The 144,179-nt window shown below is 36.7% G+C and overlaps 2 protein-coding genes and 1 pseudogene across 2 annotated transcripts; all 3 read left to right on the top strand.

The window, feature by feature from the left end:
• Window positions 1-60,943: 60,943 nt before the first annotated feature.
• Window positions 60,944-64,331, top strand: LOC149813085 (pentatricopeptide repeat-containing protein At4g16470-like). Its single transcript, XM_089991560.1, has 2 exons — window positions 60,944-62,890; window positions 64,034-64,331. Exons 1-2 carry the CDS (start codon window positions 61,432-61,434, stop codon window positions 64,099-64,101), a joined length of 1,527 nt encoding a protein of 508 aa, XP_089847686.1. The 5' UTR covers window positions 60,944-61,431; the 3' UTR covers window positions 64,102-64,331.
• Window positions 64,332-79,572: 15,241 nt separating this feature from the next.
• On the top strand, window positions 79,573-90,955 carry LOC149813084 (thymidine kinase-like; annotated as a pseudogene).
• A 2,375-nt stretch (window positions 90,956-93,330) lies between these two features.
• LOC149813083 (Phototropic-responsive NPH3 family protein) lies at window positions 93,331-137,877 on the top strand. The gene is made up of 6 exons (XM_089991059.1): window positions 93,331-93,428; window positions 93,519-93,588; window positions 93,684-94,820; window positions 94,993-95,305; window positions 133,441-133,552; window positions 137,763-137,877. The coding sequence occupies exons 1-6, from the start codon at window positions 93,331-93,333 to the stop codon at window positions 137,875-137,877; spliced, it is 1,845 nt and encodes a 614-aa protein (XP_089847185.1).
• Window positions 137,878-144,179: the final 6,302 nt, after the last annotated feature.

Here is a 144,179-nt window from a genome sequence, read left to right as displayed (position 1 = left end):
TTCATTAGATATTGAAATTGTGAAATCAAACTATATGCAATGCATCCTATTCTAAGCATAAATGTAACTCTTATTCCAAATTTATTACATCTAATATTACATTGAATTGAATAAAAGAAAAAAAATAAAAGAACTAAGTCCTCCACTTGAATAATCCTGCAAAACTAGAAAACATGTTAGCAGAGAAATGTAGGTTTATCTAGATTTATCCAAAAATATTGGAAAATTATCAGATATTATCCAAATGTAAACCCAATTCATACCTCCCTGATATAAACATAAATGATGAAATTGAATTGAAAATATGAAAATAAAATTTGGAAATTCGAAATTAGGGTCAAAATAACCAAAATGCCTTGATAGCAAGACTATGGCCTTGAAATCAGGGTTTTCAGATATAATTTTTGTAAAATGAGAGTTTTGAAATCCAAATAAAAATAAATCAAACACAAGATGATATGATATGATTGAAAATATGAAAATCAAAGTTTAGAAATTCGAAATTGAGGTCAAAATAACCAAAATACCCCTGATATCAAGACTATGACCTTGAAATTAAGGTTTTCTGAATTATTTTTTGTACAAATGTAAACTTTGAAATTCAAATGCATGCAAATGACATGGAAATCAAATATAACATGATATGAAATGATGATATGCATATTAAAAACCCTAAAATGTAAAAATACCCAAAGACTCTGAATTTTGCCTAAGTTTTGCTTTTGATTTTAAAATTAACTAACACAAAAGGCAAATGAGCTTGGAATTAATTCAAATTTGGCATGAACACCTAGACTAACTCTGGAAACAGAATAGAATCCTAAAATTAATATTTTTGGTATTTTTCAACATAGAAATTCTAATAAAAACCCTAAATTACATGATTTTCACCTAAAACCCTAGATTTGCCCTAATGAAAAACAAATTTGAGGTGGTAACCTACCATATAAATTTCCCACATTTTATGGGATGATAGAGGACAGATAGGAAAAGATTTTTTACTTTTATATTTTTGGGATTTGACCCATGGTCGGAGATCTACAACTCCAGCAAGTTGGATCGGAATCCAGCGACTCTGGAATTTAGGGCAGACTGGTAGGTTTTTACAAAAATTTGGGGAAAACTGGTAAACATAGGTTAAAACCTCTGAAATTTTAGGAGGGTGACCCTGACACATAGAGTGACAATTCCTTATTTGACAGTTTTTGCAATGGACCTACGGATTAGATGGACACAGAGGTTTATCAGACCTTTAATTCTAATAAAGTCTAACTAACAGGGATTTAGCTAATAAATTTGTAAAATCTGGAAAACTAGGAATCTGAATTTTAAAAATCCTAAAATTCTGGGAAAAGATAGAGGAGTTCATTAGGAACAACTCCACTGTTGATGGTTTTGGCATTAGACCTACGGGTTGAAGTGCCACAACGGATTAGGGTCAGTCTAGACCCTGAAAAACAAAAAACAAAAACTTTCACAGGGGTCTGAAAAATCTGATTTTTGGCAGAGACTAAATCTTTTTAGAAAAATCCATAAAAATACTGGAAACTACTAGGTCCTACCAGGGATATACAATATTTTTTGGAGAAGGATTTGGATCTCCCATGGGGGAGATCTTGGGTCCTCAAGTTTGCTAAAATGGAGTCTGGAATTTCCAAGGTGTTCCAAACCCGATTTAGGATTGGATTTATTTAATAGGGTTGCAAAACTCAAATTAAATGCAATTTTTGGCAGGAGATCACAGACAGATAATCATCACTATCATAAAAATCTCAGGATTTTTGAAAAAAAATAATCACATAAAATAACAACTGGATTTTACATGTAAATAAAAAACTATGAATTCTAAGTTAAACAGTAATAAAAACTATGTAAAATGCATGAAATGAATGATGAACTAACCTAAATGCACCTTTTAAACATGAAATAATATGAAATATATGACTAAAATAAAATCCAATAGGGATATGATTCATTTTGATATTAGCTCTCAAAATGAGAGATCTAATCCATCAAACGGGTAGATCTCATCATTTACCTAGCCTACACACCTAAAACATGTGTTTTATCATTCAAAACCACAAAAAGAGATTTTCACATCCTTATGGATCTGGTTTTGAAGTGAATACACATCGTTTTAATGAAAATGAAACTCAGAAATATCATATCAAAATGCAACAAATAAAAAAAAATTATATATAATCAATAAAACAAAGATAGTATTTCATTAAGCAAAAGGAGAGAGGGGAAATGCACCTTCGATCGGCTGGAGAACGGCTGCAACCGTTGTTGATTGAAGGAGGCTGATGAAGACTTGCTACCATAGTGAGAGGTATTTCGAAGTGGAGGAGGTGTTGTGGTTGCAATGGTGTTTGGAGGAACGTGCTGGAGCTGCTGCAACTTGGAGGTGGCTGGAGGAGTTGAAGGAGGTGGTTCGGCTGGAGCTTAGCTGTGTGGTATGGTGTTGAAGTGGAGGTTGGAGATTGATCCCACCAAGGGAAGAGATGGCTGGACCTTGTGAACCGGCTGGAGTAAAGGAGGTGATGGGGTCACCTTGAAAATGCTGGAAATGGAGAAGTTACTGGAACCGTGGGCTGAAGGATGTTGCTGCTAGGCTTCATGGGTTGTGAAAGTCTTTCTTCCAGGTCTTCTCCCAGGACTGTTGTGATCATACCACTTTTGGACCACTTGATACACTAATGAAGAGTGGATGGTACTGCATTTGCATTGTGGATCCATGTTCGCCCCATGAGAAGATTATACGTTGGCGGCACATTGACCATATGGAAAAGGACTGAATGGACGGAATAATTGATGAAGATCTTCCCTTTTGTAGTCTGCCCATGAGTGTTGAACCCATAAATAGTGATTGGGTCCGGAATGTACTCTTCTTCCTTTATGTCCAGAGTCTTGGCAGTTATCTCGGGGCATATGTTGAGGCTATTGCCTCCATCCACCAGCACATGGGGAACACTCATTCCCCTGGTTCGAACTACGATGTACAGAGCATGATTGTGAAATGCATGAGGCTTTGGCAGGTCCTCATCTGAAAATGTAATCAGAGCATTGGTCATGGCTTGGTTGACGATCTGGGCCATGTCTTCAGGAGTTGTGCTAGGCTTCACTTTAATCTTTCGCAATAAGTCATCCAGTACTTGTTGATGCTTAGATGAAGCCTATGCTAAGTCTAAGATCGAGACGTTGGATAATGCGGTTATTGGCTTTTGGATTGATGTCTCACCTTTCTCCGAGACGGACTTGATAAAATGCTTAGGAAATCCCGGAATTCTTTTGGCAACCTTAGGGGATGCCTTAGCGGACTCGACAGATACATTCAGCTTGCCAAAGGCTGAGATGAGATCCATTTTTGAGCTTTGGGCTGCGCTTGACGCAGTACGAGGACCTAATGTTGGACTTGTATATCTTTGTTGGAGCACGACTTGATGTGATCTTGCGGCTAAAATGGTTGCTCAGAGATGACTGCCGCGGAATGCTGAGGAAATGGCTGATTCAAAATAGTCATTTTTTTATCTTCGGCGCCTTCTACCAGAAGATTCCTGTCAATATAGTTTTGTGTGATGTTTTTGAGAACAAAACAGTTCTCGGTATTATGTCCTATTGTCTGGTGAAACTTGCAAAATTGATCTTTCAATTTCCCCATGGGTACAGGAGGATCGGCTATTCTGGGCAACTTGACCATATCCTTGGATAACATATACTTGAGCACAATCTCGAGTGATTGGTCCAGAGGAGTAAATTTTCTTTTGTAACTCCATCGTTTATGCTTTGTCTTCTTACGCGGTTTTGATCTCTACTCCTGCTGAGGTGGTCTGTTGTACTGGGGAATTGACTTTTCTTTCTGATCACTTTTGATGGGATTTGAACTCCCTACACCATAACAGTAATCCCTCTTTTGTTCCTTGTAATGACTCTGGTTATTGTTGTTGACAGAATGGGTGAAATGAGCTTTCTTTTTCTGCTCACTCTGACTGTTGCCGCTCTTGGCGAGGGTGATGCCCTCGTAAACTCTGTTCTCTATGCCCAATTCGAGTCATTCGGGTCTCTCTGTTAGCTTGATAAATGTCCTGGACGGAGATGTGGATATTAAACTTCTCAGAGGCTGTGAGAAGTCATTTAAAATGATTTGGAGTGCATGCTCCTTTGAAATCGGGCTCCTCATCTTGTTGCAGGTCCCTCTCCATCTGTGGATGAAGTCCCTGTCCTTTTCACTGTCCTTCTGCTTCAAATTGCAGAGATGATTCAAGGTTGATAGTGCTTCAGTATTAAACAAGAACTGCTCTATGAATAAGTTCACCACCTTGTCGAACTCTTTCAACTCAATGGGATTTATGTGTTCTGAGTACCATTTTGCGGTTGTTCCCTCCAAACTGCGAGGAAAACAAAGGAAGAGCGCTCAATTATCCTTCTTGAATTTCGCACATTTGGCAAAGAACATGGCCAGATATGACTTTGGGTTGCTTGAACCATCGAACTTGATGAACTTTTTGGGGAGATTTTCGAGATCATCGTCCCCTTCCAAACCATCATAGAAGTCTTTGCTCGTGAAGACCTTCTTGCCCTTGTTGCGGGCTTGTAAATCTTTAACCATTTTTGCCATTTCCTTAAGTTGTGCTTGGACTGGATTGTCCACTGCTTGATCCTTTGGTTTGTGGTGCATCCCTTGCCCATGAGCAAACTTCTGGAATGCCTGCGAGATTTCATATCTCTCATCGATGTCTTCCATTGATTCAGCTTCATCGAAAGTATCTTCATGTTGAACACACTTCTTGGATATTTTCACCGGTTTTTTGATTGTCTGGCTCTTGACCTTCTGCTTGATCGAAATCTTCTCAGAGGTGGTCCCAGCCTGTACGCTCATCATCTTTTTCAACATGGCATACATCTGAGGGTCGATGTCATCATTAGCTTGCTAGTCTTGACTCCTGACTGACTAAGGGGGGGGGCATCTCTTCTTCCGAGGCTGTTGAATACATGATGTGTTGAACTGGTGTAGTTTTCCTGCTTGGTCTCATCTGAACCATTAAATATCATGAACGCTCTCTGCAGAGCAAAATTGAGGATTAGACTCTGAGAATGATTTTGAACGGGAGGAAAATATTTGTTGGGAATTTGGTAGACAATTGGAAAGATATCCCATCATTAGGGATTGAGTCATCACTGGGATCACGACAAGTGTGTTGCCATTGTTTGCAAAGAGAACAAACAACTGGAAATATGTCTTGTTACCTAGGCGAGGTCGTCAAACCATGATAAAATGAATATTGAGGGAATTTATTGAAAAAAATATGATTTCATTAATAGTAAAGTTGACAGAGAGGGGGTGGACAAACAATTTGCCACCACTCATGATAGTTAGCAGACACTCGAGGACCCGGGAAAAGAGTAAGAGTAACAAAAGAATTCCAGCCATATTTGACAGAATGGTATGCTCTGGACCACTGCGCTGATGCTAGATCGAATTCTAGCATGATCACTGATAGTAGTTAAGCTTCTACGCACTTCTATCTCTAAGAAAACTGCCTGACGCATCACTCTGGATGGTAGTAGATACAAAAGAATGGGCAAAGTAGCTTGAACTGCTTGCCATATGCATAAGTGTATCTGGGAGGAGATATCTGACGATCAAAGTAGTCTCATACGACTTCTTCCTCTTGGCGGTTGTCGATCAAGAATTGGTATCGCGCAACTGGAAGAAGCTCTTTGCCATTGTACTTGAATGAGCTGGCTCTGGTCAGCATATGCTGGAAAAACCAGGACTATAGTGCGTAGGTGAATCCTTTGACTAATATTTATTCTTCGAGTGTGAAGCGAGTCAACCCTTGGTATAAGAAAGCGAGCGTGATTATGGATATAGAGACGCGGTTGGTCTGTTGGCTTCCCCACCTTCGCAGGAGTTGAACTATTCGGATATCTACATAGTTATGTCTGTCTGAAAAGAAGGCCAGTCCTACGGTGCATATGACCATTGTGTGTTGGATCCTTTCTTGAGTTGTTCTGGATAGTAAACTGACTTCTGTAAATGTTCAGTACTGATGGTAGAGATCGAGTAAGTCAACATATTCATTTTCATCTGCTTCGATTAGTGGCCAAGACCTACGTCATGTCATGTGAGCTAAGGCATCTTGAGGATCCAGACCCTTGACATTGATCAAGAATTGTTGTTCTAATGGGTCTTCGGGCTGACTAGCTGGCTCAGGCAATCCCATGAAATCTGAAAACTCGTCCATCAACACGGTCATTTCTCCTCACGGGAACCAGAAGGTACAGGTGCACAGGTTCTACCGCTCTGCTCTTTCCATTGTTGATGTCAGTTCTAACCCACAATCGCTCAAATGATCTGAAAACATACGAGAGAAGATTTTGAGCCAAGAATAATACCATCGGGGAATAAAGGATCCAGTGCTAAGAGTTCGATGCTCGAAAAGACTTTGCCACACCTCGTAGGAGATATGGCTCTCGGGAAAGACTGAGTCAAGCTGACTAGATGCCATTGGACTGAAAAACAGGAGAAAAATTGGAATGAGACTTAGGAAAAATACAGGAATTTTAAAAAATTGCAGGCAGGATAAAAATGAAGTTGGAAATTCAAAGTCCAGAGGAATGGAAGGATGAGAAATCACCTAGAGTTTTGAGAAAAAGTAGAACATTTGGAAAAATCATCCAAGGTTTTGAGAGAATAGAAAGATATACTTCATAAAATATAAACTGAGGTATTTTGAAAAATCATCCAGTATTTTTTTGGAAAATTGGGAAAAATATGAGAAAATAAAAGGGAAATGACTAAGATACCCGCAATCACATCCTGCATAAACAATTATGCACATACAACACTCCCTAAGAAGCTGACTCTAAATGCATCAATTTTAAAATAGTTGTAAGACCCTAATCCTGACTCTAGGCTTAGATCATCTGTGTTCAATCATGCTATGCCGATATACTCGAGTCGAAAACTCGAAGTACATGGCATAAAAATTTATCTTCGATTCTAGGCTTTTGTTTTTCCAACATCCTTGAGCACCTGCCGATATACTTTGGACTATGGCCCTTGGTACGTGGCAGGGGGCGTCAACCCAAATAAATGGTTCAGTTGTGAGGCTTTGTCCTGAACTATGGTTCTGGAAAAAAACCTAGCAACGTGAAGACCGGGTAAAGCTAGGTGGGGTTGTTTTTTGAAAAATGCTCACATACAATCAAATCAGAAGGCTCTAAAACCTAAAAAAATAGAATTTTGAAAAGTTTGAAGAAGCAATCAATGTTTACACACAAATCCTAGATTAAGGAGGGTTGTATGAGATCTAAGTCTAAGTGAGCATGGATAATTCCTCCTCAATTGGTCCTACCAAACCATATCTAGTTTATATGCAATAAATGCTAGCTGGGTTCGAGTCTAGGCTCCTAGGTTCACATGATATCAGAAAATAAAAGCTGACATTTTATAGAACACTATTTTGAGAATTGAACTGAGCTAAGGCACACGATTGATCAGACGAAGACAGGTTTCATCTTGGTTGCCAAACATGTTATTGTCGCAAAAAAATTTCCTTCCTCTACGAGAGAGAGAAATGATTCTGCGAGTCAAACCTGACCAAGATTTAAAATTTGTTTTTTAAAATAACTCACCTCCATTTTAAAATTACGGGAAAATTCTGTAGAATGGGACTCGCATGTCGGTACGAGGTTCAGCCGTTCCTGGCACCATAACCAAGGGTAATTGAACCAAGGATCAAAAGTGTACTTAGCTAGGCTCAATTGTCTAAATCATGCTCTATTTCTTAAATACACAGAGAATCGGGCATGTGCTATGAAGTTTTTTTTTAAAAATGCATATTTTGAAAATATGATGTTTGCTTCTGATATTTGAAAAAGGTTTGGAAAAGATATTCCTTGGAAAATCATGAACCACTTTGAAAATCTCCTTTTAAATAAAAAATTGATTGAAAACTTTGAGAAAATCAATTTTTGAAATAATTTCAATACTCGTTCTGAGAAAATCGATTTCTTAGTGAAATGAACCAATAAAAAGGCATATACCTATTTGGAATGCTTTCATGATATGAATTAACTAATATGAATGAATGAATATAACTTTAAAAAGATATTTTCTAAGGAATTTGTAAAGAATCATTTGAAAGATGCAGTGATTTTAAAAAATAGCCTAAGAGTGTAGGCTGAATGTGGCTTATACGAAGATGACAAATCTAGGTCTTGTTCGTATTCTGACTATGGCCATAAATATGAACTTCACCAAGTTTATCAACTCCCTAAAAGCTCGTTCATGTGTCATTCGTGTCAACCATAGTGGATTTCAAAATTTTGCATGAATTGTCATTCATCAGATATTGAAAATTATGAAAGCAAACTATATGCAATGTGCCCTATTCTATGCAGAAATATAACTCTTATTCCAATATTACATTTGATATTACATCAAATAAGAAACAGAAATAAATAAAGTCTTCCACTTGAATATCCATGCAAAACTAGAAAATGGGTTGGCACAGATATGTAGGTTTTTTTGGATTTATCCGACAATATCGGGAAATTATCAGATTTATCCAGATAAAAACCCTATTTCATACCTCCTTGGTATAAATACAAGAAATAAATGATGCTAATATATGAAAATAAAAGAGTTGAAAATTTGAAATTATGACAAAAATGACCAAATCGCCCCTAATAACAAGACTATGGCCTTGAAATCAGGGTTTTTAGAAAGAATTTTTGTGAAAAATAAAGATTTTGAAAATCAAATAAATGAAAATAAGAATAAAATTAAACATAAGATGCTATGATATGGTTATATGCATGTTAAAACCCTATAAATGCCAAAATATTACCAAAATATCGAATTTTGATTGTATTTCGTATTTCGCGTGAATCAGGGCTTCACGGGTATATCACTTTGATAATTCGATTAAATCACATAGTAATTAAACTCAAAACTCTACAAAATTTGGCATGGACAATCATATTGACCCTAAAAATAGAATAGAATAATAAAATATTTTTTAGGACATTATTTTAATGTGGAAATTAAACAAAACTCTAAAAAGCATGATTTTAGCCTACAAGCCTGCACCTATCTTAATGACAGCATGTTTTCGGATATCAACTTACCATAAATCCACAAAAATTTACTGAGTGATAGTAGATAGATAGATAAACATTTTTGCTTTTTACATATCTGTGATTCGACCTATGGTCGGAGAGTTACAACTCTGACAACACAGATCAGATTCCGGCGAGCCTAAAATTAATGAAAGATGACAAGCCTATTTAGAATTTCAAGAAAAATAGCAAAAATTGTTAACAAATTCTAAAATTTTAGGTACTGATAGTAGACATTCTGAGAATAAATTTTCTTTTTGACAGACTTTGTAACTGACTTATAGGCTGGGAGCTATGATCGACCTAAGTTGATCTAAAGCTCCAGCAACCGGTAACAAGCTCTATGACATGGTCTATGTATCTCAATTAATGAAAAATATCAAACTGCATTAGAAAATTCCAATAACATTCAGTAAAATACTAGATCTCTTTATGAATCTACCGTATTTTACTGATCGTTAATCGGATCTCCCATGAGGGAGATCTTGGATTAACAATTTTGCCTTTAGTGTACCCAGCGTTTTCACAGTATTGAAAACCTGATTCGATTTTCTATTTTTAAAATGGAGCTGAAGACTTCAAAATGACCCAGGTTTTTTTGCAGGAAATTAATAACGAATAAAGACATTCAGCATAAAAATTTCAAGATTTATTGATAAAAATTTCTGCATGAAATAATGACTATACTATATTCATGAATTAAAACCTATAAATCCTTTATCAAATACTAATAAAAGCCATGCTATATGAATAAAACAATTACTTAAATAATGAAATGAACCTAAATGTAATGTGGAAACTATATGGAAGATGATAAAATGAAAATTAACAGGGAGATACAATGTATTTTTTATATTGGTTGTCGAAAGGAGGGATCCGATCCACCTATCGGATGGATCACCTCTCTTACACAGCCATGACACGAAAACCTTTGTTTCATGTTATCTAAACTTATAGAGAGAATCATGAATCCAGTTTGTAACTGGTTTTACGTTGAATTTGTGAAAACCAAACATGAAAAGCCTCACTACTTTCTGCTAAAAAATAAAATAAAATTAATGCTTTGCCTTGGAGGAGGCTTGCACCTTGCTGAAGCCGGCTGTGGTGGCTGCTACCAAGGGAAGGAGATGGTTGTGGTGAGGAGGTTGGAGCTGCTACGGTGAAGGAGATTGGAGATGGTTGCACCGGCTGGAGGGGAGTGGCTGGAGGTAGCTATGGTGAAGTAGAAAGGAAGAGAGAAAGAATAAGGGAGAAGAAGAGAGTTGGAGAGGAGAGATAGGTCCAGCCATGGGCCTCTTTGTTAGGGATTTAGAAAGAGGAGAGGGTGGCGATAAAGAGAAAGGAAGAAAAAAGGAAGGAAGAAAAGGAAAAGAAGGGAAACAAGAAGAAAGGAAAGAAGGGAAGGAAGAAGAAAGGAAATGAGAGAGGAAGAGGGAAGAAAGGAAAGAAAGAGAAGAGGGGGGGGGAGGTCGACCTCCCTAGCGGGGTCCACTTCCTCTTGCTAGAATAAATGACATAAAAAAAAGAAATAAGAAAAGGAAAAAAAATAAGGAAAGAAAGAATTTCTTAAAAAAAGAATTTTGATTTTTTTTAGAGTGGTGCCACCTTGGTATGGGCCCACACATTATTTTGAAAGGGATAAAATAATAAAATAAAATAAATGTGTGGCACCACCTTGGTATGGGCCCACACATTATTTTGAAAGGGATAAAATAAAAAAATTAAAAAAATGTGTGGCGCCACCTTGTCATGGGCCCCACTTATTTTCAAAAGAATGATTTAAAAATTATTTGAAAAACCAAAGGAACTAAAACGATTTATAAAATTTTTGAAATAAAGAGTTTTGAACTAAATAAAAGCTTTTGCATTTTTGGAAATGAACTTCAAAATTCAGAGTTTCCTCCTCTTTGGCAAAGTGGGTCCATCTTAAAAATTTTGAAAAATGAGTTTGAAAGAAATCCAGATTGTTTTCTCGAGAAAATATTTTAAAATACAAGGTCCTGGGGGTTAACAAAAGGTAAAAATGTTAATTCTAAAACACATGGGTTTTGGAATTGATTATCAAAAGAGTTTTAAAATTTGAATCTAGATTGAAAATTTCAAAACTGGAATTCTGGACCTCGAGATGACATGTTGTGCAATAGAATGTTGTAAAATGCTATGCACTGATATGCATTGATACGCAATGACATGTGATATTTTTCAGGAAAACACAAAAGATTTAAAATTTTAAACCTCTGATACAGACAAGGTTTTGAAAATTTGCCACTGAAGATGAGTATTTGAGCCAAAATATAGAAATTTTGAGGATTGAGAAGCAAGAATTGGATCCTTGTGTGGTCCAGGCTCAGATGTCGACCTATTTGATCTCCAGAAGTCCCAAAGAACAGATCTCAAAACTGAGTGGAGGTGTTTGTGAGTGTGAATGAAAATTTGGGGTGTTTACAAACTCAAACCTTTAAAACTGACCAGTTTTAACATGTATTCATCTATGTTTTAAATAAATGTCCAAAACCAATCATATTTCACAATTTTAATAGAAATCAAATTTTTAAATTGATTTCTTGCAAGTATTGACTGCAGCACTAATGCACATTCACAGCACATAGGTGAATGAGCATTAGACCAAGCACATATGTACATACATATCGATACTTTAATCGAAAACTAGATTGCATATATATATATATATATATATATGGGACAACAAACTATATATATACATGTGATAGCGATATACATGATGTAACATGCTTGAAGTTACTGCACATAGGTGAGCAACAATATATATCACACTTGTTGTTGCTGCAGACATATATGCAGCAATATGCCTATCATATATTTGTTGTCGTTGCACGTATATGAGCAGCGACAAGTTGACATCATGTTTGCTATCTTAGCACAAGTATGAACAGCAACATGCTGGCAGCATGTTCGCTGTCACTGCATAAGTGTGGACAACAACATGTTGGCAGTGTGTTCGCTGTCACTACACAAGTGTGAATAGTAGCATGCTGACAACATGTTTGTTGTCATAGCACAAGTATGAACAACATAGTGACATCATATATGTGTGTGTGTGTGTGTGAGAGAGAGAGAGAGAGAAGTGGCATGGTAGTTATCAAAACATACTGATTCATTCACATACCTAGTAAAAACATCAAAACGTATTGGTCCATTCACATGATCAATAGATAAAAAGAAGCATACAAATCTTTATGAATTAAATCTAATCATGCAGAGCAACAATACCAGAAAATTTACTACAAAAACAAATACTAATTCAGCTTTCAAGATTGTGGATCCAATTCAAGAAAAGAAAACTCTGATTGGGGTCCATAAACCCCTTTTTGACACCATCTCGAAAACACGTAGCTTTAACAAAAATCATGTTTATACTAAGGTTGAGAAAATCGACAACTGGAATTAATGACATATATATATATATATATATATATATATATATATATATATATATATATATATATATATATATATATATATATATATATATATATACGCTGGAATGGAAATTTGACCGAACCCAAAAATAAATTTCAAATTTGTAAAAATTCATGAATTTATATAAAAATATACATATATGATTTCCCTTCAAATCCATACTTGATTTAATTCATGCTACTCTTCCCACTCATCGGAATAGAAAGAAGAACTCGTACCTTGATTTGAAATTTACGATAAACTTAGAGAAAGAAGGAGGATACATGAAAGAGCTTCTTCTTCTTCTTCTCTCTCTCTCTCTCTCTCTCTCTCTCTCTCTTATAATTAGAGAGATCTCTAGAGGGGGGTGATGCCCCCTTCTAGATGGGTAGGGGTAGAGTTCTACCCAAGGTAGGACTCTACCTCTAGCTACCTCTCAACTGGATTATCTTATTATTTATTTTATTTTTTTTCTCTCTTATCTTGTGGAATTTTCCACATAAGGGGGGCGCCCCCTTCTAGACACACATTAAATGGGGTAGAGTTCTACCCAAGGTAGAACTCTACCTTATCAAGTCCTCTTTAAATATATGTATTTACTTTTATGTTCTTAAAGTTTAAATTCACTTTTAATTTAAAAAAGTATGATGGATTATGCGTCTGGGTTGGACCCATGATCCAAATCCATATCCATGTCCAATTGGATCTTAGCCAATGCCAGGCACTAGTCAATATGAATCATGGGCTAGGTCTAGATCCATATTAACATCAGTCCAATTATAATCGAAGCGGGTTGAGTCTGATCCAAATCGAAAAAGACCAAAAGATAGATGCTGGTCAAATAAAAAAACACATTTTCTAAGCCAACCAATATCCGAATTTAATAAAACAGATCTAACTATGGTCCAGATCCATTTTGCTTCTGAATTTAACCTGATTTTAACTTGAATTTTGCTCGAATTTAAAGGTTAAAATATAAAATTTTCACATGCTTTTCATATTATTTTTAAATGTCTTCTATGGGCCCTGGACCAAGTCCAGATCCCTATTGGGATCAGCCATATTTAATAATTTTTATGTAATTTTGATATATTAAATACAATATTTAAATTAAAATTTAGATTTTCGAGCTGAAAAATATGGGAAATTTTACGAGATATTATATTAGGACTCTATTTCCTGCAAAACAGGAAAAGGACCTCTGGGTTCTCTTATGCCTTTGGGAAAAAGAATACCAAAGATAAATTCAGGTTCACCCTAAACTAGTTCACCCTTTTATGGTTTTCCCCAACGCTTGACCTTCCCATTATGCAGGATTTTATATAATTTTTCACTCTTTCATGCGAGACCCTTCTTGGTTCTTTCTGATTTTTTTCCCGTGTGGCTACTTTGGCTCTTTCATTTCTCAAGATTGTTGTTATTTTAACCTATGACCGGGTGATAATATTTCCTAGAATCACTAAGCCTAGTGGTATGACAAAGCCTTCACTCACTTCAGGATACATGTTTTTCACTCTTTGAAACTTTTAGCCTTATTTGCTCCTTGGATGGAGTCCACCTTAGGTCAGTGGCTAGGGATTCTCTGGGACTAGCCAAAGGAGGTTGAGGAACAAGGTCAAGCAAGAGATGACTCTGTTTCGTTCTTGAGCTCACATAATAGGTCATCTACGAGAATTCCATAAGGTTTAACACTGGATATTAGATTATGCATTCATATGATTTGCCTCTAATGACCCTTAGTTGGTAAGCAGTGATTTGGGTATCTTGGCTCCTTCACCAAAATAGAGGCTTGCACTTCATTCTCCTCTTGTTTGTTATAATCTTTATCATGTGCTCTATCACCTTCGTTAGTGAATTGGAACTGGTGAGCTTGCTTGCTTGCTTGAAGTTTTTGTAGCAGCGTGGTGATGGTTTAGAGTCTGGTTTCAAAACTGACCATACGCATTTTGACACTGCGTAGAGTTGCATGGGTTTCTTGAACATACTTTTTGATGAACTTAAGGTTAATCTTCAATGGATTTTTTGTACCCTTCTTAGGATGCGTGAAAACAGATCAAGGTTTGCTCTAATACCAAGTTGTTACATTTTTGTGGTCCCATGGTAAGTCTGGGTTTGAACCTAGGTCAGTTAGGTCGAGTTAATAGAAAAATAGAGTTTGTTTTGGTCCACTCTAACAGAGTTCAGAAGAAAATGATTTCTCTCAAATGGCTGAACAGAAAGGGCTGATTTTTAGGATAAGCTTCTAGACATATGAGGGAAGGTTATGTTAAAATCTCAGGGCCTAACTCCATGGGGTTTGGGAGTTATGAGCTTGGGAACAGGTTGTAGAGTACTAGGTTTGAACTGAGTTTCGAGTTTGGAGGGTTCAGTAAAAAGGTTAGTTCTATCTATTGGGTTATGGTTTGAGGCTGAATTTTGGAGGGCTGATTTGGGACACGTGTAATCACCTATAGTTAGAATTTGAAGTTTAGATCATGCTGAGTTAGAGAGATCTCACTTAGGAAAGTTAGGTCAAATTCTATAATTTACAACATATAAAATAGGTTGGGTTTTTTGTACTAGTTTGAGTCTAAGGGATGAAAATAGAGTTTGGGTTTAAGTTAAGGTTAGTTTGACTTACTGGGACCTAAAGGGGACACTTAAGAGGGTATGCGATAGGTCCAAAGTTCTAGGGGGTTGTCTGGGCGTAGAATGGTGTAGCAAGGGTTCGACCACCACCAAGCTCGAGTCCATCGTTCACCTTAGCTTGGGCCAAGGTACCAAGGAGGGTCTAAGCTTGATGTAGCAGGCTTGCAGAGTGTGCAAGACGAAAGAGAGAACAACCTTAGGGCTTAGAGAGAGAGAGACCCTTAGGGGCGTGAACTAGAGAGAGAAGAGGGACGATTTTGAGAGAGAGGAGAGAAGCAAATTTCATTTCAATTTCATAATATCTCAAGCTTTAATCTATGGGGTTTATATAGAGTGTAGAGGGATATTAACTCTTCTACAAAAGTTACAAACTTCATTTAAAAGAAATCTAAAATAAGATAAAAGACTATTTGACTACACTCTAAGTGTTCCCTTGCGACTTACAGTGTACAGTTGCGCTTAGAGTCTGTTTTGCTTTTGTTGAGTCTGATGTAAGTTGCCCGGTTCAGGTGAATCAATACCCTAAAGGGGCAGCCCGTATACTTGAACTGTAATAGCCTGCGGGCAAAATTGTGAATGAAGTAAATGCGTTGAGCTTTCTTTTGTTCACCCTCGTTGTGATTGCTTCTTGTGATTGCAATTTCTCTCCCTCTATTCTCTCTTGCTCTCTTGCACTCTGATTACAAGCTTTCGCGATCGGCAAGCGAGCTGACAAGTAGGCTTGCGGCGGTGAGGAAGGATCGTCGTGCCACGCTGGCTCATTGAAGGAAATAGGCCCGTGACAAGTGGTACCAGAGCCCATTCTCGTGCTGGGGAAGGGACTCCGGAGTCGGTGTCGACAGACACACCGACAGGCTGCGATTTGTGAGCAAGACATCGTGGCGCCTTATCAAAATTTGCGCAACACCAAAGGCAAGGCAGTTGCTGAAGCTGAAGAGATGGGTTCACCTCGAGGCCAAGAAGAGTTGATTGCAATTGTTAACAAGCTGGTGGAAGAGCTGACTTCGCATGAGGAAGCGATTTCACGCGCATGTGAATCATTCAATGGACTGAATGATGTGGTGGCGAGCCTGCAAGAGCAGGTAACCTTATTAATGGGGCAGGTCACTTCGTTGACAACTATAGTGGCTGACTTGCAGACTGAAGTAGGGGAGCTTCAGTTGAAGAACTATACGTTGCAGCGGACGGTGACCCTAAATGGCGGAAATGGTGAGAGACCATCAAGGATTGATGTACCAAGACCCGCAAAATTCAATGGTTCTCGTGACAGCAAGGCCATTGAGAACTTGTTCCAAGTAGAAGACTACTTGGATATCCAGAATATGACCCTCGAAGATCTGAGGATTAAGGTTGCAGTGACCTTACTTGATGGAGATGCTATTGCTTGGTGGAGGCGGAAGCACAATGACATGGAGAGGGGTCAATGTGTGATAGACACCTTTGATGACTTCAAAATGGAGTTGTGCAACTACTTCATGCCAAGAAATGCGCAGAGGCAGGCTTACCGGATGATTCGTGAGCTCAAACACACTGGTTCGTTACAAGACTATGTCAGAATGTTCAAGAAGCTTATGTTGGAGATACCTAACATGCTAGAAGACGACATGCTCAACTGGTTCATTGTGGGACTTCAACCATGGGCACAGTCTGAAGTGGAAAGGAGCAACCCCCGTATTTTGGAAGATGCATATGTGGCGGTTGAGCGCTTAGTTGACACTCGGCGCAAGCCTTTCACCCCATCAACCAAAGTTGGGAAGAAGCCTGACCACGGAGGCAAGAAGGATGAGCAGCGCAATGACAAAGGTGAGGCATCGACACACCATCAATCCGAAAAGAAACAGAACTTCACAAAGCATAACAACAACAACAAGGGTGCGGTTGTGACATGTTGGTTCTGCGGCGATAGACATATTGTCAGGTAGTGCCCAAAGCGCCTTGTAAAGGACGACGGGCAAGCCAATGTTGCATGGGAAGAATGCAACGATACTGAATGCAGTGACACTGAGACCATGCAACCAAGGATGGGGGCCATGCGATCGATTAACGCAGCTAGAAGTTGCGCAGCTAAGAACATGTAGGTCAGTAAGGAACTTATGTACGTAGAACTCATTATAAATGGAAAGTCTACTTCAGCAATGATAGACTTCGGGGCCACACACAACTTTGTCTCGCGGGAAGAGGCAGAGCGGTTGGGCTTGAAAACTGGGCCAAGGCAGAGGACTATCAAAACAGTAAACTCTGAGGCCAAGCTCATCATTGGTGAAGCAAGAGATGTGGCTACTCAAGTGGGGAGTTGGGTCGGCAAAACCAACTTCTCTGTGGTGCCCCTGGATGATTTCAAGGTGATTCTGGGTATGGAGTTTCTGCGAAGCCAGAATGTTATGATGCTGCCAAAGCTTAATACATTGACGATCATGGGATCAGACCTGTCCTACACAGTGCAGTGCCTTACGCAGAAAGGCAAGTCTTCAGTGTTATCGACAATGCAACTGAAGAAGGGTGTCAAGCATGGGGAGCAGACATTCTTAGTTGCAGTGCGTGCAGATGAAGGGAAGGTAGAAGCAGCAGTGTCGCCAACCCTAGCCCCACTATTGGAGGAGTTTCAGGGGGTGATGCCTCCGGAATTGCCAAAGCGTCTTCCGTCAAGACGTGAGGTCGACCACAAGATTGAGTTGACCCAGGGAGCGAAGCCTCTCGCAATGGTTTCATACCGTATGGGGCCAGCTGAACTGAAGGAGCTGCGCAGGCAGCTAGACGAGATGTTGGACGCAGACATTGTTCATCCATCAAAAGCCCCATTTGGTGCCCCAGTCCTTTTTCAGATGAAACATGATGGCTCTAAACGGTTATGTGTGGATTACCGTGCTCTGAACAAGGTCACGGTGAAGAACAAGTACCCATTGCCATTGATAAAGGACTTGTTTGATCAGCTAGGCAGTGCTCGTATCTTTTCCAAGCTAGATCTGCGATCGAGTTACTGGCAGGTGAGGATTGCCAAAGGTGATGAGCCGAAAACAACTTGCGTCACCCGCTATGGTGCTTACGAATTTCTAGTAATGCCATTCGGGTTGACAAATTCTCCAGCCACGTTCACAACTTTAATGAACCAGATCTTCTACCCTTACTTAGACAAGTTTGTGGTAGTCTACCTGGATGATATCGTGATCTACAGCAGCAACATGGAGGAACATGTCGGGCACTTGCGAAGAGTGTTTCAGATGCTAAAGGAGAATGACCTTTGTGTCAAACGAGAGAAGTGTCTCTTCGGGCAGGAGGAGATCAGCTTCCTTGGCAACGTTGTGGGGCGTGGTGCGCTGCGTATGGATGGGCAGAAGATAAGGGCCATCCAGAAATGGGTTCCGCCAAGCAAAGTGTCAGAATTGCAGTCATCCCTCAATTTGGCAAACTATTATTGGTGTTTCATCGAAGGTTATTTCCTCATTGTTGCGCCCCTCACAGATTTGTTAAAGAAGAATCAGGTATGGCTCTAGACAGGAGCGTGCCAAGATGCCTTAGATGGCTTGAAGAAAGCCTTAGTGAGGGAGTCAGTGCTGCGACTGCCTGATCATTCGAGACCCTTTGAAGTCCACACGAATGCCTCAGACTTTGCCATTGGCGAAGTTATTATGCAAGATGGTCATCCGATCGCATATGAGAGTCGCAAGCTGAAAGATGCAGAGAGGCGTTACACAGTGCATGAACATGAGATGACCGTCATTGTGTATTGCCTCAGGACCTGGCAGCACTATCTTTTGGGTGCCGAGTTCATCGTCAAGATGGACAATGTAGTCATGAGCTATTTTCAGACGCAGAAGAAGTTGACGCCTAAACAAGCTCGATGGCAGATGCTTTTGGCTGAGTTCAACTTTGCCTTTGAGTACAAGATTGGAAAGACCAATGTTGTGGCGGATGCCTTGAGCCGTAGGGATGAACTGGCAACTGCGCGCGCGGAGCCTTCTGAAGTGCATTTGGAGGGTGCATTGTTGAACCGCATCTGCGAAGGTATGCAGCAGGATCCGACCGCACAACACCTTGTTTCTCTGGCGCAGGCAGGGAAGACTCGACGATTTTGGCTACAGGATGGCCTCCTCGTAACAAAAGGGGGACACATCTTTGTGCCACGGTGGGGAAGCCTTCGCCGAGAGTTACTCAAGGAGTGCCATGATACACTATGGGTCGGCCATACTGGTCAGGAGCGGACCTTAGCACTCCATGAGTGCGGCTACTATTGGCCGCAGATAAGAGACAATGTTGAGGGGTATGTGCGGACATGCCTCATCTGCCAGCAAGATAAGGGGACAAACCAGAAGGTTGTCGGTCTCCTTGAGCCTCTACCAATTCCAAAACGTCCTTGGGATAGTGTGAATACCCCAATTTTTTCAAAGTTTTGTAAAAATGACCCTTTTGCCCCTGACCTCCGCCCTCTGAATAATCGGGTAAATCCTTAACCAAAAAATTTCATTCATCCCTTGGATTCGTTAGAATTCGGACCCAAAGTCTTAGCTCTGACCCAGTTTTGATCCGAATCGGATCAAAACCCCTCTTTGAGAAAAAATTCAAAAATAAAAACCCGAATTCTCAGAAAATTCTCTTTTGTAAATATTTTACAAAAACACAAAAAAATTAGTTTAATCTTTGGTTTCTCGTAAAACTTTAGGATTTTATTTCTAAAAACGCCAAAAAAATAGAAAAACCAAGAGAAAATACAAAATATATATATATAGAAAAACTCAAGAAAAGAACAAAGAAATCAAAGAAGAAAATACAAAAAAGTGAACTTTAAAAAAAAAAAAAGAAGAAGAGAAAAGCACCCTTTTGAAAATCGAAATTTGTTAAGGATCCCTCTTTATGAAAAATCTCGAAAATGAGAGGGGCCCTTTTGCAAAATCTTTTTTTTTTTAGGGTTTGGGAACCCTTCGTAAAAATCGGAAAAGGGAGACAGTGCCTCTCTCTCTCGTTCGCTTGATCCGGAACTTCTCCATCGATCGATCGATCGCCCTTCGATTGATGATCGCCCTTCATCTTCAACTGTCTCCCCTTCTCGAATCACCTCCTTCTTCCTTAAAAGGGCACGCAGGGAAACCCCCTTCGGCACTGTCTTCTACCCCACCATCTTCTTCTTCTTCAATCCATCACACCTCACCCCGCACCTTTCTTCACGATCTCCTGACCGCTTCTTCACACCCACACCCATCATCTTTTCTCCTGGGCGAAAACCCTTCCTCATCTTTCTTTCCCTCTGGTGCCTTCCCGCAAGCTACAAAAGGTTGGCTATCCTCGCAAGGATCTCCAGCAATCGTAACACTCTGAAGAGCTTCCCTCTGGTTGGAGGAAGGAGATCAAAAACCTCCAGCGACTGCTACGGTATATCCATAAACCTTACGAAGTAGGTTCACCCCTTCCTATTGGTCCTCAGAATTAGTTGGAGAAAGGGGATTATCCCTGTAGAAAGATAACTGAAGTCGACTACCGGATCCCCATTACGGTAGGTGCCTTTCCCCCTTCCTTTTTCTTTAAGTTTCCTTGATTTTTTCCATTTTCTTTGTATTAAAGCACCATGTTGTGTCGATTTGCTTGTGTCAAACTCGACCCGCATTTGTGCAACATCAATGGAATAATCCATATTCCGACACCCCCTTTTGTGGTTTTTTTTTTTAGAAATTCGTTTGGTTCATTTTGTTCGTGTCATTTTCTCTTTATAATTAATTTAAGATCACTTTCAACAATCTTCATTTTCTGCATAATATTCTCTGTTTATTTATCTCTGCCCTAGGAATCAGATTTTCTGTTGGTGTTAGTTGTTATCTTTTGCTCTTCATACCGTTTTGTTTCAAGATTTCTGATTAAATTTTTTTTTTTTGTTTCATATGTTTCATCTCATCATGTTTTCATAACCCCTGCCTTCTTCTTGTGTATTTTGCCTCTCTGTACACCCCCATCTCGTTATATATCACATCCAACATCATTGTTTATAGCACTCTGCCATTTCCAGTTTGTGCATCACTGTCTCCTCCTCTATACATCCGCTTTCTGCAATGTACTTTAATACATGTGGCCTTGACTTCGAGTCACGCTGAATTGGCCCATCAGAGATTGATCTCGTGGTGGTTTGGCTGGTTCCTTATTATGTCTCTTTGTTATTTTTATGGCGATTGGGTATATACATGTATGCTACAATATTGAGGATTGTTGTTGCTATCTTTGACGATTCCCTTTTGCTGGGAGTTACCTTTCAATATTTTGGAAATTAATTGTTTGACTACCATCTGTCATGAAATGTAGTCTCTCTCTGCGTGTGTGTGTGTGTGTCCTCAATCTTAATGTGTGTTTGAAGATGTATGAAGCTTCATATAATTTGGTATTCTAAATACTTCGACGTGATGTTAAAACTTTTGCCATTGCCACAGTTACTGACTTCTAACATTTTTGTTGATTGCATCATTTGGTGATGTATTTACACCCAGCGTGCCTTTTATCTATCTTCTGCATGGATCACCCAATTGTATGTTTTTCTCTGTGAATCGTTTTGCTACTTCCGTCATGGCCCTACTGTTCTTTCTTGGTGTCACACTGGGCAAGGAAATCAAAATACGCATCTCGTTTTTTGGATTGGTGTTTGGCTTTCAAAGAGCTCATTCCAACAAGTAAATTAGGATCTGAAAGCTATCAAAACAGAGATTGATAAGGAATCAATCAGATATGGTACTCACTGAGCCTCCAATTTCAAAGCAGGTAAGAGCTGGGCATGTTCTGCAAACATTATATCGCCTTTGGGGATCCTACTGCCTCAAGTAGGAAAGTGCTAGAAGTTGTGAATTTCTGTTAACCTCTGTATGTATACTTGTCAAGGGTAAAGAAATGTGGTGATATGCTGACATATCTCCAAGAATGATGCCAAAGTCGAAACAACTTGAAAACATTTGCTGAAACAGGGTCGGATTATTGCAGAGAGCCTCATGAACCATGAAATCCTATGTATAATGAGGTATGTTATTTAAATTCAAGGAAGCAAATACTGGGGCTTTAAATCAGGATGTCAGGTTTGTACCCCATTGCTAAATTGATTTTGGATATTCATTTTTTTTCTTTCTTTTCCTGTTCTATTGTTACTCTTCAATTCATTTTTTTTGGGGGGGGGGGGGGTTCCATATCTGATTATTTCACCTGCACTCAATCTTCAGCCTTTATAATATTTGACTGCATTTTGTTTACTTTGATTCAAAATGTTTCAATCGCATTCCTTTTAGGCATTCGGTTGATCCATAGCATCTAATTCTTTTTATCTTGTCAATAGTACTGATCATCAGAGCATCAACCATTCATTTGCAATAGCCTAACCCACTGACTTTGCATAGGCATTGAATAACCCATCAACGCAGCCGGCAGTGAATAAAGAAATCTTCACGAATTCATCTCCCGAAAATTTTTGGGTCGCGGATGAATGAAGCCGGGACTGATGCAAAGTGTCAGTAAGATTCAAGTCTGGTGAGTCGCCTGATGATGTGAGGTATGCCCTGCAGTCAAGGGGATTAGTAAAAATTTCTTTTATTATTATTACTTGTCTGATTTGCCTGCTACATATTTACATCTCATAATAACTGCTGATTCATTATTATATTTCCATTTTTTTTTCTATTCACTTGCAAATAGCCATATCATATAAATTCTAGTCTTTACTGTCAAGTTCTGTAGTGCATCCCAACCCTTGCACCAACGTTAGTCACACCCCTTACGGTAAGGTTCCTATTGTATATATCACAATAGCATTCCACTATCACTTTGCACTTATCATTTCCACTGCACTGTCGCTTCCTGTACAATGTTTGCACACAGCATTACACGCTTCACCCATTGTATTTTCAATCCCCTGCACATTACCAGATTTGCGTATGATCAATTTTAAACATTATAGCTGATGGATTGCCATATTTTGAGCTAAGATTGTCTGCTCTATGACTTAATAAATTCAGCATTGCTACTTTCTTTTCCCATTCTGTTTACCAGAAAAATCATTTCCTAAAGAGATACCATCTCTTAGGTATCTCTGCTTCTTGATGTACTAAGTCGTGGCTGGAAAATTTTACTTTCCAATTTCGTTATTACTGTAATCAGCCTGGTTAATGATTAACTGTTTGCCAATAACAAGGGCCCTTGGAAATATTAAACTGTAGTTCGTTTATGTCAGCCTTATACTTGAGTGTAGCTTAAGATGTTGGACTAATATACCAGCACTTGAAATTCCGGAGCCTTGTTGAGTTACTCATAAATCTGTGTGGTAGCTGAGGTGTCTGTCCATGCACTAAGTTGAAAGGGCGTTTTGCAAGCTGCGATAGTGATTCCAGGTCATAGCTGGGTAACATAGGGATCTAAAATCAAGAATCAACCATATGAAAGCAATGAAAATTGACTCACCGAGCAGATGCTTTAAGGGTCTCCCCTTTTTCTTACAGTAACATCAATTACCATATCCCCTACCACTTACCTGTACCTTCAGTTTATTATCAATCATTTGGTGTCATCCAAATGTCATTTAACAAACACTTAGTGTTTTCATTAAATATCACATGGACAGTCACATGGTGTTGCATTTTCCCTTGCATCATTTTCGTATCATGTTCATGTGGTTTTATCAGGTCATCGCATATTCGTAGGCATTATATTTTAGGTGTAAGTCGTATGCCTTAGGTAATGGATTGCAAAATAGCCATATGCTCTTTATAAACCTTATGACAGTTGGTTCTTGGGTATTAGGATTCATGTGATATCATAACACTTCATCTCATTCATTAGCCTGGATATGATCATATTCATGTTGATTTTTTAACATAGCACTTTCCATTTATATATATATATATATATATATATATATATATATATATATATATATATATATATATATATATATATATTCCATTTTGCTTCATAATAACTTTTTTTTGCAGGAAATCTGTGGAAAAAGCTATCATTTAGGGTTGTAAATTTGATTTTATATGTTGTAATAGCTAGGTTGGAATAAAAATCTATATTTCCTGCTTTAGGTAGAATGGATGAGCATTGTAAACATCATAAATTGTTTATTTTCATGTATTTTTCTTTATCTCTCAAAATTCTCACAGTGGTGAAACACGAATGGCACGTGCACTATTTCATAAGAGGTAATTAATCCTAAGTTGATGATTTACATCAATGGCCATAGTCAGGATGTAAACAAAACTTAGGATTTTTATCTTTTATGAAATAACATTGGATCCACACTAGATCCTTTTTCAAAATTCATCATATTTTCCTAAAATATTTTCTTCTTTTACTAGAATTTAACTTAAAATTAACTCAAAATATATACCAATGGCCATAGTCAGGCTATATTGAGGGTTAATTTCATTTTAAATTCTATAAAAACACCAAAAAGGTATTTTATCCTTCATTTGAATTTAGGTATGACTATTATATAATACATTCAATGACCATAGTCAGGAGTGTATTATATCATTAATCTTATTTAAATTCATTTGAAGAATGAAATATAATTTTCAAATCCAATTTCAAACTTATTTCAAATTCATTCATCATTTAGGGTAGAATTGCATCATATTGTCAAAATTCCCTTTCAAAACCCAAGTGATTGTGAATATCCCTTCTTCAAAATTCTATTTCAAAATCTATCCCAATTTCAAAGTCCAATTTGACTTTGGAATTTCAAAATCATCTTATATTCAAACTTCAAATTTCCAACTCAATTCAAAATTCAACTTCAAAGTTCAATTTAACTTTGAAGTTTCTAATTCATCTTCTTGTTCAAAATCCAGTTTTAAATCAAAGTTGAGATTGACTTTGAATCTCAAAATCCAAACCTTCTCAAGTTCAATCTGGATTTTCAAAACCCAGATCATCTTTAAAGGTCCTATTCGGACTTTTCATAATCCAAATCCAAAGTCAAATCCTAGTCTCAACTTGGATCCAGATTTCCAAGTATAAACTCCATTCCACTTTGGATCTCTAATCACAAATCCAAAATCCATTTAGGGTCCAAATCCTTATTCCACTTTGGATCTCCAATTACAGATCCAAACTCCATTTAAGATTCAGATCCTCATTCCCCTTTTGGATCTCAGATTACAGATCCAAATTCTATTTAGGATTCAAATCCTCATTCCATTTTGGATCTCCAATTACAGATCCAAAATCCATTTAGGATCCAAATCCTCATTCTACCTTTGGATCTCAGATTCAGATCCAAAACTCCAATTCTTAGGATCCAGAATCCAATTCTACTTTGGACCTCAGACATCAGATCCAATTCCTCTTTAGGATCCAGAGTCCAATTTCACTTTGGATCTCAGACTTCAGATCCAAATCCATCTTAGGATCTAGAACCCAATTCTACATTTGGATCTCAGACTTCAGATCTAAATCCATCTTAGGATCTAGAACCCAATTCTACATTTGGATCTCAGATTCCAGATCTAAATCCATCTTAGGATCCAGAACCCAATTTTATATCGGATCTCAGATCTCAGATCTTAAATCCATTTTTTTAGATCCAATTCCATTCCCCATTCTAGATTTCGAATCCAATTCCATTTTCAGATCTCATCCAAAACTCCCTAAATCCATTTCTATTCTTAACTACCATTTGATTATCTCAGATCCATTCCAAACTTAAAATTTCAAATTCAATTCCATCTCAAAGTATTCATTTCCTTTCCTAAATTTAAATTCAAATTCAAAGTCTATTTCTGACTTTGAAATTTCATTTCCTTTCATTTCAAAGCTTCAAATCATTTTTTCTCAAAATCTAGATTTATTTTCTCAACTCTGATTTACTTCAAAGTCTTAGAAATTCTCTGATCTATCTCAAGTTCTAAAGTAAAAATTCAATTATTTCTTCACTCCCCCTTATCAAGTTCATCTCTGAAAGCTTGGAAATTTTCAAAACATCTTTCAAAAGGAGCATACATTCTTGCATTGCACAAGCATGATTCTTTGTGCATCTAGACTTAGGATAAATACTCAGATGATTTCTTAGCAAAGCAAAAGGCATTAATTCGACCCTTGGTTCGATTACCCCTGGTAAAGGCGCTAGGAACGGTCGAACCTCGTACCGACGAGCGAATCCCGTCTCCCAGTTTTCCCGCAAATATTTCAAAAACGGAGGCGAGTTATTTCAAATATTCTTCAAAATTAAGGTCAAGTGAGACCCGCAAAAGAATTTCTCTCCTCTTCTCTTCTTTCTTTTCTCTTCTCTCTTCTTTTCTCTCTTTTATTTTTCTCCCTTCAAAAAGGAGGAAAATAGAGGTTAGAAATGGAAAAGAGAAGGAAGAGAGAGAATATTACGAGAGGAAAAATTTTGCGATGATCACAGTTTTGGCGACCGAGATGGGACTCGTCTTCGTCCGGTCGAATTTAATGCCTTTTCTTCTTTGCTTTGATATTATCCAAGTCTTTATTCTTCAAATGTCAGCTTCATTTCCATGCAAACCTTAGGAAGCCTAGATTTTGTCCTAAGCTGACATTGTTGCATATAGGATTTAAGTATGGTTTGGTAGGACCATATTGAGGAGATTATTCCATGCTCACATTAGACTTAGGTCTTAAATACAACTCTCCTCAATTCTAGGGATTGAATGCAAAACAATGTATGCAAGTGTATGCTTCTCTTCATTTTAGTCTATCTCTTTAGGACTTGCATTAAAGCCTTCTGATTTTCTTGCATGTTGCACATATTTTTGAAAACCTCCTTACCTATATTGTCCCGGTCTTCACGTTGTTGGGCTGTCTCACTGAACCATAGTTCGGGAGAGAGCCTCACAACTGGACCACTTTTTTGGGTTCGAGCCCCCCTACCACGTACCTAAGGGCCAAAGTCCGAGGTATATCGGTAGGTGCTCAAGGATGTTGGGAAGCCATTATCTTAGAACCGGAGGAATATTTCTATGCCACGTACTTCGAACGTCAGCTTGAGTATATCGGCATATCTTGATTGGAATCAGATGATCTGAACCCTAGAGTTAGGATTAAGGTCCTACAAGTCATTTCGAAATATTGCATTTAGAGTCAGCCTCTAGGGATTGCTGTTTGTGCATCCTTGTTTGTATATCTATGATTATATGATATGTTATACTCCCTATATTTCCAAAACCCTGGGTATATTATTATTCAAAATTTCCTCCTTGTTTTAAAACCCAGGTGTATTTTCCTTTTTCTTCTCTTAAATTTCTTCTAACTCTTTTTTATCCTGCCTGCAATTCTTCAAAATTTTTCTTTTCTATATTCCATTCCCTATCTTCATTTACAATAAAACATCTTTTGTCAGGAGGTGTCCTTTTCAAAATTAATCTTTGTTCATATCTTATTTGTCTATCTTTTTTAGAAAAACAGTGTGGTTGTCACAAATTTTGGTGACAACCCGATCCCTCGTAATGGGATGTTTTCATTCTTCAGATTATGATTTCCTCCTTTATTAAAATTTCTTCCTAGATCTTCTCTAAAAAGACCCATTTATGCTCTACAGAGAGTATCAGCGTTATCAGTTGAGTCAGGCAAAGCTCAGGAGATTACACTGCTCTGACATCCCAGTTATAAGCAGAAAGAGTAAGGAATGGATTCTCAAAAGTTTGTCAAAAGAGGGGTTCAGGACAGCAAAAGTGAGATCGATCCCGCGATATATCAATTATTCAAAAAGATGATGATTGAGATCTTGTCTGAACAAGCTGAAGCCAATTGCGGAAAAGCTCCCACAGAAGGAAAGGCACCTGTCACTTTCCCCATGAATAAGCACAGCAATATCAGTGTAGGAAATTCCAAAGCCAATAGGGGCAACAATCAAAGCAACCAGGGCAGCAACTTGAGAGAGTATAAAAGCCAGATTGGGAAATATTGTGAAAATCGTGATAGACCTCTTCAATACAGTCCTCAGCAGAAAGGCAAGAAGCAGAAAGAACCAAAGCGTAAAGATTGGAGCAAGGATCGAGATTTCACTCCTTTGGATGAGCCGCTCGACCAAATCCTCGAATACATGATGGCCAACGGATTACTCAGGCTCCCAAAAGTCGTCAGCCCTTCCACAGTCATGGGAAAATATATAGACCAGTTCTGCAGATACCATCAAGTAACAGGGCATGACACTGAGCATTGCTTCATCTTCAAGAATATAGTTCAAGACTGCCTTGATAAGAATCTCTTTGTCAAAAATGAAGAAGAAAAACATCCGGATCTCCTAAACCTGCAAGCTCAGTCCAGCTACCAGGCAAGGGTCAGTGCTCAGCAGAAGCCAAACAAGCCGAAGAAAGCAAAGCATGAAGGTTGGGGTTATGATCGTCAGTTTACCCCTCTAGGTCAGCCGATTGAAGAAGTTCTCCAATACCTGCTCGAGAAAGAAATGATCAAGCTCCCAAAGCAGGATGATCCCTCTGTCACCAAAGGAAAATGGAAGAATCGCTTTTGCAAATTTCATCGAGCAAGGGGGCATGACACGGAGCGCTGCTTCGTCCTCAAAAACATTGTGCAGGATTACATTGATAAAGAGCTTCTGGTACAAGAGGAAGAAGAAGAGCAGCCTGCAGTTTCAGCCGGACCTTTTTCAGACCAATCAGAGAATTGAGAATGTCAAGAATTTTTCGCTTTCATCCCTTTCTGTTAATCGCTTTGTAGGGGCAAGTCAGCCCAGTCTTTGTGATTTCTTTCTAGTTAAAATACTTGTAAATATTCAGTTCTGTCATCAACTTTTCTTTATATCTTTGATATTCAATACTTTCTTCCTTTTGCTATATTGGGGCATCAAAATTTCTTTTTCAAAAATTCGGGACAATCCTGACATCATTCATGAGAGAAATGATATTACCTATGAGGGTCTTTCAAAAACCATGAAAATTTTAGTTCAAATATTTTATTACAACCTTTTTCAAAGATCAACCCTTGTGTTGATCATATTGATTTCGAATCATTGCATTCAAAGATTAACCCTTGTGTTGATCATATTCTCTAAAAATTTGGTTTTCAAATCATTTCATTCAAAGATCAACCCTTGCGTCGATCATATTTTCTAAAAATTGATTTCAAATCATTTGCATCAACCCTTGTGTTGATCATATTTTCTAAAAATTTGGTTTTCAAACCATTACATTTCAAAGATCAATCCTTGTGTTGATCATACTGATTCTGAACCATTGCATTCAAAGATCAACCCTTGTGTTGATGTCATTCTCTAAAAATTTGATTTCACTACATTCAAACATCAACCCTTGTGTTGATGTCATTGATTTCATTACATTCAAAACATCAACCCTTATGTTGATGTCATTTTTCAAAAAATTTATTTCATTACATTCAAAATATCAACCCTTGTGTTGATGTCATTTTCCCAAAAATTGATTTCATTACATTCAAACATCAACCCTTGTGTTGATGTCATTTTCCAAAAAATTGATTTTAAACCATTGCATTCAAAGATCAACCCTTGTGTTGATCATATTTTCTAAAAAAATTGATTTTGAATCATTGCATTCAAATATCAACCCTCGTGTTGATCATATTTTCTATAAATTGATTTTCAAATTATTGCTTCAAAAAATTAACCCTCATGATGATCTCTCATGAATGATCCCCTTTCAAAGATTAGCTCTCACGGTTAATCCTTCTTTCCAAAAATGATTTTCTCATCATCTTCTCTCATTTTAAAGATTCCACATGCAGGCAGGATCAAACTCTTTTTCTCAATTTTTATCAACCTTTTGTTTATTCATCTTTATCAGTTTTATCAATTTTATTCATCTTTATTAATTAGTCATCCATTTTATTAAATCCTCTTGATTCCTATTTCAAAAATTACCCTTTCAAGTTAAGGGATAAACCTGATGCCTCTTTCCCATGAGGTATTTCTTTTTCCTTCTTTTTTTCTCCCCTTCAGGTTAAGGGATAAAACCTGAAACCTCATCCTACGAGGTCCTTCTTTCTTCAGGATAAGGGATACTCCTGAATGTCTTTTCTTTTAAAGCTAAATCCTTTTCTTCATTCAATTTTATGAGTTTTATTTCTTAATTAAGTTTCAATTCTTCCAATTCTTTATTAAAGCTTTCCACCAATTTTTTGCCTAAATTTTATTCCTTTCCCATTCAAGATAAGGGATAATCCTGAAACCCCTCATAGGAGCGACAATGCTACCTGTGAGAATTCTTTTACAAAGATGATTCCCATAAAATCTCCTTGATTCTTCTCTTTCGTCAAATCTCCCATCAATTTCTATCTCTTCTCATTTGTTATTTTAGATTTTATTTCCTCTCCAATCAAGATAAGGGGGCAATCAGATCATTCAGTCCCCTAAATGGTCATTCTCAATCCCAGGTCCGGTCCTCGCACTGGCAAATTTCCAAAACTCAATCTCTTGTCAAAAACCCGGGTTTTCACTCGGGCTTCTCCCTCTATTCTTTCATTCGAAGTTCTGAGTTCCGACCAAGACTTCCTTTTGAATCCAATCCTCGCATTGGAAATCCTTCATTCCTTTGAAAATCCAAGTTTCAGCTCGGGTTTTTCTTCTATTATTTTCAGTCGAAGTTCTGAGTTCCGACCAGGACTTCCTTTTGAATCCAATCCTCGCATTGGAAATCCTTCATTTCTTTAGAAATCCGAGTTCCAGCTCGGGTTTTTCTTCTATTATTTTTCATTCGGAGTTCTGTGTTCTGAGTTCCGACCAAGACTTCCTTTTGAATTCAATCCTCGCATTGGAAATCCTTCATTTCTTTAGAAATCCGAGTTCCAGCTCGGGTTTTTCTTCTATTATTTTTTGTTTGGAGTTCTGAGTTCCGACCAGGACTTCCTTTTGAATTCAATCCTCGCATTGGAAATCTTTCATTCCTTTGGAAATCCGAGTTCCAGCTCGGGTTTTTCTTCTATTATTTTCAGTCGAAGTTCTGAGTTCCGACCAGGACTTCCTTTTGAATCTAATCCCCGCATTGGAAATCCTTCATTTCTTTAGAAATCTGAGTTCCAGCTCGAGTTTTTCTTCTATTATTTTTCGTTCGGAGTTCTGAGTTTCGACCAGGACTTCCTTCTGAATCCAATCCTCGCATTGGAAATCCATCATTTCTTTAGAAATCTGAGTTTGAGCTCGGGTTTTTCTTCTATTATTTTTCATTCGAAGTTCTGAGTTCCGACCAGGACTTCCTTCTGAATCCAATCCTCGCATTGGAAATCCATCATTTTTTTAGAAATCCGAGTTTCAGCTCGGGTTTTTCTTCTATTATTTTTCGTTCGGAGTTCTGAGTTCCGACCAGGACTTCCTTCTGAATCCAATCCTCGCATTGGAAATCCATCATCTTTTTTGAAATCCAAAGTTCCAGCTTGGGTTTTCTTCTATTATTTTCAGTCAAAGTTCTGAGTTCCGACCAGGACTTCCTTTTTTAATCCAATCCTCGTATTGGAAATCCTTCATTTCTTTGGAAATCCGAGTTCCAGCTCGGGTTTTTCTTCTATTATTTTCAGTCGAAGTTCTGAGTTCCGACCAGGACTTCCTTTTGAATCCAATCCTCGCATTGGAAATCCATCATTTCTTCTTCCTCTTCAGGTTAAGGGATAAACCTGATGCCTCCTGCTAACAAGGTATTTCTTTCCTTCTTTCCCAATTCAAGATACGTGGATAAATCCTGAAAATAGACCGCCACGCAATTAGGATGTGATGGTCCATTGAATTCAGAATTTCTCATACTTTACTTTCCAAATTTAGCTCATCTTTACAACCCAGTCCTTGCACTAGGTTATTTCTCAAATTTTCAATCACGTATTGAGCTCATTTGAAAGATCTGGTCCTCGCACCGATAACTTTCTACATTCAATCTTTTGATCAAAATCCTTTCTTCTACCAAAATTCAAGTTCTGATTTAAAATCTCCCAAAAAGCTAATGTATTTTAAACGTTCCAGTTTTTACTGGTCAGGTATTTCAAACGTTCCAGCTTCTTGCTGGTCAGGTATCTCAAACGTTCCAGCTTTTGCTGGTCAGGTATTTCCAAAAGATCCAACAATTTGTTGGTCATATATTTCAAACGTCCCAGCTTCTCGCTGGTCAGGTATTTCAAATGTCCCAGCTTTTGCTGGTCAGGTATTTCAAAAGATCCAACACTCGTTGGGCATGTATCTCAAACGTTCCAGCTTCTTGCTGGTCAGGTATTTCAAACGTTTCAGCTTTTGTTGGTCAGGTATTTCCAAAAGATCCAACACTCGTTGGTCATGTATTTCAAACGTTCCAGCTTCTCGCTGGTCAGGTATTTCAAACGTCCCAGCTTCTGCTGGTCAGGTATTTCAAAAGATCCAACACTCGTTGGGCATGTATTTCAAAAGTTCCAGCATTTTGCTGGTCATGTATTTCAAACGTTCTAGCTTTTGCTGGTCAGGTATTTCCAAAAAAGATCCAACACTCGTTGGTCATGTATTTCAAACGTTCCAGTTTTACGCTGGTCAGGTATTTCAAACGTTCCAGCTTTTCGTTGGTCACGCATTTCAAACGTTCCAGCTTTGCTGGTCATGTATTCCAAAAAAAAAAAGAACTCAGCTTTTGGTCGTGTATTTTCAAAAGACCCAGCTCTCGCTGGTCATATATTTCAGAAAGTCCCAGCTCACGATTGTCGAGCTCCCAAAATCAACCTATTCCATAAATCAAAACCTTCAGGTTGCGATTTCTCGATTCTCTCATTTCCAAACCTTCGGGTTTCAATCTCTCAAAATCTATCATTTCCAAACCTTCATATCTCCAAATCTCTCAAGATTATCAATTCTCCAACCTCTGGGTACAATATTTTCAAAAATTCACCATTTTCTCAACCCTCGGGTTATAATCTCCCAATTTCGATCATTCTCAATCTTTTTATTAAAACCCAATTTTTTCATAACCATTCGCGTATTTCCCAAAAGACCCAACACTCGTTGGTCATGTATTTCTAAAATGTTCCAGCATTATTGTTGGTCATGTATTTTAAACGTTCCAGTTTTACTGGTCAAGTATTCCAAAGGTTCCAGCTTCTCGCTGGTCACGTATTTCAAAGGTTCCAGCTTTCGCTGGACAGGTATTCCAAAGAATCTCAACGTCTATTTGTCATGTATTCCAAAAGATCCCAGCTTTCGCTGGTCATGTATTTCAAACGTTTCAGCTTTTTGCTGGTCATGTATTTCAAACGTTTCAGCTTTCGCTGGTCGGGTATTTCAAAGGTTCCAGCTTTTGCTGGTCATGTATTTCCAAAAATCAAAAGATTGCAACTCAAGATCTCATCAAAATCTATATTGAGTAATTATTTCACAAAGAATTCATGAAAACTTTGCCAATTTGCTAAAAGCATTTGTTGATTATAAATATTCTTACTGCACAAAAAGAATTTTTCTCAGATTACCTCCAGTATTTTCCTTCCAAAAAGGTGAAACTCTTTGCGAAAAAGAGGTAAAATTCAAATCTTTTCCTGTTGATCAACCAAAAGGATGTAAGAAATATCCTCGATATGATCAATAAAAGAAATCTTCAATGATGTTGAAAAGCCAGAAGCGAATTGATATTGATCTTGGCTATGGCGCATGTTTTAAAATGACTTTCTGGCAATCAGGCAGTGGAGATATCTTGAGCCATAAAAAGAATCCACTTAATCCATATCTTCTCATTTCCTAAGCTGCAATCAAATATCCGCAAAAAGGATCTCTCAATTGTCATCAAGATGAAGGCAAATTAAGCGAGTAGACCCCCGGGGCCAAAGAAGATTTGAAACATCTCCAAGATGACGGAGTTTGTGACAGATTCTTTCAGGGAAAGTTCGGATCACCGTCGAGATGAAGGCGGATGTGATGGGCCTACCGACAAACCCTAAAAGATATTTGATTTCAGCCATCATCTAAAGACCTTTTGAGCCAATATCATATATAATCCTTGAGATAAAAGAAGGATCGAAACATCTCCAAGATGAAGGAGTTTGTGACGTACCCTTCCCTGAAAAAGAGAAAAAGTCAGGACATCCAAATGAAGGATGATGTGAAAAACCGAGAAAGCCCAATGACTCAAAAGAGTGCAAAAAGATCATCGTGGGAAAACACCCAGATATCAAACTATCGAAGTTGCCAGAAGTCATCTTTTCTCATGCAAAATTCTTTTATCAATATCTCTTCATTTTCTGCTTTTATGAAATTAAGAATATTTCTTTTATTCTCATATCAGGGAAATGGATAGCTTCCTTGAAGAAAATCATCAGTGCTAAAATTTTGAATTTGACTCTTATAACTGAGGAGTTAACCTCATTTGGGGGAAATACTCTAGTTAAAAGAGAGAATATCTTTTGCACATACGCGCACATTTCCAAGCGTTTTGAATCAGCTATAATTTTTATCTTATTGGCAAAATTTTCTAGCTATTCCAAGAATAAAATAAACATTCAATATCCATTTTGATGCAACCTAACATTGCTTATATTTTCCAGAAGAGTTGCCTCCTTCAGAAGAAGTATCTCTTCCTGTCCCATCACGGTTTTCTCATTTAAGAATTCTGTATGGACGACCCACTCAGGATAAGGGTCAAAACCTGAAATTTCTTGTGAAAGATCATTTAATTTCAAAAGTTATTTCAGTCTCAGCAAAGAGACGCCCAATTTCTTCCCCTTTTCAAAGCTTTAGGGACTCTATATTTCCTTCTTTCGCAAAAACCCCTCTCGGATTTGTTTGTCCAAATTCCGAAGGTCCCATCGTGCTTTCTCCATTTTTGAGAAACCTGTATGGTAGATTTTCCCCACTCAGGATAAGGGTCAAAACCTGAAATTTCTTGCGAAAGATCATTTAATTTCAAAAGCTATTTCAGTCTCAGCAAAGAGACGCCAATTTCTTCCCCTTTTCAAAGCTTTAGGGACTCTATATTTCCTCCTTTCGCAAAAACCCCTCTCGGATTTGTTCATCCAAATTCCGAAGGTCCCATCGTGCTTTCTCCATTTTTGAGAAACCTGTATGGTAGATTTCCCCCACTCAGGATAAGGGTCAAACCTGAACCATTTGCGAAAGATCATTTAATTTCAAAAGCTATTTCAGTCTCAGCAAAGAGACGCCCAATTTCTTCCCATTTTCAAAGTTTTAGGGACTCTATATTTCCTCCTTTCGCAAAAACCCCTCTCGGATTTGTTCGTCCAAATTCCGAAGGTCCCATCATGCTTTCTCCATTTTTGAGAAACCTGTATGGTAGATTTCCCCCACTCAAGATAAGGGTCAAACCTGAACCATTTGCGAAAGATCATTTAATTTCAAAAGCTATTTCAGTCTCAGCAAAGAGACGCCCAATTTCTTCCCCTTTTCAAAGCTTTAGGGACTCTATATTTCCTCCTTTCGCAAAAACCCCTCTCGGATTTGTTCGTCCAAATTCCGAAGGTCCCATCGTGCTTTCTCCATTTTTGAGAAACCTGTATGGTAGATTTCCCCCACTCAGGATAAGGGTCAAACCTGAACCATTTGCGAAAGATCATTTAATTTCAAAAGCTATTTCAGTCTCAGCAAAGAGACGCCCAATTTCTTTCCCTTTTCAAAGCTTTAGGGACTCTATATTTCCTCCTTTCGCAAAAACCCCTCTCGGATTTGTTCGTCCAAATTCTGAAGGTCCCATCGTGCTTTCTCCATTTTTGAGAAACCTGTATGGTAGATTTCCCCCACTCAGGATAAGGGTCAAACCTGAACCCCCTACGAGAGATCATAGATTTCAAAAGCTATTTCAGTCTCAACAATGAGACGCCCAATTTCTTCCCCTTTTCGAAGCTTTAGGGAACCTTATATTTTCCTCCTCTCGTAAAACCCCTTTCGGATTTGTTCGTTCAAGTTCTAAAGGTCCCATTATGGTTTCTCCATTTGAGAAATCCGTATGGTAGATTTCCTATTTAGGTTAAGAGTTAATCTGGAACCTTGCTTCGCGATGTATCTTCCTTTCAAGTTTAGGTTAAACCTGAGACTCGTTCCAACGAGATTCCTCGTTCTAACGAGATGTTTTCTTCCAATCCCATCATAATTCTTCCCATCAAGAAATTCATGCTTCATATACCCATTGAGGATAGAATCCCACTTGAGCTTCAATTCACGAGGCATTTCTCAAAATGTCCCATCAAGGTTCTCATGTATTCCTTTCCTCATTCAATACATTTTTTATATATCTTCGTCCCATCCAGGTTAAGGGCTAAACCTGAATCATTCCAAGAAGAGCATCTTGTCTCACCCATGAGACCTGATCAAATTCTGATTTTTCCACCATTTCGGGATTTTCACCCAAAAGTCCCATCACGATTTCCTCATTCTCTGCTCAAACATACCATCTTCGAGGATTTCGCCTCCCCAAAACCATTCAGGATAAGGTTGAAGCCTGAAGAGCCATATTTCCAAAATAATTCTTCCGCACCCAGTTCAGATCTGCTGACTGGGGCATTTTTTAAAAAAAAAAAATTGGAGTGTTATCTTTGCCACTAAGCTCGGCTTTCAACCGGCTTAGTAGCAAAGAGGGGCATCTGTGAACACCCCAAATTTTTCAAAGTTTTGTAAAAATGACCCTTTTGCCCCTGACCTCCGCCCTCTGAATAATCGGGTAAATCCTTAACCAAAAAATTTCATTCATCCCTTGGATTCGTTAGAATTCGGACCCAAAGTCTTAGCTCTGACCCAGTTTTGATCCGAATCGGATCAAAACCTCTCTTTTAGAAAAATTTCAAAAATAAAAACCCGAATTCTCAGAAAATTCTCTTTTGTAAATATTTTACAAAAACACAAAAAAATTAGTTTAATCTTTGGTTTCTCATAAAACTTTAGGATTTTATTTCTAAAAACGCCAAAAAAATAGAAAAACCAAGAGAAAATACAAAATATATATATATAGAAAAACTCAAGAAAAGAACAAAGAAATCAAAGAAGAAAATACAAAAAAGTGAACTTAAAAAAAAAAAAAAAGAAGAGAAAAGCACCCTTTTGAAAATCGAAATTTGTTAAGGATCCCTCTTTATGAAAAAACTCGAAAATGAGAGGGCCCCTTTTGCAAAATCTTTTTTTTTTTTTAGGGTTTGGGAACCCTTCGTAAAAATCGGAAAAGGGAGACGGCGCCTCTCTCTCCCTCTACCTCTCTCTCTCGTTCGCTTGATCTGGAACTTCTCCATCGATCGATCGATCGCCCTTCGATTGATGATCGCCCTTCATCTTCAACTGTCTCCTCTTCTCGAATCACCTCCTTCTTCCTTAAAAGGGCACGCAGGGAAACCCCCTTCGGCACCATCTTCTACCCCACCATCTTCTTCTTCTTCAATCCATCGCACCTCACCCCGCACCTTTCTTCATGATCTTCTGACCGCTTCTTCACACCCACACCCATCATCTTTTCTCCTCGGCGAAAACACTTCCTCATCTTTCTTTCCCTCTGGCGCCTTCCCGCAAGCTACAAAAGGTTGGCTATCCTCGCAAGGATCTCCAGCAATCGTAACACTCTGAAGAGCTTCCCTCTGGTTGGACGAAGGAGATCAAAAACCTCCAGCGACTGCTACGGTATATCCATAAACCTTACGAAGTAGGTTCACCCCTTCCTATTGGTCCTCAGAATTAGTTGGAGAAAGGGGATTATCCCTGTAGAAAGATAACTGAAGTCGACTACCGGATCCCCATTACGGTAGGTGCCTTTCCCCCTTCCTTTTTCTTTAAGTTTCCTTGATTTTTTCCATTTTTTCTGTATTAAAGCACCATGCTGTGTCGATTTGCTTGTGTCAAACTCGACCCGCATTTGTGCAACATCAATGGAATAATCCATATTCCGACACCCCCTTTTGTGGTTTTTTTTTTTAGAAATCCGTTTGGTTCATTTTGTTCGTGTCATTTTCTCTTTATAATTAATTTAAGATCACTTTCAACAATCTTCATTTTTTGCATAATATTCTCTGTTTATTTATCTCTGCCCTAGGAATCAGATTTTTTGTTGGTGTTAGTTGTTATCTTTTGCTCTTCATACTGTTTTGTTTCAAGATTTCTGATTAATTTTTTTTTTTTTCATATGTTTCATCTCATCATGTTTTCATAACCCCTGCCTTCTTCTTGTGAATTTTGCCTCTCTGTACACCCCATCTCGTTATATATCACATCCAACATCATTGTTTATAGCACTCTGCCATTTCCAGTTTGTGCATCACTGTCTCCTCCTCTATACATCCGCTTTCTGCAATGTACTTTAATACATGTGGCCTTGACTTCGAGTCACGCTGAATTGGCCCATCAGAGATTGATCTCGTGGTGGTTTGGCTGGTTCCTTATTATGTCTCTTTGTTATTTTTATGGCGATTGGGTATATACATGTATGCTACAATATTGAGGATTGTTGTTGCTATCTTTGACGATTCCCTTTTGCTGGGAGTTACCTTTAAAAATTTTGGAAATTAATTGTTTGACTACCATCTGTCATGAAATGTAGTCTCTCTCTGCGTGTGTGTGTGTGTCCTCAATCTTAATGTGTGTTTGAAGATGTATAAAGCTTCATATAATTTGGTATTCTAAATACTTCGACGTGATGTTAAAACTTTTGCCATTGCCACAGTTACTGACTTCTAACATTTTTGTTGATTGCATCATTTGGTGATGTATTTACACCCAGCGTGCCTTTTATCTATCTTCTGCATGGATCACCCAATTGTATGTTTTTCTCTGTGAATCGTTTTGCTACTTCCGTCCTGGCCCTACTGTTCTTTCTTGGTGTCACACTGGGCAAGGAAATCAAAATACGCATCTCGTTTTTGGATTGGTGTTTGGCTTTCAAAGAGCTCATTCCAACAAGTAAATTAGGATCTGAAAGCTATCAAAACAGAGATTGATAAGGAATCAATCAGATATGGTACTCACTGAGCCTCCAATTTCAAAGCAGGTAAGAGCTGGACATGTTCTGCAAACAGTATATCGCCTTTGGGGATCCTACTGCCTCAAGTAGGAAAGTGCTAGAAGTTGTGAATTTCTGTTAACCTCTGTATGTATACTTGTCAAGGGTAAAGAAATGCGGTGATATGCTGACATATCTCCAAGAATGATGCCAAAGTCGAAACAACTTGAAAAAATTTGCTGAAACAGGGTCGGATTATTGCAGAGAGCCTCATGAACCATGAAATCCTGTGTATAACGAGGTATGTTATTTAAATTCAAGGAAGTAAATACTGGGGCTTTAAATCAGGATGTCAGGTTTGTACCCCATTGCTAAATTGATTTCGGATATTCAGTTTTTTTTCTTTCTTTTCCTGTTCTATTGTTACTCTTCAATTCATTTTTTTTTGGGTTTCCATATCTGATTATTTCACCTGCACTCGATCTTCAGCCTTTATAATATTTGACTGCATTTTGTTTACTTTGATTCAAAATGTTTCAATCGCATTCCTTTTAGGCATTCGGTTGATCCATACCATCTAATTCTTTTTATCTTGTCAATAGTACTGATCATCAGAGCATCAACCATTCATTTGCAATAGCCTAACCCACTGACTTTGCATAGGCATTGAATAACCCATCAACGCAGCCGGCAGTGAATAAAGAAATCTTCACGAATTCATCTCCCGAAAATTTTTGGGTCGCGGATGAATGAAGCCGGGACTGATGCAAAGTGTCAGTAAGATTCAAGTCTGGTGAGTCGCCTGATGATGTGAGGTATGCCCTGCAGTCAAGGGGATTAGTAAAAATTTCTTTTATTATTATTACTTGTCTGATTTGCCTGCTACATATTTACATCTCATAATAACTGCTGATTCATTATTATATTTCCATTTTTTTTCTATTCACTTGCAAATAGCCATATCATATAAATTCTAGTCTTTACTGTCAAGTTCTGTAGTGCATCCCAACCCTTGCACCAGCGTTAGTCACGCCCCTTACGGTAAGGTTCCTATTGTATATATCACAATAGCATTCCACTATCACTTTGCACTTATCATTTCCACTGCACTGTCGCTTCCTGTACAATGTTTGCACACAGCATTACACGCTTCACCCATTGTATTTTCAATCCTTTGCACATTACCAGATTTGCGTATGATCAATTTTAAACATTATAGCTGATGGATTGCCATATTTTGAGCTAAGATTGTCTGCTCTATGACTTAATAAATTCAGCATTGCTACTTTCTTTTCCCATTCTGTTTACCAGAAAAATCATTTCCTAAAGAGATACCATCTCTTAGGTATCTCTGCTTCTTGATGTACTAAGTCGTGGCTGGAAAATTTTACTTTCCAATTTCGTTATTACTGTAATCATCCTGGTTAATGATTAACTGTTTGCCAATAACAAGGGCCCTTGGAAATATTAAACTGTAGTTCGTTTATGTCAGCCTTATACTTGAGTGTAGCTTAAGATGTTGGACTAATATACCAGCACTTGAAATTCCGGAGCCTAGTTGAGTTACTCATAAATCTGTGTGGTAGCTGAGGTGTCTGTCCATGCACTAAGTTGAAAGGGCGTTTTGCAAGCTGCGATAGTGATTCCAGGTCATAGCTGGGTAGCATAGGGATCTAAAATCAGGAATCAACCATATGAAAGCAATGAAAATTGACTCACCGAGCAGATGCTTTAAGGGTCTCCCCTTTTTCTTACAGTAACATCAATTACCATATCCCCTACCACTTACCTGTACCTTCAGTTTATTATCAATCATTTGGTGTCATCCAAATGTCATTTAACAAACACTTAGTGTTTTCATTAAATATCACATGGACAGTCACATGGTGTTGCATTTTCCCTTGCATCATTTTTGTATCATGTTCATGTGGTTTTATCAGGTCATGGCATATTCGTAGGCATTATATTTTAGGTGTAAGTCGTATGCCTTAGGTAATGGATTTCAAAATAGCCATATGCTCTTTATAAACCTTATGACAGCTGGTTCTTGGGTATTAGGATTCATGTGATATCATAACACTTCATCTCATTCATTAGCCTGGATATGATCATATTCATGTTGATTTTTTAACATAGCACTTTCCATTTTATATATATATATATATATATATATATATATATATATATATATATATATATATATATATATATATATATATATATATATATATATATATATATTCCATTTTGCTTCATAATAACTTTGTTTTGCAGGAAATCTGTGGGAAAAACTATCATTTAGGGTTGTAAATTTGATTTTATATGTTGTAATAGCTAGGTTGGAATAAAAATCTATATTTCCTGCTTTAGGTAGAATGGATGAGCATTGTAAACATCATAAATTGTTTGTTTTCATGTATTTTTCTTTATCTCTCAAAATTCTCACAGTGGTGAAACACGAATGGCACATGCACCATTTCATAACAGGTAATTAATCCTAAGTTGATGATTTACATCCATGGCCATAGTCAGGATGTAAACAAAACTTAGGATTTTTATCTTTTATGAAATAACATTGGATCCACACTGGATCTTTTTTCAAAATTCATCATATTTTCCTAAAATATTTTCTTCTTTTACCAGAATTTAACTTAAAATAACTCAAAATATATACCAATGGCCATAGTCAGGGTATATTGAGGGTTAATTTCATTTTAAATTCTATAAAAACACCAAAAAGGTATTTTATCCTTCATTTGAATTTAGGTATGACTATTATATAATACATTCAATGATCATAGTCAGGAGTGTATTATATCATTAATCTTATTTAAATTCATTTAAATAATGAAATATAATTTTCAAATCCAATTTCAAACTTATTTCAAATTCATTCATCATTTAGGGTAGAATTGCATCATATTGTCAAAATTCCCTTTCAAAACTCAAGTGATTGTGAATATCCCTTCTTCAAAATTCTATTTCAAAATCTATCCCAATTTCAAAGTCCAATTTGACTTTGGAATTTCAAAATCATCTTATATTCAAACTTCAAATTTCCAACTCAATTCAAAATTCAACTTCAAAGTTCAATTTAACTTTGAAGTTTCTAATTCATCTTCAGGTTCAAAATCCAGTTTTTCTTCAAAGTTTTAAATCAAAGTTGAGATTGACTTTGAATCTCAAAATCCAAACCTTCTCAAGTTCAATCTGGATTTTCAAAACCCAGATCATCTTTAAAGGTCCTATTCGGACTTTTCATAATCCAAATCCAAAGTCAAATCCTAGTCTCAACTTGGATCCAGATTTCCAAGTATAAACTCCATTCCACTTTGGATCTCTAATCACAAATCCAAAATCCATTTAGGGTCCAAATCCTTATTCCACTTTGGATCTCCAATTACAGATCCAAACTCCATTTAAGATTCAGATCCTCATTCCCCTTTTGGATCTCAGATTACAGATCCAAATTCTATTTAGGATTCAAATCCTCATTCCATTTTGGATCTCCAATTACAGATCCAAAATCCATTTAGGATCCAGATCCTCATTCTACCTTTGGATCTTAGATTCAGATCCAAAACTCCAATTCTTAGGATCCAGAATCCAATTCTACTTTGGACCTCAGACATCAGATCCAATTCCTCTTTAGGATCCATAGTCCAATTTCACTTTAGATCTCAGACTTCAGATCCAAATCCATCTTAGGATCTAGAACCCAATTCTACATTTGGATCTCAGACTTCAGATCTAAATCCATCTTAGGATCCAGAACCCAATTCTACATTTGGATCTCAGATTCCATATCTAAATCCATCTTAGGATCCAGAACACAATTTTATATCGGATCTCAGATCTTAAATCCATTTTTTTAGATCCAATTTCATTCCCCATTCTAGATTTCGAATCCAATTCCATTTTCAGATCTCATCCAAAACTCCCTAAATCCATTTCTATTCTTAACTACCATTTGATTATCTCAGATCCATTCCAAACTTAAAATTTCAAATTCAATTCCATCTCAAAGTATTCATTTCCTTTCCTAAATTTAAATTCAAATTCAAAGTCTATTTCTGACTTTGAAATTTCATTTCCTTTCATTTCAAAGATTCAAATCATTCTTTCTCAAAATCTAGATTTATTTTCTCAACTTTGATTTACTTCAAAGTCTTAGAAATTCTCTGATCTATCTCAAGTTCTAAAGTCAAAATTCAATTATTTCTTCACTCCCCCTTATCAAGTTCATCTCTGAAAGCTTGGAAATTTTCAAAACATCTTTCAAAAGGAGCATACATTCTTGCATTGCACAAGCATGATTCTTTGTGCATCTAGACTTAGGATAAATACTCAGATGATTTCTTAGCAAAGCAAAAGGCATTAATTCGACCCTTGGTTCGATTACCCCTGGTAAAGGCGCCAGGAACGGTCGAACCTCGTACCGACGAGCGGATCCCGTCTCCCAGTTTCCCGCAAATATTTCAAAAACGGAGGCGAGTTATTTCAAAAATTCTTCAAAATTAAGGTCAAGTGAGACCCGCAAAAGAATTCCTCTCCTCTTCTCTTCTTTCTTTTCTCTTCTCTCTTCTTTTCTCTCTTTTATTTTTCTCCCTTCAAAAAGGAGGAAAATAAAGGTTAGAAATGGAAAAGAGAAGGAAGAGAGAGAATATTACGAGAGGAAAAAATTTGTGATGATCACAGATAGCATCTCCATGGACTTCATTGTTAGTCTGCCGAAGGTAGAGGGCCTCAGTTCTATTTTGGTTGTGGTGGATCGTTTCTCAAAGTATGCCACCTTCATCTCAGCTTCCAAGGAGTGCCCTGCAGAGAAGACTGCAGAGTTGTTCGTAAAGCATGTGGTGAAGCACTGGGGCATACCAAAGAGCATTGTGAGTGATCGCAATGCTCGCTTCACGGGCAAGTTCTGGCGTGAAGTATTTCGGCTACTTGGCTCTGAGTTGTTGTTTTCAACAAGCTTCCATCCGCAGACAGATGGGCAGACAGAGCACATCAACGGGATACTAGAGCAGTACCTTAGGCACTTTGTTAGTGCCAATCAGAAAAATTAGGTGAAGCTCCTTGATGTGACACGGTTTTGTTACAATCCGCAGAAGATCAAGTCTTCAGGCCACAGTCCGTTTGAGATAGCCACGAGGCAGCAGCCACTGACCCCGCACACTCTTGCCGCACAAGAAAAGGGAAGGTCATCCTTCGCCTATCAGTTTGTCCGCGACTGGCACAAGCAAAATGAGTTGGCGAAGGCATTCTTACACAAAGCGGCAAAGAGAATGAAGAAGTGGGTGGACAAACACCGTCGGCCTGTAGGGTTCCAAGTTGGGGACCAAGTGTTGGTGAAGTTATATCCTGGTCGCACAGGCATCTTTCGCGGGCGGCACCGCGAACTACTCAGGAAGTATGAGGGACCTTTCACCATCACAAAGAAGGTGGGCAAGCTGGCATATAAGCTGGAGTTGCCCCCAGACTTCAAGGTGCACTCGGTGTTTCACGTGTGCAACCTCAAGCAGTTCCATCCAGATTATGGAGACCCGGAACGCAGTGTGCCACAACGCGCTCCCATCATGCAGAGGGCCCCGGCAGCACAACGGGCCGAGAAGCACCTCAGTCAGATCCTTCGCCACAAGGTCAACTACTTGGGGCAAGCGAAGAAATACTTGGTGCAGTGGGAGGAAACAACAGAACCAACGTGGGAGCCTGCATTTCGAATGAACAGCCACTACCCGACTGAAGGCAGGGCTTACCACGAAACAGATGGTGCCGAGGACGGCGCATGATTTGTAGGGGGGAGCATGTTCCCTTGCGACTTACTGTGTATAATTGCGCTTAGAGTCTGTTTTGCTTTTGTTGAGTCTGATGTAAGTTGCCCGGTTCAAGTGAATCAATACCCCGAAGGGGCAGCCCGTATACTTGAACTGTAATAGCCTGCGGGCAAAATTGTGAATGAAGTAAATGCGTTGAGATTTTTTTTGTTCACCCTCATTGTGATTGCTTCTTGTGATTGCAATTTCTCTCCCTCTATTCTCTCTTGCTCTCTTGCACTCTGATTACAAGCTTCCGCGATCGGCAAGCGAGCTGACAAGTAGGCTTGCGACGGTGAGGAAGGACCGTCGTGCCGCGCTGGCTCATTGAAGGAAATAGGCACGTGACACTAAGTCTAGGTAAGCTTAGATAACACCCCCAAGCATTCTCCTAAGAATAGGTAAGACTTACCTAACACCTAGGTACTACATCTTGACTTAGCTAGAATTAGGCGACCCTTCTTTACTTCCTTCACCAACCACCAAGACTCCTCCCAATGGGAGGTTGGCGTCCATATGGGTCACTGTAAACACCCTAAAATTTTTAGGTCCGTTTCGGACATCTCCTTTCACAGATGACAACCCCTTGCAGGGCAATATAGAGTCTCACCCCTAGGTTTACCCCAGTCTAGAGGTCAGTTTACCCCATTTTTGTTAATAAAATTACCATTTTACCCTTGAGTCACCCTTAGCCTTCGTCAGTCAGACTTAGTCAAATTCATCTTAAGTTCAGAAGAGTTAGAATTTCAGTCATTTCTAGCTCTCTTGAGCTCACGATGAGCATTGTAAGCCCATTCGGGTTAAATTCAGTTCATTTCAAGCAAAATGAGCTCATTTCTAGCTCAAACTTTAGCCAAATTGTCTCTGAGTCTGTCAAACCCAGTAGATCTTATCCCCATGAGTCTAATTTGAGCTCATTAGAAGTTTGAATGGTCTAGTTCCAGTTCTAAGTCACTTTTCGCATTCTCGAACCTTCATTTTAGCTCATTTTAGCCTGTTTGAGCTCAATTCAGTCCAAATTGAGATGATCACAGTCAGTTGAGCTAGTGTTTTAGCTTCGAATTTAGTTTACTTTAGTATAACTGACTTCCAATTCAGTTCATTCTAATTCTATCTAGTTCAAACCAGTCTAGTACCATATTTCGCTACCTCTACAGGGCAAAAACAAAAAAATAATAATTTCTTTAGAACATCATTTATATCAATTTTCAAACGGGGATAAGTCTCAATTCAGACTTAGATCAATTCTTTTATCTGATATTTTATCAATATTTGAGATCTAATCCACATTTTAAATCGGATATTGGATCCAATATTGGATCTGATGTCCATTTTTCATCTCAGACCTGGATTTTTTATCTAATTCATTCTAGAATTCATATCCAGAGTCCAATTCACTTTCTGAACCCAAAATATCTCATTGGATATCCAGGATCCAATTAATCATTCCAGATCCATTTTCATCTGGATCCACCTTCTGATCCATTCAGAAGGATGATTGAATCAATTTCTAAAATTGAACTCAGATTCATCTGAGATCCAATTTCACTTCTCGGACTCTAATCCAGATCCAAGATCTAATTTCATTTCTAGGCTTGATCCAATATCCAAATCCAAATTTCATCATGATCTTGGATCTTTCATTTTAATTTATTTCATAAATCCATATCCAAGGTTCAAACATCGTTTTGAACCAATTTCTTTCATTCTTACCTTCAATCGAGATCTAGATCCACTTTATTCAAAATTTTAGATCCATATCCAAATTCAAAATTCAATTTTTATTCAATTTTCAAAATCAATTCTCGAATTTCAAATCCAAATTCATTGTTTTTGCAAAATCTTTTAAAAATTAGTCTAGATCCAATTTATAACTCAATTTGGATTTTGAAGGAAAACCAAAAAAATTGAAATGGATCTTAGATCCAATCAAGATCCATTAAATTCAAAAATCAAAAATCTCCTTTTTATTTCCTTCATTTTCACTTTCTCTTTTAAAATCCTCTCCTTTGTTTAGTTTCAAAAATCAAAAGAGAAAAAAATATGCTTTCAAAAGGGGGCACCACTTGGCATTTTCAAATTTCAAAAAGATTTCCATTTAAAAAACCCCTTTTAGTTCAAAAACCTTTGTTTTTAAAGCTTTGTTTTAAAATCCCTTTTGTTTTAAAAACCCACATGGGCACCCACTTGCAAAGTGGTGCCATGTGTCAAATTTTCACTAAAATTTCAATGTTGCCCATTTGAAAATTAAAAAAAATGCCCACATGGGGGGGGGGGGGAGGGGTGTGCCCCCCCTTGTGAGCTCTCAAGAGGCCATGTGGCAAGAGCCTTCTAGAGGCCTTGCTACATCAGCCCTACCCTAACCAATTTTCAAACCTTCAATACCTAAAATACACCCGGCCCTAGCTATAAATAGAACTCTTGGGGGTGAGTTTTACATCTTGAAAAAAAGAAGGAAAAACCTCCTTGAAGTTGGCACCAACTTCTCCTCTCCCTCTCCCTCTCCCTCTCCCTCTCCCTCTCCTTCACTTGGTGAGATCTCCTCAAGGTATTCCTCTTTCTTAATTTTATTTTTTTTGCTTAATTGCTTTATATTGGTTATAATTTCCATTTTTATCAAAAGCCATCAAGAAGATGGAATTTGATCTTCTATAGATCAAATTCCTCTTCAATTGGAAATATCAAATCAATCCAATGCCTTGTTTCATTTAATATTTGCCTTGTTAATTCTGTATTTGATGAGATTTTACTATTTTCTTTCTTCTAAAATTCGAAAATATATCATCTATGTTTCATTTTTTATTTTATGCTTTGATAGATTAAATGCATTCATTTCCTTTTCTATTTTACATGCATTTTTATTCTGCCTTCATTTTAGCATATTAATTTTGGATATTTTTCCTTGCATTTTCGATCTGATTTTTTTATGGTGATTCATGACTGTATCTACATGAATCTGTGAAATTTTCATGATTTTTTGGGATCTGTGTGCCCACTAAAAAAATCAGAATTTGGAACCTATTTTTTGTATCGTTATAATGATGTCCAGAATCAAGACCAACTTGTCAGAGTGATTTATCCCTAACTAGAGATGATCTCTCCAATCTGTAAAAAGTGGTGTCTTTATGATTGAATATAGTTTGTTCATACCAATTTTTAGCAATTTCTATGGTCATTTCATACCTGATTTGGATCAAAAACTACAACCCTATCACTGTGTATCATTTTAATTGCTCAGGTTTTAGTCTAGTTTATCAGAGTCATATCTCTCTAATGGGAGATCATTTTCTAGATCTGTAAAAAGGATTTTTTTTCATCTGCATGTCTATTTCATATTTTCAAATGTTTAGCAATTTCTATGGTCAATTTATATTTCATTTGCATTTAAAACCAAAACTTTGTCTGTCTGCAATTCCAGACATTGCTCAGAATCAGGATCGGCTTGCTGTAGTCATGTCTTCCTAATGAGAGATCATTTTTTACATCTGTAAAAAGGAGTTTCTTCCTTGGAATGTCTAGTTTATTCATGACAATTTTCATAAATTTTATTATCATTTCATATTTCATTTGGATAAAAAATCAAAACCTTATTGTTTTTCTTTGTCAGGCTTTGCTGAGATCTTGAGCCAACTTGTATGAATCAGATCTCCCTAATGGGGGATCATTTTCAAGATCTATAAAAAGGTTTTTTTTCCTTTGCATGTCTAGTTTACCTCTACAAATTTTTAACAATTTTTATGAGCATTTCATACTTCATTTGGATAAAAAATCAGAACCCTGTTATATTGCATCATTAAACATTGCTTAGATCTTACATCATCTTATTTAGATTAGCTATCCTTAACGAGAGATCATTTTCAAGATCTGTGAAAAGGGTTTTCTTCCATTATGTGTCTAGTTTGTCCCTGTAAATTTTTATAAATTTTTATGCTCATTTGTTATTTCAATTCTATTAAAAATCGGGATTGATTACAGAACTTCATGTTTTGTAATAGGTTCATTTCCTAAGATGAAACAGTGACTTCCCCAAGTTACCATTTCCAAATCAGAATTGATTTTCTATTTCTGTAAATTGGAGTAGTTTTTTTATTGTGTTAAACAACTTCTACCATAAATTTGAGAGAAATGAAGTTGGTTTAGCTTCTAAAATACCTAAATTACAGAAGCTTGTCTGCTAAAATCTAATCTCCTGCTTCTAAAATTAATGTTTTGATGTTTCATTCATATCTCAAGTTTCAAAAATGATTTTGAAGTTCTGTAAAAAGGAGATGTTTCTCTGATGTGTTCTGAATCCATGGATTTATTTTAAGCATGATTTTATTTGTTTTAGACCTTTATTCACCCAAAATGCTCTGATAGATTCTCTTATAAATCTTGATTCTGCAAATTCCTATTTTAATTGGATAAAAATCCTAATTCAGGTTTTTCTCTAATCTTTTCTTGAATTTTTCAATTCTAGAGTGTTTCTAAGGTTGTTAGGGGTCTTTATATCAACTTTCATAAATTTTTATGATCATTTGACTTTTCATTCATTGCATTTTTCAAAAATGATTTTATAAAAAGCACATTTATGTTAAAATAAAGTAAAATAAGGCATTTCAGCATTTTAAAATTTGATTTTCGAATATAATTCACATATTTCATAAATTTAAAATATTTTTCATCAACTTAGAGTGCCTTATATTCATTTTAATAAGTTTTGGAGTTTATTTGCTTTCATTTCAATAATTTTTAATGTCTGTTTTATAAAATCTTTAATTTTAAAGTTAAATTCACTTTAAATTCAAATTTTAAAAGTGAATTTATATACTTCAAGTCTTAATTTCAAAATTTTCAACTTGAAAACACATTTTCAAATGCTTTTGTAAAGTCATGCACCATTTGCATTTATTTTGTTTAATTTTTCTTTGTTTTGGGGGCATAAAAGGCTAATTTTGGTTATTTAGTTTAATTTTCCAATAATTGAAGGAAAATCCATAAAAGCCTACATTTACTTCTAACAAGTTTGCTAATTTTTGCAGAAATTTTCTATTTTATTATTTCGTCAATTATTGTATTAATTCAAGGGTTGTAATCGAATAATTAATGAGAATTTTTCTTTATGCTTAGTTTAGGAATGAATGAGCATATAGTTTAATTTCAATTTTTATAATTAATTTTTTTTTATTTTAATTATACCATAGTGAAATACGAATGACATGTGCACCACTTTAATAAAGGATAACGAAACTAAGTAAAATTCGTATTTGTGGTCATAGTCATAGTAAAATTCGTATTTGTGGTTATACTTAGAATTATTATTTTTTATTAAGGAAAAATTCCACCTACACTCTTCGATCATTTTCAAAAATTATCATATTTCCAAATTCATTCATTTTCTTCCTTTATTAGAATTCAAATAAAGATTAATTCAAAGTATATTTATGGTTATAGTCATGAATATATAAAAAATTAATCTTGTTTAAATTCTATAAATGCACAAAACTCTCTTTTAAAGCAAAATTTTGAATAATTTTCAATAGAATTGCTTCAAAACTTTTTGCAAAATAATGCATTCATCATTTAGGATAGAATTGCATCATTTCATTTCTCAAAAGTCTGAATTTTTAAAATATTTTCTATTTCAAGATGAATATCAAAGTGATTTTCAAAATATTTTTCTTTTTTTCAAGTTTATTTTAATTTATTTTCAAAACATTTTCAAGTTTATTCCAATTTATTTTCAAATCATTTTCAAGTTTATTTCAATTTATTTTCAAAATATTTTTTATTTTAGTTTAAAACATTTCCAAATCATTTTCAAGATTATTTCAAATTATTTTCTAAATATTTTCAAAGCATTTTCCAAGTTATTTTCAATATAATTTCAAGTTATTTTCAAAGTTAATTCTAATTCAATTTTGAAATACTTCTAATACTTATTTTATCCAATTTTTATGCAATTTTCAAATTCACTTCCAATTATTTTCAATCATTTTTCCAAGCAATTTTTCAATTCATTTTTCAAAACATTTTCCAAGCAATTTTCAATTTAATTTTAACTTCGATTTCAATTTCAATTTATCAAACTTCAACTTTCAAAGCAATCTTCAATTTCAATTCCGGTTTCAATTTCAAGACAATTTTCAAATTTTGACTTCAAAGTGATTTCAATTTCAAAGCAAATTTTCAAGTTCAAAATAAACTCAAAGCAATTTCAAATCAATCCAGCTTTAAAATCATTTCAAGTCAATTTCAATATATTTTCAAACAATTTTCCAAAGTACATTTTCATATCAAATTCGAAATCACTTGGAAATTCAATTTTGAAATATTTTCAAATCATTTTCAAATCAAAACAATTTTCCAAAGCATGCACCGTATTTTTAAAATTAACATTTTCTAAAAATTCATAGGACAAGCATGATTTTATGTGTATTTAGGATTTAAAATAATTTCTTAGGCAAATTTAGGCAAAGCAAAGGCATAAATTCGATCATTGGTTTAATTACCTCTGGTAAAGGCGTCAGGAACGGTTGAACCTTGTACCGACTAGCGAGCCCTGTCTCTCAAATTTTTTACATATTTTTCAAAAATGGAGGCGAGTTATCTTCAAAAAATCTTTTTCAAAAGGTCAAGTGGACTTGCGAAAGTTTTCTTCCTAAAAAGAAGAAAATTTTGACATCGATCACAGCCCCACTAGGGCCAACTAGCCTTTCTATGTTCTCCTTGGATCTAGGTTCCTTTGGGCTTATTCCAATTTTTACCAATGTGGGTTTGGATTCTTTCTGTACCAATCATTGTCAATGTGAATTCGAGTTCAAGTGGACCTGTATCATACCACAGATCCAATGATCTCCATATGATCTACTTGGGAGGTATGTTAACCAAAGAGAAAGAGAAGTATAGAAGGAGAAGGAGAGAGAAAGAGAGAGATGAGTTAGGAGATAGAAGAAGAGAGGGACAAGCCTTAGAGAGAGCAATTCCAATTTCATTTCATGCTTTCCAAGAGGGGGATACAAGGCCTTTATATAGGTATAGAGGGCCATCATAAACCCTTACACAAGTCACAAGAATATATTTAAGTCACTCCTACTTCTAGTTAAACCTCTAAGCTAATTTTAGTGAAGTTTTTCTAGACTCCCTATTCACTTGACTATTTTTGGAACCATGACTTCTATAAATAGCCTAGCCCATTCTTAGCATCTCCAAAATTAGCCAAGCCCATTCTTAGCATCTCCAAAATTATCCAAGCCCATTCTTAGTACCCTCATAACCCCCGTATACATTTCTGAAGCATGAAAAAATAGGGTGGGGTGCCCCGTGTGTGGGCCCATCCAAGCTAGCTGGCCTAGCTCACTAGTTTCTGGATTAGGATCTATCCGATCCATATCACTGTTGGACCAAAACTGAATATGCACATTGAACCCACAGACAAGTTTAAAGGACTTATTTTACACAAAAACAAAGTTTGTCATTCTTAAGCTTAACTAATTAGCTAGCCTGAATCTACTTTGATATTGAGTTTGAATGGCTCATGCTTATGAGTTTTTTTAGACGATTTATTTATTGAGGCAAGTAACTAAATATTAGATCTAAACATAGAGATTCAATTTAAAAAAAAAATGTTGACTCAAAACTCATGGTACAAACTGGATCCAGTTATAATCCAAATGAAACTGATGTAAAATCCTACTATGATGCTTTGATACCAAAATGGTGGTGGAGTCAGCACTGGATCCGATCCATGATCTGAGATTCAAATGGATCTCCTTGAGCGGAAGCTAAAAAGGATGACAATTGAGTTCAGACGGGACTCAGTCAAAGAGTGATTTGAGGTAGCATATCTCTATTTCGTCAAAAATGATAAACACAGGAAATATGCGCCACAGACACACATTTCCAACAAAGGTAAAATTGCTGAAATTGGATATGAATTATCCGATTTATGAATGGATCACTGAACCAATCAGACCGGTCATCGATAGGCTGACTAGAAAACAACTAGTCGTCTTTGAGAGGGTTTTCGAGCCCTTAGACAAATGAGTTTGGGAAAAGTCCAAACAAAAAATTTGTAGCTTAGTTTGTCTACTTTCTAGAGAACTAAAATTTGTGAATTTTGATTCAGTAAATCAATTTCTACGTCTATTTGAAGTGGATATATTTTCTGTTCTAATCGTTTCGAATTGCAAAACAAGGGAAATAAACATGCAACTAATAAAGACAATTTTAAAACAACCAACAAATCAATTCAGGAAAACTTCTTAACATTAATAATATTAAGCATGATGTTTATTTTTTAAAAACTCAATTGGATTATCAAAATACGCAAGATTGGATAAAATATGTCATGAAGATCAGACACTTGTTGCAAACCAAACACAATTCCATATTCAAATAAACAAGATCATAACAGAGATTGTCGACTATTTTAGGCTATCAATAGATTCAATTCAAGAAAAATCATAAACATGAAAGATGTAGATCAAAGAGTTATATTTTCAACAAGATAAGATTTGCAATTTTTCATTCAGTAATAAAAACAATATGTTGAAAATACATAACAGTAACAGAGATATGTTGCACAGGACAAGACTCGAGTCTTATCCGACTAATAGGGATTTTCCAGTAATTTTCACAGGCAAATAAGGATGATTCATAGGAAACCATAAACAGAAATGTTGTAGGGTAAGATTTTAGCTTTTCAACAAGCCAAAGATCTCATGATTTGGCCCAGTATCTAGGGAGATACGGCCCAAACATTGGGACTGGGTCAGACAGACCCGAGTGCAGAAATGAGTTTCTTTTGCAGAAACGAGATTCAATTAAACCAACCATGCAACGACCACTAACGCGAGGCAAGACAACAATAAAATCACATAAATAATATTCTTATCACTGGGAGAACAGTTTCACAATTTCTAATAGACAATCTAGCATATGAAGAACTAGTAACAAGCAAGACACTCAAACAAAAGATCACAAGTTGTAAGATGTTATCTATTTTGCAACAACAAGCTTGATGAAGATGATGTTTGACAGCCTTCACCAAGGCAAACAAAAGCATCAATGAAAGATCAACCAACAGATGTTCATTGGCGAGAACCTCAAACCGACGCACAAGCCTTTCTTCCCCAAATGAATCTTCACACCTCAGAAATGAGTGTCTCTCTCTTCCTCACACAACAAGAACAACCAGAAATTTTAACCACTCTCGAGCATAGATTTTGGTCAAATGTCCAACACCAAAGTTGTAGCTTGGTGTCTTGGCTTTTCAACGAGCTAAAGCTCGCATCAATAGGTTTTGTATCTTGAGAGATACGACTCAAATACCGAGACTATGTCTGACAGTCCAAAATGTCGAAAATGACGAAAACACACAACAAGAACCACCTTCTTTCAAAATGATGATTTTTCTGGAATCAAAAGCCAACCTCCTCCACCAAGGTCAACCTCCCCTCTTTAACACATATGGGAAAGGGGTCTCATTAAAAAGAAAAATCCCTTTCCCCAAGCAATGGCTCTTCCAAGGCTTGACTAAGCCAAAAATAGCATAAGAAATATTAAAGCCCTTCCAATAGCTCTATTTGACTTTGAGTCAAATAGAATTCAAATCAATGGACATGGCTGTCCACACTAGGTGGCGCCACCCATGGGGGGTCCAATAGTAATTTGGATCTTGGGCAAGATTCAAACAACGTTTAAAGCTTCGAACCCGTAGGAAAAAGTGCATTAAAAATTAAAATACAAAAAAATTAAAAAAATTAAAACTATCCTTAAACTCCATACACCCTCTAGTACCACAAAAAGATCCTACAGGGCACTAGAACTATCTTTATCCATAGAATCTGGCACTTAAAAAAATAAAAAATAGAATATTTATTATGATTCCTTACTTTTACAAAATGACATCGATACTATAAAATGCAATTTCTGAGAATGTAAATGCAAACAAAAATTGAAATACAATAATCAAAATGGATTTCGCTTAAAGATCCAATTGGACTCGGATAGTCCTGCATGATTGGATCTGCAACAGATCACATTCTAGATCAGATCTGGTGAATTGGATTTAGATCCAATTCATCTTCAAGGTTCGGATCTTCAGGATGCTCTGTATCATTCCCCCCTAGGTCGAAAGGCTTCATCCTCGGAGCCTTGCTCTTCTCATGTAAAACTCCATAATCTCTACAAAAATTCAAGATAAAATCAGCGCAATATTTGTCCACAGGGATAAGAAATAAACTAAGCAACATAGTCAACTTGATATAAGAATGAAAATAGTAACTTAAGCATTGCAAATCAACATTTTTTGCAAAATGCAATTCAGAAAAATTCGATTAAAGCACAAAAGTATCTAAGACATGCTATTTAATAACTTTACCTTGCATCAACGCTCTAATGATTGAAACAAAATTTGGATCAATAGTAGATAAAGAACTGTCTATGTATCATGCTATTTAATATATTAAATTTTTCACAAAAAATTTGGCAATCACGAGACAATTCCCAAGCAACACAATATAAAAATAAAGCAAACTTACTATCAGAATTTATCAAAGATTCAGAATCAACATTATCTACTAAACCCTGATGGTCCCAAAAGAAATTTGGGGATTTCACAATCGTCATTTCAACTTTACTCGATTCACATTCAAGGCTCACATGATGATCAAAATTTTCTAATGATTCAACATAGGAATTTTTAATGTCTAAGTACTCATTGACATCCTCACATCTAAATGATTCTTCAAGTTCGTAGATAGGATTATCAAAGATGAATTGGTCCTCGAACATGAATAGACAACCTTCAAGATTCTCAACGAATAAGGGGTTGTTAAGAATGATATGAAACAATTCTTCATGATTTTCTATGTCAAAAAGTGAAGAAATGTCAGACAACTTGTCGGACTCTATCGAGGATGGGTTCTTCTTCATTTTCCTCATTGAAGATTGGGTCACCAAAAATTTCATGAAAAGGCTCCTCTGGGGGATCCTTTGTGAAAAAAACAAGAGTGTGATTAATTTCTTCACATTGGGACTCTTTTTCGCAGTACGAATCAATTTCAAAATCGTTACTCCCGCCTATGACTTCTTTGATCTTCTGAGGTTCCTAGTAATAAAAAATAGGATTTTCTCTGACCTCGTAACTCACATATGAGGCATCCTCACACCTAACTATAGCATTTATATATTTAACTAAGGTGGGGTTGGGGACTAAAAGATGAAATGGGTGCATGAGTGCTCTGCCTCAGACCCCTATGTGAAGGATTCACATAATTTGACTTCGGTTTTGGAGCTCGAGACTTCAAATTGGATCTTCTGGGCGGATCCAACTTTCTATTCGAATACAAAAAATAATGCAGGTCAGACCCACGATCGGAGTCATACTGCCTATGCAACCTCACAGATCGATGCAAATCTGATCTGTATCGAAGTTCTTCCTCTAACTCCATTTCATAAAGTGTTATTTTATAACAGAGGAGTCAGGTCTACTCTTCGAGAAGTTGATTGTCCACATCTCTAATTTTCTTGTCTAGCTTTGACTCACAACGAACTCTCCAGCTCATTTGCTCAACCATGGCGAATAGATCTTAAATTTTTTTTTAAGGACAGCGAACAACATAAGTCCAGAACCTAAACTGTTTCGGATTAAGAAATTCAACAAACCTCACTCTAACTTCTAGACCCACGAATCATGTCAGATTAAGAAATCCGGCAACCCTCGCTTTGATACCAAAATAATATAAAATCCTTCTATCAGGCTTTGATACCAAAATGGTGGCGGAGTCAGCACTGACGCTGATCCACGATCCAAGATCCAAATGAATCTCTACACGTGAAAGCTAAAAAGGATGACAATTGAGTCCGAACAGGACTCAGTCAAAGAGTGATTTGAGGTAGCAAACTTCTATTTCGTAAGAAATGATAAACACAGGAAATATGCACGATAAAGATGCATTTCTAACGAAGGTAAAATCACAGAAATCAGATAGAACGGATCTCTGGACCAATCAAACTGGTCGTCGACAGGCTGACTAGAAAATAGCTAGTCATCTTTGAGAGGGTTTTCAAGCCCTTAGATGAAGGAGTTTGGGAACGAGAAATTTGTAGCTTAGTCTGTCTACTTTTCAGGGAACTAAAATTTGTGAATTTTGATTCAATAAATCGATTTCTATGTCTATTTGAAGTGAGCATATTTTTTGTTCTAATCGTTTCTAATGGCAAAATAGGAAAATAAACATGCAACTAATAAAGACAATTTTAAAACAACCAACAAATCAATTTAGGAAAACTTCTTAACATGAATAATCTTAAGCATGATGTCTATTTTTTAAAAACTCAATTAGATAACCAAAATACGCGAGATTGGATAAAATATGTCATGAAGATCAAACACTTGTTGCAAACCAAACACAATTCCATATTGAAATAAACAGGATTATAGCAGAGATTATCAACTATTTTAGGCTATCAATAGATTCAATTCAGGAAAAATCATAAACATGAAAGATGTAAATCAGAGAGTTATATTTCCAACAAGATAAGATTTGCAATTTTTCATTCAGTAATCAAAAAAATATGCTGAAAATACATAACAGTAATAGAGATATGTTGCACAGGACAAGACTCGAGTCTTGTCCGATTGATAGGGATTTTCCAGTAATTTTCATAGGCAAATAAGGATGATTCATAGGAAACCATAAACAAAAATGTTGTAGGGTAAGATCTTAGCTTTTCAACAAGGCAAAGATCACATGATTTGGCCAAGTATTCAGGGAGATAGGGCCCAAATATTGGGACTAGGTCAGACAGACCCGAGTGCAGAAATGAGTTTCTTTTGCAGAAACGAGATTCAATTAAACCAACCATGCAACAACCACTAACGAGAGGCAAGACAATAATAAAACCACATAAATAATTTACTTATCACTGGGAGAATAGTTTCACAATTTCTAACAGACAATCTAGCATACGAAGAACTAGTAACAAGCAAGACACTCACTCAAACAAAAGATCATAAGTTGTAAGATGTTATCTATTTTGCAACAACAAGCTTGAATAAGATGATGTTCATCAGCCTTCACCAAGTCAAATGAAAGCACCAATGAAAGATCAACCAACAGATGCTCATCGGCGAGAACCTCGAACCGACACACAAGCCTTTCTTCCCCAAATGAATCTTCACACCTCAGAAACGAGTGTCTCTCTCTTCCTCACACAACAGGAACAACCAGAAATTTTAACCACTCTCAGACATGGATTCCGGTCAAATGTCCAACACCAAAGTTGTAGATTGGTGTCTTGTCTTTTCAACGAGCCAAAGCTTGCATCAATCGGTCTTGTATCTTAAGAGATATGGCCCAAATACCGAGACTATGTCTGACAGTCCAAAATGTCAAAAATGACGAAAACACACAACAAGAACCACCTTCTTTCAAAATGATGATTTTTTTGGAATCAAAAGCAAGCCTCCTCCACCAAGGTCAACCTCCCCTCTTCAACACATATGGAAAATGGGTCTCATTAAAAAGAAAAATCCCTTTCCCCAAGCAATGGCTCTTCCAAGGCTTGACTAAGCCAAAAATAGCATAAGAAATATTGAAGCCCTTCCAACAACTCTATTTGACTCTGAGTCAAATAGAATTCAAATCAATGGACATGGCTATCCACACTAGGTGGCGCCACCCATGGGGAGTTCAATAGTAATTTGGATCTTGGGCAAGATCCAAACAGTGTTTAAAGCTTCGAACCTGTAGGCAAAAGTGCATTAAAAATTAAAATACAGAAAAAAAAAAATAAAAACTATCCTTAAACCCCATACACCATCTAGTACCACAAAAAGATCCTACGGGGTATTAGAGCTATCCGGATCCATAAAATCTGGCACCTAAAAAAATAAAAAATAAAATATCTAACATGATTCCTTTGACAAAATGAAATCGACACATAAAAATGCAATTTCTAAGAAGGTATACGCAAAAATCTCAAAAATTGGAATATAATAATCAAAATGGATTTCGCTCAAAGATCCAATTGGACTCAGATAGTTCTACATGATTGGATCTACAACAGATTGTATCCTGGATTGAGTCTAGTGAATTGAATTTGGATCCAATTCGTCTTTAAAGTTTGGATCTTCAGGATGCTAAGCATCAAAAACTCTACCTAATATGTGTTTGGGTCTAAATTGGCATGAAAGGAACCATAATTATTTATATTTTCATAATTGATCTATATATGTTTAATGCATGTGTGCCTTGTGTGGTCCCTCTTTGGATCTTTTGATTGTATGGATCCATATTTGACCCAAATTTTATGGTGGATCTAGATACTAGCTGGATATTTGATCCTAATAATATATTTTATATGGATGTCTTTGGACTGTAGTGAAATCCTAATGACTCGAGAATAAACATGTGAATAAGTTTGATATAGTTTATTTGTGTTTGGTCTAGGATTATGTGATAAGTGTGAATAGTTGGGTGTTAGATATAATTAGATCTAAATATATAATAGATTTGGACTACAGTCAAATCTTATATGACCCATGATTTTGCTTGAGCTATTTAAATTTGCATGTAGATCCATTTTTTACTATGGATCAAGTTGGACTTGATGATAACAACTCAAGTCAGTTTTGGGTATAGACTTATATAAATTTAATGGATATGAGTATAAATTTTTTTGTTTTGATTCATTAGTGAATCTGAACTTATATGTTGACATGTTTATTGTTTGATTGCTTATTATCATATTTGATAAGATTAAAGCCTTAGAAGATGAATAAGTTTATCATTTTTAGCACATCTAAATGGTAATGGGATATGAAAAAGATAACTCACATTGAATATGAATCTGTTGTATATCCAAATTGAATCTGGGCATGAGGACTTATACTTTATTCCTAATGCATATTGCTAATAGTTTATGATGTAATAATATGTATATATTGCTTAATTGTAATACATTAATAAAGTGAGATGAATTATAATTTTGAACATGCATGTAGGTATTTATTTGCATATGATGATAAATAATTATCATAAATCATGTTTCCTATGGTTTTTTTGTATAAATGCATGAACAAATGTTTTCATGCTTTATAAGTTGTATGCATAGTATACAGCATGTCTGTATTCATGTTTTTAGTGACTATTTGGATTGAATATATCAATCTAAAATGATCAAGTGGTGGTTAACATGAATAGAGCTAAATCATATTGCATGTGATGATCATAATTTATCACAAATTCATTAGTTGATTAAAAATCATAGAAATCCACTAGTGTTCATGTGAATTTTGTGCAATATTATTAACACATAATGATATAATTATGAAAGAGCCATAAGAAGCTTCATGACTAACTAAGAAAGTGAGACCCACATTATGATGTATTGAAATGAATATTATAACTTTATGATATTTATGCAAAATAATTCACCATGGTTTGCTCTTAAGCTATAGACTACATAGTTGAGGGTACAATAGATGTAAAAATGAAAATAAAATTTTATACATAGTATTACACATTAACGGTTATGATTGCAATTTTGACATGATGAGAATCTCATATAATTATGTGAAATATGTGCATAGAATGTTCATGATAAAAAAGCAACTTAGTTTGAGAATATTCTTATGATAGGGATATATCATCAAGAAAAAGTCCAATAGATGTATATAAAACTTCATGATGTCATGGTTAAACTCATACACTATTTTAGAAAGAATCATGATTCATATAATGATAGAAAAACACATAATTCATATCTTGTGTGAAAAAAGCTCATGCATGCTTGAGAAATGAATGATAAAAAATATTGGAATGCCTACTTAAGAAATAACTCATAGCATGTGAGAAAAATCATACCTAAAAATTAATATAACCTTAGAATTATGCTAGTTTATTTGATGCATGTTTTATCATGTAGTACTAGTAATACATGACATTTGATCCAGTGTACTTAGTAGGGTCTCACAAATGAAACCTCAAGATCCTAAAAAATGATGGGCTCATTAAGATTAAATTATGTTATTTAACTATAAAATTTAATATAATTTAGTAGTTGCATGTAACCCACTTTGAATAGGTTATGGATGGGTCCGGTTACAGGATTAAAGGGATATTATCAACTTAATGGTGGAGTTAATCTCATTCCTCCATGGTTACCTATATAAAGGTCTATGATCATGGCAGAAAGGGTAAAAGATGAGCTCTAACAAAGGATTGTATGAGAATCTCACCATGTGGAGGGGGCTAGAATAGCTCATTACGGCATAGTGGTTTCACAAAATTGAAGATTCAACTCCTTCTAGCACGCCTCTTTTGATTCGGTTATCCCATCCTAACTGAATTAAAGAACCTTGTGATTCCAACATACATGTGGTACGTAATCCTCGTTCGTGCGCGTTGGAGTAGCGATGGCTGTTAAACAAGAGGTAAAGATTCAAATTTTGCGGTCTATATCACCTTGTCCAAGCCGACACCCAGCATAGATCCCGGGTGCAGAAGTCTTAGTTTCAGAGTTGTACGTTTCCAGGACGACGACCATAGGTATGGCCAAACGTCGTTTCTTCGAGTAATAAATATAAAAAAAAGGAAAAAAGGGTATACATGCGGTTAAGTGTCATGCGACAATGCACGGTTCACATGAATCAAAGCAAACTTAAATTCCCGTTGTTTCGTTCCCGTTCCAATCCCTTTGCGTGTGCAGCTTCGCCCTTCCGTGACCACCACCATTGCTCTCTTCTCCTGCTCACCCATCGTTGTTTCACCTTGACACCTTGTGCCTGTTTGCACGCCCACAAACCTCCCCACTTGGATGCTTCAACCCGCGGCAACATAGGCAAGACGATAAAGGGTCTCTGTGTTTCTGGAAGATTAAGGGAAGCCGTGACCATCTTGTGCTCAAAAGGATCGGCTGTCGACGCACATTCATACGCTTCGTTGCTTCAGGAATGCGTGGACTTGAAGGACTTGAAGATGGGGAAGCGCATCCATGCCCACATGATAACCGTTGGATTCGCTCTCGATGAGTATTTGAGGACTAAGCTACAGATACTCTATTGCAAAAATGCGGACTTGTTTACCGCACACCAAGTATTCGATAGAATGCCTGACCGGAATCTGGTCGCTTGGAACGCTATGATTTCCGGCTATGTTGAGAGCGGCCGCTACAAAGAGGCGCTAAGATTTTACGATGCCATGCGATCAGGCTGTGTGATGCCGGATCAGTTCACGTTTGCTTCTGTCTTTAGGGCGTGTGCTGGGTTGGCGAAGTTGGAGCAGGGTAGACGCGTTCATGGGGGGTTGATCAAGAGCCGAATCAGGGGGAATGTTGTGGTGGACAGTGCTCTTGTGGATATGTACTGCAAGTGTAGCAGTACTAGTGATGCACGCCGAGTTTTTGAGAGTAGTCCTAAGAGGAATGTGGTTACTTGGACTGCTCTTATTGCTGGTTATGGGCAGCATGGTCATGCAGAAGAGGTCCTGCAGCTGTTTCATCGGATGATTGGCGAGGGTTTAAGGCCAAATTACGTTACATTCTTGGCCGTGCTTTGTGCTTGTGGCCGTGCTGGCTGGGTTGGTGAGGCATGGAAGTACTTAAATTTGATGACTGCAGAGTATGGGATGAGTCCGAAGCTAGAGCACTGTGCTGCTATGGTTGATCTGTTGGGACGTTCAGGTCAGCTTGATCAAGCTCATGAGTTTGTTAAAATGTTGCCTTTTGATCACCATTCAGTACTTTGGGGCACACTTCTTGGTGCATCTAGGGTTCATGGACATCTAGAGCTTGCTAAGCTTGCAGCAGACAGGTTTTTCGAACTTGAACCTGAAAATGCAGGGAAGTATGTTGTGTTATCAAATGTTTATGCTGCCCGAGGCTTGTGGAAAAAGGTTGCAGAGGTGAGACAAGTCATGAGGGAAAATGGAATAAAAAAAGAGCCTGCTTGTAGCTGGATTGAGGTGCAAAGAGAGGTTCATACCTTTCTTGTTGGAGACAAATCTCATCCAAGGACAGATGAAATATACGAGACAATTAAAAGACTTACCGCCCTTCTGAAAGATTCAGGTTACATTCCTGATATAACTGCTTAATTATATTCGGACTTGGGATCAGAATCAAATCAATACATTCATTTTTTTTATGAGAATATATTCGTTTATGAAACTCATCATGAGGTGAATATTTAGCAAAATACATGGTTGCTGCATGACCCAGAAAAAAAAAGGAATCAGTATCCTGCTGAGGTTGTTGTTGCCCTTCTGTATCATTGTACTCTAATTGTTGGGGTGCTGTATATCTTGATCTAGGTACAAACATCCTTCTGTGGTTCTGCGCACTTTTTTGTTTTGAAGAAGAAAAACATTTTATTGCCAACTTAATTGGATTCATAGAGAGGATGTCGTCGACGGGAAGTCGACTAATAAAGACAGGAGCAAATTTTTATTACATCTGAATTGAGGATAAATTATGGCAGTGGACCAGGGGAAGCGGCGATCCATCCAAACCTGCTCTGTTCAGTTATGAAAAGCTTTGTATGGCCTAAAACAAGTCTTCGAGGCTTGGTATGATCGATTCAGTAGTGTGATGACACAACTTGGTTTTAAATTCTGTTATACTGACACTACATTGTTTGTTAAGTGTATTACTTCTTTACGTTGATGATATGATTATCACAGGAGGTGATAAGCAGGGAGTTAGCTATATCAAAGATGTATTTAAAGCCAATTTTGATATGACAAACCTTGGTTTTTTTACTGTACTTTCTTGGAATAGAAGTGACTTATTCACCTCGTGGTTACTTGTTGTTGCAAACTAAGTATGCAGTAAAGATCATCGAACTGTTAGGACTCTCAAATGAAAAACAAGTTAATACTCTAGAGGTCATCAATGCAAATATGAAGAAAGATGATGGAGAACCTCTAAAGGATCTAACTTCATATAGACAAATGATTAGAGTTTTATTTTATCTCTCGATTACTCGTCTTGATATTTCTCATGCTATTTATTCTGTTAGTCAATTTCAGCATGCTCTCACTATAATATATATGAGTGTTGTAATGCGAAATATTAAATATATTAGAAATTTTATTAATTATGAGTTATTTCTTTCATCCTCTTTTTCGTTAGAAGTTATTGCATATTTTGATTCTGATTGGGTAGAGGATGTGAATGATAGACACTCAACCACTGGTTCTTGTGTTTTTGTAGGTGATTATCTAATTTCATGGAGTTGCAAGAAGCAGCAAAATGTATCTCTTTCTTCCACTGAAACATAGTACCATGCCATGACGACAATTACTTATGAATTAGTATTGTTGAGACCATGGTTGCCAGTCGAGGAAGCAGGAGCGGGAAGCGAGGCACTTTCAAAATTTTAGGAAGCGGAAAGCATGAGACGACTTAGAAGCGAATCACGAACCGTCTCGGAAGCGACCTAGGAAGCGAGGGGGAAGCGAAAAAGAGGATAAATAAATAAATAAATAAAAAAACATGAAAAAGGGAGAAGCAAGGGGGAAGTGTGCTTCCCATAAATGTGAAGTTTCTCATAAAAGGGAAGCACACTTTCCAAAAAAAAAATGTTTCCCTGCGCATTTCAGAAGCGTGCCGTTTCGCGCTTCCAAAACGCGCTTCGGGGAAGCGCGCTTCCCCACATGCCTAGGCGCTTTCGGTAACTCTGGTTGAGACAATTGTTGGAAGACTTGGGAGTTCATGTTGCAAAACCCTTGAGATTATGTTGTGACAACAAAAGTGCAGTATATATTGCAAGCAAACATACATTCCATGAAAGAACCAAATACATTGAAATGGATTGCTACTACGTTCGTGATGAATTTATGAAGAATACCATCATGTTGTCATATATACCATCTGAGTATCAACTGGTGGACTTCTTCACTAAAGCGCTCCCGTAACCTAGATTTCACTTCCTACTTGGCAAACTCTCGGTTGTTACTTAAGATTGTGTATCTAATATATATGTATTTATATGTATATCTATATCTATATCTATATCTATGTATGTATTAATATATATATATATATATATATATATTCAAATGTATGTATACCGTTGTAATAGTGGTCAGCTCATTAAAGGGTGACTTTGGCCTTTTTATTTTTTTGTATTTTATTTTTTATTGTAACATGTGATTGCCCCCACTCTCCCTCTCTTGTTATAAATAAGGGTTTTCTCCTTGTATCCTTTAATGCTTTCTCAAGCATTTTGTAATACAAAAGCATATTTTTATCCTCTTGACTCTTGTGAGGGTGATGTGCATTGACCCATATGTGGTCTGTTGTGATTTGGTTGTGTTCTTGTAAGTCCATAAGAGGCACCCATTTGCTCTTGTTCTTATTTCATTCCAGTATCATTAAATGATACTAATGATTATGCCATCCCCAATTTCAAGTGCTCCCATGTTACTGCCCATAAGATAGGTAGGGATGACAGGATTTGAACCCATGAGGTTTTGTACCCAAAACATCAGATGCCTCTCACCTTATATGGAAGTGAGGGGGCCCCTCAGCTTCTTTTGTTCAATATGTGACTAAACCTTTTTCCTTTTGAAAGAGAGAGTTTATAAAAGAGACTCACCAAATACTCATAAAACCCTATTTTTCTTTTGTAAAAATACTATGGAGAAAAATTGGTTAATTCTTGGACTTTAAGTTTGAAAATGATATTTAAATTATAAACCCGTTGAAAAATGTTTGTATTTATATTATATGAAGCATAGTTTTGGTTTCATTTAAATTTGGTTTTTATATCTGTATGATTGGTTTAGAAACTTATGTTATTTAGTTTTTATAGTATGAAATTATAAGTTATATGTATATTGTTTATTTTTAATAAATTAAACAAAAAAACTGTGACTTGCCCAAGTCATCGAGTTGCATATGGACGATCCAAGACCGAGTTTTGAGAATGCTAACCATGGTCGATTTAGGTCCATAACTCAATTGACCCATGTCAAGAAGCACCAAGTACCAGTACTCGTGTTGACATGTTATGGCACAGTTGTGGGATGGCAGAAGTGCCCATGTTAGATAGCATTGTCGATATACCTTATGTAATGCAGAAAGCTTTCTTGTTCCTATTATTTGATTCAATGGTAAACATGTTGGTCATCATGCATAATTAGTATGCATATTATATATATTTTATGTGCATGATTAGTTGCGAAAAGAGAATAATTACCTATGTTTAATCGATTTTTGGTAAGGCACTACCTATTTTTCAAAAAGAGGAAAATTGCACAATGTAAACCCACTTGAGTGTTTTTGAAAATTTAATCTTTTTATTAACAGTCTTTTTGAAAATAATTTTTGAAAACGTAGGTCTTTTAAATTTATTGAAAACTTGTAGAGGTTTTCAAAAATTTTTCTTAAACAACACTAACCCTAGTTTTGTCTTTAAATAATAAAGATTTAGAAGAGGCTGGCGTCTCCTCTTGGGATTCACGCCAGCCCCTCTCTCTCTCCCCAAGCCGGTCCTCCCTCTTCTCTTCTCCTTTCTTTTTCCCATATTCTTCTTCCTTTCTTCCCCTTTCCTCACCGGCTGCCTCTTCTTCTCCTCTCATCGGAGGGCGTCACGCGTGCGATCTCGGAGGAAGCCATGCTTTTCTAACCACTCCGTCGGAAGCGGCCCCCAGGTACGCTTCTTCTCCCTTTTCTCTTTACGTTTACGCATATAGATTAGAATTTTTTTTTATTCCTTGAATGCATATAAATTCTGTTTTAGATATTTCGTATAGAGTAGTATGATTTCTGCATTTTAGATTAAAGTATAGTTAGTTTATTATAGTATATAGGTTGTGTTTGTGTAACAAAAAACAAATAAAAGAATAGGAAAAGGTTACATCGTTATTTCGGAAGCTGTTTGTTGGTGGTCTTACACGTGGATCAGATCTGATCAGACCAGATCAGAACTGTGTGTGTTTGCAGAACTCGGCCCATGCCATTAATAACTCATGGATCGGTCTGCCAGTGCAGATCTGATCTGCGCAAGCCCTCTTTTACATTGGGTTCGGGTTCGGCAATCCCAATCTACACCTGCGTTAGATTGAGTCATCGTGCTGCGCAGTCTAATGGCCTGCGGGATCTGAACAAATCAAATGCCATTGAACTGCTAAATTTAGTCTATTCGGTCAGATTGCGTAGTTCAACCTTTTCGACCAGATCATGCAAATCAACGTGATTTACGTGTGCTGATCTGTTTGGTGATCAACATCAGCAATTTTTTTACCGATCTTTCGGGTTGAATCAAGTTCACCCAACCTGAATAGATATTTTCTACACAAATTCTGATCAGATCTGATCAGAGTTGTTATTCTGAATTTTCTTTGACATATTTTGCTCGGAACTGTGCATATTTTTTTTATGAGTCTGCATGACAACACGTTGGTGTGGATGTGATCATGGCTGGGTTGTTAGTTAGCTAACCAACCAGCATGTGAATCATTAAAGCATCTGGTCGTATTGCTCATTGAATCTATTTCGGAAAGCGAGTAACTCCTTCCCTTAGGAGTTCCTTTGATGTTCAGATTAGGAGTTTTATTTTGGCCTAGCATTTGAAATTCTTTGGAGTCAGTTATAATTGCGAGTCTTGCATTTGTGTAGAATTAATTTTATTTTAAGCAAACTAACATGAACTAGCATAGAGACTAGTACTTTGCTTGTCTGTTCGTTTTTCATGTTGCAGGTGGGTTCATGCTTGTTGATGAAAGCGCGATAGTGAGGGTCGTGCCCGTGCGACAAGGAATGCTAGATCGCGAAAGAAAAGAGCTCTGCAGATTATTATTTTTCTTTATTTTTATTTTTTAGGGCCACTGGCCATTTTAATTGGGGTTGTAATAACTTTTAATTTTTGCTCGACTCTTGTAATAGGGTAGCATGCTTCTTTATATTTTAATTCAAGGCAATAAAGTTTGTTATTGTGTGGATTACGAAGGTTTTTAAACACATTTTCTGTGTTCGACCCAAACTTCACCACTAGTGTGAGCCAGTAAATTTAAGATTTGATGCATGGTTTATATAAACGATTTTTACTGAAAAATATCTTTTAAAATTCTTCCAAGAAAAGTTGCAGCAGTCAGGTTTGAACTATCTCTTTTCTTTTTTTCCACCAAAGCATGTTAAAATCCTTGAAAATGAAAAAAGAATAACTTAATTTTAATTGTTTTGAAACATATTTTGCTTGGAAGTTGGGTTTTCTTATCTATTGACTTATTTCCTTTTTTTCCCTATGGAGCAGCAGGATAATAGGACTGGTTTTAAGCTAGAAGCTAAAAGTGACTTTAATAATTTACTATAGCATAAATTTTCTCTGAAATCGCAGCAGTGAGTATGGGGCCTTTTCAAATCATAGATGAAATTTTGTAGAACATTTAAGCTTGGATATGATAACATCATCTCTCGTGTAATTTCGCTCTTCCAATATTGTAGACTTTTAACATGTATCAAGTATCTTAAAAAGGTATAATTTTATTTCTTATTGATTTACTCATGAGTCTTTTGGAAAAGAAGTATCGTAAATAAATCTCCCTTCACTTGAAACTAATGATGCAACTCAAACATAAAAGTTTGTGTCGCATTGCATGCTAGAGCCTTTGCAAGGAATGTTTCAGTGGTGAGCAATATAACATGGACTCGGCTAATAGGCCGCCGCACTCGCGTCGACGTGACGCAACACGGGTGCTATAAAATGTTAAGACAAGGAAGCTGTACACGATAATTCAAGTACAAGATTTTGATGATGAACAACTGAATTTCAGCTAAGGCAATGAAGAAAGATGAAAAGAATTGAAGAATTCGTTGAAGAATTTGTGAAGACAAGTGTGCAAATATAAATCTCTTTAAAAGTCTTAGATTCTTGTAAGAGCCTTACTTTAATTGCATATCTTACTTGCATTTCACTTAAAAATACTTAAATTTTTTTTTTCTAAAAGAACCATGGCGAAAATAATTTTAGAAAGCTCTTTACCCACATTTTCAGGTTTATCAGTTGACCAATAGACTCATCAGTCGATCGATTTTTTGCGCCAGTTTTTCAAAGCAAAATGTCAACTTTCTGATTAGTTGACTAATCGATTCTTAGTTGACCGAACAGAATGTTCGATTTCTGAAAAATTTAGCAGGAGTTGACTGAAAGTTTTTTCAGTCTACTGATGATTTTCATCAGTCGACTAACTTTTCTTTAGTCGACTAAGTTCTAAAAACCAGAATTTAAATATGTTCGGCTAGACACAGTAGTCGACTGACTTTAACTGTCAGTCTGCTAATATTTGATTTCAGTCGACTAATAACTATTCCAGTCGACTAATATAACCATTTTCTGAAACTTTTAAAAGTGCATCTTTTCAGTTTTTCAAACGATTTGACCGTTCAAAACTGACTGTTTTGACACCCTTTCGTACCACCAATATATGAAATTCCTCAACTATAAATAGGAGTTGATCTACACTCAAAATGATTGAATTGAATCGAATCGAATCGAATCAAATTACATTGATTTTAAAGATCGAATTCTTTGTTTTTCACTCCTATTAATTCAAGTATTCGTTTTCTCACTCACTGAGTATTTTCACTTTAATTCTTTCTGTGAGTTAGTGAAATTGTGAGTTGAGTATTTCAGCAACCTTAGATTCCACTCCATTTACATTCATAAGAAAGGCTTGTAGTTGTAGGTTGATTGTAAGTTGGTTATTTCAATTTTTCTGTAAAAGGACAAAGTCTCCTTGGTTTAAAGAAGAAGTTTGCTTTCAGCAGGGTTGTTGCTGAAAGTGGGACCGGTTTTGGTCTGTTTGATCTTGTGGTGACACAAGTGTGATAGTGGAAATCTCAAGCGGGTTTTGCTTGGGGATTGGATGTAGGTCTGGAAGACCGAACCAGGATAAAATTCTTGTGTTCTTTGTGTGTGATTGCTTTGCAGTATTCAAATTCCTTCAAATTTCAAAGACGAAGATTAAAAGCACTATTCACCCCCCTCTACTGCTCGTTGCATCGATCCTACAACACTTTCATTTAGTATCAAAACAAGGTTTGCTATCTTTTGATCTTACCATCATCTAGCATGACAACAACATCGTCTTCTCAGCACAAAGAAGGATGTTCCTCAGTTCGTCCTCCTCTCTTTGACGGAATAAACTATGGCTATTGGAAAGTAAGAATGACAATATTCCTACAATCCATGGATCTTGATATTTGGAGAGTCGTTTCGGAAAAGTACCAAGCACCATCAACTGATTTCAGACTATGGACCGATGAAGCAAAGAAGATTGCTTCACTCAACGCCAAAGCTATGAATGCGTTATTTTATGTCGTTGACAAAGTAGAGTTCAATCATATCTCTCAATATTCTACTGCAAATAAAATTTGACATGCTCTTCTCGTGACTCATGAAGGTACGTCAAAGGTAAAAGAATCTAAAATTGCCTCTTTAGTTCATAAATTTGAGTTATTTAAAATAAAACAAAATGAGTCAATTTCTGACATGATAACTAGAATGACCGATATTACTAATACTCTCAAATCCCTTGGAAAAGAATATTCACAAGTGGATTTAGTTAGAAAAGTCTTGAGGTGTTTAACTCCTGAATGAGAGATGTGCAAATCTAAATGGAGCACACAAGAACAGAGGCAGAGAGAGAGAAAGAGGGAGAGAGAGAGAGAGAAAGTCGATAATTGTTTTTAGGGCTAATCTCCTCTAGTTTAAATAGAGAAGATTAGTCTAAGAATAAAATTACACATGGGTCCCTCATTATATATTAAAATACCAAAACACTACTTAAAAATAAAAAGGCTTCAGACGACTAATCTTAACACTCCCCCTCAAGCTGGAGCATAGATATCAATCATGCTCAACTTGCTACAACATTTTGAGAAACTTGGCCTAGCCAGAGGCTTTGTAAAGATATCTGCAACTTGGTCCTCCGAGTTTAGATGCTTGGTAGAGATATGACCAGCTTGAACCATATCTCTTATGTAATGACAATCAACTTCAATGTGTTTTGTTCTCTCATGAAATACAGGATTATTAGCTATATATGTAGCCGCCTTGTTGTCACACATCATTACCATAGGCGATGAAACCTTCCCTTGAAGATCATTTAGTACAGTTCGAACCCAAATCAATTCAGCTGCTGTTTGGGCCATAGCCCTATATTCTGATTCGGCACTTGACCTAGCAACTACGGTTTGCTTCTTACTTCTCCATAAAATTAAGTTACTTCCCACAAACACAAAGAATCCTGTGGTAGATTTTCTATCCTCTATAGATCCAGCATAATCAGCATCAGAGTAAACAACTATCTACAGGGTCCCCCCTTTCTTGAAAAATAGTCCTTTTCTGGGAGAGGATTTTAAATACCTGAGTATCATTATTGCAGCATTCCAGTGTACCTCAGTCGGTTTGTCCATGAATTGGCTAACCTTACTTATTGCTAGAGCAATATCAGGTCTAGTCACTGTCACATATAGTAGTTTTCCCACCAGTGAGCGATAACTTCTGCTATCAACAAGTTTTGACCCCTCTTCCGATAACTGAACTTTGTGATCCATGAGAATATTTGCTGGTTTAACTCCCAACATTCCTGTCTCTTTTAATAAATCAAGAACGTACTTCCGCTGAGACAAAACCATACCTTCACTATTCCTGACGACTTCTATACCCAGAAAGTATCTAAGTGGACCAAGATCTTTTGTAACAAAATGTTTTTGAAGATGAGCCTTTGTAGCTGCAATATCTTTCATATCATCTCCAGTAAGAATGATGTCATCCACATATACCACCATAACAACTAGACCCGAGCTAGTTTTCTTAATAAATAATGTGTGGTCCGATGCTGACCTGTTAAAGCCAAATTTTGGCATTACTTCAAACAACTTTTGAAACCATGCACGAGGACTTTGCTTAAGACCATATATCGCCTTTCTTAATCTACACACCTTTTGACACTCCCCCTCAACCTCGAACCCAGGAGGTTGTTGCATGTAAACTATCTCAGACAAATCCCCATATAGGAAAACATTTTTCACATCTAATTGACACAGGCTCCATCCATGGTGAACAACGACAGAGAGAACAAGACGGATGATACCCATCCGTGCAACGAGAGAAAATGTTTCAAAGAAATCAACCCCATATGTCTGAGTATAACCTTTTACAACTAATCTAGCCTTGTATCTCTCAATCGAACCGTTTGAGTTGTACTTGATGGTATATACCCATTTACATCCAACAATGTCTGCATCCAATGGAGGATCGACCAGGTCCCATGTCTGTTGAGACAATAGGGCATCCATTTCATCTTGCATTGTCTGCTTCCACCTGTTGTCGAGCACTGCCTGTTGATAACTTAGAGGAAGCAGATAAGGCTGAAATAAAAGCTTTCATCTGGTTTCCAATTCTAGCATCGGACACAAACTGAGACATAGGATATAAGGTACATTGTCTTGTCCCTTTTCGTAAGGCAATTGGCCTGTTATCATCAACATGAAGGTCACAATTATCAGGAGTACTTACCTTAGGAGAAAAAGAAGGTGAAGGCACGAGAGGAGGTGGAGCTCTATGCACATATACCAATGGAGGATTATGAAACCGTGAGGAAAGTGGAGTTGGGCTCGGTAATTGTGGTACAGATTCCAAAGGAAAAGAAGGGATAGGAAAAGGAAAAGAGTCATCTTGATCCACTTGCATCTAAGCACCAATACTAGAATAATATGGAATGGACTCCAAGAAAGATACATTTGCACTGACATACTCCCGACGGGAATTCAGTTCATAACATCGATACCCCTTTTGATTTTTGGGATACCCGATAAACATACATTTAGTTGCTTGAGCTGCTAATTTATCACGGTCAGGACCAAGTCTATGCACAAAGCAAACACAACAAAAAACCTTGGGTGAGAGAGAAAAAAGCAGAGCATTAGGATACAAGATGTGCAAAGGAATTTTATCTTTCACGGATGATGATGGCATGCGATTGATCAGATAACAGGTTGTGATAACTGCATCACCCCAATATGACGCAGGAACATTGGATTGAATCATAAGGGTACGAGCAACATCAAGGAGGTGCCTATGTTTTCGTTCAGCTACCCCATTTTGCTGAGAAGTATAGGCACAAGAGGTTTGAGGTTGAATGCCATGGTCTTGATAAAATTGCACCAAGGCTTTGGTTTTAAACTTAAGAGCATTATCAGTGCGAATAATCTTGACAGCCGATTCAAACTGAGTTTTTATTTCAATAACTAGAGATTTGATAATACTAAGAACTTCAGACCTTTCTTTTATTAAGAATACCCAACACAACTTAGAAAAATCATCAACAATAACAAGATAATATCGACACTGAGTCCTGGTAGGAATTTTACTAGGACCCCATACATCAGCATGAAGAAGTTCAAAGACCCTATGACTGGACTGACTCTAACTAGAAGGAAACGAACTCCGATGATGCTTTCCCAACTGACATGCTTCACACTGAAATGATGTAGTAGACGGAATTTGAGGAATGATACGACGAAGCTTTGACAATAAAGGATGACCAAGACGACGATGCCACTGAACAGGACTCGAGGAACAATCGACTGTAGCATGACTGTTTCCCATAGTAGACTCCATTTTCTTCATAGCCTCCACCAATCTTCTTCCCCGTCAGCAAATCCTGAAAATGACAACCCACAGGATCAAATATCACTCTACAATTTAGCTCTTTTATAAGACAACTCACGGAGAGTAAACTTTGAGGAAATAAAGGAGCATGAAGGACATTTTGCAATTGCAAGGAAGAAGATATAGAAACATTTCCCTGACCAACAACCGGAGAGGAACTCCCATCTGCTAATGAGACTCCCCGATGTGCAGTAGTATCCTTTAGATCTGAAAAAAATGAGAGATGCCACATAGATGTCTGGATGCACCAGAATCAATAATCCACTTACTATCATTGAGATAAAGATGATCCCCTGTTGAGTAGGCCACACCAGCTACAGGAGAAGATGAACTTGAAGGGCGATAAGCTATCTGTTCATCATATTCTGCACGACTCAGGGTAATACAGTCACTAGGAGAAGAAGTCTCATTCGCATTTGCTGCTTCTAGTTTTGTGACATTAACATTGGGCTTCGATGCCGGAAGAGCAGGCTGTCCATGTTTATCCCAGCAACGATCTTCTAAATGTTCGAATTTTCCGCAAAAAGTACATTGAACTTTATCTCTACCTCCCATGCCTCTTCCACGACTTCGTCCTCTAATATTCAGAGTATTTCCATGTCCATAACCAGATGGAATAGCTAGAGCAGATGTCTGGGATATAGGATGAGATTGTGGAAGAGAAATGGCTAGTTTACTCAAGCGATTGTATGCATCAGCAAGAGTAGGCATATCTGATCCAGTCAACATTTGGACTTTAGCAACAGAGAATTCTGAAGATAAGCCTGTGAGGAACCGAGCAACCATAGTCTATTCTTGATGATCCTTTTGCTTTGAACAACAAAGAGGTCTATGAACATTAAGTCTTTCAAAAGCTGATTTAACAGATGCATAGTACTGGGCCAAGGTCTGATTTCCCTGCTGCAAATTATATATCTCTTGTTCGACTTGTAATATACGACTTACATTAGTCTCTTGAGAATACGTATCTCGAAGGTTGTCCCACATCTGTTTAGCTGTATTATAATAAATTAGACCATCTGCAATGTGAGGTTCAACACTATTCATGATCCATGACATAACTATGTCATTATCTTCATCCCAAGTAATATATTTTCCCACTTTGTCATTCAGTTCAGTTTCCAACAGAATATGTTTTCTACGATGTCCAGAAACTGACATCATAAAAGTTCTTGACCACCTGGCATAATTTACTTCATTTAATTTCACGGAAGAGCCGTAAGAGAAGGGATTTGCAAAAGCTTTATATTCTCCAATAGCCTCATTCTTAGAATCGAATTTCTGAGTTTCACCCATAATAAAAGAATTGCTAACTCAGGAGATAATGCTGATTACTTTGCTGCAATACACGACAAAAAAAAATTTATCACAGGTTCACATAAAAAATTAACGATCAGATTTCTTCTCTAACCTATTTAGAGTCCAAATCTGGATACTACACGACCACAAAATCTGCTCAAACACACTGCAGAAACCACAACACCACCATAATCAGCACCAGAGACGGTGATGAACCACGACATCTGATCTGAAATCAGATATGAACGACCCTTTTTAAATCCAAAAGGAACTTAAAGAAAATTAATTCTCCACGGCACCTATGTCAAAAAAAAACTTTTAATCGATGATTTTGTTCTGAGCACATCTCAGACAACATACTCCTCATGATACAGGTTTCACAACAACAACACCAAATCATTAGAAACACACTACTTCTGACATCCAGAATCGTGAAAATCCAGATCCACAAATGAACAAAATAAATTTTATTCAACCCACTCAGATTCGATGAAAAAAAAATCATGGGAACAACATACTCCTCATGATACAGGTTTCACGTTACTCATATCCTGCCGCTACTTGATCCAGAAAAAAAAGAGGCCTTTAGATCTGATTACAGATCTGTGTCATGACAAATGTCAGACATCAGATTTGTTATCAGATCTGCACACTCAAAAAAATATTCATGCACACCTTTTTTTTTTCTTTTTCACTCGAGCTTTTGTGCAGACCGAAGAAGTGCTCACGCTCCCCAGAACCTATTGCTCTGATACCATGTGCAAATTTGAATGGAGCACACAGGAACCGAGGCAGAGAGAGAGAGAGAGAGTCGATAATTGTTTTTAGGGCTAATTTCCTCTAGTTTAAATAGAGGAGATTAGTCTAAGAATAAAATTATGCATGGGTCCCTCATATATTAAAATACCAAAACACTACTTAAGAATAAAAAGGCTTCAGACGACTAATCTTAACAAGAGAGAAAGACTACAGGAATAGAGGAAGCCAATGATTTAAACACCATTTCTCTTGAAGATTTAGTTGGTAATTTGATGACATATGAAGTTCAACTTCAAGATAGACAAGAAGAAGAACCAAAGAAGAAATTTCTTGGATTCAAAGCCACTTCAGACTCTGAAGATTTAGATGAAGCTGATTATATTGCCCTTATCACTAGGCAATTCAAAAGATTCATAAAAAAAAGGAGATTCTAAAGAAAGGTGAAGAAAATTGAACCATTAAATCCTGATGAAGTTAAGTGTTTCAACTGCAAAAAGGATGGACATATCAAAAGAGATTGTCATCTCAAAATCAAGCCTAAGGACCAATTCAAGAAGAAAAAGGCATTTCAAGCAAGTTGGGATGAAAATGACTCTTCTTTCGATGAAGAATCAAATGAAGAAGTCGCCAACATGTGCTTTGTAGCACAAGAAGACTCAGTGAGTCAATTTGATTATGATGACTTATTAGAAGCTTTTAATGATTTATATGCTAAATTTAAGAGTCTAAGTTCTAAAAACAAAGAGTTGAAAACAGAAAATTTGACTCTTGACTCTAAGAACAATTTATTACTTCAAGAGATGGAAGTTCTCAAGAAGGAAAACTTTTCTCAAGCATTTAAGATAAAAGAAATTGGCATTAGAACCAATGTCTTACAAGAAGAGATATCTAGTTTGAAAGAAAAATCTAATGATCTTCTCTTTATAGTGACTAAGTTCACTAATGGTCAAGAAAATCTAAAAAAATTTTTTGGTTCTCAAAGATGCTTGGTTAACAAAACTGGATTGGGATATAGTTTCTTTGATACTCAAAATAGACCAAACTATGTGGTAAAGAATCAAAGTCAAAATTCTCAATCATTGGTTCAAAGAACTCGGTTTTCTAGACATGTATATCATGGTAGAAACATATCACATCATGGTACTTCCAATATATATAAGCCTAGACATGATTATCCATCTTATCATTTTAGAAATGCTAAATCATTTTATAATAGAAAGAATAATTATTCTCAAAGGAAACCAAAATCCAAATGGATTTGGGTTCCTAAGACTAACTCTCATGGACCCGAATATAAAAAAGGGTCAAATGCTTTGTCTTCCAATTTTGTTGTACGTACACAAAATAAGGAACAAGTGGATCTTGGACAACGGCTGTTTCAAACATATGACTGTAAGGTCAGAGTTATTTTTCACCCTTCAAAGTAAGGATGGAGGAACCGTCTCCTTTGGTGACAATAGTAAGGGAAAAGTAATCGGTATTGGTAATCCAAAAATTTTCTTGATAGAAAATGTTCGTTTATTTGATGAATTAATGCATAATTTGTTATCTATTAGTCAATTATGTGACAAAGGTTTTCTCGTTTCTTTTGAACTTGATTTATGCTTAATTTCTGATTCTTGTTCTAAAAAGATCATCTATAAAGGAAAAAGAAGGAACAATGTATATGAACTTTATCTTGATGAGTTACCCACCTTCAATGAAAAATGTCTTATTGCTTCAAATGAAATTCAATGGTTATGGCACAAGAGACTTGGACCTGTTAACTTCAAATCTATGTCACACGGGTGCGGGTGCGGGGGTGCGACACTTTCAAAACCTTGGGTGCGGGGGTGCGGCAAAAAAAATAAAATAAAATAAATAATATATATATATATAGAAAGGGGTCCGGGATACCGTAGCCCAGAATTTATTTTTTTTAAATCTAAAAAATGGACCAAAATGACCCCGATAGCCCGCGGGCTGGCCCTAGCCCATCTCACGTATATAACAGATGGGGTTTCTAAAATCATGACCCAAACCGGGTAGGCTTAGCCCATGAGGCTGCTGGGCTGGTTGCCCACCCGTATGTACCATGGTCATCCCATGTCAAATGACAACTATGGTAGCCCTTAGTCAGAAAAGGATAGCCCCTGTGAGCTATACATATAACTTTTTAATTGAAATAATACATTTTAATACTTTTTATTTTCAATTACGTGGGACGAGTTTGAGCTGCCTTGAAGGTCTCCTCTATCCGATGTAATTCGAACCTGAATCCGAACCTCATTGCGTGCTACCTGGGAGCTCACACCTTCCTGTGTCTAAATCGAATATCCGATCCACCTGAAAGTGTTATAGGATCGCGGCAACGAGCACTAGAGGGGGGTGAATAGTGCTTTTAAATAGCGTCTTTGGAATTTTGACGGATTTTGAGATTCACAAAGCAATCACACAAATAACACAAGAATTTATCCTGGTTCGGTCTTTCCCGACCTACATCCAGTCACCAAGCAAAACCAGTTTGAGATTTCCACTATCAACTTTGTGTAACTACAAGATCATACACAAACCGAATCCAGTCCCACTTTCAGTAACAAACCTACTGAAAGCAAACAACTCCTTTAAACCAAGGAGTCCTTTCCTTTTACAGAAAAATGAAATAAGTAACAACTTACAAACAACCTACGAGCCCTTCTTATAAATGCAAATGAGATGCAATTGACTTTTGAGGTTGTTGAAATACTCAATTTACGAATTCACTGACTCTCAAAGGAATTTGAGTGAAAAACTGAAGTGAAAAATATCAAGTGAGTGAGAAAATGAATATGAGTGAAAAACAAAGAGTAATTCAATGTAATTCGATTGGATTGCATTGCTTTTGAGTGTGGAATGCACTCATATTTATAGTTGAAAGATTCCATACGTTGAGAGTATGAAAGGGTGTTAAAGCAGTCCATTTTGAACGATCAAAACATTTGAAAAATGAAAAGACACGCCTTTTAAAAGTTTCAAGAAAAACGACAAAATTAGTCGACTGAAACAGTAGTTAGTCGACTGATAATTAACTATTAGTAGACTGACAGTTATCGTCGGTCGACTAATGTGTTTATCAAGCCGTTTGAAAATCTGAAGTTTTGAAACTTAGTTGACTAGAGAAAAAATTAGTCGACTGATAATATCATTAGTAGACTGAAAAATCTTTAAGTCGACTGCTGCTAAATTTTTCTGAAAATACATGTTCTGTCCGGTCTACTGATAGTATCATTAGTCGACTGCTGCTAAATTTTCCAGAAAACAGACATTTTGTCCAGTCGACTGATAAAACCTTCGGTCGACTAATTTGAAAAAACTGATATTTTGCTTAGAAAATTTGGCGCGAAAGGATTAGTCGACTGGTGAGTCTATTGGTCGACTAATAAACATGAAAAATTAAATAAAGAGTTTTCTAAAAAGATTTTCATGAAGGGTTCTTTTAGAAAAGTTTTTCTAAAGACTTTTTAGATGAAATGCAACCAAAATATGCACTCTAAGTAAGACTCTTATAAGAATCTAAGACTTTTAATGAATTTTACATTTGCACATTAGTCTTCAAAGATTCTTCATCGAATTCTTCAATTCTTGTCATCTTTCTTCATTGTCTTAGCTGAAATGCAGTTGATTCACTTGTTCATCATCAAAACCTTGTACTTGAAGTATCATGTACGACTTCATTGTCGTAACACCACCAACCAATGACAATCGTGGTCATGACTCATGAGTCCTTTGACTTGACCTTTGGATGTCATACATCGTCACGAGATCGTACCGTTCGAAAAAATGCCAACCCTCATATAGAAGGCAAATAATAAATAAACCCCCCAAAAAGGAAGTTTCGTATGTAAAAAAGGACAAAAAAATAGGAGAGTATTTCACGGTAGCTCTGCCGGCAAAATAAAGAGGGAGAGGAAGAGGGTTGTGGGGAGAGAGCGAAAACCCTAGATTCCCTCGTCGGAATTCCCAGCTTGCCTGTTTTTCGGCAGCCGGGAGGGCCATGGAGATGATGAACAAGCTCAGGAATCTCGACGCCTACCCGAAGATCAACGAGGACTTCTATAGCAGGACGCTCTCCGGAGGGCTCATCACCCTCATCTCCTCCATCTTCATCTTCCTGTTGGTCCTCTCAAAATTTAGTGAGTTTTCTTTTTTTCATCTTTTGATCGCTTTTCTCGAAAAAGTTTGGGTTTTTGATTCCGCAACCCAGATTTAAAAAAAAAATCCAAAAAATGACCCTGAGTGCGTTGACTGCACCCAGGGTCGGGTGCCGCACCCGCACCCGCGTTGCGTCGCGTTTACGCGGGTGCGGCACCTGTTTGGCCAAATCCCTGTGACATAGCTTCAAATTAATTTCTAAGTTATCCAAGAATGATCTTATTAGAGACCTACCTAGAATATCATATAAAAAGAATAATTTATGTGATGCTTGCCAAATGGGTAAACAAATCAAGAGTTTTTTCAAAGCAAAAGATATAATTTCAACAAATCGTCCTCTCGAACTTTTACATTTAGATCTATTTGGACCATCTAGAATTCAAAGTTTGAATGATAGTAAATATGCTTTTGTTATAGTAGATGATTATTCTCGTTTTACTTGGGTGATTTTTCTGAAAAGCAAAAATGATGGTTTTTTCTGAATTTTCTAAACTTTGTAGAAGAATTACAAATGAAAAATCTACCTCTATTATTACTATTTGTAGTGATCATGGAGGAGAATTTGAAATGAATCTTTTCTAAAGTTCTGTGATTTACATGAAATATCTCAAAAATTTTCTTTTCCTAGAGCAACTCTCCAAAATGGAGTTGTTGAAAGAAAGAATAGAACATTGCAAGAATGTGCTAGAACCATGCTTCAAGATAAAAATTTACCAAAATACTTTTGGTCTGAAGCAGTAAATACAACATGTTATGTTTTAAACCGCGTTCTTATTCGACTATTTTTACATAAAACATGTTTTGAATTGTATTATGATCGTATACCAAAGATCTCATATTTCAAAATTTTTGGTAGTAAATGCTTCTTGTTAAATACCTAAGATAATCTTGAAAAGTTTGATTCAAAATCAGACGAAGCAATATTTCTTGGATATTCTTCTAGAAACAAAGCTTATTGTGTTTTTAATAAAAGAACTTCTTGCATTGAAGAGTCTTTACATATTGTATTTGATGAGAATTGTGAGCAGGTTATACCTATAAGCCAAGGAGAAGAAGTCATACTTCAAGGAGAACCTTCGAGAAAGCACTTCACAAGAAAACATTCATCTTCCACCGGTTTGGAAAGAACTTTCTAATCATCCAAATGAGCAGATTATTGGAGAAATAAAAAGTGGTGTCCAAACTAGAAGGCAATTGGAAGAATATATTGCAAATTTTGCTTTCATATCAAAAATAAAACCAAAGAATATTTGTTATGATGGATTTTGGCTTTTGGCCATGTCTGAAGAACTTAACCAATTCACTCGGAATGATGTATGGGATCTAGTTGATAGATCAAAGGATCATCCGATAATTGAAACAAAATGGGTCTTCCAAAATAAGTTGGACGAAAACGTCCAAGTCATTTGAAACAAAGCAAGGCTAGTAGCACAAGGCTATAACCAAGAAGAAGGCATAAATTTTGATGAAACCTTTGCACCAGTGGCTCGATTCAATTCGAATGATGCTTGCTTTTGCTAGTTACATGAATTTTAAGTTATACCAAATTGATGTTAATAATGCATTTTTGAATGGATACATCAATGAAGAAGTTTATGTAGAACAACCTCCAGGCTTTGAAGATAGAAATATCCAGATAGAGTCTAAAAATTCAAAAGAGCTTTGTACGGACTCAAACAAGCACCAAGTGCATGGTATGAAAGACTACGAAGTTTTCTATAAAAATCTGGTTTTTTCATAGGTCGGGTAAACTTCACTCTATTTATTAAAAATATAAAATCAGATATTCTTATTGTGCAAATTTATGTTGATGATATAATATTTGGTTCTACTAATGATTCTCTTTGCAAAGATTTTGCTAAAGCTATGCAGGAAGAGTTTTTAATGAGCTTGATGGGTGAATTGAACTATTTCCTTGGACTTTAAATAAAGCAAACTGAAGAAGTTATCTTCATCAACCAAGCCAAGTATATAAAAGAACTTCTTAAAAGATTTGGCATGGACTCTTCTAAATCAAGAAGAAATCTTATGAGCACAACTACCTCTCTTGACAAAGATTAAAACGGTTAAACTGTAGATACTAAGCTCTACAGAGGTATGATTGGATCTCTATTATACTTAACTGCCAATCGACCTGATATAATGTTTAGTGTTTGTATGCGTGCTAGATTTCAAGCTAATCCGAAGGAATCTCACTTAATTGCTGTAAAATAAATTCTTTGATACTTGAAAGATACTTCAGACTTTGGTTTGTTTTACCCGAAATCATCTTCCTTCGATTTAGTTTCATATAGTGATGCAGATTATGCTGGAAGCAAATCTGATCTCTAGAGTACTAGTGAAACTTGTCACTTCTTAGGACATTCTTTAGTCTCTTGGTTTAGTAAAAAGCAAAATTTAGTATCACTCTCAACTACTGAAGCGGAATATATAGTGGTTAGTTTAGTATGTTCACAAGTACTATGGATGAAGCAAACCTTAAAAGATTTTGGTTTGAATTACTTCACAACAACAATTTATTGTGATAACACTAGTGCTATAAATCTTTCGAAAAATCTTGTTCAGCACTCAAGAACTAAGCATATTGAAGTGAGACATTATTTTTTACGAGATCATGTTTTAAAAGAAGATATTTCTTTAAATTTTATACCCACAAATACACAACATGTCGACATCTTTACTAAACCACTCAAAAACGAAGATTTTATGAGAATTAGAAAAGCACTAGGCATTTGCTCATTATTAGACTTATAATTTGTTTTTGAAATCTTTGTTTTACTTGAAAATTTTCAAAACCGAACTTTTCAGTCGACTGACATTTGACGATAGTTGGTTATTTTTTTTGGAGGGACCTGATAACTTATATGTTTTAAAAAAAAGGGTCGACTTATGTTCCCAGAAACCCGCCCGTGTGTTTCTTTCTCCTCTGCAGCAGTCGAACCCTCTTTCCCTTTTCTCTACCGCCTCTTCCCCTCTTCTAAAAACCCTCGGTGAATCGGTGCCCCTTTTTTTCACTCACTGGACCATCTCCGCTACACCGGACAACCTCTGCAGTGCCGGATAACGTCTGTATCACCGGACGTTGCCACTGCAACACCGGACATCATCACAGCGTCCCGTCCTTCACTGTGGCAACGCCATCTTCTGCAGGTTCTATCTTTGTATCCTCTTTCTTGACGATGATGCCTCGTCAGAAAACCGCCTCCGGACATGCTTCCCCTTCCTCATCCACATCCACAGCCAAGGCTCAACATGGATTCTCTCTTAACCTCCTTAGAAATCCTCTTCTTTATGACACATTTGGCTCTATTTCTGCCCTTTTCATCTTACTCGGTAGAAGTGTTCTTTTTCACGTTTATTCAAGATATGATCTTGAGGCATTGTTTACAGGGATTTCACATCTTTTTGATGCTTCCTCCGATCGTGATTATTATCCTTTATTGATCCATTTGTTTTACACAAATTTGCAAATAGATCACGATACCGGTTTTCTTTCCTCTCTCGTTAGAGATGTTGAAATCGAGTTTGATTCCAAACTCCTTGGACTGATTCTTGATGTTCCATCTTCGGGAACTCTTTTCAATTCCATTGACCTTAATGATGAAAATATTTTTTAACAAATTCTACTTCCAGGCGCTCCTCATTGTTCTCCTTTCAAAAATACAAACCTTCAACCTCGCGCTCGAATTGCGGGAAGAATTCTTGCTCATAATGTCCTCCCCAAAACAGGATTTTTTTATTATTTTTCAACTGATCTTTCTACTGCTCTATATGTCTTTTTTGGAAATATATCTGCAAATGGGCACACGTCTTTTTTACTACGTTATGGAAATAAAAACCTTTTCTTCCGTATGGGTGTATTTTTACCCTAATCTTCAAATATTTCAAAGTGCCTCTGAATAATAAAAGGTCTGTTTCTGAAAAGGAAATCTTTGTTGAAACCGTTTTTAAACGAATTAAACTTTCCTATCTAGTACCTTCATCCTCTGGATCTCCTATAGCTCCTTAACCATCACCATCTCCTATATCGCCTCCATCTCAAGGCAAAAGGAAGAAATTCTCTACTGGAAAAGATGATGATGAAATTTTGAAACACATTGAAGCTTTGGAACTTCAACAACATACATTTCGTGAGGATGTTACTCAACAACTTTCATCTATTCAGTCTAATATATCTGAAACCAAGGAGATGATCAAGCAACACTTCTCTTGAACTTTGTTTACTGATATTGCTTTGATAACATTTTTTGGGGGTTGTAATATTTTGAACTCCATAGTTGTCTAAGAAGATGTATAGCTTCCATAGTTGATCTTCCAGGCATAAAACCAAATTGATTCTCCGATATCATGACAACCTTCCTCAACCTAGACTCAATCACCCTCTCCCAAAGTTTCATAGTATGACTCATGAGTTTTATACCACGATAGTTTGTGCAATCTTGTATATCACCCTTATTCTTATATAGAGGCACCAAAGTACTCTTCCTCCACTCATTAGGCATCTTATTGAGAGAGGAACAAAGATTTGCATATGGTTTTTATTGATTTGGAGAAGGCATACGATAGAGTACCTAGGGACGTTCTCTGGTGGACAATGATGAAGAAAGGTGTGTCTCTCAAGTACATTATAATTAAGGATATGTATGAAGGAGTAGTAACCAATGTCCGCACTTGTGGAGGGGTGACAACCAATTTTCCTATAACGGTTGGGTTACATCAAGGATCTGCTTTAAGCACTTTCCTATTTGCTATAGTGATGGATGAGCTTACGAGATCAATTCAAGAAAATGTGCCGTGGTGTATGTTGTTTGCTGATGATATTGTTTTGATTGATGAGTCTAGAGCTGGGGTTAATGTTAAGTTAGAATTATGGAGACAGACATTAGAAGCAAGAGGTTTTAAGTTGAGTAAGAGTAAGACAGAATACATGGAATGTCGGTTTAGTAAGCAACGAAGTAGTGATGGGAGTGTAGTGAAGCTTGGTGAGCAAGAAATACCGGTGGATGATTGTTTCAAATATTTGGGATCTATCATTCAAAAGTATGGAGAAATTGATGGAGATGTAAATCATAGGATAAAGGTTGGGTGGATGAAATGGAAAAGTGGAACTGGAGTGTTGTGCGATCGTAGAATGCCATTGCGGTTGAAGGGAAAGTTTTATAGGACGACTATTAGGCCCGCTTTACTATATGGTACGGAATGTTGGGGCTGCCAAGAGACATCATATTCAAAAAATGAGTGTAGCTGAGATGCGTATACTGAGATGGATGTGTGGAAATACAATAAAAGATAAGATTCAGAATGAGGAGATACGTAAGAAAGTAGGCGTTGCACCCATTGAAAATAAGATGAGAGAGAATCGTTTACGGTGGTTTGGACATATTCGGCGAAGGCCTAATGATGCTCCAGTTAGAAGGATGGAGAAATGGGAAAATATATTAGTTAAAAGAGGTCGGGGTAGGCCTAGGAAGACATGGATGAAGGTGATAGGAAAGGATATGAATGCTTTGAACCTCACCGAGGACATGGCATTGGATAGAAATGATTGGAGGAGAAGGATTCATGTGGAAGACCCAGAATGATTTTCTTTTTTGGTTCATATCGCCGACCCCAATTGTTTTGGGATGAAGGCGTAGTTGTTGTTGTAATATTTTGAACTTGTATCTGCATTTTTTTTTTGATACTCTGACTCCACCTACTCTTTTTTATCATGACAAAGGGGGAGAAGAAAAACAATATGCATGAGAAGAAAAACAATGTGTTAGCAATGTTGATATTATGCTAACTTCTTATGTTTTGACAACATATTGATAGGGGGAGTAAGTTTTCTATCTGTTTATCAATGCTCTATCTGTGACTAGTTTGTCATCATAAAAAAGGGGGAGATTGTTAAGACAAGGAAGCTGTACACGATAATTCAAGTATAAGATTTTGATGATGAACAACTGAAACAACTGAATTTCAGCTAAAGCAATGAAGAAAGATGAAAAGAATTGAAGAATTCGTTAAAGAATCTGTGAAGACAAGTGTGCAAATGTAAATTTCTTTAAAAGTCTTAGATTCTTGTAAGAGCCTTACTTTGATTGCATATCTTACTTGCATTTCACCTAAAAATACTTAAGAAAAACTTTTCTAAAAGAACCCTTGACGAAAATCATTTTAGAAATCTCTTTACCCACATTTTCAGGTTTATTAGTCGATTAATAGACTCATCAGTCAACCGATTTTTCACGCCAGTTTTTCAAAGCAAAACGTCAACTTTCTGATTAGTCGACTAATCAACAATTAGTCGACCGACCAAAATGTTCGATTTTTGAAAAATTTAGCAGGAGTCAACTGAAAGTTTTTTCCAGTCTACTGATGATTTTCATCAGTCGACTAACTTTTCTTTAGTCGACAAAGTTTCAAAAATCAGAATTTAAATCTGTTCGGCTAGACACAGTAATCGACTGACTTTAACTGTCAGTCTGCTAATATTTAATTTCAGTCGACTAATAACTATTCCAGTCAACTAATATAGCCGTTTTCTGAAACTTTTAAAAGGTGCATCTTTTCAGTTTTTCAAACGATTTAACCGTTCAAAACTAACTGTTTTGACACCCTTTCGTACCACCAATGTATGAAATTCCTCAGCTATAAATAAGAGTGTGATCTACACTCAAAATGATTGAATTGAATCAAATCGAATTACATTGATTTTAAAGATCGAATTCTTTGTTTTTCACTCCTATTAATTCAAGTATTCGTTTTCTCACTCACTGAGTATTTTCACTTTAGTTTTTCACTCCAATTCTTTCTGTGAGTTAGTGAAATTGTGAGTTGAGTATTTCAGCAACCTTAGATTCCACTCCATTTACATTCATAAGAAAGGCTTGTAGGTTGATTGTAAGTTGGTTATTTCAATTTTTCTGTAAAAGGACAAAGTCTCTTTGGTTTAAATGAGAAATTTGCTTTCAGTAGGGTTGTTGCTGAAAGTGGGACCTGTTTTGGTCTATTTGATCTTGTGGTGACACAAGTGTGATAGTAGAAATCTCAAGCGGGTTTTGCTTGGGGACTGGATGTAGGTCTGAAAGACCGAACCAGGATAAAATTCTTGTGTTCTTTGTGTGTGATTGCTTTGCAGTATTCAAATTCCTTCAAATTTCAAAAACGAAGATTAAAAGCACTATTCACCCCCCCTCTACTGTTCGTTGCATCGATCCTACAACACTTTCATAAAAAAACCCTGGGTGCAGGTCATTTTTGTTCAGTTTTTTTTTCTTTTTCTTTTTATGTCGGTGAAAGGTAGGGAAGAGGAGAAGAAGAGAGAGACATAGAGAAAGAGAAGTAAGAAAAAGAGCATAAATGAAAAGAGAGGTACCTTCTTCTTCTTCTCCTTTTACTTGGAGAGAGAGAGAGACGGTGGTGGGGTGAGGGTTACAAAGAGAGAGAAGAAAAAAAGAGGGAGAGAGGGGCACTGGGTGAGGGTTACGAAGTGAGAAAAAGAGAGGGAGAGAGGGGTGGTAGGTGAGGGTTACGAAGAGAGATGCGGGGGTGGGGTTTATGAAGAGTGGGAGAGAGAGGCGGTGGGGTAAGGTTACCTAGAGAGAGAGGCATGGGGATGAGGGTTACGAAGAGAGGAAGGGAGAGGCGGTGGGGTGAGTTTACCAAGAGAGAGAGAGAGAGAGAGAGAGAGAGAGAGAGAGAGAGAGAGAGAGAGAGAGAGAGAGAGAGAGTTGTGGGGGTTACGAAGAGAGGGAGAGAGAGAGGTGGTGGGGTGGAGTTAGGGGTGTCAAAGGTTTAGAATTTACCTAGACCCGACTCAGACCAAACCTTATATGGTCTGGGTATGGTGACAAATAAGAAGACCCGGGTCTAGACCCGAAGGTCCGGTTAATACATGGACCCGGGTATAGTTTTTGAAATTTTATATCAGACCCGGACTCAACCCGAGTTCTGATTAAGACCTGCAATTTTTCAATGTATAAATGATAAAAAATATTATTTTACTGGGTATGGTCCGGGTTTGTTTCATGTAGTTCTTATTGGGTTCGAGTATAGTTTCTCTTACAGTAGATCCAATTAGACCTGGATCCAGATTTGATACCATACCCAGAAATCTGGTCCAAGTCTGGTTCTGCCTGAGTCCGAACAAAACCCGACCCGTTGACACCCCTAGGTGGAGTTAATAAGAGAGAGAAAAGAGGGGTTTGGGTCTGAATCTAGATCCATATTTGATCTAGACCCAAACTCTCTCTCTCTCTCTCTCTCTATATATATATATATATATATATATATATACCAGAGTTGCCGGTTGAGGAAGCGGGAGCGGGAAGCGAGGCACTTTCAAAAATGTAGGAAGCGGGGAAGCGTGGGACCACTTAGAAGAAAATTATGAACCGTCTTGGAAGCGACATAGGAAGCGAACCGGAAGCGACCTAGGAAGCGGAAAAAAATGAAAAATGGGGAAGCGCGGGGGGAAGCGTGGGGGAAGCGCGTTTCCCATACCCATAAAAGGGAAGCGCGCTTCCCAAAACGGGGGGACGCTTCCCCTCACGCTTCGGAAGCGCGACGTTTCGCGCTTCCTAAGCGCGCTTCGGGGAAGCACGCTTCCCCTTTACCCTAGGCGCTTCCGGTAACTCTGATATATACTCTCCTGCACCCTGCACCGAAGTTTTTTTAAAGTGCCGCACCCGCACCTATGTGACATAGGTGGTGTAGTTGGATGATGTCCTGTCTAGAACCTAAAGTGAAGCCTGCATTATGGTGCTGCTGTTTGTGCAAAAATAAGCGCTATTTTTGGAATAAACTGGAAGATATTGAGAGAAAATCTGTAAGATCTTTACTGATTGCAACAGTAAATTGTTTGGCCCTTTTCTTCTGTATTGAACAGATTGATCCTGGGCTGATTTTCCAAGATCTCATGGTTATCTTTTTTGAGAAGCAACCTATTTTGTAGACAAGAGAGCAGCGATGGAGGTTTCTACTGCGAAGGTGTCCCTATTTATCAGCTCAGTCGTTCTTTTCTCTGTGTGTTTCTGGTGCGTGTGATTCTCTTCAATTGGGCGTGAATAGATTCTCCTCCAAATAGTCAGTCCATGTGCAAAGCATATTTATAGTGTGAGTGGGTACAAAACATGTAGTAAATTTGCTAAGTCATCTTTTATTCACTTGCCAGTGTTACTGATGAATATATTATAAAAGAATGTCATATACAAAACATGTGAGTGGGTACAAAGCATTTCTGGGTGCCATGTAAGTTCTTTTTGACCTTGTGCAATGACAGTTGGATGTAATAGGCATTGATGAAGCACAATTCTTTGAAGATTTGTATGAGTTCTGCCAGATGTCCGCTGACCGTGATGGGAAGACTAATTGTTGCAGGTCTTGATGGTGATTACCTGAGGTAATATTTAATGCACCTTTACCTGTTGAGCTTTTGTAATTCAGGAAATGTGTACTAATCCTTTGAGAAGTCCAAGCAATCCAAGTTAAAAAGCTTGTTTTGCTTCTATATTGCCTTTGAAGTTTGTTTCGCTTAGAGTTTCATTTCATATGCTATTTGATGCATTTAATCCTTTCATTGCTTATCAGCGTTATATTTTTTATGCAAAGAATCTCTTAGTGCCAAATGATCATCATTGTTATTCCAAAAATGAAAAGAAAAATATACTATACATCTGGTTATGCATCTGCTATAATTTGGAGGTGGAAGGAGAGGGAGAGGTCGATGCAACATAATGAATGTATTTTGAGTCTTGGTCTTATTGTCAATTGATGTTTTCTTTTCGTGAAATGCCACTAACATGATCTGTATTTCTCAATGATTTTGGAGTTTCAATTTGTTATTTGTTACATTTGCTTTACCAGTTTGAAATCATGCACACAAATGCACATACTTGGTAATATATATAATTAAATGTATAAGTGTTTCCCTATGTAATATGAAATTGCTACGCTACCCATTTTATGTGTTCTGTATGTACATGTGACATGGATGAGTGTATATGCGTTCACATAGAATTTTTGAGCCTTAGACACAAACTATTCCTTTTCTTTGGAATCATTAACACAAATGCACATACTTGATAATATAAACAATTAAATGCCTAAATGTTTCCTTATATAATATTTAATTGCTATGCTACCCGTTTTATGTGTTCCTTTTCTTTCTTTTACAAGGAGAATACTTCTGAGCATATCTTTAAACATGGATCTGGTTTTGGATATTTATGTTTCTAGTGCTCCTGTAGTTTATTCGATAGATTGGGTTTTACAGGTTGCCGACAACTTTTACTAGATGTTGCTTTTTAAACCCATGCTGTCAATGGGTATTGTTGACTGGTTGAGGATGTGTGCTGATTGTTTAGATGAAGTTCCTGAAAATTGGCATGCCTTGCATTTGTGGTGGTCAGAGGGTTTCATTTGTTCTAATTGTTCAAAAGAAATGCTTAAAGTTTAATGACTTACTGATATCTAAACGTAATATGCTGGTGCTAGTCGGCTGTCAAACATCAATTAGAAAGAATCTTGGTTTAGGTGTTCTAGACTTCTAGTCAAAAGAATGTGGTGAATATAGCAAGTGGTTTATGGTGCTACTTTAATAAAGAAAACAAATGTAACAATTTCAGGAAGGAATCTATGAACAAATCTTAATAAGAGAACTTATAAAAAGTGTGTTTTTTATTGTAGTTTAGTATGAAAAAGATATTACTCGTACAAAAGATGTGTACATGACCATTTAGAGAGTATGGTAGATTCCCAAGCTTTTTACCAAGATGATTTAGAGAATGTTTTCCCAAATGAAACGAGCTTGAATTATTTATGCTCGTCCTCTGAATAACTCCACTAATATCGATACTGCTTTTGAATGAACACTTGACAGGAGAAGCTTTGGATCAGTTCTTGATATTGTACCTCTAGCTGAAACCGTGACCAAGTTGAAGGCTCACTGCAAACTCTGTGGAAAACATGCTTCATTCACTCAGGAAAAGTGGACAGACACAGACCGAACTGATTGGTGGGGCTGATGTTTACATGCCACTCTGTAGGCAGCATTATGTGAATGGCCAAGTTATTGAAGCTACAAGAACTATTTTGGATTCTCAACCGATTTATGGCTCTTACATTGAAGCTGCTGTATCTAGTTAGGAAGCCCAAGGCTAAATGTCTTGTCTTAAGTTTTTGGGTTGATTGTGTTTAAATGTCATTTTTCTCTTTTTCTAAGGCTCTCTTCTAAACTCTTCGCTTGTGCCTTGCATCTGTTCTCTATCATTAGCCACATCACGATCTCTTAATTTTGATCCATTTGCCACTGCTAGGCAATGAGTGTGAGATACGGTCAATGGTCAGTGTGGGGCGTGGACGGATTAGGTTTGGTTGGACATATGAATCAAGTTCAACATTTTATTCTGGATATGGATCTCAAATAAGATTCAATTGGATCAGATTTGGCATGATCCTCTCATCTCGTATCTGATTTGTTTGTTCCTTGTAGCCAAAATGTATGCTGATGACATTTTCAAAAAGCATCAAACTCCGGCAGGGGTGAACGTTGTCTACTGCCTTTCTTTCCCAACTTTCTGGCTTCAAAAGTATATGCTGAATTGGCAATTGGCGCATTATTTCTGTCGGTGAAAGCAGGTTGCTGGGATGGGAGTTCATGCATTTGGTGAAAACTTGGTCAAATTACTTTGGTGGTGGATTTTTATAGAAACTAGCAGTCCTGATGGGCGTGTTTATGCATTTGGGAATGGAAGTGAGATCATATCTTCTGTGTTCGTACCATATCCTGAATATGGTAGATAATGCCGTAAGAAGATACATTTGCATATGAAAAAAAAAACCTTCAACTTCCTGGAATGATCAGGACAAGCCATAAAATAGGTTAAAATAAGTTTTTTTTTTCAAAAGAATAGGTCAAAATAAGCTTATTTTATTTCCCACTATGCATGTTTATATGATGTTGACTTGTAGGTCATCCATAACTTTGAAAGGAATGTAGTACCTTTGAATTGCATGCCGTGGGGAATCAATAAAAAAGTATGCGACTGGTGTGTAATTCAAGACAGTTGGAAGTCAGTGAACAAAACTTTAAGACTCGCAGAAATTGCTAAGCTCAAGGAAATCAATACTCGAAGAAATGCAAAAAAATGTGAAAAGGTTGAAACGCCGTGCCGTTTAAGTTGCCATGTGAAAAGAAAGCTCTCTTGGTTTGAGATATTTGGAGGCAAACTTGATCGGCAATCCTGCACTTTCTTTCTTGAGATAACAAATCCACAACTTCCCCTTTAATTTATGTTTCTTCATTTAGTCATGATCATGCCTTAGCCCACAGACTGTTGAGTGTGTTGACTTTTGAGTCAAAGGCTAAGGAGCTGGCGTAGTCAAACAGTGAGCCCGGGTCGACCACTAAGTGAAGTTTCTATTTGGATGGCTGCCTTTTCAGGAATTAGTCCTTTACTCATTTGAGCTAAGTGGTATCTAACAATACTTTAATGATTTGAGCAGAATTTTGCTAAATCATGCTTTGATGAGCCCTAATGACTCCATGCATGACTTGGGCAACACGATTATGACAAGTGATGCTGAATAAAATCCATGTCTTGCTCATTCAAACCTACACCACAATTATCATGGATTTGGTTTTTGGCAATATTTTCAAAAGCCAATATATTACTGAAAAATATGATATTTTCAAATTATTTCCTATTTTAAAAATCACATGTATATTGCAATATTAACACAGTACAAACAAATTTTGTGGTATTTCTATGCCTTATATTTTTATTTATACATTCATGTATACCATATATAGTCATATATGCTGATATTTCTCAAGATTTTGAACAGAAAACTAAAATTTTCAAAATATCGTGGGATTTTCACAAGCATAAGAGTTGGGAGATTGATTCAAACCACAGAATTAATAGATAGAACAGGGGCAGGTTGACTAAAACTAGTCTCAAGAGTTGCTCCAGCCCAAGTGCTAAGCCGTGAACCTAGTCCAAGTCGATCGAGTCTGGAATTGGGTCAAGTTTATTAAAATGTGAAAATATAGTTAATCATATTTATCTAACATAAAATGATGATCCTTATAGAAATCTGAGCCCACGTATGCACGGCCAAGGCTTGCGGAGTAGGAGAGGTTTTGACTTCCTCGTGCACTCTTGGGGAGCTCATTTTCTTGAGGCGCTAAGTTGGTGTGCCAAAATGTTGACAAAATGCCTCACCAACACAACCAACAAACTTTTAACTCATTTTTTAGCTTTATCAACGAACTTTTAAAATTGGGTGCTATGTGTACCTTCGATTTGATCCATAAGATGAGTTTTGTGCAGATCCGTGGCAGGTTTACGGCGATCAATATCATTGAGCTCTTGTATAGATACCATGTTGGGATTTTCCTCAAGCTTGTTCCTCACTATTCTCTTTTTCCCCTCAAAGATTCATGTGTTGCTGGCTTATTTATATTTTTCTTTAGCGCCCATTAAATTGTACATCAAAGTAGCCGTGTTGGACTATCATTTTGAAGATTCTTGATTTCTTTTTACTGAAAATAAAGTTTCTGTTATGAGTTGTGCATCATAGTTTCACACATTTGTAGTAGTGGTTCAAACACATGGATACTTCGAGCTCGAAAAGCAGTCCATTGGGTGCTAGCCCGTTTTCAACCCCATTGTACATCGGAGAGCTTGTAGGGAAAAGAATACTTGCATGGTATTTGGCACTGAAGTCACTGTTTTCTAGTTCTCTTGTTGATTCATGTTGTACTTGATAATCGCTCAATACACTTTTCATTCATTTCAGGGCTGAAGAGACCGGGTTACCTGCATCAGTCTGTGTCCAAGTTGACCATAAAATCTTTAAACTGCATGAGGTTGGGAAAATAATTCACACTTGTGCTTTCTGTGATGGATATTCTTGGCTATACTGTGAAAGTTTCTAATTTCTTGTTTTATATGTTCACGTCAGTATGTTTTGATGTCAAAGAGTGGATACTTCAGAAGAGCATTATTGAGATCAATGGAAGTGGAGCTTCCAAATACTTTCCCTGGAGGATCTCAAACATTCGAGTTGATTGTTTTGTTTATGTATGACTATCCGCTGACGATGGATCCTTTCAATATAGCAGCAATCAGATGTGCAGCAGAGTTCTTGGAAATGTATGAAAATTACTGCACCGGAAACCTCTGTGAACAGTCTGATCTTTATCTGAATCAAGTAGTCCTACAGCACTGGGCAGATACCTTGATTGTTCTTCAAAAGTCTGAGACTTTGCAACCATGGTGCGAGACTCTTTTGATCGTGAGCCGCTGCATAGAGTCACTAGCTTTCATGGCCTGCATGGAGGTTCTTGATCCAGAGCAGAGAAGAGAGAAGCCAGTTATTACATTCAACTTGGTAGCTGGCCAACCTTGGAACTGTGAGGTTGTGAGGGGACTTGCAGGCCAATATCTCTGGATCAAGGACTTAATAGCATTGTCATTCGGGTTCTTTCAGAGGATAATTGGTTCCATGAGAAGACAGGGAATGGAGGAGAAATTTGTGAGCCCCATTATCGTTTTCTATGCTAACAAATGGGTTCTGTCGAGGAAGACTCGTCAATTTTGGGAGATCAGTGCAGAAAAGAATGGTATCCAAGATGTAAATTATAAAATCTCAGTTATCTTACAAGGTGTTGTAGACTTATTGCCAATAGGCCACAAGGCTAGCAGTGTAATCCCTGTGTGCTTTTTCTTGTCATTGCTTTCAAGATCCCTGAGGCTACATTCAGCAAATGATGTTAAGATAAAACTGCAACACCAGATTGCTTCTCTCTTACACTTGGCCCAAGTCGATGAGCTTCTCTTCCCTGAAAAGAATGTGTGGCCGATCTCATCGTGTCTAGAAGTTGAAGCAATGAAGAAAGTTTTCTTAATCTCTGTGACTTCATTGACAAATCCCAGCAGAATCTTCACAGTTTCAAAGCTTTGGGATCAGTATCTTTCACTTATTGCAGTTTATCCGGAGCTGAGCACAAGTAGCTTTGTGACTCTTCTTGAGATCATACCAATCTCTGAAAGACAAAGCCATGAACACCTTTACAGAGCGGTTGATGCATTTCTATCAGTAAGCTGTCTGCTAGATCTTTTACCAACCATATTCATTGGACAATATATCAACTTCCAAAATTTCTCTCTGTTCAGTTTAAATTATTAGCACTATTATTAATATTAATGTTCATAGTAATCTCAAATATTGAAAATCTGATTTCTTCTTTTTGGGTACTAAAAATTAACAGGCCCACCCTCACATCTCTGATGAAGAAAAGATGTACGTCTGCAAAGACCTAAATTGCCAAAAGCTATCCCAGCAAACCTGCATCGAAGCCGTTCAAAACGAACGAATGCCACTGCGTCTGATAGTCCAAGCACTGTTTGTTCAACAGCTGAACACTCATCAAGCGTTCAAGGATTGCTCCGAATCGTTCAGATTAATGCATTCAAGTGAGTTCTCTGATGGTGTCTCAAGTTCAAGACATCATCATAACAACAATAACCTTACACCTGAACACGACCAGCATGAAGAAGAGGAAGAAGAAACACTTGCAGAAGGTATGCCTTTAGGTCTCTTGCTAAAAAGAGATATGGTTAGCCATAAACCAGATCTAATCAAAGAGGATTTTGAGTCCACAAGCTTCAGAATTCAATGCCTTGAGCAAGAGGTTATAACCCTGAAGAAAAGGCTCCAATTGCAGAGTGCCTCAAGCAAAGCTGCTTACAGAACAGAGAGCTTCAAAATATTCAACTTGGAAAGCAGGACAATGGGAAAGAAAGAGAGGCCTCTAAATCATGTTAGTGGAAATTGCATTGCATCTGTTGGTTGGTCTACTCAAAGAAAGTACGCTAAATGGATACTTAAGGTCTTTCAGAAGATATCCCTGTTGGGAAGAGGCAAATAAAAAAGGAAGCACGCATTCACTGGGCAGAAGTCCAAGGGAAAGGATAAACCAAGTGAATGTAGTTTACGACTGTTGAAACCATGCTCATGGAAATGTGAATTTGTTATGTGCCCCAAATTCACACATAATATGCACGAATACATGCACAGACGAATGTATGCTCCTTAACAATGCATTTTGTAGAAAAATGTTAAATATTGACATTTAGCCGTTATCAGTAATTTTGCTGAGGAACAGAGATGGAAGTTGGTTGGAAGTCTGTTCTGCCTCCAACCAGAATCTGATTCCTGTTAGGAAAGTTTTAAAATTGGTGATTTCTTTCCACCAAAAGTGTTTTAAAAGGTTTAGTCTCATATCTAAGAGAAATCAGTTTTTCTAGTGGTTTAAATACAGACTTTGTTCTCTATTCTTTACTTTGGTAAGCCTTGTGTCTTTGGGTGGCTTGCGAACGTTGCTCCGCATCGTGCAACAACGGACGTGCCGCACGCGCTTGTGTGCGCTTTAGGCGCAATGAGGCGTTTTGATGGCGCACTTCGCACGCTCGTAGCGGTGCGAGGCGCAAATGTCCGTTTTGATTTTTCGGTTTTGAGATATCTGGTCGTTTGAAAGGTTTTAATAGCATTTATATTGAGTTTAAGGTGCTTTGTGACTGTTGGACGGTTTTGCAGGCCTTTGATTGACAGTCAAAGGTGGGTGCACTTCGCACGCTCGCAGCGGTGCGAGGCGCAAATGTCCGTTTTGATTTTTCGGTTTTGAGATATCTGGCCGTTTGAAAGGTTTTAATAGCATTTATATTGAGTTTAAGGCGCTTTGTGACTGTTGAACGGTTTTGCAGGCCTTTGATTGACAGTCAAAGGTGGGTGACCGTTCATGTACCTTTTCATCCTATTTTCAAACTGTCAGATTTATGGCCATTAATCTCATTTATCGCAACACGTTTTGGCCTCTCTAAAAGTCTATAAATATCTTCTATTTTCGTCTTTTGAAGATCATCAGAATTTCTGACTCTCCAGTTTGTGCCTTTCCTTCTTCTCGATTTGGCTTGCAGAGTTCATGTGTGGGAGAGGTCATCTGTTTTTGCGAAGCAGTGACTCTCTTGAGGTTCAAGCCTAGTTGTATCCTGGGAACTTAGTCGTAACAAAACCCTTTTTCGCATCTTCGGAATTTTCGGAGTGAGGCGATTGAAGTTCTAAAGATAGCGATCTTAAGAACGTGCCTCTAGGCTTGAAATCTCTTTTCCGAAATCCATTTTTCACAAGGTTGGAATAACAATTTTAGAACTTCACTTATGGCCTCTGGTTCGACATCCAACTCCATCAATCTGCTTAGCCGTGACCTTGAAAAAGTTGATCGATTTGATGGGTCAAACTTCAAGCGGTGGCAATCAAAGGTCTCTTTCTTGCTGTCCGAACTGCATATCGACTATGTCCTCAAAAAGCCCTGTCCCACTGTTGTTGCTGGAGAAGTTGAAACAGAAGAACAAAAGAAAGAGCGAGAGAAGTGGCATACTGACAACTACCGATGCAAAGGGCATATCCTGAACACTTTAGCCGATTCTCTCTTTGACCTGTATTCACCATTAGAGTCGATTGGAGAGTTGTGGAATGCTCTCGAGATCAAGTACAATGCAGAAGATGATGGTAACAAAAGGTTTATCGTAGATCAGTATGTTAATTTTTCTATTGTTGATGATAAGCCGATACTTGCTCAAATTCATGAGATGCAAATTCTGGCCTATAAGATCAAAGGAGAAGGTATGTATCTTGATGATGACTTCCAAGTTGCTGTCATCATTGGGAAACTGTTGGATTCCTGGAAAGAATATAGGAATCATCTAAAACATAAAAATGAGAAAATCACTTTAGATGGTCTTCTTAAGGACATCCGAATTGAGGAGGAGACTCGTCTTCGTGACAAAAAGAATTTGAGTCCTAAAGAAGGTTATCCTAAAGTGAATTTTGTTAGTAACAAGGGTGGCAAAATCATGAAAACCCAGAAAATAAAAAAGAATTTCGTGAAAGGGAAAAAGCCAATTGATAAAAAGAAAATTAGTTGCTATGTTTGTGGCAAGTTTGGCCATTTTGCTAGAGAATGCAGAGAACAGAAGAGGACTGGTCCTAAGCCAAATGAGTCAGAAGAGAGGCTTGTTGCTGTAATCTCTGAAACCTTTATGGTGGTTGTAAATAAGGACTGGTACCTGGATACTGGAAGCACTATTCATGTGGCAAACGACAGGAACTTGTTCAAGTCGTATGAAGTAGTGGGGGAGGGATGCGATCTCTTTATGGGAAACTCTTCCTCAACTAAAGTGCTGGGAAAAGGGAGTGTGAAAATTAAGTCCACCTCCGGGAAAGTCCTAACACTTGAGAATGTCCACTATGCTCCAGAAGTTCAGAAAAATTTAATCTCTGCAGATCTACTGTCACGAAATGGCTTTAAGATTGTTATTGAGTCTGAGATTGTAACCGTGACCAAATGAAAAATCTTTGCAGGAAAAGGGTTTGCCACTGGTGGTATGTTCAAGATGAGCATAAATGAAGCTACTACTTCTGTTTATATGGTTGACTCCTATTTTCTTTGGCATTCAAGATTAGGATATATAAATTCTCGTTGCATTCATAATATGAATAACTTTGGTCTTCTTCCTTGTCATGTTAGAATAAAACATAAACATAAGTGTGAGACATGCATTCAAACTAAGCTAACTAGACTCCCGTTTCCTAGTGTAGAAAAGAATTATAAATTGCTTGAATTAGTGCATTCTGATGTGTGTACGATGGATAATGTTTTAAGTCGTGGTGGCAATAGGTACTTCATTACCTTTATAGATGATTACTCGAAATTATGTTATATTTATTTGATAAAACATAAATCTGAAGCATTTTCCAAATTTCTTCTTTATCTTGTTGAAGTACAAAATAGGTTTAAAACAAATATTATACATTTAAGAACAGATAGAGGAAGTGAATACTTAGGAGGAGAATTCGATAAATTCTGTGGAGATAATGGCATTATCCATCAAACTTCAACACCTAGAACTCCTGAACAAAATGAAGTAGCAGAAAGCTTCTTAATACGGGTTTGCATTCCAACTTATGGGGAGAGGCTATACTTTTTGCTTGTTATATTCTTAACCGAGTTCCTTATTCCAAATTTGAAAAATCACCTTATGAATTGTGTTTTGGTAAGAAACCTAATCTTAGTTATTTTCGTGTTTGGGGTTGTTTAGCATATGTTAAAATTCCAGAAAATAAAAGGAAGAAGGTTGGACCTAAAGCATTTAAATGTGCATTTGTTGGATATGCTGAACATAGTAAAGCATATAGATTTCTGGACATTGTTAATGATGTTATTATAGAATCTAGAGATGCATCTTTCATAAAACAAAAAAATGCATTTGATTCTCTTCTTGATGGCAATCACATTACAGTAGATGAACATCCTGTTAATGACATGATTGAATATTCTAATGATTATACTGATGAACCAGAAACTGAAATTAGACACAGTAAACACATTAGAAAACCAACTAATTTTGGTTCTGACTTTTATATATTTCTAATTAAGAATGATCCTGTGTCTTTTCAAGAGACTATGTCTTCTCAAGATGCTGCCTTTTGGAGATAAGCCATTAATGATAAAATAGAATCAATTATGTCTAATAATGTTTGGAAATTAGTGGATTTACCTGTTGGTTGCAAAACTATTGGCTGCAAATGGATTTTCAAAAAGAAATTAAAAGCTGACGGTACAATTGATAAATTTAAAGCACGTTTGGTTGCAAAAGGCTTTAAACAAAAAGAAGGTATTGATTATTTTGATACTTTTGCTCCTGTAACCAGAATATCTACTATTAGAATTCTGATTGCCATGACTGCTATATATAAGCTTCAAATCCATCAAATGGATGTGAAAACAACCTTTTTGAATAGAGAATTAGATGAAGAGATATATATGGAGCAACCTGAATGTTTTGTAGTGCTAGGGCAAGAGCGCAAAGTTTACAAACTTGAGAAATCCTTATATGGATTAAAGCAAACCCCTAAGCAATGACATGAAAAATTTGATAGTTCTCTGGTACATAATGGTTTTAAAATTCATGATGCTGACAAATATGTCTACAGTAAAGTAGATAGTAGTTTAATTATTATTATTTGTTTATATGTTGATGATATGCTTATTTTGGGTAACAATAGTGAATGCATAAGTCAAACAAAAATATTTTTATCTTCCTTGTTTTGTATGAAAGACTTGGGTGTTGCAGATGTTATTTTAGGAATCAAAATTATAAGAAATAAAAATGACATTGTATTATGTCAATCACATTATATTGAGAAAATTCTTACAAAGTATGAATATCTTAATAGTTCACCATCATGCACCCCATATGATCCAAATATGAAATTGACTTCTAATGTTGGTGCAAGTGTTCAACAATTAAAATATGCGAGTGTTGTAGGTAGCCTTATGTATGCAATGAACTGCAGAAGGCCTGATATTGCCTATGCAATGAGTAAAGTGTGTAGATACACTAATAATCCTGGTCATCAACACTGGAATGCAGTGAACAGGATTCTTAGATATCTAAAGCATACTTTAGACTATGGAATTCACTATACCGAGTTTTCTGCTATTATTGAAGGGTATAGTGATGCAAGTTGAAATACCGACTTTGAAGATTCCAAGTCTACGAGTGGTTGGGTTTTTACCCTTGGTGGAGGAGCAGTTGCATGGGAGTCTAAGAAACAGACCTTTATAACTCATTTTATAATGGAATCTGAGTTTATTGCTTTGGCATATGCTTGTAGAGAAGCTGAATGGCTTAAGAATATGCTAGTGGATATTCCACTAGGTGAGAAGCCTATACCTGCTATTTCAATGTTTTGTGATAGCCAATCAGCTATATGTAAAGCAGGTAATATGAAATACAATGGGAAGTCTAAACATATTAGTCTAAGACACATTTTTATAAGACAAATGATTGATGACAATATTATTTCATTGAAAATATGTGAAGTCATGTCAAAATTTGGAAGACCCATTTACGAAAGGCCTTTCAAGAGATGTCATCAATAAAACATCGAGGAGAATGAAAATTAAGCCAATTAAGTCATCACCTAAGGATACCCAACCTAGAGCGCTGGAGATCCCACGTGCATAGGTTCAATGGGAAACAAATTGGTGAATGACAAATATTGAGTATATTTATGTAAGCCCATTACTGATGTATGCTCATGAGCTGTAACTAATATGAGGGTTGAGCTAATAGCTCTTAATGAGTTTGTAGACCTTAAGGCTAGGGTGCGTGTTACAGTACAGCTAGACAAACTCACCTATATGAGTGTAGAAGTGTGAGCCGTTTCTTATGAGAATTGACAATTCTCTAGAGCACTCATGAATCCAGGGAAGCACAACGCTCTAAATGTGCCAACATGAAATTCACACAATTGAACTTTTGGAAACCTATGTATGATTGAAAACTCTGTTAACAATATAAGGAGCTAAGTTCAAGGTAAGTCCACTTAGCACCTTGGTTAATTTAGGTTTTCTTTCAAATAGTGGGGGTTCAAGTCATGCAGACACTCTCACTAATGCATAAGTTTCTATGCAAGCCAAATATATTTTAAAACTAGTGGGGGATTGTTAGGAAAGTTTTAAAATTGGTGATTTCTTTCAACCAAAAGTGTTTTAAAAGGTTTAGTCCCATATCTAAGAGAAATCAGTTTTTCTAGTGGTTTAAATAAAGACTTTGTTCTCTATTCTTTACTTTGGTAAGCCTTGTGTCTTTGGGTGGCTTGCAGACGTTGCTGCGCATCGTGCAGCAATGAACGCGCCGTTCGCGCGCGCGTGTGTGTGTGCGCAAGGGCGCTTGAGGCGCAATGTGGCATTTTGATGGCGCACTTTGCACTTTGCACTTCGCACGCTCTTAGCGGTGCGAGGTGCATATGAGGCATAAATGTCTGTTTTGATTTTTCGGTTTTGAGATATCTGGCCGTTTGAAAGGTTTTAATAGCATTTATATTGAGTTTAAGGTGCTTTGTGACTGTTGGACGATTTTGTAGGCCTTTGATTGACAGTCAAAGGTGGGTGACCGTTCAGGTACCTTTTCATCCTATTTTCAAACTGTCAGATTTATGGCCATTAATCTCATTTATCGCAAAACGTTTTGACCTCTCTAAAAGTCTATAAATATCTTCTATTTTCGTCTTTTGAAGATCATCAAATTTCTGACTCTCCAGTTTTCTCCTTTCTTTCTTCTCGGTTTAGCTTGCAGAGTTCATGTGTGGGAGAGGTCATCTGTTTTTGCGAAGCAGTGACTCTCTTGAGGTTCAAGCCTAGTTGTATCCTAGGAACTCAGTCGTAACAAAACCCTTTTTCGCATCTTCAGAATTTCCGGAGTGGGGCGATTGAAGTTCTAAAGATAGTGATCTTAAGAACGTGCATCTAGGCTTGAAATCTCTTTTCTGAAATCCATTTTTCACAAGGTTGAAATAACAATTCCTGCGTTTGGATATTGAAATATAATGTTCTGATTACATATTCAAGTCAGTATGTTTTCTGAGATCTTCTTGGCCCGTCAGTTTCTCTGAGTGAGATCCAAGCCAGATCTAGACCAGTCATTGTCTATTTACAATATAAAAACCAGGCCTTGACCTGCATTTTAACCATGATGGAACCCTCTTAACAGGCTTTGAAGCTATGTCACATTGGTGCAGGTGCTGATGCGGGTACGGGTACGGGTGCGGAGATGCGGCACTTTAAAAAACTTGGGTGCCGAGAGGGTATATATATATATATATATATATATATATATATATATATATATATAATTTTTAACAGTTTTAAGTTAACATTAGGTGTATGTGTGTGCATTCACGACACTTTAAAAAACTTGGGTGCCGAGAGGGTATATATATAATTTTAAACAGTTTTGAGTTAACATTAGGTGTATGTGTGTGCATTCATGTATTTATATATATAATATAGATAAAATAGACTTGATTAGGGTTAACTGAATATACTTTTGGATATAAATGAACCTCAGTGTGGTTGACTTTACTTAGCACAAAGGTAGCTGTGTACAAGTGTCGCACCCGCCTGGGTGCGGGTGCGACGCCGTGTTACATAGCTTTGAAGTTATTAACTATAGACAGGCAGATCCATGTAAATTTTTAGATCTGACAAGGATCTGGATCCTGGCCTGACTCCCAAGAGTCCCTTGAGGACCTCAATCGTCCATGGTCCATTCAGATAAGACCCCTGATTCCCACTAGTCTGATGTGGACTTCAATTGTCTGTGGTCCAGCCAGATAAGGCCCGTTTTCTCCTCTATCTGAATCTGATTTCTCCTTGACAACAAGGGATACTGATTTTGTCAAGAATCTTATTTTTTGTGTAGTTTGAAAGGGAGGAATTGGCCAAAGATTGGATTGAGGTAACGATGCAGCCAAGCTTTGGCGGCTGACTCTAGTGCCCATTGCTATTGATAGCTAAAGATGAAAACTCAAAAAATGATTAAAGAACAAGTTAAATTCTGAGGAAACATGAAATAGTCTCTTGAATGCCTCTGCCCTATAGTTGGTCTAGTGGAATCTAGTACCCTGAATGCCTATGTACTATATTAGAGTCTTTCCAGTGCCTCCTTCCCTGCTGCCAACCCATACAAGATGAGTTGTAAGCAAGCTACCTTGCATTCTAGAATCCTCGCTCACCTTCACTTTCTCATTATGCCCCCCTTGGTAGAAATTAATGAAGCATATCCGGGTGTAGCTTGTGCAGCCAAGGAAGAAGCTAAAACATGATGATGGATAGGATGATCCTTTGCCATCTGCTTTTGAAATACAGCAATTACCTTAAACCTTTTTGTAAGGTAATTCACAACGTGTCCTTTTTGCGTCTTGCAATTGCTTTCTAAGGTGCATGAATTTTGATTGAGATTGCTGGGCATGGGTTCTCTTCAAATAATACCCTTTGAAGTTTCTAAACCAGCGACCTAGGTTGATACTGGTTAAGATAATACAGTGTTGAGCCACCAGCATAATATCATCTGATCAACCTTCTCTCATTTTTTACAATCAGAATTGGCAGCCAAATAGACCATAAGGATAGGATGAAACTGGTTTTTCCATAACAAGTAGTTTGATGGAATCCAAGTTGGTGATGTTGAATGCAGGACGAGTAAAGGTGAAAGAGGAAGCTTGGACGTTATTGGTTATCACGGATGAAGACTCAGCAGCCATAGGTGACCGATGGCTTTGATATATACCATCAAGAGAAACAAACACAAGAATAGATGACATAAATTAAGTGCAATGATTTACGTGGTTCAGATCTTAGAATCTAAATCCACTTGCACCATTTCATTCGAATGAGAAACTTTATACAACTCTTCCCATCGAAAAAAGAGAAACTTTATACCAACTCATCCAGAACCATCTTCCAGATTTCCTATTTTTCCTTTTTACATTTGGGCACAACCGATTCAATTCCATCCTATCTATCCTCTTAATTGATTATCCTTGATTTACTTGATATTCTAATTTTCCTTGTTGGAGCTTCATCTCATTTGGAAATTCGGCTGTCGAGGAACTTTATGAGAGCTGTCGAGTAGGGGGTGCACCCGGCTCGCTCAGAAACACCTCTGTTCAAACTCAGATGGAGGTCAGAGCGGAGGCCAAGCTGGAACATGTCCAGACTCAGCTCAGTTCCGAGCTCGAGCCAAGCTTGACCTGAGTTTTAATCTTTTTTATCATTCACTTTTGAAGAGGTGGGATTCGATCCCTAACCTCTTCAAAAAGTGGGCAACTGCCTCACCGTTAGACCGGACTGAACTTTTATGATTATTATTACGAAAAATAAAATACATATTCTAAAAAGATGGGTTAGGTTAAAACGTGAATAGTTTTAATAGGGGGAGATTCGATCCCGCTACCTTTCGAGGAGAAGTCCAAAACACTACTCATTAGAAAAGCACAAACTTTTGTTTTTATTTTCAAGCTTAATCGAACTTTATCAAGTTTAGTGGCTTGATCAAGCTCGGCTCGTTTACGTAGACAGACCCTAGAATTGTGTACAAGGATGAACAGGAATTGAAAAACAAGCCAAGCACGAGACGAGCTCGAGCTAGCTCAGTTCGTTGTGCACTCCTACTGACGAGGTGGACACACAACTTGCTTGCCATTTGGATCAACCTTCTTATCTTATCTTCTGTAGCTTGATTTGGATCTGAAATATCCAATCTTAAAATCGTGTTACTAATAGATTGCTCCTCATATCCTTGCATTTTAAGGGTCTAATGTAACCTTTTCCTTTCAAATTTGGTTTATGGGCTCAGTGGTTCACATGCTGATCTAAAGCTTCTAGAGCAGGTTTGAAAGCAAGAAAGATGTAGAAAAAGTGATGCAAAATAGATTTTGGAAATTCGGTACGTTTTTTTCCACCGTTCTAAATCTAAACGAGAGACTTTTTTTGCTGAGAGTTTTTCCAACAAATGTACTTTTTGAAAATTTATTTTTACACTCTCTACCACCCATCTCACCACATCTTACCACCACCACCTACCCACCATTCATCTCACCACCACCTACCACCTTCCTCTTGCTCTCACATTTTTTCACTCTGTTTTTCTCATGATGCAAAAACAAGCAAAAAACTTTCTTTTGGAAATCTTCTCATATAAAAAGCTCTCGTAAGTAAAACTTTTTTTTTTCTATGAGAGTTTCAATCTCTTCCAAACGTGCCTCTAAGTTTTTACAAGTTCCCTGGTGCTGAAATTCCGTCCAACTTTATCAGTCATACAAGGCACACACATAAAAATAAGCGAGGCCATTTTTTGACATTAATGTATCACACATACCTGAACCAATGCAACTTGGAAACCAATCCTCATTCACACTGAAGATGTTTTATCAATCCAGGTAACGGTCTTGGTGCCGCTTCCAATTAGGGATGACAGTGGACTCGGGCAGAGGCAGGGGACAAGGTCTCCACCCCCACCCCGTTTCAAAATTTTGCCCTTCATCCCAGCCTCCATCCTCGCACGGGTTTTGATTTTAACCTCTATCCTCAGTTCATTCTCCATTTTATATCCTTCATCTCTGGTACAAATGGGGCGAGGTGGGGCAGGACCCTATTTCTCCGATCGTTCCATTGCTGCCGCCTTCCGCCGTTAGAGGAAAGATAAGAGAAAAATGAGAGCTTGCGTGACTCGTTGGAGGAAGGAGAGGAAGAGAAGAGAGATTCACGAAAGGGTTTTATGTGAGGGTTATATATATATATATATAGGATTTTTTATAATATGACAAAAAGTATAATAATAATTTTCTTAACCAAGATCGGGGATGAGGCGAGGCGGGGCAGGGGCAAGAGTAAGTTCATCACCACATGAGTTTTGATTTGAACCTCTATCCCTGGTCCATTCCCCATTTCATGTCCTCCATCCCCAAGTCCAAATGGGGCGAGGTGGGGCGGGGCTCCGTTTTCCCTGGTCCAATAAGATTGTTCTTCTCTGCTATCTTGTCATTTTTTCAGTATGTTATTGCTACCTGCATATCTGTCATTACATGATTTGAGTTTTGGAGTTTAAACTTTGCACCTGTATATATCTTTTGAAGCACCGCTAAAGGGTCACAGGGATGCACATAGCAATACAAATTTCTAATGCAGCACCCGTCCATGTGATCCTTCAGCGATTTTGAGCATCGCTAAAAGGCTTTTCTGCGTGTTTTGAAGCTTTTTAGCTTTTTTATCATTTTTTCTGCGCGGACTGTCCACCAACACGTGCCAGCGTGATTAAGCATGGGTCCAGCACCTATGCTACACATTTTCGTGTATATATACACAGAGAACCAAGGGGGTCGAGCAGGGGCCCTAGTCCCCCAAGAATTAAAAAAAATTCTTTAGGTTGTATGGTTGACTTACGTGACCCACAGAGCCCGCAGAATTTAAAAATCTCGTGAGATTATCATTTGTGACTAAATATCTCAATATTTTGAAAAATCTCGCAAAAAAAGAATGTTTTTTTTTTGTTTCTTTGCTTTTATTTTATTTTTTCAACAAAAGACATTGCCCTCCTCTTCCCCCATGTTCACCCTCTCAGCCTCTCTCCTCTGTTAACAGCAAAGCCCTAACCCCATCGGAGCTCAGGCTACTGGTGAACAGTTGAAGTTTTTCAACAGTGTGACTGACCAGTGAGTCCAACTCTCTCTCTCTCTCATATATATAACCCTAGCCCTCTCTCAGATGTGGTCATACAGTGGTTTGTGGTGGGGTTGGATGATGGTGATTTTCTTGCTTTAGAGTTCTGCTTAATGCAATATCATTATGTTGGGAAGATGAAAAAGATTGTGATTTTTTTCCCTAACAGATTAAAAAAATTGTTTGCAGCTCCATGTGAATTCCCTTCACAGACCGTTTGTGTGTTTTGTCATTCTAAATGAGTTGTATTTGCAACTCATGCCTTATATAGCTCACCATTCACTATAAGGATGAGGGTCAATAGTGGCGATTTTTCTTGCCGCTATTGACCTATGACAACGAGAATTCTCGCCGAAAAGTCACCCTAAAAAAAATAATATTTGTTGACCAATAATGATGACATTTATAAGTCACCATTAAAGGTGACCCAACACCAATAAGATTACTCGTTGGAACCGAGAACACTAATAGCGGCGATGTAGCCCATAATGGCGAGATCTTTGGATTGCCGTTATAGGTTATAACATTCTTTTGTCACCATTATAGCCTATAGCGGCAAGCATTAACTCGCCGTTATAGGCTATAACAGGAAGAATTAACTCGTCGTTATAGGTTGACTATAATGGTGAGAAAGGGATCATGCCTCTAACTGTGAGACAAAAATATCATCGTTATAGGCTATCAACCTGTAAATAAAAAACTACCAATTAGTTTAAAAAAATATTTTTATATTCAAATATATACCCTTCAACAAAAACTTCAATTATACTAAAATTAACAACTGAAACATACATTCAACAAAAACAACATTATACTTCAAATATATATTTCAAACATACATTCTCAAACATTCACTTCAAACACACATCCTCAAACATTCAACACACTTCAAACATATATTCAACAAAACTTTAAATACACTTATAAAAATACACACACATCAAAAATGCAAACCCATCATCTCCAAAGCTGCAACAAACCCACTTCAAACACAAACCTACTACATCCTCTCCAAGCCTGCAACAAACATACTTCAAATACAAACCCCTTACACTCTATTTTATCATCTCCAAGCCTGCAACAAACATATACACTTTCAATATTAACATAAATCAAAATTTAATTATAGCAATTGTAGCAAAGAGTTAATTCATCAAAACATATACATTTCTTATATAAGCAAAGAATTTAAAAATTTTAGATCTAGGATAAAAGGTTCTGTCTTTGTACATCTATAAAGGCCTACATCTCCTCTCTGAACTTCCTAGTTGCTTCTCTCTCTCGTGTCATTTCATCTCTTAATTGTTGGACCTCCATCTGCATCACTTTCAACTCAGTAGATAGCTATGGAATTCAGGATTGGTTGGAAGAAAAATGCACCCATTCCCCTCACATGTCTGTGCCGCTCTTCAAGGACCTTGGCAAAGATGTCTCACTGCATCATCGATGGGCTTTCTTATAAAGAAGATATCGAATTTTTATTCTTCACAGATTGTAGCTTCGTCTGCATGTTGTTAATAATTGGTTATCAATAACTAATGATAATGTACAAAATATAATAAATGATTGTGGCACTACAAAGTGTGAGTTACTTATAAAGGTGTCTTCTGCTTCGCTACAAATGAATGTCTTGTGATATGAATAAGTGTGCATATTTTTATAAAATGCACTCGTCATCAGTTCTTGCATATCTATTTTAGTCTGCAAATAACAAATTAAGAATATATTAGATCAAATAATATTAAATCAGACTACACTATATAGAAGGTGTTCACCTTGGCTAGCGGGTGATGAACTAATCTTGATGGAGGAAGAACGCCTACGTCTTTATCGTAAATATGTCAACATTTGTAGCAAACAATATTATATCAGACAACACTGTACAAAATTAAATCATACAAGAACAACATTAAATTCAATATATATTACAAAAAACCAATTCACAAATTGCATATATATCAACCGAACAGTAATAGCAAGATCATAGAGTTAAGATATCACACAATTATGAAATATAAATAAGGGCCATATACATTTTTGAACTTGTTTTCAATAGAAAAAAAGAACACAGAGGCAGAAAACAGAGCAATAATGCATACACTTACATTACACTTCCTTTGTGACCCTAGATACTTTGTCAACTCTTCAATAGGTCAATGTTCAATTGCACTTATATCAATTTTTGGTTCTAGCCTTGAGACCTCCAACTAATTAGGACTTTCTGGCAACACAGGGTCTTCCTTCTCTGCTTATGATAGAGACATGCTGCAGTGTTTACGAATATCAAAATAATACGTGACCTACACATATCATAATATCAACCAAATTCATCCAAGAGTCACAAATCATAAAAATTCTAAACTAACTTCAATCCCCCATTCAAAACATAATTACATAGGCACATAAACATTCATTTCAAAAAATATATTAAGTGTGCCTGCATTACTGGTTTACTACCCATAGTTACCAGAATTGTTTGTAGTGAGAATTTACTCTAGATGTTATATAAATTACACTAAAAAATCATCTCACATGTTTATTTGTGAATTTTAATTATTTTCCTATTTTCACTCTGAACATTCAAGTAATTATTATTATCAACAAAAAATCCATCTTCAACTTCTTAACTAGCATATCTAAGATGCACCATGATGTTGAAGTAATAAAAAAGTTCAGCTTAATATTGCGCAAGTAAAGCATCTAAAATCATCACATCATAAGTTTTTACCATGAAAGAATGGACAAAAGAGAGCATTAGTACCGATAGTCATCTATTTACATTAATCAGGCTCATAATTGGATGTGTTAGACCAGATTCATCCAATTATCCCACTCGACACAAACAAAGCATTGGTACCAACAATCCCATTTCTTCTGGTTTCTATGCAACTATGGGATTGAATATAAGGGACAATTGATCATATACAATATGACCATAACTGTTCTCACCCGACTTACTAAGTAGATGAACAACCGTGACTCTTAAGTGTCAGTTATAAAACCACCTCTCTTTCATTTGAGTTTGTTGGAGTAAAACTTGGGGTCTCCTTTGCCTATCAGAAAGTAACTCCACATTACTAACAGAGGCTCGACTTGTTTGGCAGGAGCAGTTAGTGCACGTCACCTTGTGTTGGGATGTTGCAAGTTTTAATCCCAAATGGTATGGCTATATAATTGGTAGGGGTCTGCCTAACCCCAGTTTTCTGTATAAAAAAAAGAAAGTAACTCGACATTGGTCTAGCAAAAAATAACATGTATTTGTAGGATTTGAACTCATCACATCTCATCAACTTGGTGTTGTTTACAACTTGCCAATGTCAATTTCTAGTTACTAGTTAGGACGATTGTAAAACCTGGAAAATTTTGGAATAAATAGAATAAATAAAAGGAATTTTTTTCTTCAGAATGGATAGGATAATATGATATTTCAAATGAATTAGATCCAAATGGATTTTGGATTGGAATAAGGTCATATCAAATCCAATAATGGATTTGGAAATAGCAAGTGGATTTGGATCTCGGATGGATATAGCCATTAAATCCAAATGGACTTGAATATGTGATTCGTATATTAATGTTATGACCATGTCCAACGCATGGACCACTTGTTGTTAAATGCATGATCTTGATAATTGCACAATTATGAACATTGCAGGGTCATGAATTATGTGAAAGCTCAAAACTGAGCTTGTGGTTCCGCAGAAACTTATGATGCCATATGGGCATTTATAAAATTTGTATGTGATTTGCATGCGAATGCTATGACTATATCCAATGTATGGGTCATATGATATAAAATGTATATTCTTATAAATTTTTGCACAATAATGAAAATTACAAGGTCATGATTATGCAAAAATTCAAAACCGACCTTGTGGTTCTGCAGAACCTTTGTAGTGCTATATGAGCACTTATGAAGTGTTGTACTTGAAATATGCCATGTAATTGCATGATCAGTGGGGTACGATATATACACCCTAACTTGGAAATAAAATTTAAAATAATGCAAGTACAAGTACTCGGCTCAGATTTGAGCCATAATTCTGAGAAATATTGTTGGTGTCTATTATGCACTAGGTTGGTAATGTGCATACAATTGATCACCTCGAGTGTCGGTTTTGGGTTTTGAAAATCCCTTATGGTACAATGACTCGCACGAAGAAATAAACAAAATTCAATATATGGACATATGACCTAAAGTGCAGGATTCTGGGTATACCTAAAAGATGGTATATGTTACCGATTTTTTGGGATTTTCGGTATACTTGAAAGATGATATATGTTACCAGTTTCTCAGGGTTCTAGGTACACCTGAAAGACAATGTATGTTACCGGACCCATGTTCTACCTCAGAGAGGGTAGATGGTACAAGCCCCAAAACACAATTATGTTTTTGTGAGAGCAAAACATCTCACCCGGTCTCCAATCCTTGGAGTTAGGGGGTCAGGACTACCAATGTATCCTAGGTGGTAGATTCGAGTCTTCTGCAGAAGTTTCTATGGTGCATCATATTTCTAGTTCTTGCCATTGGAGAGTACTCTCTCGATTGTGAACCATCCCCTCTGGATATCCATACGGCTAGTCACACAGAGTATCAAATGAAAAGCATAATAGACACCCGTGTGGTCTCGATCCACTCTAATGTCGAATGCGTGTGCGTACCCACAGAGTAATTAACAAGAGAAACATAATGTCAGTTTACTTTTAAATGTCTTTAAATACGCACACTACTTGATATTGCATTTGTTATAATATAGTTGTGGTTCATTTATGTGATGCGTAGTTTCAGTGATATTTTTCTCTATCTACCAAACCATGAGTCATTTTTATTTGGCGAATCTCATAGAACTTGTATGAATTTTGGTATTTTATACATCATTATTTGAATGTGTTGCACATATACTTGTATACATGATACTCAACACATTTATATTGATATTATGCTTCTTACTCAAACTGAGAGTAGTCTAACCCCATCTGAATTATTATTTTTCAGGTAAAAAATAAAAATATTGGAACAAGTGTGAACGTCATTGCGGGCATTGTCATGAGACCATATCTTCTATTGATATATTGTGGAACTCTGACTTAATTCATTAATTGTATTATTTGTAAATTTACATGACTTGCAATATTTCAAGACAAGGTTTTATTTTGCCTAATGATATGAAAGTTGTCCTATCACCTGTAAATTGCCCAATTATTTGATCAAGAGATTTATCAATTTTTTTGATGTATAGATATATATAAAATTTATTTCAAATTTTTTTAATTAAATATTTGGGGCATTGCAATTATGGTATCAGAGCAACACAAGAATATATGGTTGATGGCCTTTCCAGCGACCTTGCAAGAGCTCTATAAGTAATATAGTATTTGAGTTAATTCTTATTGATTGAAGAAATTAATTAATTTGTTATGCGAAGATTGAGAACGTAGACATATTACTAGGAACACCATCCGATCTATGTTGTAATCAAGATAGATGAGAGACTTATGTTATTTTGTTTGTTTGATGAGATGGCTTAGGAAGCTAGGTGTGACAATCTCCTCAATTCACTAAACAACCTAACTAGAGACATGACACAACAGACAACTACAATACAAGTCTTAGGGAACGAACTGCAAAAACTGTTACATGGGGATGTCTACAAAAACAAGTTTGACAGTCAAAGGTGGAAGTATGAAAAGGCCTTCAGGAAAAAAAGGTTCACACCATCTGCTAAAAAGCAAAAGCGTCAGAAAGGCTACCAAAATCACCATCAACATAGACAATCACAACATCCAAATGTTCAACACATTTGTCGATGGTGTAATGAGGATCATCCCTTCGGAGTTTTCCCTCTCTATATGGGTAAGTGTTTCAAATGTGGGCAACCGTGGCATATTGCTATGTTTTGTCCAAAAAAATCTACTCGAAGTTGAGTTTAAGCTGACTAGACACCCTTGAAAGAGAAAATACCCGAGTTTATTTGTTTGGTCCTTTGTATCAAATTTTGAAAACAAAATTCCTTTAAGGGGAGGGGAGGATGTAAACCCCAAGAATTTTTGATATTTTTATGAGGACAAGGCAACAAATCTTTTGAGAGTGAAAGAAAATAAGTATATAATTTGAGAATTTGGATATATATATATATATATAATGTTCTCTAGGGAATAAAGATAAATATTTTTGGATTTAAATGTCAATTGAATGATTATAAGTCTTAGCACATGGATTTGGCTAATTTAAATTCCCATAGTCGTATGTAATGGTATCTAAGTTGTCAGATGTAGACCACACTTATTCAAAGATAGATCCTAAATCCAATATCAAACCCTAATTGGATCCTACCAGTGATACAAGATCTGATGAATCAAATTTAGATATGGTTGGATGCCAAAATTGGATCCAATTGATATCTTTAGGTCATATTTAACTTTTTATTAGATAGATGCAATTCAATTATTGATTTAGAAAGGGATTTTAGATATCCTAAGTAGGACTCTAAATACTCTAAATGAGACATGAGATTTAAACTTTAATTTGTTTTGAAGTTTCAACTTGGAATAATACACATACTATGATCCCTTATATAGTTACGAGGTTACTGCATGGATGAGCATTATAAGAGTTTGCATAAGCCAGAAGTGAGAACATTATTTATTAAAAAGAGATAGGTTTCTCTTCTTATAGGGTTTAGCCCTTATAATGAATTTCGGGAACGAAATTCCTTTTAAGGGGGGAAGGATGTAAAACCTGATTTTTTTTAAATAAATAAAATAAATAAAAGGGATTTTTTCTTCAGAATGGATAGGATAATATGATATTTTGAATGAATTAGAGTCAAATGGATCTTGAATATGAATAGGGTCATATCGAATCCAATATATGAATTTGAATATAGCAAGTAGATTTGGATATCGGATGGTTTTGAAACCCAATTAGAGCTTGATTGAATATTTAATAGATCCAAAATATTGTGTAACCCAACCAATATCCAAAATCCAGTTGAAGAGTTTTAGAAGATCCAAAGTATTATAAAGATCCAACCCCAATCCGAAATCTATGAGAAAACTCATGTATATAAGTAAATTAATGTAGATAAAACTTACAACAAAAAGTGAAGTAGTATTGGGGAGAGGTTTGTTGCCTCTTTGAGAGGTGACGTGAGTTCAAATCCTATCATACATACACACAATTTTGGTAAGAAGACGATATATTCTTTTTTGACAAAATGACTATAACTCCTATATATATATATAAATAAATTAACGAAGACTCAATTTGCAATGAAAAAACAATAGTGCTAATGAGAGGTTCGTTGCTTCTTTGAGGAGTGACCTGAGTTCAAATCCCCCCGACACACGGGTTTTTATTTTGGTGTACTATGAGTTTCTTTTGACAAAAATCTAGAATTAAATGGTAAGATTACACATTTTATTTATGAAAGATATAGACTAGTCAAAAAATTTCAAATTAAGAAACACAATTAGGCTTTTGACATTTAAAATCTTGGTTTTAGAAATATGAAGAAAATTCTTCATATAGCACACATTTTATATATTTAGGTGATTCTACTTTCCATTTAGACAAATTTCGGTTTGCTCTCAATAGCCTACACCTTTTATGTGTTGTTGAAAGAACTATAGTTTAAAATAGATTGTATTTAAGAGAAAAAAATAGGAAAATGAAAACTTGGATTAGGCAACATGACCTTCTAGTGATAGCCACACATTTTTCCTTGCCTAGTTGACCCTAAATAGAAGGGAATCGAAAAAAAGAGGGAGTAAGGGTCTTATTAAGGCAAGCATTGACTCACCTCATGAGATTCATGTTTTTCTTAGGTTGACTGCCATGTAAGCATGGATGAAAAACATATATAATAAGGTAAGGTTGGAAAGCTAAGCATTTGAAAAGACAATAAAGAAAAAAAAATATTTATTGTGAGAAGCCAGCCTCTCACACACACAACTGGAGGGGGGCAATTTTAATAAAACTATTTTGGGAACTAGTCAAAAAAGGAAATAATAATAATAATAATAATAATAATAATAATAATAATAAATGGAAGGATATTTTTTTGGTTCCTTACCCTCTCATGCGCCATTCCCTTCTTTCTCTAATCTGTTTGTGGCTCTCTCATATTCTTCTTCCCCTTCTCTCTCTCTCATCTTCTCCTCCTTCTTTCACATGTTAGGGAGGACTGGGTTTAAGGTGTGGCAATGGTACATTGAAGAGGTGTATAGCTCAGAGGAGGGTGACCGCCAACCAATCAACCATTTACCCACCCGATCTCCTTTTTGGGTTCTCGGTTCATTGATTGGTAAGAGGTATAGTGTCTTTATGCATGGGTAAGGTGCCATGGTGCACGTGTATACTGCACGCCCTCTGAATATATGTATGAAAATACATATATTCAACCATGGTCTTAGCCATTGTGTGTAAATAGTAGATCTGTGTTAAGATCATGCTAAAATCATGACTCTAATGCCATCGATCAACCTGATTTGGCAAGGTTGATGACATGAGTGAAAGAATCAAGGATGCACATATTTGTGTATCAGAGTTTGAATTTTTTATATAATGCTATGTTCATTGTAAAGTATTTTCTTTTATTATTATATGCAAGTCATAATCGAGAAATTAGGAATGTTATGGTCATGCATGCTTACTTTGATTAGTTCATCAACATTTGATTTCTTCTCATGTGTTCATACCGATCAGTCTCAAAAAATGGCCTAGACTTCCCTTGTATCTTGATCAAAAATCTCAAACAAGGACTATCCTAATCTACATATTTGAACTTCAAATTGGTGTATTTGTTTGATTTATTTAAATTCGTATCCTAGTAGATATGTAGACTGTAACAGGAGACTGGTTTCTGTTCTATTTGCAAAGTTGTACAAATTTTCTAACCCAACCAGTTTTAGAAGAAAATTTATACCTCGTAGACAACGAATCAAAAAATGCAAACAAGGATTCTATCCTAATTTACACATCTTGAACTTCAGATTGATATAATTATTTGATTTATTTAAATTTATATCCTAGGAGATATGTCTGTTGCAATAAATGACTAGTTTTTGTCTTGTTTGCAGGATTGTACTGATTTTCTAACTCGACCAATTTTGAAAGAAAATCCGTATCTCCTAATCAAAAAATCCAAAAAATATAAACGAGGATTCTATCTTAATCTAAATATCCTGAAATTCAAATTGGTGTATTTATTTGATTTATTTATATTGGTATCCTAGAAGATATGACTATTGCAATAGGAGACTAGTTTTTATCCTATTTGCAAGACTGTACATATTTTTTTAACTCGACCAGTTTCTGAAAAAGATCTGTATCTCCTAGATCACAAATTTGATAAATATGAGCAAGGATTCTATCATGATCTAAACATCCAAAACTTGAATTTGATATATTTGTTTGATTTAATTGAATTTGATTCAAATGAGATATATCTATTGCAATAGGGGACTAGTTTTTGCCCTATTGGCAGGACTATAGAGATTTTTCTAACTCGACCAGTTTCAGAGAAAGATCAATATCTCATAAATAACAAATCTGATAAATACAAATAAGGATTTTATCTTGACCTAAACATTCATGACTTGAATTTAATGTATTTTTTTTATTTAATTGAATCTGAGTAATAGTAGTTATGTGTGGGACTAAGTTCGGTCCTAACTGCAAGACTGTGTAAAATTTCTATCTCAACCTGTTTTAGGAAGAAACCTATATCTCCTGATTTTTTAATCCAAAAATTTTAAATAAGGATTCTAGTAATATCTACATATTCAAAACTTCAAATTGGCATATTGTTTTGATTTGTTTGACTATGGTTCATGAGAAATATGTATATCGCAACAGAAAGAAAATTTTTGTTCAGATGCAAAACTATTTTAACTCCGCCTGTGTAGTTATACACTGCCGGTCCCAAGCCCGGATAAAGGAGGAGGGTTGCGGTAGGCCTGTGACAGCCAGCATAAAAACTTTGTCATATCCTATGAAAATGAACCAATATGAGAATTTCGTTGGGGCGTTCCCTACTGAGCGACGCGCTGTACTCTCTAGGCCCGGAGGCAGTGATAAATGTGCAAGGGTTGCTAGGTCGTCGCCCAGAAGCGACGCGTCACACCGGCGCCCGGGTGTGGTGTCAAATAGGCAAGGGTTCCCTCACTTTGTTGGACGGGTGGGGGTAAAGAAGTTAGTCCAAGACCATAAAATTAGGTTAGCCACTTGGAATATAGGGTCTTTAACTGGTAAGTTGGTAGAGTTAGTAGATGTTATGTGTAGGAGAAATATTGATATTTTATGTCTTCAAGAGACCAAATGGGTAGGTGAGAAAGCTAAAGTGATAGAACCTTGGGGATATAAGATTTGGTATACAGGAATAAATAGGAATAGGAATGGAGTAGGGATTGTTATGAGTCGTCAGTTTATAGATAATGTAGTTGAGGTCCGTAGGAAGGGTGATAGAATTTTACTTATTAAATTAGTATTAGGTACGGATATTATTAATATTATTAGTGTTTATGCACCTCAAGTAGGTTTAGATGATTCCATTAAGCATCAATTTTGGGAAGATTTAGATGGAGTAGTACAAGAGACATCTTATGGAGAAAAGCTTTTCATCGGCGGTGACCTTAATGGACATGTAGGCATTAGTAGGGATGGATTTGAGAATATCCATGGAGGCTATGGTATAGGAGAAAGAAATGAAAGTGGAGAAAGGATTTTAGATTTTTGTTTGTCCTATGATATGATCTTAGCAAACACTTGGTTTAGGAAGAGGGAGTCTCACCTAGTAACATTTAAAAGTGGGGTTAATACGAGTCAGATAGATTTTTTCCTACTTAGAAAGAGAGATAGGGGTTGTTGCATCGATTGTAAGGTTATACCAGGAGAAAGTGTAGCTACACAACATAGAGTCTTAATTTTAGATCTTAGAATTAGACAATGCCGCAAAAGGGATAGACATAGGATAGATCCTAGAATTAAGTGGTGGGCACTGAAAGGAGCTAAACAAGGAATGTTTGTAGAGCAGGTAGTTAAGGAAGTTGATTGGTGTCTCGAGGAGGATTCAGAATCAATGTGGAATAAGATAGCGGGTGGTATGAGAAAAGTAGCTAAGGAGGTATTGGGTGAGTCTAAAGGCTGTGCACCACTAGGTAAGGATACATCATGGTGGAACGAGGATGTCAAATTAGCTATTAAGGTTAAAAGAGAGTGTTATAGAAATCTAAGTAAGAGTCGTGATAATGAGAATTTGGAGAAGTATATGATAGCAAAGAAGGAAGCTAAAAAAGTTGTTCGAAACGCGAGGGCTAAGGTATATAAGGAGGTTTATGACAAGTTGGATACCAAAGAAGGCGAGAAGGATATTTATAGGCTTGCAAAGATGAGAGATAGGAAATCGAAGGATTTGGGTATGGTTAGATGTATCAAAGATGAAACGCAAAGGGTTTTAGTCAAAGATGAGGAGATTAAGGAGAGATGGAAAGATTATTTTGATAAGCTATTTAATGATAGTCATGCTCAAGATCTTGGAGACTTCTCCATTCCTTTTCATGAGATAAATCGTGACTTCATGCGCAAGATTCAAAAGAAAGAAATTGCAGAGGCTTTGAAGAAAATGAAGTCAAGAAGGGCAGTTGGCCCAGATGGTATACCTATCGAGGCTTGGAAATGCTTGGGAGAGAAAGGTTTAGAATGGTTGACAAATCTTTTTAACTTGATTTGGCGAACAAATAAGATGCCTAATGAGTGGAGGAAGAGTACTTTGGTGCCTTTATATAAGAATAAGGGTGATATACAAGATTGCACAAACTATCGTGGTATAAAACTCATGAGTCATACTATGAAACTTTGGGAGAGGGTGATTGAGTCTAGGTTGAGGAAGGTTGTCATGATATCGGAGAATCAATTTGGTTTTATGCCTGGAAGATCAACTATGGAAGCTATACATCTTCTTAGACAACTTATTGAAAGATATAGAGAGAGGAACAAAGATTTGCATATGGTTTTTATTGATTTAGAGAAGGCATACGATAGAGTACCTAGGGACGTTCTCTGGTGGACAATGATGAAGAAAGGTGTTTCTCTCAAGTACATTAGTATAATTAAAGATATGTATGAAGGAGTAGTAACCTATGTCCGCACTTGTGGAGGGGTGACAACCAATTTTCCGATAACGGTTGGGTTACATCAAGGATCTGCTTTAAGCCCTTTCCTATTTGCGATAGTGATGGATGAGCTTACGAGATCAATTCAAGAAAATGTACCGTGGTGTATGTTGTTTGCTGATGATATTGTTTTGATTGATGAGTCTAGAGCTGGGGTTAATGCTAAGTTAGAATTATGGAGACAGACATTGGAAGCTAGAGGTTTTAAGTTGAGTAAGAGTAAGACTGAATATATGGAATGTCGGTTTAGTAAGCAACGAAGTAGTGATGGGAGTGTAGTGAAGCTTGGTGAGCAAGATATACCGGTGAATGATTATTTCAAATATTTGGGATCCATCATTCAAAAGTATGGAGAAATTGATGGAGATGTAAATCATAGGATAAAGGTTGGGTGGATGAAATGGAAAAGTGCTACTGGAGTGCTGTGCGATCGTAGAATGCCATTGCGGTTGAAGGGAAAGTTTTATAGGACGACTATTAGACCCGCTTTACTATATGGTACGGAATGTTGGGCTGCCAAGAGACATCATATTCAAAAAATGAGTGTAGCTGAGATGCGGATGCTTAGATGGATGTGTGGAAATACAATAAAAGATAAGATTCGGAACGAAGAGATACGTAAGAAGGTAGGTGTTGCACCCATTGAGAATAAGATGCGAGAGAATCGTTTACGGTGGTTTGGACATATTCGGCGAAGGCCTAATGATGCTCCAGTTAGAAGGTTGGAGAAATGGGAAAATATATTAGTTAAAAGAGGTAGGGGTAGGCCTAGGAAGACTTGGATGGAGATGATAGGAAAGGATATGAATGCTTTGAACCTCACCGAGGACATGGCGTTGGATAGAAATGATTGGAGGAAAAGGATTCATGTGGAAGACCCAAAATGAATTTCTTTTTTGGTTCATATCGCTGACCCCAATTGTTTTGGGATGAAGGCGTAGTTGTTGTTGTTGTTGTTGTAGATGCAAAACTATTTTGACTTGAGTTATAACTCTCAAGATAAGTCATATACATACAGATATACGTAAACGTATATTAAGGACATTTGTTTATATGTATGAATTTATCGAAATTAAGGTTGTGTTCATATGTGCATTCATTAGTGTACAAGAATATGTCATAGCATGAATGGGATATCCATGATGTTAATTGTTTTACATGTAAATTGAATATGTGATTCACATATGAATGTTATGACCATGCCCAATGCATTGACAACTTGTTAAATGCATGATCTTGATAATTGCACAGTTATAAACATTGTAGGGACATGAATTATGTGAATGCTCAAAACTGAGCTTGTGGTTCCGCATAACCCTTGTGGTGCCATATGGGCACTTATGAAATTTGTATGTGATTTGCATGTGAATGCTATGACCATGTCCAATGTATGGGCCATTTGATAGAAAATGCATATTCTTATAAACTTTTGCACAATAATAGAAATTACAGGGTCATGATTATGCAAAAATTTGAAACTGAGCTTGTGGTTCCGCATAACCTTTGTAGTGCCATATAAGCACTTATGAAGTGTTGTACTTGAGACATGCCATGTAATTACATGATCAGTGGGGTACGATACGTACACCCTAACTCAAAAATAAATTTTAAAATAATGCAAGTACAAGTACTCAACTCGGATTTGAGCCATAATTCTAAGAAATATTGTTGGTGCCTATTGTATACTAGGTTGGTAATGTGCATACAATTGATCACCTTGAGAGTGAGTTTGGAGTTTTAAAAACCCCTTGTGGTGAAATGACTCGCACAGAGAAATAAACAAAATTTAATATATGCACATATAACCTAAACTACATGATTCTGGGTATACTTGAAAGATGATATATGTTAACGGTTTCCCAGGATTCTGGGTATACCTGAAAAACAGTATATGTTATCGATTTTTCAGGGTTTTGGGTATACCTGAAAGACGTATGTTATCGGACCCATGTTTTACCTTGGAGAGGATAGATGATACAAGGTCTGTGGGACAATTATGTTTTTGTGAGAGTGAAGCGTCTCACCTGGTCTTCAGTCCTCAGAGTTAGGGAGAGAGAACTACCAATGTGTCCTAGGTGGTAGATCCAAGTTTTCTTCAAACGTTTTTAGGGTGCATCATATTTTTAGTTTTTGCCATTGGGGAGTACTCTCTTAGTCGTGAACTGTTCTCTCTGGGTATGCATACGGCTAGTCACATGGGGTATTAAATGAAAAACATAGCAGACCCCCTTGTGGTCTCGGTCCGCTATGATGTTGAATGCATGTGCAAACCTATACGGTAATTAACAAGAGAAACATAAAGTCAGTTTACTTTTAAATGTCTTTAAGTACGTATATTGCTTGATATTGCATTTGTTATAATATAGTTGTTGTTCATTTGTGATGCGTAGCTTCAATAATAAATTTTTTATATACCAAACTATAAGTTGTTTGTATTGGGTGAATTTCATAGAACTTGTATGAGATTTGATATTTTGTACATTAGTATTTGAATATGTTTCTTATATACTTATACACATGACACTGAACATATTCATATTAATATTATGCTTCTTACTCAGACTGGGAGTAGTCTGACCCCATCTAAATTATTATTTTTTAGGTAGCGAATAAAAATATCAGAGCAAGTGCGAACGTCGCTGCAGGTGGTGCCATGAGACTATATCTTCTATTGATGTCCTGTGAAACTTTGACTCAATTCATTAATTGTATTATTTATAAATTTACATGACTTGTCATATTTTAAGACAAGGTTTTCTTTTGCCTATTGATATGAAAGTTGTGTTATCACCTATAACTCACCAAATTATTTGATTGAGGAATTTATCAATTATTTCGTTGTGATATATATATTTCAAAATTTTCAAGTTAAATATTTAGGGTGTTACAACAACTACATGCGTTTGGAGTTCTGATGGCTCTAGGAGAATGGGTCAGTGTCAAAATAAAAGGTTGCGAGTCATTTGGATTGATTTCTAGTGATAATTTTGAGACTTTTATTGGTCAATCTCTCGTTGTGCTTTGCCAAATCCCTTACCTTCCTCTCATCACTATGCAAAAACAAAAGAGATTCCCAATGTTATAAAAAGAGAAGATGATGTAAATAGCTTAGGAAGAAGCAACAATGTTTCTTCAAATTTGGTGGATATTAATGCATAAAGCATTCAAGATGAATATTGGTAAAAAAGGAATTGTGGTTTTAATTGTTATTTGCCAAATTGGTACCATATGATCTATTTTACCATGAAAACAAAGTGCTTACTCGAAACAAGAAACCCTAGAAAATCATACTTGCCAAAGTGTGTTGCCAAAATAACATTTTGCCAATATGCTGAAATCCAAAAAAATCAAAGAGAGAGATGTTGAAACTCTAAAAAATTGAGAGAGAGAGAGAACACAAACCAGAGAAATACATAGGGGAAGAACTCATCAACGGTGTCACCCGAGCAGGGAGTAGGATCGGGAGGTGGTCATCGACGGTGTCACCTAAGCAAGGAGGAGGTCGGTGATCTGACAAGATCGCAGGGAGAGAGAAATATAAAAAGGGCTTGTCGAGCCTTTTTAAATGACTCTATACCGACGACACAATTGTCACCATTATCGAGTACAACCCTATAACGACGTGATCCAAATCTCATCGTTATTGATCTATAACAACAAGATTCTATGCCTGTTAAATATTGTTGTTAAAGTGTTTTAACAATAATATTTAATGGCAAAGAATCTCGTAGTTATATATATGTCTTTAACAGGGACATTATCAACTCACTGTTATAAATATGTTTATAACAGTGAGATGTATGCAGGAGCAAGTTTTATGAAATAAATTTTTAAAAGATATTTATATATTTTTTTGATAAAAATGTTTTATGAAAGCCATACACCAAATAATAAAAATCGTCTCATACTAGGGTGAGATCTAGGTCGAACTCAAGAAACAGAAGAATAAACTTTGTATTCCACAGAATGACAAGCTTTATTGCTTTTAAAAAATAACTAAATAAAAGTAACTAGCTATTACAATGAATTACCCTCCTACATAGGGTTAAAAAAGAATAATAAAGGGCCTTATTATAAACCCAAATTAAAAATAAATAAATGACCCTAATCTAAAAGAAAAGAAAAGAAATCTTTAGTTGATTGAGTTTTGGTCTCTTTGATTTTCACTGCTTTACTTGAACCTTAGAGTTACTATTAAAAGCTTTTAGTTTTTCGATCTTAAAAGATTTTTGCTCTGTTGAGGGGCTTGAAAGACCTTTTTCAAAAGACCTTTGGGCTCTTCAAAGGCACTTTTGAGGGCCTATCGCATGCACAACCACTTTCCTACAAAAAAACAAAAACAAAGAAAACTATGCCAAAATCTAAAGTTAGTTTGATGAAAAATCACTAAAACAAGACTAACAAATTACTTTAACAAACTAACTAATATGCAACAACTAAGAAACTAACATGTAACAAATAAACTAACTAAATAACAAACTATGTAACAACCTAACTAACTTGAAGCAAATTAAAAACAACTAACTAATCTTGAGACAAACTAAAACAAGCTAACTAAATTAACACAAGAAAATCATGAACTTAATTAACTAACCTATTGAAATCTAATTGAATAGGAAATAAATGAAACAATGTGCTACTTTTAAAATTTCAGAAACCGTGAGATCAAAACTACTTCAAGTAACGATCAATTAAACTAATTAAGAACTACTCTACAATAAATGCTAAATAACTAAATAATGAAAACACATTGATTAAAAGAAAAACTAACTAAGCAAACTACACCTTACACTTGGAAAACAAAAACCGATTCAAGCTATTCAAGCACTCAGTTTTGAGATAACCCAAACCTATTCAAGCACTCGGTTTTGAGATAACCCAAACTGTGTAGATCAGTTGCTTGCAATGACAGTCCGGGCAGATCAGATTCACACCAAATAATAAAAACGTGATACAGTCAGTCCAGATGAACATGATTTTTTTTTCGTGAATCTGGTTAGCCTGCTTTAGCCGACCGATCAAGTCTTTAAAAAAAATGCTTGCTTAGATCTGGTTATATGCAATCAACTTAACTGATCTAAGGCCATGACATGTGATGGCCTGACGTGATAAAGTTATTTTTTGTTTTTGATGACTGAACACAACATTATACTATAAGCAGAAATAAATGAAAACACTAGGTTAAATTATCTTCTAACGACAATGACAGATCGAGCTTAATATACTAAAAAAAAATTAACAACTAACAACAATGAATAATCGAATGGATGCAATGCATATCTAATCTAATATGCAAAGAATAAACAAGAATCAGATTATTCTAGATGCTATGCACATGCTCAGAATAAAATATGATGTATGCGATGAGAAAATAAATTTTTAATGCATGCAATGAAACAAATCAAATCCAAATAAAAAAAACCAATAAAGAGATGAAGAAAAAAAAGCAAATCTCACGATCCGCTTTCGATGGAGAAGTTAAGAAAAAATAGTGATCTTTTCTTCGATTTGCACATACCTTCGATGATGGGAACAAGAACAACCGACGTTAGAATGGATTAGAAGCAAAAGCAACAAGAGGTAGAAAGAGAAAGAGTAAAAAGAGAGAACCAATTGAGAACGAAAAGGAGGAAGAGGGAGAGGAGGCTGGCATGAAATCCAAAGGAAAGATGCTCCCTTTGTATGAAAAAATGGTTTTTATACTAATTAATTAGGTCAAAACACGATTTTTTAAAAACTCCATTAAATTTTTAAGAATTTTAAACAAGCACCTAGAAAAATGTGTTTCATAAAAAAAATAATTCTAAACAAAGTAAAATATTAGTTAGAATTTCTAAACTAATTAAACTATAATTGAAAAAGTCCTAAACTACTTAAAACACTGAAAAAAACACAAGAAAGACTTGAAAATTGACGATTTTAGCTTTATTTTGATTTTAAAGTAATTTCTCAAAAATATTGACAAGAATAAATTTTTAATATAATTTTTTGATAGCAACATGTATAAAATACAGAATTTATCTAGCAATTATAAGACAATAATGTAAACAACTAAAATACAAATTATAAACTAACTTAAATACAAATTGTGAAACCAATCTAAACCATTCACGCATAAGAAACCACATATACTAAGCAATCTATGCATAATAGTCCATAATTATATATGCAAGAACCGCTATATGATAGCTCAAATTCATGGGAATAAACCCACAGATGGCAACCCATATACGATATCAATGTATATATAAATCTATATATGTATGTAAGTTGATTATGCAAAATACATGGGTGATATTAGTAAACCCTACCTTGGCAGTCAATGAATTGGCATGATCTTATGGTTTTGCAAAAGGGTGTCCCACTGACATAGCTACAACAGTTATGAAAGAGAACACTCTCATTAGTGACCTGGGCACACAGGCTTCCGAAACAATGGGGTCGATCTGCTGGCCGTTGGAGAACACCCCTTATAGCTCAGTACAATAGGAGAGCAGCAACCTTGCTCACGGCATTGCTGCAAAATGCAAAAGGGGGGGGGGGGGGTTCTGTGGTCGATTATCTAGGAAAGAAGGGAAAAGGGGCAAAACCAAATCTCCCCTATGGTGGTGGTTTCATTGTAACCCACAGGTGGTGTTACTGCCATGGTGGTGGTGGTACCACCATGGTATACTGCGAACACCGAGAAGGGGGTGGGGGGGGGGGGGGGGGGGTCTGTGGTCGATTATCTAGGGAAAAGGGGTCTAAACCAAATCTCCCCTATGGTGCTGGCATGGTGGTGGTTTCATTGTAACCCACAAGTGGTGTTACTGCCATGGTGGTGGTGGTACCACCATGGTATGTTGCGAACACCGAGAAGGGGGGGGGGTATGTGATCGATTATCTAGGGAAGAAGGGAAAAGGGGCAAAACCAAATCCCCCTATGGTGTTGGCATGGTGGTGGTTTCATTGTAACCCACAGGTGGTGTTACTGCCATGGTGGTGGTGGTACCACCATGGTATACTACGAACACCGAGAAAAGGGGGGGGGGGGGGGTCTGTGGTCGATTATCTAGGGAAGAAGGGAAAAGGGGCAAAACCAAATCCCCCCTATGGTGCTGGCATGGTGGTGGTTTCATTGTAACCCACAGGTGGTGTTATTGCCATGGTGGTGGTGGTACCACCATGGTATATTGCGAACACCGAGAGGGGGCACCCTACGGGTGGCCACCATGAACCAGATAAAAGAATAAAACAAGGAAGACAAAAAAGAAAAAGAAATGAAGGAGAAACTCACCGGATGGTCAGAGGGGAATAGTTGCAGGGGCAATCGTCTACCCTAGCAAAAATCGAAGAACAAAGGAAGAAGATGGTGATGTTGGTGAGTAAAATATGGCTAAGAGCTAATCCATCCCTTCGACAAGGCACACCATGACAACTCAAATCTTGGAATAGAGCAGACTGTAATGTGCACCCCCACCTGGGTTACAAGCCCACTTTGCTGCACTCGGCTATGGCTTCCGCAGCTCAAGTAGACCATAGGGAAGAGAGAAAGTGCATAGACGAGAGGGTTTCAAAAGCAAGAGAGTGCATGCAACAAAAATGGGAAATGGGGATTTCTTAAATAAGGCAGAAAGGGGTATGGGCAGCATGGTCATTTAATCATGGAGGTAAAAGGGTATTTTTTGTCGGGTTTTAAATGTTACAAATTGTGGCTGTTGGGGAGAGGTCTTAAATGTGGTATGATGCGTGTTTGTGGCAGTGATGAGCTCATTTTTGGTTTTGGGTTGGATCCCTATGGGTCCAAACCCAAACCTACACAAAAGTGTTAAACATGTGAGTTGGATTTTCTGGTTAGATTGGGTTGGCTCTACTTGGATCCAACTCAATCTACTACCTTAAAACCCATATAGTATGGTTTAGTTGGATTGTGTTGGATCCATTCGGATCCAACTCAATCCACTATATTAATTATATAGTATTTGTATGGGTTTGGTTGGACTTGGATCTAAATCCCATCCACTCATACTGTGTCCAATTTGTTGAATCCCTAGTGTGCGTGTGTGTGTGTATATATATATATATATATATATATATATATATATATATATATATATATATTTTTTTTTTTTAATTGGGATTGAGTTGGGTCCAACTCCAATCTAATATATTTTATCGTTGTCTTTGTGATTCAGATTTAGATTTGAATTCAAATCTCACTCAACTTATTCAACTTTAAGAAGCTAAGTGGATGAGTTTCTTTAAACCAGATCCAAATCCGGTTCGGATCCTGCTAGGGTCCCAACTTCATTTTGGGTCTATTCTGGACTGGTTTTTGACCCAGATAGAACCCCAATAATATTAAAATAATATTTAGAGTACCCCTTGTCAACTGGGTATTTTTCTCTAGATTTCTCTGATTTATAGATATTTTAATATAATATCCACTACTCATGTTGACAGGGTTTTGAACAAAACATCCCATAGAATGTACTGGAATTTTCTAGATATTACAATATATATATATACTTATATATATATATATATACATATATACGTATTTAGTCCATAGTGAACTTAGCATAGCTAGTCTTTTATTTTAAAAAATAACAAAAAATCTATTTATTTTCAAATTTTATTTTTATTTACGTTTAGTTGCTTCCACATCGTACACTTGGCATGCACGCATGCTCGCGTGAGACTTCTATAGTGCATTGCTTAGATGAAACACATGGGGATCATTAACTTAAAGATCTTTAGGCTCTCGTTGATATTCCTCTAGGCCTTCGCAATCATCCTTAGGATTATACCCCACTAAGAAACATGGTTCTTAGTGACAATACTCGCATCCTATATTTTTTTCTTCAATAAGAAGAAAGGAAAGAAAGAAAATCAGCACTCATCGATAACACTTGCAAGAAATCCTTATGCCAAGACTGGTATGGATGAGTTGAAAAGTTTTTTAAACGAAAATTTGCATTTCATTGTCTCTTACTCTTATTATTTCTTTTTAAACCATTATTTTTTTTTAAACTTTTTTTTGAGAAAGCTTTATGTATAATGGGATTTTATTTCAAATATTTACAAACTTTTCTCTTTTTTAGATATTTTTACTATATAATTTTATGGTTTTTATTTCATTTTCAATGTTTACCAATTTTTTTCTTTTTAAAATTTTAGACTTTTTAGAGATTTTAACTTTTCTATTTTTCCTTTTTATTTCAATAGCTATTTATAGGGACAAGGCCTCTATCCTAGCAAAGCACTCCGTGAAAGTACATGCATCCAGTTGTCACAGCCTTTTTCTTCACATCTTTCTGACTCACGTGGAGAGGGAGATTGACAGGTTGTTTGGGCCGTGCGGCACACATCTTACCTTAGGCGGAGAGCTATGTAAGCCTGACATAAGTGAATTCGAGTTGATGCATATCCCAAACATGCTTAGCACAATAGAACATCAGAAGCAACATAGTTGAATGGGTCAATAGAATAGGGCGATGCCAAAGTCTTTAGTGTACGAGCATTCAAGACGACGAGGGATGGGTGCATCGCCTTCCTGTGATGACCGTACGAGCAGTCGAGGGTCGATATAGCCAACTACCCGTCTGAATAAGCATCACGAACATTGAAGTGAGCATCGAGTTTCTGAGTCCCACTTAATGAGGGGCATCTTGCATTTCGATACCTGCATGCCCCACAGAGCGTACCGCGCACATACAGATAACCTTCCCACTACGATGTAGAAGATCTTTCGGCTCCCAGCTTAAGCCAGTTGCTAATTTAACGTAGTGAAGCTCCCTATCTAAGAGGAATCACTATCGCTTGATATGCACTCATCGAGCCCCTCGCAAGAGTGCGAGGTTGGGCGGCAAAGCAGTCGACAAGAGCAGGTCTCACGCATGCCTGCTGATGCCCATGAGGAATTTGCATATTCGTGAGTACCCCATGCACTCCGATGTGCTACTCATGAGATATAAGGGTTGCCTACTATGAACCACAACCTGGATCTATCAAGGTCAATGGTGGAAAAGATATTTTTAAAGATATAAAACTATATACAGGGCCTAGTGAGAAAATTATTAACCAGGGTAAAACAATGACCTTGGTAAGAAAAGAAAATAGGAGACTTTTTTAAAACATTGCTTTTCAAAGAAATTTTTTGAAGAAAAGATGGAATACATAGGATTTTTTTTTTATGATTTTTGCAATTAACAAATTTTTAGGCTTTTTGGCAAAGAAACCAATCTCACTTTTTGAAACTTGAAAATTTTCCAAAGCATCTTTCAATCCTTTTGGAGAGAATCATTTGTAGGAATATTGGTTGGTTGCCTTCCACTTGAGAGTGGAAATATTTGATTAGATGATTATTCAAAATTAGATTGCCTCCAACTTGTCATGAAATTTTGATTTTTTTTTTTTGAAATAGTGGAGGCATGTGCTTGAACTGCTTCTCTTATTTGATTAAAGACACAATATCCTATATTTTCTTTAGCATCGATTTTTTAATTGGAACGATTTTTCTTTTTATGCTCATTTCAAGAAGTATTTTGGATTACGAATTCACTCATAATCCCAAAATCTTAGCATTTTCTTTTCTAATTTTAAGCTAAAAACAATAAATCAGTGATGCCCTAGTTAAAACCTTTAGAATCTTTAGTTGACTTGGGATTCCTTGAGATGAATAATGCTTTATATTTAAGAAATGAAGACAATTCTTCTTGTCAGCCTAAGCTCGAGAGATTTTATTCATACTTTCACCATCACCTGGTCTGCAGGACAACCATGGGCCTCATGAAAACCAAGTGCAGGAGAGATGCCACTTGCACATGATTTTCTAGTCCAACCTCTACCCTCATGCTAGTCTTTTAGAATCAACTCGGGCGGAGCCTTGGCCTAAGTGCATTTCTCATACCTTTTCGGTGCTTTGTGCATTTTATATACTAATCCAATCCTTACTTTCATGGTAGCCATTCTTTTGGAACCTACCTAGGCTGGGCCTTGGCCTGTGTGCATCTCTCATGTCTCACCTTTCTTGTGCTCTCTTCTTTTTTTGTGCTTTTTCTTTTCTTCTCCACTATCTCGCTCCCTCTGCACTCTTCTTTTTTTTATCCTTGCACTTGAAGTTTTCCAAATTAGGTCTTCTTGAATCATTAGTGTATTTCTTTAATATATATAATTATTCACTTATGGGTTCCTTTGTGAACTAATTTTCTAAGGTTTTCACTCAAACTCTACTAACTTTGTTAATTTAAGCTTTTAGCCAGTCCAGTTAGGCTAAAACTATTCGCCTCCTGCCAAATTCCTCAATCCAGAATAATGCTATTCATTTGAATTTCAGGAAAGATGAAATAAATTTAAAAGCCATTGCTTTTTAGAAAATGCTAGGACATCTTGTAAAACTTGAGATTAATTTCAAAAAGTTTTTTCAAAAGAAGTGCCCTTGGCCCTAGTTTGGGAATGATTTTTTATGAAATTGGCTAGGTCAGGGAGTTGAAGACTTGTTTGATAACAAATGATCCTTTTAGATCAATTTAAAGACCAATTCACAAGTTTTGAATGATCATTTAATCGTGAATAACAAACTCTTCATGTGGAAAGCAACCCTTAGCAAACCATATAAATGATTATCTATGAAATTTTTAGGAAATCATTTGAAAAAAGCCTTTTTGGAATAACAAAATTTTTTAAAATCTCAAGTTCATGGATGATTGATTCCTTTAAAAGTTTCATTTTTTTTGGATTTTGGAGAATTTCCAATTTTAGGAATTTTATCCTTTTTAATGTTTTTGGAGTTTTCAAAAATTTCAAATTTTTATTAAATTTAAAAAAAAAAACAAAATTTTAGAGAATTTTCTAAATTTTTAACTTTTAGTGGATTTGAGATTTTTTTTTTCAATTTTTAGGATTTTGAAAATGTACAATCTTTAGGAATTTTTAGATTTAGAATATGTACAAATTTTCTGAGTCGGATCTCTTTCTCCGATCCCAGAGGGAGTTGCCCCAATCTCGATTGCATTAGGCTACCTCGATCCTGGGTCAAAACAGAAGGTGGAATCAATCGACTTTGGGTTTTCCATCCCGTGTCTATAGAGAAGGAACCTAATTTATTTATCATTATTGGGTGCTTGGGCCTCTGGACTCGAGAACTCTAAGTTTGAATCCTCAATTCCTCTTTTGGAAGAAAGATTTGCTGAAGGTGTTTCTTCTTGTTCTTACTTTTTACTTTTTCTGTAAACTTTCTCTCTCTTTTCCCTACTATCACGGGTTTGTGGATGGAATTTTCTTCTATCCCTCTGGTTTTGATAATTTTCCTGGCTACTGTGCCTTTCATAGCTCAAAGCCATCACTGCTGAGTTCCTTTCTTGACCTTCAATACTGATATTTGAAAATGGTGAGTGCCCCCCATTTTCATGGATAATTGACCTCTTTCAATATATTCTCCTCTAATTTGGATTCAGTACTGGGAAAAGGAAATGTAAGCAGTTTCCTCATGAAATAGGGTAATGGACAATGAGTTGGGATTTGAAAAATCAAGTTGGCTAGCTATCTGGTTCGAAAGTTGGAATGGCATTTTTACTAATTCCATGATGGACATTTTAGCCACAGTTCGAGACTTTTGAACGGTGGAATTCATATAGTCATTTGGTGGCAATACCCTGGATATGACATTGATGCTTGGCTCAAACTCTTTTTTTCATATTTTGGGTCCTGTTTGGGCCAACTTTAACTTGGAGAATTTGGGTCCACCTTGGAATTATTTTAGCTAGAATTTCTTAGTAGACTTGAACCGTTGAGCTGACCACAAAATTAGGGGAACGAAGACAACCTTTATGGGAATCCATGATTTTTCCCTAGACAAATTTCTCTCTTGGTCAGAAATTTGGTTGGTAAACATTAGGCGACCCTGACTAGAAAACATCCCTTAGGTCACACCAGCTTCGGGTTTCTCTTGAAAATGACAATGGTGTTGTTGAAGGGTAATCCTCAAGACAAGGTTTGTTTAGATAAATTTCTGACAAGAAGTTTTCTAAGAAAATTTTCTGTCCAAATCACATTCTTTTGACATTGGATTTGAAATTTCCTGGGGAATGATCATTGGTGCTTTCCACAACCTTTGAGGATTTTGGAAAAAGTTTAACTGATCTTGAATCATTACAGAAAGGTCAATTTGGCCTACTGGAAAACTTATTTGGGAAGATTGGATCACTATGTAATTCAGATGGCTTGAAGGTTCAACGGGTTTGACAGGCCAAACTTCCTCAACTGCCCCTACACTGTTGTTCTGATTGCTCTGATGGTCGGGGAAAGGATTTTGGTATATTCTCAAATCTTGATTTGAAGACGAGGGTTTTATCAACACTTTTCAATACAAATTTTCCTTTCTCCAGGTTATCCTGAACAATGTGCTTTAGAATAAAACAATGTTCGATGTCATGACCTGATCAGAGTCTATGAAATTTGCAGTATTTGCTTGGATCTCTACCTTTCACAATGAGTGGGTCAGGCACAACGGGCAACTTCAAAAATTTGGCTTCAATCATAATATTCATGACTTCTTCATATGATTTAGCTATTTGTATGAACTTTCTGTCTGTAGGCCATATGTAGTCAAATTGTGGCCGCCTCTGATATGGATTTCTTTGCTCAAGAGCTTTCTGAACCATTGGCTTTTGATGGGCTTGGTTTTACCACTGATTCTTGGATTTCCAGTCATTTTTATAATTGTTGTAGACAACAATAGCATAATCATTTTTCTTGGAATTTTAATCTTTACTAGATCCTTGCTTACAATTTTCTGCATTAAGAAAATAAAATTAATTACAAAGTTATTTTTCTTAAAACAAATTACAAACTAAGATGCAGCCCCATCAATTAGAACACAACACAGCAAGATCGCACCACATTGTTGATTAAGGTATCAAATTGCCGTATACATGTGGGTGCCACTATAAAAAGCTTTATTGACATAGAATTCCATCATAATTCCTAAAGTAAAGGGATCTATCATAAGAAGAATTTAGTTCATGGCTAAATGGTTTTCTGTGTAATGTAAATCAAACAAAAATCTACACACCAACATACATCCAATTATCCATTTATTTTTTGTTGTTTTTGATTGCCAATAAACTGAATACAAATGACCTGATCATATTACCCAAAGCAAAAATAATCTTCAGAAGCCTCCCGAGCAAGTCTCCAGTTTACACAATTCCTTCAACTCATTTTAAGGGAAAACCAAAAGGAAGAAAAAAAAGGCCACATTTTCCACTGAAACACCCCGATACAACGTATAATTCAAGACTAGAAATGAAAAAACAGAAACCAATCAATGCAATGGGAGCTTGTGCTGAGAGATCACACACGGGATTTGTGAACATGGAGAAGGATGTTCTGCCAGCTCTTTTGTTGAGTTACTATGACCTACTCCCACCATTGAAGAGATGTTTCCCAAGGACTACCACATCTCTAAGCTTGAGTTGAAAGACTTATGGGCAGTAGAAGGGTTTATTCAAGCCAAGGAAATGACTGAGATCTGGGCAATAGCTATCGAGTACTTACATGACTTGGGGCTCAAATCATTGTTTCAAAATTCAAAAATAGGTAGATGCAAAGAGAAAACACATATCACGATGCATGACCTTATGCATGATCTTGCAAGGTTCGTTGCAGGGGAGGAGGACCTGAGTGTGATCCTTATCAAGTCCCCGCCATGCATTCGTAGCCTGTTGGAACTTCACAGATGAATTCAAAGCATCATTTCCATGCTCACCACCTTCGGAAGCTACTACTCTACGAACGCTCAAATTCCTTGCACTGAAGAACTTGGAAGATGGCGACCTAAGATGGCTTTCAACTTTATTCTGCTACTCAAAAAGTTTGACAGTGTTAGGCCTGAGCAAATGCAGAATTCTTTGTTTGACTAAGTCGGTGTGAGAACTGGAGCATCTAAGACACTTCATCCTTGCTCACACTTGTTAAAAGTTACCCAAACTCCATTGGTTCTGTTTGTAATTTGCAGACCTCAAATCTTAAAAACGTGCACTCAACATGAGCAGCTACCTTAGGGAGTGGCAATCTCAATAAAATCGTTGCCCAAGGGTATCGGAAGACTAAGATGCCTTCAAACTTTAATCTGATTCATAGTGGGTAAGGAGCCAGGTGAATGTGAAATTGGAGAGCTGAAGGACATTAACCACCTCATAGAAGTACAGAAAACTTGGAGATGGTGCATTCTGAGCAAACGTGGATATCATACATTAGAAGTCTACCACATACCATCAATCGAAACCCACCTCATTGTATGCCCAGAAAACATGCAATAAGATATCACTTCATTGTGATCTGTATTGGGTTTAGGATCGGGGTGTGCGCAGAGTGAGGGAGGAGAGAAAACTAGGGTGAAAAGGGAAAAAGAGTTTGGATTGGTGAACGGCCTGATTCAAGGAGAACTAATCTCAGTTTTCTCTATGTTCTCTGCCTGTCGGGGACTGAGTATAAGTAGCCTCCCCTGGGCAGCTGTTTTTCAACCTTAACCACGTATTTGGTGGTTATCCTTAAAACTAATAGTTGGTTATGCAATGCAATCACCTTGTAACATATCTGTGGATTCTAGTTGTGAGACCCTATGACACACTGGATCTGTTATCCAAATTCAATATATCTCGCTGGGCCATATAGGGCAAACAAACAAATTATATCACAATTGATACATCATACATCATATAAAATACTTTATGACAAAACATTATACCTAATAAAACTTGCACGATTTCTTGGGTCATATCAATGATGTTTTTCTTACATGTTATAGGTTATTTTCTATATAATAATATGAACTTTTTCATCATTCAATCTATAAGTATGAGGTTTTCACACATGTTATGGGTTATTTCTCACATAACTATGTGCACTAAGTGCGATATTTTTTACACATAATGAGTTATTTTTATGATAATCATGTGGTCTTTTAATCATCATATGAATCATGATTCTTTTAACATATGGTATGAGTTTAGCCATGAAATCATTCTTTCATAAACTCATTTTACACAACCACATGAGTTTCTCATCATGTCACAATTTAAACTATAACCCTTAATGTGCAATACCATATTTAAATAAATACATCATATTATGAGTTTCATTTTCTTAGTTAGTCGTAGGGTTTTTATGGCTCTTTTATGACTATATCATAGGACATCATCATATTCACATACATAATAGTAGAGTACTATAGATTTTTATCAACTAATAGATTCATGATTAAATATGATTTGCCAAACATAGCTAATACTTTTACTTTTCAAAAATTTATCATAGTCAATACTATCAATATCAATTTGCATCATCATCACATGTTTAAATTCTCATTAGGTTAACCACCACCTGATCAGTTTGGATCAATATATATCTAGATCCAAATAATTATAAGTATTACTGAAAACATGAATATCATCATGTTGCATACCATGCATAAAGCTTCTAAAACATAAAAATATTTCTTTATGCATTCATACAACAAACCATAAGGAGAATGACTTATGATGATAATTTATCATCATATGCAAATAAATATACACATGCATGTGTAAAATCATAATTCAACTCTCACTTTTTTAATACATTGCAAATAAGTAATATATGCATATTAAGATATCACAATCTAAAAGCAACATTCCTTAATAATAAAGCTTAAATCCTTATATCCAAATTCAATTTGGATATAAGAAGAACCAAATCCAATGAGAGTTATTCCTTGCTATCTCATTACCTTTCGGATATGCCAAACATGATAAGCTTATTCTAAGGCTTTTAATCTAATAAAAAAAGATAATAAAAAATTAAACAATAAGCATGTCAATATATAAGTTCAAGTTGATTATTGTTCTACTCAAAAAATCTATATCCAAATTAATTAGATTTGTATGAGTCCAAATCCAAAACCAACTTGAAATGTTTTCATCAAGTCTAACATGATCCATAGAGAAAAAAATAGATCTTATGCAAGTTTAGTCAAAACCATGAATCACTCATATTTGAATATAGTTCAAATTCAAAACCTTAGGTTTTAAATTATCTAGCTTGATACTATCTATATATACCATAAACTCTAGATCAAATCAAATCTGGATCCATAAAATATATTCAATATTATACCTTTTCAGATGCATCACTAGATTCATCCAATAAGAAGACCCAATAAGGAACTATCCAAAATTATAAATGCATCAAACCATACATAGTTCTATATAACCAAGTTAAATAAACTTGAATATCATTATACTAATTTGAAACCACAATAGTCCATATATAATAAAACAAACAAGCATATCTATACAACATAATTATATAAAATATTCTCAAATCTCATGTGTATACATTTACCTGTATCATGTACAAATTTCATTCGGAGCATAATTAGGTATATGTTACACCACAAGTTTTGAGTAAAAAATAGTTCTAAGACTGGATCTCAATCCTTTGATCCATATTGAGTTATTTTACTCAACACCTAAATAACCTCAAAACTCATGAGATGACTCATTCAAGTATGATAATAGTCCAAGCATGTTTAATAGTATTTTTTGGATAAAAAAATATTAGACTAGATCTATTATGATCCATTCAGGTTTAAGAAGATTCAATATGTATTATTAGATCCAACCAAGTCTATGTCACCTTACTAGATCCAAACATTTAATCTAATGGATCCTAATTCACTAAAATTGATCCATTATAAAAAACTGGATCAATAATAAGCCATGCCAGATCCATATATTAGTATGATAAAAAACATGAATAACTTATAAAACATATAAAAATAATCTGTAATTATACACAATATTTCAAGATCCAAATACATGCTGCTAGAAAAGACCAAACTCTCCCATATCAGGGTAGAGAACAAATCTAGATTATAACTGGATCTAAGAAAATCAAACCAACCACGGGTTTTTTATTATAAAAAATTATAATATATTTAAATTTCATAGATATTACCTTAATTGAATAGTAAAAAAACTTTAAAAAGTGTATAAAAAAGAAAAAAATGAGTTTTCTCAAATTTTCCCTCAAACCCTAACTCTTCCTTCTTCCACCTTTTCCTCTGTCGTTTCATCCTCGACGACTGGTGCCAAATTTTGGTACAACAGATTGGCAGTTCGCAGGGGTCGCCCATTCGATGGAGGGGTTTCCATCACACTACAAGAAAAATGTGGATTAGCGACGAACACTATCCGTTGCTAATCCGTCTCTAATCTATTGCTAAATAGTTTAGCGACGAATTGGTGATGGATTAACGATGGATAGTGTTCGTCGCATAATCCTAGTCGCTAATTAGCGATAGAACTTATTCGTCGCTACGTTCGTCGCTAATTTGTGACAGATTAGCGACGAACATGATCTGTCGCGAGTACATCTCTATTTTAAATTAGCGACAGATATTATCTGTCGCGAGTCCATCGCTATTTTAAATTAGCAACGGATAATATCTGTCGCTAATCCGTCGCTAAATTTTAAAAAATAAATAAAAAAAAAATTGCTCCCTGTCGGGCGGTATTCCGACAGCAATAGGCCGAACTTGTATCGCACCACACATGCATTGCACCCGAGCGACCCAGCCCGCCACTGTGGGGTCTTTTGCACATAACCGACATGTTCTTCGGTGGAGGCGGCGATCAACGAGGTGATCGACCAAACGACGCACAACTTCAGTCCGCCGTTTATGTAAAATGACTTCGGGATGCCTCCTTGGTCCTCAGAGCCGCAATTGGGGTCCCTCTCGACTTCAATGGTGGGATCGATGGGGAGATCGTAGCCAACAGTGGGCCACCAACAAAAGGAGGGGGCAACGAGGATGGTGCAGCTCTCGAGTGAGCTCTTGAACTCGGCCTTTCACTTGAGGAGGGTGCCACTGTCGATGACGAGCTTACCGTCGAGGAGCTCGATACAGAGCCGACGGAGCTCCTTGAAGGAGCAGAGGACCTCACAAGGGAGTGGTGGGAGATAGTTTAAATCAAAAAAATTTAAACGAGGAGAGAGAAAATTTTGTGCCTTAGATGGGACGATTTAAATAAAAAAATAGCGAGGGATTAGCGAGGGAATTTTTCCGTTGCTAATCCGTCGCTAATTAGCGACAGAAAAATTCCCTCGCTAATTAGTGACAAATTAGCTACAAAATAATTCTCTCGCTAATCCTATCGCTGATTACCGTTTTTTCTTGTAGTGTTTGGCGATGGAAAAATCTCGTCGCTAATTCGTCGCTCATTAGCGACAGAATTATGAGGGAAATATTTCTGTCGCTAATTTTGCAAATATTTTGAATGTTAGAGACGAATAGTTTTCTCTCGCTAATCCGTCGCACATTTGCGATGAAAAAAATTCATCGCAAATGTCTGTCACTAATCCACATTTTTCTTGTAGTGTCATTGCATCCAGCAGATCCACCACCTTCTGTAGTTCTAGCCGCCCTCCTTTTGTCTCTGTGTCTCGACCTCCACCACCTCACTCAGTACCAAGATGACACCTAGTGACTCTCTCAAACAAAATCTGAGCCTTTTTTTTAAATATATAAAAGGATTTGGCTATTTCAAAACACAGCAAAAGGAATACTATTTGAAAAGGGTTTTCTTTTAAAACCAACAAGATGGAAAAAAAACTACAGAATTCTTGGTATAGCAGAGGATATAAAACAATTTCATTCATTGAATATTCTAAGTTTTATGCAAAAGTTTAATAAAATATTGTCTATTTGCAAAATTCATCTTTTCTAAATGTAATATTCACCTAAACAAAAACTTGGTGATTAATCAATACTGTTTACAAAAAGAATACACCCATAATGAGGTAACAATATAAAAAAAAACTAGGGCCTCAATACATAATCGACCCAATATACAAAATGGTACAAAAAAAAACTGTAATCCTAGAAATAGAAGATGCAGAATCAACTCCAGATGTGACTGAGTCCTTAAGATCCATCATCCTTGATGCACATTTTTTCATGAGTACCTGAAAAGGAGAAAAGAAGCAGGGGTGAGACTAACCACATGTCTTAGCAGGAACAAGACCACCTATCCCGCAATAGCAGACACAGGTAGGTCACTAGCCCAACCGGACTCCAACTAAGTTTGTGGCTCAACACAAGTCTAGACTCCCGACTTTCCACGACAAAGACTTGACTCAACCTCTAACTAAGGGATTGAACCCACACATGCATGAACATATTTTATTGATCTTTCATTTATCTTATTCTTTTGCTCCATACATAATGCATTAAATTAGTGTTTTGCTTTCTTATAATTTTCTCATCGGGGGGCACCAATGTCCGGATCGCTCTAGGCTCACTGGTCTACTTGGTGGTATATTTTTACACACGTGTTTTCATCATATTTTATTATTATCCTCCAAGCAAAATCTGGATTTTGTTAGCACCAAGAGTCCAGAACCTTTCGTCAAGACATTCTTTTCCTTGAAAAATTATAGTGCACTACCGCTAGCATACGTAGTTATCGTAGTTGAGGACTAGTCCACCCTCAGTGACCAGGTCATGGCCTATCAGAAACTGCCACCGCCCTCAATACAGCATCTATGGGGTTGGTGCTAACTCGCTCAACGAGCTGAGTCTATTAATAAATCACTCATCTTTCAAGGCATAACTTTCAAATTCTGTGTAACTTGTTTCATATATAAATATGCATTATGAATTTAGTTCTTATAGTACCCCTTATGTACACAGGGCCTTGCTCCAACAAGTTACATTAATTCTCAACTTATGAGAAAATTTATTTAATATGCCAACTCATAGTTGCATACTTGGGTTCATCTTTGTGCCCCAAATAACATCATGATTACCTTAGCCTTACTGTGTTACAGTAAACTCACACATGAGCAAATCTCATCTCCCAAGGTCTAATATATTTACAAAGAGTAAATTTGTAAAATTAATCTTTTATGAAATCCCAAAACTAATATATAGTCTCCATAGACCTACATATCTCTAATCATCTCAACATGCAAACGTAATCACACTAACTAGTGTTATAACATAATTCAGCACTAGTTCAATTTATATATATATATATATATATATATATATATATATATATATATATATATATATATATCATCACTTCCTAATAACTAAATGTATGCATATTGATCTAACTCAATCACATACATGTTCGTACATATATATATATATATATATATATATATATATATATATATATATATATATATGTTCTTTTTCACCAAACATGTTCACAACACAACTGAATATCAACTCAGCCATACAAGAAATATATAGCATGCTTGAGTGAAATAAAAATCACATGTTTAGGTATGAGAATCACATCGTAGCTCAAGGTGAGTCGGGTCCTTCTTTGGACTATCGAACTCAACTGAGCATACAACCCTAAATCACATCACACATAGGTTACTTAACCTGATTCAAGGTTAATTCATGTATTACTCAGGCTAAACAACCTTCATCCGGGTTCACAACACTAAAATCATGAAATCTGGTGCAAAAGAATCAACTCTGTCAACTCAGGGGTCGACTCTTCCAAAACAAAAACCTATTCAGTTCAGCAAGGGTCAACTTTAATGCTAAAAGGGTCAGCTCTTTATGAACAGACTACCATTAGCTCAGAAAGGGTCGACTCTCTTATAACAGGGGTCAACTCTTCCAAAATAGAAGCAATTTTGTTCGAAAAGAGTTGGCTCACATGATTCTATGGTTGACTTTGCCAACTCAGAGGGTCGACCCTCAAGACTGCCAAAGGTCGACTTACAAGAACGAGAGTCGACCCTCAGGTTTGACCAGCGCCTAGTGAAGTAACATGGGTCGACTCCTGTACTTCATAACAACGGGTAGCTTTTGAAACAATATAACAGTCGATGTACCCAACAAAATCTCTTTATAATGCAATCATTCAAAAAGTTACAGCAACTTACCTCTAACAAAAAATACATATGCATTTTCAGAATACAATCACATTGATACAATGAAGAATACAAAAAACTAAAAGTTTACATAAATTTAGGTTCAGAAAAATTGTTATAAGGAGGCAAACTTGGCAAATTTTTAAAAAATTTGAAGGTTGTCTCAAAGGGCATACAAATTTGTAAGTATACTAAATTTCATAAAATATAAGTGGGTTTGAAACCTTTAATAGTATAGAAAAACATCTCCAAAGTATTCAGAAATCCCAGTTTCCAAGATAACTGAAATAATTTCCAACAACATGAGCTTTGGAGATTTTTTTAAAATCATGTGTTTATAGATTCACAATTGAAAACCCAATATTTATTTCAACAAAACTTGGTCAAAATATGGAAGAAATACTCTTTAAAACACTAAAAATCTATTCACACACTGCAAGGATCGATTATTGTTCAGCAAGGATCGGCCTAGACACTTTGGGATCAACCCAAGACTCGACAAGAGTCAACTCCTAAAACCCTTGTGGGTCAAAGATTAACACGAAACTCAGCAGGAGTCAACCCTTGAAACACAAGGGTCAACCCACTCGGGTCTGTCCAACAAGCAAGAGTCGACACTCGGGCCATAGAACAATAAGGTGTCAACTCTTCAAAAGCAAGAGATGACACTCGAGCCACAGAACAAGAAGGTGTCGACTCTTCAAAAGCAATTATCGATACTTGCTAACTCAGGATCATTAAACACAGTCTGAGTGTCGACTCTCCAAAACCAAGGGTCAATCGTCGGGCTGCCTTAAACCTCTTGAACATACAGGGGTCGACTCCTGTGTTCACTTGAGCTTCTAACTGAATGCTCTTCTTGCAGGGGTCGATGTCTCCTGTGTTCACAAAAGCCTCCAACAACACCTAGAAAATTTGATTTCTGGTAAACCTTTCTTACAAAAATCTTCCATAACATGGTGACGAAATACCCATGCCATCACTCAACATGTATAGCATACAAAAATAACAGTTTTTAGCATGCGTATTCAAACGAAATTGATCATTTCATCATATAAATGAATGCATCACAATTCACAATTTCTGAAACATTTTAACATTCAAATTTCAAAAAAACAAACTCAATCATGAGCTTTCTCACATTTTTTTACACAACAGAAATCCAACATGATACACCTTTCATGATTACACATAAAAAACCTAGCTTATACCTATGCATGCCACTATTGCGGAAAATGGATTGAGCTCCTACCTTGTAATGTAATTCAACAGGAATAAGGCTACAATGCAAACACGAGAATCAACACTCATTCACTTGTAGCAACACGTGCCACAAGTCATCCTCCGCCTTGAGGATGCCCAAAACAAGAAAAATAAAGGGAAAAGTTTAGAAGAGGAATGATAAAAGAAAGAGTGGAGAAAGACAAGAATAAAGGAGAGGGTCGGCCTACCTTAGTCGGTTCTTCCTTACGAATCCTCTACGCAGCAACACTCCACCAGCTCCAACATCCCTCACAACTCCACCACGTAGCTCTTTAGAGAAGAAGATGGGTGGAGGAGGAAGAGAGATGGAGAGTGAATAACAATGGAATGAGAGGGAAAGAGATATATAGATCGTGAAAGGGGCTTAGAGAGAGACGTTAGGTCTAAAAAAAACAGAGAAGGGTTGGGCTCTGGATTGGATCCATTAAGACTCAATCCAAAATCCAACTAGAATGGGCTCTTTGGACCCTAGTTAGCCTTTCATTAGGCTAACTAAGTCCAAATCCTAGTTGCTCTAACTGAACCAATAAAGAGCCCAACCACTTGGCTGGTCTCTGTTGACCCTGACAGGTTTGACCTACTGAGGTTAGCTGACCTGGTCAGTTGCTCAGCCTTCAAAAGACTAAAATGCCCTCCAAAGCTAATCATGGCTAAAATACCCAAAACTACCTTCGAACAACCTCAAAATTAATCAACATGCCACTCGATCAAACTGAAAGTGGTTAACTATGACCCTCATGTAGTTGATTGGTCTGATCAACTCTGGGTTGAACGACTATGTTTGTCATGTCCAAAATACCCTCAAAACTCTCCTTGAATGACCAAATTACTCCAAAAACTTGTCGAGTTCGCTTTGAACCCAATCTAACTCCATTTTTTACTAAATGCTAAATGTTCTCTTTGAAATTTTGATATGAACGAAACCACGAACTTGAAATTCATGAATAATGCTTCAAAATTTTTATTATCTCAAAATAAAAAAAAAATAGAAAAACACCAAAAAATGTCGAATATTACATGCCCTCCTCCGTGGGTGCCACCTACGCCTCCATCATAGTCCTGGTAGAAAAATGGCTCCACCTCCTCCTGTGCACACCGAAGGAACCCCAGACTCTGATTGCGACCATTCGACGTTGTCGCAGGGGTCTACTCTGGCACTGACTCTGACAGCAATGTCACCTCTGACGCCACAGGGGATCTCCTCAGACACTGACTATGAAAGCGATGCTGCTATAAGGGTGTTCTCTTTCGACACTAGCTTTGGTAGCATCGCTGCTACAGGGGTCTCCTCTGCCACTAACTCCAGTAGCAATGTTGTCGTAACAGGCTTTTTGCTGCCCTTAATGCCAGCAACAACCACTTAACGAGAGGTCTCCACCGCCCCTGATGCAGGCAGCAACTACCCATCGGAGAAGGAGAGGTCTTTGTTGCCCCTGACATAGGCAACAAACCCAACAGAGAAGGGGGGGTCTGCTCCGCCGTTGAAGCAGGCGGCTGATCACCCAAATCGGTAAAGGGGTTCACCTCCACCCCTTTTTTCTTTTAATTTTTTTTCTCCAAGCTCCTACGCAGCCCCCTGTCTCTATAGTGGCTCTGTCGGACCCAGCCGATTGGCGAGGCTCGGCCATCCGACAGAGCCTGAACCCCTATTTTTTTTCTTTCGTCACCTCACACTGACAACAAGGGCCCCGAGGTACGGTCGACCCTCTGCAGTTGCCTCTCTCTGACAGCCACCCAATGAAGTGATCCTTTATGCAGTGATCTCTTTTCGGCAACCGCACGATGGATGAATTCACTCTACATTGCAACCTATTTCCTCAAGAAGCATCGTCGGTCGAGCCTGGCAGTTCTTGGGTTTTTTTAGCATTTGCATCTCCATTGAAAAAGGATGGCCTTCTGAAGGAGACCTTGTTGGACATTATGGGTTAAGGATCCAACCCACAGTGTAACCCGGTTTGACAGCCATTAGT

The sequence above is a fragment of the Nuphar pumila genome, chromosome 16 (genome assembly GCF_984573655.1).
Source record: "Nuphar pumila chromosome 16, dmNupPumi1.hap1.1, whole genome shotgun sequence".
Lineage (NCBI taxonomy): Eukaryota > Viridiplantae > Streptophyta > Magnoliopsida > Nymphaeales > Nymphaeaceae > Nuphar > Nuphar pumila.
The sequence above is the reverse complement of the archived record's forward strand: the minus strand, read 5'-3'. Positions and strand labels throughout refer to the sequence as shown.

What these genes read in the sequence shown, in the direction of transcription:
- LOC149813085 (XM_089991560.1), top strand. Translation starts at nt 61,432, where the DNA reads ATGCGGTTAAGTGTCATGCGACAATGCACGGTTCACATGAATCAAAGC. An exon ending in CGCCCTTCTGAAAGATTCAG is followed by an intron (nt 62,891 to 64,033) that starts GTTACATTCCTG and finishes GTGTTTTTGTAG; the next exon opens with GTGATTATCTAATTTCATGG.
- LOC149813083 (XM_089991059.1), top strand. Translation starts at nt 93,331, where the DNA reads ATGGATACTTCGAGCTCGAAAAGCAGTCCATTGGGTGCTAGCCCGTTT. An exon ending in GGGAAAAGAATACTTGCATG is followed by an intron (nt 93,429 to 93,518) that starts GTATTTGGCACT and finishes CATTCATTTCAG; the next exon opens with GGCTGAAGAGACCGGGTTAC. An exon ending in AAATCTTTAAACTGCATGAG is followed by an intron (nt 93,589 to 93,683) that starts GTTGGGAAAATA and finishes TGTTCACGTCAG; the next exon opens with TATGTTTTGATGTCAAAGAG.